Source organism: Triplophysa dalaica, chromosome 14, assembly GCF_015846415.1.
Source record: "Triplophysa dalaica isolate WHDGS20190420 chromosome 14, ASM1584641v1, whole genome shotgun sequence".
Taxonomy (NCBI): domain Eukaryota; kingdom Metazoa; phylum Chordata; class Actinopteri; order Cypriniformes; family Nemacheilidae; genus Triplophysa; species Triplophysa dalaica.
The window spans coordinates 19,720,292-19,864,470 of NC_079555.1; the positions used below are offsets into that span (position 1 = coordinate 19,720,292).

A 144,179-nucleotide genomic window follows, 5' to 3' on the forward strand; every position below is an offset into this window, starting at 1 on the left:
CGGTATTAGTTTAAGCAGACTGTGTTTCTCTACTGTTGTGACTTAGATGAAGATCAGAACACATTTTATGACCAATTTATGAAGAAATCCAAGTAAGCCCAAAGGGTTCACATACTTTTTCTTTCAACTGTACATGCATACAAACAATTATACATTTTAACAATTATAGATTCTAAACTGTGAGGTGAATGTGAAGATTTGTAATGCATGAATCCTAAGCTACACTTCATATTTTTTCTTGCTTTCATATTTTGTATTCAATGCAAATGTTTAAAAAAACTTTTATTCACTCACCAGAATTCAGTTTAATGTGACTAAGTGGAGGATGCTTGGTCACAACTTTATTCACTGAGAACTAGAAAGGAAACGCTAGTCTACAATGAAAACATGACTGTATATCCAGTGGGTTACATGTTCCCAGTCCTCATAATGCACAGTGCAAGAAGTGCTACATGACAAACCAGTGTAGCGTCAAATCAGATAAATCAGAAAATAAAACAAGAGTTTACATACATCAAAACAGTGAATAACAATGCTTTTATCAACTCTTAATGAAACAAATAACAGAAACATGAAATCCATAACTTGCAGTGTAAAATAACTTTGACAGATGGTGAAATATGATGTAAAACTGGATAAGAGTACAGTACATTTAAAGCATCATAACATGAATTCTTTATTTTGTTTAAATGAGATTAGTGCAGATTTTAAATAAAGCATGAAATATGCCATTACATTGATTTTATGGTATAATGTTGTGTTTATTGAATGCTGTAATATTAGAAAAGATTTCAACAAAAACTATTGATTTCATTTAAAGTAAATACAGGCAATAAATATTCAAATTATTCATTATTCAACAACTTCGTTTCTGGGTGTGATTTTCAGAAGAAATGCTGGTGAATTCCATTTGCAGGGATCGAAAAATATGATTAACAAAAATAAAAACACCATAGAAGACCCATTTTGGGTTCCCCAAATAACCTTTCAGTCAAGATCTTTAAAAAGAACATTTATTACCTTAAAATTATTTATTCCACATTACAAAAATCTTTATTTAAAAAAAAAGTGGAGTACAACATGTTTAACATTCTGTACTTGAAGGTTGAAATGAAATGTCATAAAAACCTGATCAGTGTGTCTAGAAAACAGCACGTTTACAATTGCTAGACATTTACCAAAGCAAAGAAATAGCATCCACAGAATGGGATTCTTTAAAAAAATGAAATTCAAATTTGACAACAATTTCGATCCCTGGAATGGAGAGTTGCTTGCTCACATATTGTGTGGGTAACAGGGTGAAATGAATACTTGCAAATTTGTTTCATAACCAATATCTCAATCAAGGCACACACAGTGTTGTTCACACTGTACACATATATAAGATATGGTCTTGACTTAAAATGACATCAGTCACATTTTTTAACACAAAATGGTCAACCACATACATTAATGTAAAAATAAGTTTATTGATTTAATCACAAACTGCCCTCTCATATCAAAACGTGGCGTCGTGGTTACCGCACATTAGTTTGTAATAAGTGCTCAGTGGCATTACACAATGGGATTATCCATAACAAACTACAATACTGAGAAATGTTTTTTGCCATTTGTATTTCCAAAACACAGCAGAAATGTTCTAAATAACAGCTGTAAGTATCGCTGAAGTCAAATCAACTCTGCAAGCTATTACGAGTCAAAAACATAGATAAACATGTAAACATACAAAAATGAAGTTACACCGATACATCCATTAATAAGCAGTGACGATCTAGAATGGTTAATGAAGATGCAATACTGATGTGAAAAGAGAAACTAAACGTCCATTAGTAGCAATACAGCAGTTAAAATGACACTCAAAAATCAAAAAACACTTCTAGTTTAATATATTAGAGAGACCCATACAAATAAACAAATGTAGATAAGAACCCATGTCATTTCACAGCTATCTGAAATGGCAATTCATACAGCATATAGCAGCTTGCCTAAGATACATTCAAGATACGATACGATTTATTACTTGTCCAAAAAGCTAAACATAACCTCAGCCATTATTTTAAATACAAAGTTTGAAATTTACCCCATGACTATATTTACTACAGTATACGTGAGGTCTATGCAGAGAGAGTAGCTACCTTGCTAAGAAACCGGCTCTGTTCCAAGCACCTACTGAGCTGCCTTGCTGTCTGCTGCTTACATACGAGGCAACTTAATTTAAAAAAATTGAAAAGCCTTCTTAAGGCAAACCACATACTGTATATCGTGCTCCTCATGAAATGCACGAGACTCTGATTTCAACAGTGTTTGGCATTAGCATGCTACTATGCTAACTGTGCAATGCTCTAATAGGCTTAAAATACACAACACACATATACTAGATTAAAAATAGGATGTTTTGCATCAAACTCAACTATTTTTCAAACTATACCGGTCTGTAATAAATTACTTTATTTATAATCGACAAACTCTCAATTCATTGGCCATCTTGGATTTGTTTCGCTGTTTCTTCTTTGTAAAAGTACAATGCTGCCTTATAATCCAGCCACACTAAGATATTTTGGGAGGCAGCATAGGTTTGCATCAGAAGTTTGCCTACGATAAAACGTTACCTACAAAGGCAGCTCCCTAGGTTTTAAAACTGAGCCTATGAAATTACAGTCTTTGGTGGCGCACAAGCGACTTCATTCAAAAGACTAAAACACAAATCAAGCTGAACGAACCGAAACAAAAATACACACATCGTATATACAGTACACACACACACATATATATACTTGTTTGTCCCTGACGGAATGTATAAAATGCAGTTGACACCGACAAGCTTTCATCGTACGATATAACAGTATAATTAGGAAAAGCAGTTAAATCAGTTCACACATGCATATATAAATGAGGATTGCACACCGTAAACACACCTGGTCAAGCTTCAGCACTAAATAAACCAGCTCTATAACATATATAAGTGTATATATATACTCTTATGTGTCTATACACCAAACACTGCATGGTCTGCTCAGGCTAAGATGAATCCATTACCCTGAATCAAAGACCCATTTGCATTTGTGTCTTCATCTAGACGAAGCCATGCCCACCGCACAAAACACACACACACACACACACACACACACACACACACACACACAACCCAAACAACTAAAACACACAAAAAGAACAACAAACTCCTAATTCTGTATTTAGATTGTATTGCAGTTTCACTAAACAGTAAACATACTGTCCGTATTATAGATTTTTCTGAATAGAAATCGATTCTAAGCAGTATTTAATGAATTCTTTATACAACTTGTGAAAACAAAAATAAACCGAGAAATAAAAATGAAACTAACAGCAGGCGTTCGCTGCAGCAAAAGCATGCTGTCCTCACTACATCTCAAATATACACCGGATCCAAAAATAAGTACTGCGGCGTGTGCACTGAGGTACACTGATGCCTATCTATACATGAAATAATACATCTGTGTGTATATACATTATACACACACACACACACACACACGGACTGAATCGAACTGCAAGTGCTGCAGTCCGAGACAAATACATAAACGTTTTATATACACATACACAGAGAGTGAAAGTGTAGAAGTAACACAACAACTGCCGATATATAAGGCACTATGGCTGGGACAACAATGCACCTCGGGCTTCTTTCCGAACAACATTGCAGCTCATGCAACACATGCAGCGAGTAATGAACGACTCCATGATGAGAAACACCAAAGTTCAAATACTGTGAACACAAGAAAACAGCCGGTGAACAGTCGTGAACACTACATCGGGCATCAGTCTTCACAAACACAAAATGTGTCTCATACAAGTTTAAAGGCAATGTGTAAAAATAAGTTGACCATCACGTGATTTTGGACACCATCCGCTGACGATATTCATTAAAGGAGCGCTGATTTGAAATCCGATAAAGTGATACGTCACATGTGCAAAATCTAATCTCATACTCCTTCTCTTTCAACCTGAAACTTTTCTCAACCCTACTTGCTAAAGACTTTTCGAACATGTTCTTCTTTAAAGCTCAATTTAACTGCACTCAAGTCTACGTGATTCCCCAAAACTTGCTTGCTTTCTCTTTGTGCCAGGGCATTGGGTACGAGAACCAGACGGTATGTGGTTGGCACAGAGTGCCGGCGTTATGCCCGTGGCTGAGCGATAATGGGGCGCAACCGACTCCCGCCCGGACTCGAGAAGGTTGCGAAGTGAGCGGGTCTCAGACGTAGGGGTACTGGTTTATTTTGGTGGGACTGAGAGGGAAACCTCCGTATGCCGGCGACGCGATAAAGGAGTGTGGGGGGAAAAACGGTTTGAACTGACCCTGAGGGTGGAGGCTGGGAGAGGGCAAAAGACGGGCGTTGAGCCCCACTGTGACCTGGTGCACCAGGTGGCCTGCCGGATGGGTGAGGCTGTAAGGTGGCTGAAACACGTGACCCCTCGTTCCCCCAGGTGAAGCCAGGAGGTGGGCAATGGGGGCGCTGGTCACCAAGGGGCCAGAAGGGGGGTAGGAAATTAAAGTGGGCTGGGAAAGGGGGTGGACACCCAGGTGTGACTGAGGAGGATGGGCCGTAGCGTGGGTGGGGCTGCCATGAGGGAGAGTAAAGGTGTGGCCATGTACAGTGGGCGGGATGAACGCCTGAGGCCTGCGGTGGCTGTAGCTGCCATTCCACTCCTGATGGGAGGAGCCAAAATGCTGGACCTGAAGCACAAATGAGTTTATTAAAAACATACCACGCTAAAATATCAGACTTCAGGGCATCGATTCCTTATATTTAAGAGGTTTGGTGCGAATGGAAGTGGAACTGACCTGTCCAAAAGTAAGCTGCTGTTGAGGGGGCAGCAGGGGCGGGAAGGCAGGAGTGGTTTTCTGTTGGCGGGTCACAAATAATGTAGAGTAGGGCGGCTGTCGGTTGGATCCACTGCGGCCTTTGGGTGGGCATGACTCTACAACAGTAGCAAGAGAAAGTGTTAGAAAACTTACATAATCACTTATTTATGTATCATGGCAACGAACCTTAGAGTGAGACACAATGTACATCTGGTTTTCTGTAAAACAAACCATGACAGGGTGATCAGGTCTACAGAGGTATCACCCTGAAGGGGGTTTATTTTGTGATAACGGTACATTATCCAGCTCATTACACGGCTACCTGCCACAATTAAATAATCAGATTTTGAATTGTATTTAAGATATTCGGGCACTTAGTAATTTTGATAATTAATAATGTTGGCATAAGAATCAGAATGGAGCATTTCAGAGAGCCGTGCAATAAGAATGTTGAAACCTCGAAGAAGAAGAAACCACATCACTTCATTCAAATGAAAAGCATTCATATTCACTGATATTCACTCTTTCCTTAAAGGTCCAGTGTGTCATTGCTTTTCTGTCAATAGATCCTCCAAAACATATGATATTCATAATTATGTCTTCATAGGTGTATAAAGAGCTTACACAATAAAGCGTTGTTTTTATTACCTCAGAATGAGCTATTTCTATCTACATAAACAGTGGGTCCAGGGCCCTAGAGTGCGACCAATTTGGTTGCAAATGCGACCTTATTTCTCAATGGTACGACTAAAAATAATCTGAGGTCACACCAGTGCGAACAGCCTTTCGAGGGAGAAAAAAAGTCTCTGCAACTATGAAAATCTCCCTGCGATTCAACAACAGACACACATTAGGCCCACATCGTGGTCTAAACAATTCAGAGATAGTGAAGGGCGGACCCCCTCTGATTTGCCGTGGTCCAGATATTCCTGTATGTGTGTGTACCAGAGGTCGCATTTTTTCGAAAATTCTCTGTCCTTGACAGTTTTTTTTACCAGAGGGTAATTTGTAAATCCCTGTTTCCCTTTATTAGAGTGTGATATGCTCGCGAAGCGACCTGCGTGTTTTCACCTGTTTCACGTGTTTTCACTGACTAAACATATGTGATGCAATCTGGGAAAACCCGTCGGATGTCGTGCTGGGACGCGGGAAAGACAGTTCACCTATCAAAGTAAACCACATAACATTAAGAATGAAGGAGTATCAATGCACATTTCCTGCCAGTCCTGTGTAAACTATGGAATGCAATTTTTGGTTATACAATGTTTTCGTGAGATGACAAAGCTCCCAGTCTGCAGCACCGGGAGTTATGCGAGCCAGACCGCTATCGCAAACCATAAAAGGGATGACACTATGCACATGATAAACAACGTAATACTTGCTTCACTGCTTATTAGTTGTTGTCCGTAATGTTTGTTAGTTTCCTTGTGTAGTGACAATGGCAGTGTGCCCTGCTCCATTTTCCTTACTTTCGTTTTATTCAAACGGTTGTGTAAAGTATTGTTATAGACTTCAACACTAGGAAGTGTTTTTTTATTAAATTGTCTCTTAAAAAAGTCTCTTACCACTGTAAAGTGACTTTTACTTGTGATACTGGACTGTTGAACTTTTATTTTCATCACTTAACTTTAAACATGTTTTTCTCCTAATTCCGTTCCTGAAAATCATAGCGCTTCAGCCAACCTCAGCCATAACTTTTGTTACATACGAGCAAAATAAAAACTGATTTGGAAAGGGCTTAAATATGGTATCAAAATCTATAATAGGCCTATATAAATTGGGTTTTCCAAGATCTAATCACATATGAACATAAACAGGGCTGTCGATTCAGATTTCAATTCCTGCTTTGGGATTCCAAGAATCGATTCCTAGCTGCTGTTTTGATTCCTGCTCAATTCCCTGTTTTACTATAGATTTGTATTTAATATAAAAAATGTGGACATTTTTAATGCATTAAAATTTTCTTAGCGGCCACTTTTACATCAATTAATTGTTTATTGTTTCTATAACATACCTAAACCAAATATGTTGATCTTGTCTTGCAATTTCAATGTATCATTAATAATATCACTACTAGCGGTTTCAAAAATAAAGCATAAAGTTATCAGTGAACACAAAAACACTTGAGAAATATAGATAGACAGATCGATAATCAGTAAATTGTATTAAAAATATGTAAGAATATTGCATTTAAATATTTATTTGTCCAGCTTTAACGGCTTTAAACAGACGTCCAAGTAAATATGTTGAAAGACTGTGCTTTATATACAGTACATGATATTCTCTTCACGCATATGCTGAGCTCTTCGTAAGCGAGTAAGAGATGACGGTCCGTTTACAGTCCGTCTGAAAAGCAAACGTACTTCTATGATTTATGAAACGTGTGGATGTATGCACTGTGTGTGCAAACAAAGCATTTTCTTTTGTGGATGCGGAATACTTTCTGTTAATCCACAGCTCTAGACTTCATCCTTCAGTTTTTTCTTAAGTCTGTACTGTTTTAGACAAGAAACTAATGTGATTTAGTTGACCAATGACATCAGCTAAGGGGCGGGGCTTGTGCTTATTAAGGCTCTCAAAGAGGAGTTGATTCCTTAAATGGAATCGATTGTAAACTTTGGAATCGACTCGCGATTCTTTTTGGAATCGATTCCCAGCCCTACTTGAAGCTAGATTTCACTGGACCTTTAAGTGGCAACAGACAGTTGGCCTACAGTTTCCATGATTTTGCTGGTCAGCAGGTTAACATCGATAACCACGTCTATAACAGATTATCCCCTTAATCACATATATACTGTGGTAATAAGACAACAACTCTTATATTTAGTCAATGGCTATGTCCTGAAATTTTTACAGGTCAATCCTCCTGTATGCAGTTCAGACACAAAATATACAAAAACACGTGATTAAAAGATCTTTGTAGAAAAGGAAACACTCCCACATCCAGTATAGGCCTCACAACACCTATAATCACCTGTGACCGCAAATGTTCCCTACTGAAGCCACACGGTCCCAAGAACTGTGAGCTGAAAGTAAACAGCAGCAGCAATGATGATGTGACCTAACTAACTGTCCAGGATTAAATACTTATACTATCTTTCATGTCCACAGACTTAAATTAATAAAATTAAAAAAGAGTTTGAGGGGGTTGGTGTGATGGTTACCTATGTGTCCCATTGGCTCACTTTTTGGGACCCTCATCGGCGGCACCACCATGGTGCGGACAGGGAGCTTGACTGCCTCTGTTTCTGCGCTTCTGTCGGCTTTGCGGTTCGGTGCGTTGTCATGAATGTAAGGGTCCTGCAGGAAGGGGCTGTCAGCTCGGCTGGAGGAAACAGAGGCCGGTGAGCCGTCCACCATGTCACAACCGCTTTCCCGTTCCTCGTCCGACATACTGCAAAAAGACAATAAAAGCATGGGAAGGCAAAATTGTTTGTGTTCAGCTTAAGAAGGAAGTGATGATCTGGGATGGTGTGGAGGTATGCACTTATGATTTAGGGTGAACTATTCCTTTAAAGTTTATAAGTAAATAAAAAGAAAATTCAAGCTTTTTAACAGTTATGTTGTCTGCGGACTGACCTGTTGGGTCTCTTGCAGGGTGAAGTGCTGGACTGTTGTGATGTAGATGAACTAGTGCTCAGGGTTGAATCAGGACTGCTTAGGGAACACACTCGCTCCATATGCAGTGTACTCTGACATGCCTCACACTCTGGACTACCTTTACACCTGAAACACACACACACAAACAATACAGTAGTACAAAAAGCAGTCTACCTAATTATTTTTTTCTACATCCTCAGAAGCCATACAGCCTTGTTATACTAAGGCATCAAATGAGTATGAACCACTTGTATCGGCTCTGCTCTATTGGTGGTATTTTTGAGCACAAAAGCCTAGAGCAGACCAACATTGCTTGCATCATTCGACAACTTTTGGAATACTAGCATACACATTTGGAGTGAATAGATCTATTAGGTCTAGTCATTTGACGTTTTTTAATGGCAGTAAGATAAATCTTCTGGTTGACTCACTCTGGCGAGTGTTTCTGAGCATCAGGCCCATCCTCATCTGATCCGCTGCTGATGCTGATCACGCTCCCCGTCGGGCTCGGGGAATCGGCCATCGCGCAAGCCTGTCTTCGTTTCCTCATCTCCGAGTCCTCGTACTCTGGTTCTGCCTTACAGCATACAGCTTCCTCCTCTGGCACAGCATCCGCAACACACTCCACCTCCTCTGTGCTTTTGGCGCTGTCTATTGTCTTTTGGGACTGGCTTGTGAAATTTTGGATGTTTGTGCCATGCATTAAGTTGTTACTTCTATTAGAGAAAATAAAAGATACAGATTAGGTGTGATTTGCATTCTTGGCATCAACTCATTAGATGACAGCAAACAAACTTCCTAAATGTCCTGTATACACTTTCAAGCATCCCATACAAGACAAGAAGGACTAACAGTGTTTATTCAATGGTCAATTGGTGACAAGTTATCAAATGTATACAAAATATATAAAATATGTAAAAAAATATACATATAATATATATATCTCCAAGGTGACAGACAGTCCTATAATTCACATTTTTTAATTGAATCTTAAGAAAGATATCAATGACATTCATACACAGGCATGTACCATGAGGAGACTAACCTGTTTGAAGACACTTTATTTCTTTTGTTAGCGGCTGGCTGTGGCCACACCACGTGAGCAATCCCTATGCTGATTGGCTGGTGAGCGGATATCGCCATCGCGTTGGTTAGTAGTGGCTGATGGTGGGGCATCATGGAGTTATAATGGTTGCCAAGCGAACGAACTTTCCTGCGAAAGATGAAAAAAATACTAATGGTTTTTGGTTCACACGGCAGTAAAATTACATCATGTAAACAATTGAGAAAAATATAGCGGCACAAATGACGAAGTGTCTTGTCCCACACACCCCCAATCTGCCTGTCTCTGTGAACCTGCCACTGTATCTGAGCCCAGAGAGGTTGCTGAGGGGGCCATGGGGGTCACCTGTGGCCAGGCGGGCACCAGGATCTGCTGGCCACGATTTGACCATGTTTGCTGTAGAAAAGGTGACACATGCTGAATGATTCGAAGGTTAAGTTCAACCTAAATGAGATTAAGTTTGTCAGCCGTTTACCTGTGTAATAACTGCCGGTCTGATCTGTAGCGGTTGCATGGCAGACGCTGGTGTCACCAGTTGTACCGTGTTCTCCATGCGCACTGGGAAGCCTGCTGGCTTATTTAGGTTGGGAGGGAGACCTGTTATGGAGTAAATGAGCAAAATGTAGTGAAATATACATAATAGTAATAATCGCAAGTAAAAGATATATAAAAGATAAAAAAAAATCGAATGATAATAAAGTGTTAAGTAGCTGAACGTGGAAGACCTTGTATGGTTGGGGGACAGAGGATCAGCGCCTGCTGGAATGAGTCACTAAACTGAGAACTTCCTGTCTGAAGCGGTATCCCATGATGCATCACTGAGGGTGCGGATGAGGCCAAAGTCTGTAGAATGAGCAGAGAGGGAAAAAAGTTTAATTAAGTTTGGCTTAAGTCTCCCTGATATTTCTGTAGGAAGTAAAAAGTGCCCATATCTAGGATATTCTGGGAATCGAACCTGATGATGATTGCGCTCGAATCTTAACACAATGGTCTACAGGAAATGAATCTGGTATATCCTTCAAACAGTACATAAGCTATGTCATCTTCTTATTTTTAATGACAATGTTTACTAATGTGTGGTGAAGAGCATGGACACAGATGAAAATGCACCGTGTTTAACTGTCCTGTAGGTGGCAGTATGACATTACCACATGTCCAGTAAATGTTTTGTACAGATCTATGATCTCTGGCCAAAGAGATCTCTCATGCCAGCCGAGCATGATGCCCGTCTACAGAATAACAGGAATAATACTTTAACATTGTGAACGAAGTCCAGCTCAACGTGCTCCAGTGCAGTACATTACTCATTTACCAGCTAATTCAATAACACAAATCCAACTTTATGCTTTTAACGAGAAACAACCTTGCATAAAACATACAACATCTAAAATGCAAGTACGTGTGTGCGTGCGAGGTCAGTGCTGTGGGCAGAAAGTTGCCGTGACACTCCTTGACAACCAAACGTTCTTTCTCTCCACGTTGCCATGATGTCAGCAGTGTTGCCTTGACAACGCCAGTAAGGCAATAAGGATACAAATGTACGAGATCTCAAAAAGATCACAACGCAAAGGTGATCTGTGTCATTTTACCAAAACACATGGATGTTCAGAAACCGTAGCAGAGCTGGAATGTCAAGGAATGCTTTTATGTCTGACAACTTGTGTTACAAGTCAAAATATTCCTTGAAAGATGATTATAATGTAGCAAAGGCAGCGTGTGTTGCGACACGTTCATGCAACGCCAGCCGTGTTTTGACAGCACGTTATGACCTGAATGCATCAAGAGGAACAACTCAACGTGACTCCCCACACGTTTACAGGGAAAAAAGCAACAAAAGTGAAAATCCACCATCTTGCACCTCTCTCTGCGTCTCGTCGTCGAGTTACAGATCAGCAAGTAAAGAATAGGTGATGTAATACAACAAGTACACAGTAAAAGTGAAAGCCTGCACAGACGATCACACTAACACAGTGTTGTGGGAAAGACTCATGTTACTTTTAGTCTCACATCAGAAGTCCAAAATGCATGCTTTGCCAAACTTGATTTCAGCAAATCAATAATTTAAATAAAACATCTGTTACTCTCTACATGGTAAATTTATTAAGAAATACAAAATATGATTCAAGGGTGTACTCTCAGTTATCCCGGTTGCTCTCAACTGTGCCTGAGCGCGATTGTCCTCCCTCCCCACTCCCCCTCTGGCCTGCGCTCACATTGCTCTTTACAATTCCACACCCGGGCACGCTTTCATCATTAAGATGCGACTGCTTCAAAGCAAACGTAAACAAAGTGATCCCTCTCAGCACAACGGAATCCATCACAATGTTCAGTTTGGGGCTTATTAGAGGTGTTTAACTTCATGCGTGCACTGCACAGACCGATCTGCTTAAATGATGTCATTATATTATGAGAGCGATACTAGAGTAAACAGCTCATTATACTTTTATATCACCCTCTCATACTTTATCGTAAAGCCTATCGTTACACACGTTGGATTATGTTTGACAAACCTAGAGTAGTTTTGGCTCCGATGACGGACACCCGCACGTGTAACGTTTTTTATGTTGACAGTGGAATCTCAGGGAGGAATTTAAGCAGTCGCATTATTTAAGTAATGCTTTCAGCTCTGCGCTCTGCCGCGATTTGCGCTCACAGTACATGTGCACCACGAGCGATCACACTAGTCAAATGAACCGGGCTTTGGGGGTCAACAAGCTTGGGCGCAGCTCAGATTGCCTAGTGAGAATACTCAACTCAACTCAACTCAACTCAACTTTATTTATATAGCGCTTTTTACAATTTTCATTGTTACAAAGCAGCTGTACATGAGACACATTTAATACAAGTATGAATTCTAAAGCAGCCCCCCCGGCCAGGCAGATGGTTGATGGACAATATGCAAACGGAATACACCCTAAATCAATCATTCACAAATCTAACTATCACACAAGTTTCGAGTGAACAGAAAAGCTTTAAGAAGTGTTTAATAGTTATCAAACGTCAGTTTAGTTTTGTTAAATTACACAGTAGTGACAAAAGATAAAAGAGATGTGTTCAGTGATTTCCTGAACCATGCAAATGTTGAGAAGCTCATTTCTGTACAGATGAGACGAGAAAGTGAATCATCTTTAAATTGTTTATCTGAGTTGCTATAAGTCATCTTTTTCCATACCTGAGAGTGAATGGCGGTCATCTTACAGAAAGGCAGCGTGAGGCCGGGAGCTGTGCTGGAGCTCGGGGCCGTCCTGACATACGCAGCCTTGCTCCGCCCGAGAGACTCGTACCCGGCCGGCCGTGGCCAGCACACGTCCATAATTTGAAAAGACGTTTTTACACTGTGAAAGAAACAGTACAGAGAGAATTTCAAAACCCTTTAAAGTCAGATTTGGAAGCACGGCTTGAGAATGAAGTGACGCTCACTGGTTGCTGTGGGGGAAATCTAACAGATGCTGCATTGTGATGAAGGGATGGCTGAGGGCATCACTCGGGGCGATTCTTTCCTCCGCGTCTATCTGCAACATCATCTTTAGCAAACTCACAAACTCTGCACGGTCCACCTTCTCTGCTAACAAATCACAGCCTTCCAGATTCATCACTAGATTCACCTGAGAAAGGCAGACATCACGGGACAGTCAGTCAACTTGACCAGATGTGCTAAATTAATTTTTTCATACATTCAAAAAGCTCCTACCATTGCAACTTTATAAAGCAGTTCATCAGACAATGTAAAGTATGTACATTTATCTATACTACTTAAGCTTCCAATAGGAGTACAGTACTCTTCGACTTTTATCAGATCTAACATTTCATTAAAACTTCACGACTAAATAAGTCAAATCTGCTGCCTCTTTGGAAACATCTAGAATATTCATGTAACTTCGAAAGTGCAAAATACATTTTCGTAAACATTCGTTACAGCAGTTGTCCACACAGGATGTTATGTGACTTACTCTCTGGTGATATAGTGTACGTACATGCGCTATATCGTCCAAAGAGCTGAAGATGTACTTCCTGGCTTCTTTCGATTTGAGACCCGTCTCTGCCTCATGCTCATCTGTGGACTGATTCAAACAAAATTGCATATTTGATTACATGTTTACGACATACAGTATATTTGAATTTGTTTACTACTGCCACATAAGTAAAATGTGCTTAAAGTGATAGTTCACCCCCCAAAAAAATTCTGTCATCATTTACTCACCATCTTGTCATTTCAAACATGTACTTCCTTCCGCAGAACACAAAAGAAGATATTTTGAAGAATATAGTTTACAGGCCCCCATTGACTTGCATTGGTGTCCATACAATAGAAGTGAATGGGTGCCAGTGCTGTTCGGTCTCCAACTTTCTTCAAAATATCTTCTTTTGTGTTCTGCAGAAGAAGGAAAGTCATACAGGTTTGAAATGAAAAGGGGGTGAGTAAATGAAGACAGAATTTAAATTTTTGGGTGAACCATCACTTCAACTGTCAGAAAAACAACAGAACAACATGCCTGCCACCAATCTTCAATCCGTATCTCATCCAGAATGTATTTGTAAGATTGCAGATGCCGTGTGCTTGCACAAAGGTTTTTTCAAAAAGCATGTTCTTTTGACATCTATGATTTTTATACAAATACTGTATATTATTAAAGATGCATTATGTCTCTTGTATAGAAGTGAAAATTAGCTTTAAAGAGTACATAACTAGAGATTTTGAAGGTTCTACTTTGGTTTATGGAGTGTCCAACAACAAGCTTATGTACAGAGAAGTTGTAAAAACACTTATATTTTGTTATAATAAGCCGTTATTCTTACCTTACTTCTTGACTGACTCAAATGATTCATTCCGCGATTCATCTGTCTAATCCCCTTCTTTCGGTTAGCCTAGTCTGATGTGATTGGTCAGATGGTCTAGGTTGTTGTGATTGGTCTACCGCGAATGAGGCTCACGAGCTACAGTGTTTGGGGGAGAAAAGTGAAGTTTTCGCGGGCAGTCCTAGCAAACAGGCGGGGACTATATGTAGTGACTTACATTCGTAAATCAGACTAGGAACGACTCGTTTGAGTGATTAAGAGTCGACACCCTTTTTTTCCAAGCCAATAACGTTGTTATTCATTCACCTTCGGATTTACAGCTTTCAAACACGGCAACATTAACCCAATGCATGAAATCCGTTGGGCGAGTTTCATGATCTCATATTATGTACTCTTTAAGAATTTAGGGAGGTTTAAAGAGGCAAGAAGTAACATACAACACATGCATGAAGCTTATTTAACGGCTATAGTCATAACAAGAGAGGATTAACAAAATAATGACTGATAAAACTGTGGTCAATTAACACTTTGTTCAAGCTCAAATTTTCTATGTCTTTTGTTTTTCTATCCATTTTTACACTGTATATATTTGAATAAAACCGATATTTTCCGATATGCTGCATTGTGCATTATTTGCCAAATAATTTGTGTTTTGTTCGTTTTGTAAACATATCTTGTATGTTGATGGTTTAATCGAACCTGAGGTGCATTTGAGCAAATATTGTATATATTGTAGATGTAAACTAATGTTTTATCTTGATTGCAATGTTTAGAATACATAAAAACAGTACATTTGTGAGATCCAGTCGGGCTGAATTCTATAAGATTGATGAAAATATGTACATGTAAACATCCCTTACAACTTGAGCTGTTTGTCACAGACATTTAACAAAAGAGAAGATAAATAACCTCACTTGGTGTTAGCTAAATGTCCTGACTCATGTGATTCACTTTATGTGCTTTATGGACATAATAGAGGTTTTCATTTGTTGTTTTTTGGTCTCACTTTGAGTTTCCAGGCAGCGTAGGGAGAGTCTGACACCCGGCAGAAGAACCGTGACGTCTTCGTCCCCACGTTCAACAGATGCTCTCCAGGCAGACCCTGAGTCTGAGAAATGTAGCGAATCTGATAGGAGACAGATGGAAAGAAGAAAACAGCGCTCATCATTAATGTTTTAACACCGTCCAACAGAAACAGATATATCAACAAAAGCATGTCAGATCCATTGAAACCTCATGTGTTCTCAATAACACATTTAAACCCAGCACGTGTTCAGAGAAACACCCAGAGATCAGACGGTTGGTGAAGTCACGTTTATTCACGGTGACGTCATTGTCGGTGTTGTGTGAGTGAAACATCTATTATTACACAGTAAATCCAGAGGTGCGAAATTATGTGACCTTTGACCTCAGAAATTGCGGATAACACCCTACTTGTCTCGTAGGACTAGGGCTGCAACTAACGGTTATTTTGATTATGTGTTGTTTGTTCATCAATTTTCCAGTGTTATTTGTTCATCAATTTCCCTCTTAAGAAAGTTATTTTGGAACGACATGATGGTGAGTAAATGATGAAATAATAATTTTCCCTCTAAATGCAATAAAACTCCTATTCATTAGGGATGCACCGAATATTCGGCCACCGAAAATTTTCGGCCGAAAATGTCCCAAAAGGGCATTTCCAGTTTTGGCCCGAAAGACTTTTATCACCGAAACAATACGGCCGAAATGTTGTGATGACGCAAACAGAAACCGCGACCTGCACGTACTTGTCTGAAGCGACAACTCTGCGGTGTGAATGTATTTCAGTAAATCTCGTAAATACTCTTATAGAGTGTTCACACAAAACGCTGTAAATCGCGCTATTCGCGTGTAGTTGGATGCTTGAACATTTTGAGTTTACTCGAATTTGCGTCATTGGAGGGGCTTCTGCCTCTCGCTTACGGCCCTACTGGAGCAAGCTCCTGATTGGTTAATACGGCGCGAATTTTCGCCAAATTTCAGATTTTTCAACTCGCTCAATTCGCGCCAAACGCATCGCAAGAAGGTCATCGCGATCCGGGCCGCGATGTATGCGGAGAACCCGCATGCAGACGGAGAAGCGCTAAGCACAGGAGAAGGAGATCAGAGCGCAGAAAAAAGACTCGACTCTCTGCACCAGATGATGGAAATGCACCCTCGTTGTCTGATATGTTCAGTGAAATCCTGCAAGAAAGTGCCTCAAATAATAGGTAGTCTATTCTGTTCTTAAGCTTCTATATGACTATAAGATTGTAGCCATATTTCTGCTAGATATTTTTGTTATTTGATAAAAATGTTAATTATGCACTGGCCCTATTTAAGTACACTAGCTCAAATCTTTCTAAAATGTCAGGGTGATGACAAGCTCAAACGCTCAACAGCTAGATGTTTATCTGTCTGAAGTCCCCATCCCCAGAAGTGCTGTACATTATTATTTTTTGAGTAGGGTCAAGTTAAAAATTTAAGTTTGAATTTTATTTTATACTGTGCATTGTAGCAATGTGCTAAATAAATGTTTGCATAATTTGTGATTGATTTATTCTTTGAAACTTTAATATTAATTTATGCAATTGCAATGCCTTGATTTTAGTACAAGGTCATAGCCATAAATGCAATGGTAATAATAATTGGCATAATTTATTTAGGTGTTTCGGTTTTCAGCCTTGGTTTCCTCTTTTTCGGTTTTTGGTTTCGGCCAAGAATTTTCATTTCGGTGCACCCCTACTATTCATATGAATTATTTTAATTATACTTTTATAATATTTCTTTAGCAAAAACACCTCTTTTGTTCCTATGAAACTAACCCCAAAAAATAAACAATAAATATGGTAGGCTAAAAACAAATACATTTGAAGAACATTGTCATTTCCAGAGTTGTTCTCCAGATATGAACATCCATGAAAACTATTTCATTACCTTTCATCACATGTTCACACGAGTACATTAAAGGGGGGATGCCACAGTGTTTCATGCATTCTGACTTCTTTACAATTTTAAATGTCCTGGCTTGTCATATGATCAACTTGTCAAAAAACGAGATGGACATATGAAGTAGTATTAATTCTACTCTGTAGGTACTCAAGATTAATATTAGATTGGCAGAAACTGCTTGTGCAACATCCACTTCAATGGATTTACATTTACAAACATAAAGGTAATTCAGAAAAATTACCGACCGGCTGTCCAGAAAGACTCTTTTTTGGGCTCTGGTTAAATGTTTCTGCATGTTTCAGCTTCTAGGTATAACATCTTTATTTTTACCCAGGGATGTGCCAATTTAAAACTTATGTGTGCAAGCCCAAACCTGCAGCCAGGTACTGAAACAGACAATTCTTTTACATTCACAAGGTCTAATAGGCACTTGCTGTAATGTAAGGGTAGTGATGAAGGAGTGCTCCACAGCCCACATGCCCTGTGAAACACCCTGCTATTGGTGTCATGATGGGGCGTTCATGTCGCCTATAAATATCTTTTGCTGTGTGGGAATAAATTGAAAACCCTCATGAAGGAGGAGCATGGATGTGTACACGGGAAGGGATATCACAGATATTTTTGTGTCTACACAAAGATATTGGATCTTACACATACATCTACAACACAACACAAACTTAACAGGACAGAACTAAAAATAGAAACCCAACCCATCAGCTATAACACTCCCCGGTAGACCAGTGTTGCAAAAGAGTCTTTTATTGTACACGACTACAAGTGCCTAAACTTCCTATTTACAAAAAACTATGAAGTTTGTAGCACACAACCCAGCCGCCCCTGAGAAATCCATATGCTGACATTCTTCATTTGAGAGAACAGAAAAGCCCATCCATATGGAACTGGAGAGATTGCTATTCCCTGTCATGCTCAAAAAAGACACATTTTTAGAATAATATAAATGATAAGAATAAGTTAACACAAAAATATATTATGGTTAGAATGTTGTGATAGTGATCATAAAAGAAAATTATGCATGGCACACTGACTGGCAGGGGGAATCCAACATTAACACTGGACCACAGGGTACCGGCGCAATTTTGAGGTCTGTAAACCTCCCATCACCCAACCAGCATGCATTCGTGATCCAGCAGCCCACTGGGGTGAAAGGAAAGCCATCATACCACTGTCGAGTCAGAAGCCGCTGAGACTTATTTCCAAACCCTCCCCAGAAACAGTGTTCTAATCCAAGGACATTCTCTAGCCGCCCCTCCTCTCGGATTCACCCTGGGCATTTAGGGGCCCGGCAGCGGAGGGGAACAGCCTGAAAACTAAATGAAAGCGGTGATCATAAAGCATGCACGATCAGGACATGCACAGTAGCAATGTGCACAACAGAGCCAAATTCTTCTGGAGACTGTTTGGGCCTGACGGCACATACCATCACTCTGTGCTAAACACATTACGTCAAGAGGAGAAATATGAGAGAAGTTCAGTGTGTGCCCGTGTATATAAGAGAGACTATAAAACAAGACCTGAAGCACAGACAGAGACTCAAGAGGGAGAGAAGGACAGACAGAACAGATTGACAGATCATTTCTTGTGACGATGACCAATGTCTCGTTCAAGTAAATTTCTAATGCCATCAAAATGATCTCAGATAAACAGCACAATTCTTCAAGCATAAAAAAAATTAGCAAGCCCTCTACTCACAATGCAAAAATGTTTCTAAAACTGGTCTAGTTTTTCTTGTGCAAAACACACATTTTTCTCTCTTTCAGAAAGAAGAGAGAGAGATGCTGAAAGAAAAGAATTACCTGATCATATTCGAGGGCTCCGGGATAGAGAGGCCAGCCCAGAAAGAGTTCAGCAATCACACATCCCAGAGACCACATGTCTATGGCTTCACAGAAAGGCAGACCGAGAATGATCTCTGGAGCCCTACACAAGACAAAGACAACATTGTAAAAACCCTTGAGATCTAGCTTCAGAAAAAAAGATAAATGGTAAAACATGCAGAATATATAATATACAAAGAAGTCCCAGTCAGGTCCACAAAAAGCAAGTTTAAGGTCACCTAAAATTTGTCATTATCTTGGAAATCTTAATTGGAATGCTTCATTCCGATCTATGCTTAAATGTATGAAATCAATTTGTAAACAAAATATATTTGTGCAAACACATTAATTTGGATTCATTAAATTGTGTTTATAGTCCATATTAAAGTCCTAAAAATTTTTTTTTTTACGTTTTTTTTTGATGGATGTGCCCATATAATCTTCACTCAAAATCTGAAAATGCATGGTCAGAACATCTGTTAACTCCTCCCTGCCAACTGTTAGTCTGCTACCGGTTCTATTTAAAAACCAAAGACCTGGGCCCGGATTCACAAAACATTCTTAAGAAGAAAATGATTCTTTACTGCCATGTTTTCTCTAAAGTTCTTTAACTTCTTAAGACCGTTCTTGATTTTTATCAAGAAGAATCCAAATTCTCAAAATAAAAGCTGTTGTAAATATAATCTTGAAATTAAGACAGCCACACGGTTGTCTTAAATCTCAAAAGGTAAAATGTTTAATGCGTGTATTTCACATGTGACATGTAACGATTGAGCCAGAATCATAATTTTGACGTTTACTTCCTATTAAGGACTATTTATTTTTATATAACGTTAGTCTAATAATAAGGTCTAGCTCACTTTAGCTTTCATTATTATAGTGCTTTTTACATTATTCTGGGAGAAAGTTACTCGAAACGGAGAGGTTATGCCGGCAAGTCTTATGCCGTAGTAACATACAAAAAGTTTTTTTATAATTTACATTATATTAAGTGTATTATACGATTGCTAACATGTTAGATAACATGCGATCGTGATGCCATATAACACATCACATGCTTATATATATATAGGCTATATAAGAATGCGATGTTACACATTAAGTTTATTGTATATATAAACAGTTACCACAGGAGCAAGTGAGTTAAATCATATTATTTTATTCTTACGACAAAAATTAATATGTTCTTAATAAATTATTTAAGAATGTTTTAAGAAATGTTTGAGAATTGCACTCACGAAATTCCTATAATTTATCTTACGAAAGTTCTTGTTTTATCAAACAAACTATTTTTCTCACTGGAAGATCCATTTCAATCAGAATGCAAAAAGCTGTCAATTAGAACCCAAAATAGATGTGAGCAGCTTAAATACTGTTTAAAAAGCATCTCAGTGTGAGACTTAAATAAGCTGATTGATAAAATGTCAGAGGGACATTTCTGCAAATTCTGGAAAGAAGAGGACTACATTGAAGATAAGTAATACATTTATATTTAGTCATTTATCAGACGCTTTTATCCAAAGCGACTAACAAGTGATGTTGGAACAATGGAACAACATAAGGACAACAAAAAGCACAAGCGCAGTAAAACTGGTCTCATATAGCCTGCCGAAGTATACAAAAATAGCTTTTTTTATTTTTAAAGGATAAAAAGAGTAGAAAAGAAATACAAGTCAGAGCTAATTGGTCAGGTGCTGATGGAAGAGATGTCTTTTCAGCGGATTCTTAAAGATGGCTACAGAATCTGCTGATCTTGTAGCAGCGGGCAGATCATTTCACAAGTGTGGAACAGATCCAGAGAAGTTACTTGAGTGAGATTTGTTCCCTTTTTGGGATGGCACTACATGACGTCATTCGTTTGGAGAGCGTAGGGATCTGGCGGGTACAAAAGTCTGTATTAGCGAGTTAAGATATAGGGGTGCAGAACCCGTGGTTGTCTTGAAGGTCAAGAGCAGAGCTTTGAATTTGATGCAAGCGACTTTTAGGGAGCCAATGCAACTTAATGAAGAGAGGAGTGACATGTGCTCTCTTCGGTTCACTGAAGACCACTCGGCCGCTGCATTCTGGATCATCTGTAGAGGTTTTAGTTACTAGTTTTTAGTAACACCTTTTTTTAAAGCTACATTTGTGTCAACCTATAGCTTTGAAAAGTTCACTATTATTCTTAGATATTTTGATAAGAAAAGTGTGATTTTGAACGTTTTTCTTCCTGAATACAATACATTATATAAACACCAGGCCAGATGGGAGTAAACATTTTCTTCAAAAGAAAATTTTTTTTTAGGTTATAGTTAAATTTATAAAAGGAATTGAAATGTGAGCTGTCCCAATAAAAAAAAGACAGCTTTCACTAAGCACTGAAAACACTGAAACCATTAAAACATTCATTTAATGGTCAGTGCTCTCATGATTTCATTCAAAGTAGAGTCGGTTGATTTATTAAACAATGGACACATCATAAATATTACATTTCACTGGCAATATAAAATGAATATGATGAATATTTTAATACATTTTTATTTGGCTATTCATTAAAGTGTCTGGATTGAAAAGATGATCGATTCAATGCTTTGCGTCATTGCACAGAAACATTGACAACAGACCCGTTCTGACATCAGACCTGCTTACACAGGTTACCAGGTCACCGAGTCCTGCTTTAAACGTATCCATGGTGACGCAGGAAGTCCAAGTGACTGCTTAGTAACAAATCGCCGTGGTGATCTCATTGAAGAGCATTAAGGTCTCTTCGTGTGAGGTCGTGCTGCTGCTGTCTGACAGATAACTTGCACCCGGGTTACAATAGGACAAACACGCACACAGAGTAGTACAGGCTCATTTCGTTCAAATATTAGCTGTGTGCCAAATTCTCTGTAACATTTCTGAGGCTTCCAGCTTACAGACAAATTCCTGACGGCAGCCTTTGGAGTTGTTGGGGACTTTATTTTAGTAATTTCTAAGTGAGTCCCAACCATTATAGCCGATAAGACATTTTTAAAGCAGCGCAAAACGTACAGAAAATGTATTTTTAATAACTTTAATGACTTTGATTTCAGTAATATCTAATTATAGTTTTTCCCAGATTTCCTGCTTATGAAACACTTTTAGACTGTGTTCCAACTTGACTTCGGCGTCTTTTTCTGCAGCTCAGAATGTCTTTTGAGGTTGATAAAAGTTAAACTTTTCTGAAAAAAAACACCCTCGTCAAGCTCCTTTTTTTTAGAAATTAACCAATGACAGAGACCTGTCGTTTCCATAACAACATACGAGGAACATGATTGGTCGAGAAGGCTCAAGCTCGAAAAAATCAAATGGCGGCCGAAACGTCCACTGGAGCCTAGTTTTTTATAAATGTAAGTTTAATTATCACTTTGAACAACTTCTGATTTCATTTCTAGCAAGAAATTAGCATTGCAGTTTTTAAATAGGTGATTATTTATAGCAAATACGCTTTCTGTTTATTATTCAAATAGATTTACGTTATCTGTTTTTCTGGGCTGCCTTCGAGCACAGATGCTGCCTATGAAGTCATTGCATTCGGCTGCTATTTGTAACCAAACACTCCCAGCGGTTTTTTATAAAAAAGCACCAACTTTGTCTTGTCAAAAAGAAGTCAAGTCTGAACACGGCCATAATCTCTAAAAAATAAGATGTTTTATTGTATAGTTGAATTGCATGCGAGCTTGAGTGATTCAGAATGCCCTACAATATAATGGCATTAAAATTCTATTTAGTAGATTTGATTTTATTCAGTATTATATTAGAAAATATATTATTTAGGTTTACAATTAGGTTTTAAAATAACCCCAAAAAATACGCAAATTTAGTCCAATTTTTAAATTCATGTTTTTAAGTGTTACTAGAGTCTAGTTTTTTCCATCAAACTCTTGTGTCACTTATCGAGTGAGTCACTTGTGAGGTTTAATCATGGTTTTGTGCTTTTGTTAAGGCCCTGGTGCAATATTAATGTGACGCGATCAAATAAGCACATCCAGTCTGTACTTGAATGAACTGTTGTATGTACGGTATGTACTGTTGTATGTACTGTACGGTGTCTTCCAGTATAGTAGTAGTTTAATCATACCTTCGGAAATTTGGTTTAGACACATGCCACACAATCACATTGATACAGTCACACACGCATTCATACAATTATCAGAAAATGACCGATGCCTACCGATGATTTAACATAGAAACAGCAGCTGATATGAGTGAATTCTTAAACCTCCTGGTTCTTCCTCCAATTGCTTTATATCTACGACCTGATGGGAGAACAACAAACTCCCCATGTAATGGATGAGATGCATAATTGATAATCGCATAGGCTTTTTGTTAATTACCAATCTTTAAAAATGTCTTGAAGCAATATCAATTGAACTCCAGTCACCTTAAATACTTTGTATATACTGCATAATAATCTTATAAATTAGTATATGTTTTTATTTTTTTTATGCGTTTTGTTGCTGTATCTGGATGTCTGCAATGGTAGTTTAAGTACCAAAGAAAATACTTTGTGTGTGCAAGCACATTGGGCAATAAAGATCTTTCCGATTCGGATTATAAATCCAGAGATCTGAGGGATCGTCCAGTTCATTTTCCAGCAGCTGCTTCTCCATTACACTTCTCATTTATCTCACATATCATCTCACCCTCATAAACACGTGATAGCAGATCTAATAACGGCATCTTCATCCATACATCTGATCTGTCTCGGACGGACATGCTGAAAAATCATCTGCTCGGAGTGACTACAGTAATGAAAACAAGACTATTTTGAGCTGCACTGGGGTGGAGGATGGCTCTAGCTACCATGTAGATGTAGGCAGGGGTCTTAAGTCTGTTAGCCCTCACATTTTCATCATTACCAACATTAAACAGTTGAAGAAGGGTTGAATTGTCTTGGGAATGTGTTATTTTTAACTGTGATCTATGTGGAACATCACATTAAAGCCGAAATAATCTGATTCAATGAAGAATGTTCGTAAAAAGTGTGCAAGAGGGAAAGAGTTCAACCCCAATTGTAGATCTAAATTCAGCTGAATGCACATACAGTCACAGTGACTCTTCTCAGAACACTATATAAAGGCTATGTGATGGCATCTGTGGTCAGCTATGTTGTGCATTGACATTAAAATAGCCTCACAGAGCTGCTTTCCATTAACACCAAAGCATTACACAATAACTGCATGCATCGAACATACCACAGCTCTGAAAACACACAGCCCTTCTCTGCTCAAAGCCCCTTAACGTTTGGTACCAACAGATACTGTATGTGTCCCACAGTCAATCCTTTTGTTAACAGCATTTGATTAGCTCTCGATTCATGAGTCACAGTACAGCGTAGATTTAAAATGTAAGAAATTATGAGGTTGTAAAAGCTTTTTTTAAGAAGTTTTCGAATCAACTATTACACTTTGAAGCGAAGTCTTTTTCTCAAGGCCAGCATATTATTTTCAATTGTTTTACTTAAAAAAAAAATGGCAGTAGCTGTGTTTATTCCTCGGTCATTTTGGGAGTTTAGAAATTTTATTCTGGGTTAAACCAAAGTCAGATTATGGAAGTGATGCCATTGCGGGCATTTCAGTCATAGTAAAACCACACAATTCCAATTTACCTGAATTGAGAAAAGTATAAAAAAAAGGTTGAGTAGTTTTAATTTAAAGGGATACTTCAGCCAAGAAACAAAATCCCCCCATGTTTTACTCACCCTTGAGGCATCCTAACTGAATATGACCTTCTTCTTGAAGAAAAATGCAGCATTTTGATCATGCACAGCCGAAGGATAACGCAAGTTACACATTATCGTTAATATCATTGTAAATATGGATATTTCTCTCAAAGAGTAAATAACTAGGGATTTTCAAAGTACAACTTTGGCTTATGGATTGTCCAACAACCAGTTTATGTACATCCATCCATCCATCTTCTTCCGCTTCATCCTGGGCCGGGTCGCGGGGGCAGCAGTCTAAGCAGGGATGCCCAGACTTCCCTCTCCCTAGACACTTCCTCCAGCTCTTCCGGGGGACACAGAGGCGTTCCCAGGCCATCCGGGAGACAGGCCCGGAACACCTTTCCGGGAAGCCGTCCAGGGGCATCCGAAAAAGATGCCCGAGCCACCTCAGCTGGCCCCTCTCGATGTGGAGGAGCAGCGGCTCTACTCTGAGCTCCTGCCGAGTGACCGAGCTTCTCACCCTATCTCTAAGGGATCGCCCAGCCACCCTGCGGAGAAAGCTCATTTCGGCCGCCTGTATCTGGGATCTTGTCCTTTCGGTCATGACCCACAGCTCATGACCATAGGTGAGAGTAGGAACTTAGATTGACCGGTAAATCGAGAGCTTCGCCTTGTGGCTCAGCTCCGTCTTCACCATGACAGACCGGTACAGCGACCGTATTACTGCAGAAGCTGCACCGATCCGTCTGTCAATCTCCCATTCCATCCTTCCCTCACTCGTGAACAAGACCCCCAGATACTTGAACTCCTCCACTTGAGGCAGGAAATCTCCACCAACCTGAAGTAGGCAAGACACCCTTTTCCGACTGAGAACCATGGCCTCGGATTTGGAGGTGCTGATTCTCATCCCAGCTGGTTCACACTTGAGTTTATGTACATAGAAGGTGTAAAAACACTATTATTTTGAAATAAAAAGGCAGTTATTATTATTATTATTATTATCTTACTTCTTGACTGACTCTCAAATGATTCGTTTCACGATTCATCTGTCTAATCCCCTCCTTTTCGCTAGCCTAGTCTAGTGTTTGAGGGAGAATAGCACATTTTTCGCGGGCAGTCCTAGCAAAACGAAGGCGGGGACTATACGTAGTGATGTAAATCCGCGGTGGTTCGCGAATCGGACTAGGGACGACTCGTTTGAGTGATTCAGAGTCAACTCTCTTTTTTCCAAGCCAATAACTTTGTTATTCATTCACCTTCAGATTTACAACGTGGCAGACTGCTTACTTTCAAACATGGCAACATTACACACTGCATGAAATGTCATTTTCATGATCTCATATTATGTACTCTTTAAACAAACGCATCAATTCGCTTCAGAAGTACTTCAGAAGTACCACAGAGCCATGTTAAGCAGTTCTTTGATGGATGGATGCACTTTTTGGACCATAAAAAATTGCCCCTTTCACTCCCATTCTACCGCTTTGAAGAAAAACGATAAGTAGTCTCATAACTTTATTCTTCAAGAAGAAAGATGGAGATGGTGGTCTAGTGGGCTAAACCACTGAACTGGTAAATCAAAGGTTGCTGGTTCGATCCCAGCAGCCACCACCAGTGTGTCCTTGAGCAAGACACTTTACTCCATGTTGCTCCAGGGGGATTGTCCCTGTAATAAGTGCCCTGTAAGTCGCTTTGGATAAAAGCGTCTGCCAAATGACTAAAAAATGTAAATATTCAGTTAGGATGCCTCGAGGGTGAGTAAAACATGGGGAAATTTTGTTTCTTGGCTTAAGTATCCCTTTTATACAATTAACATTAAATCAAATATTAAAATAAATTGTCATATTACAAGCCACTAGCCGGACTGATAACAAAACACAGACCGAGCTTAACTTCGGGCAGGGTGCTTTTGTCCGATGAAACCATCTATAGTTAATATCTTTTATATTTGGTTAAATGAGGTAGTCATCAATGCCACTTTTTACTTAGCCAATCACAGTGGAGGAGGAGCGATATCAATACAACAACAACCAACTGGCACATGCTTCTTGGTCTCCACACATACCATGTGACCTTTTTCAATAACTAAATACAAAATTATATTCATGTAACAGAATACTACCATATTATATATATATATATATATATATATATATATAAATATAAATATAAATATGTTACTTCATAGGAAAAAGCTTCACCTCCAAAAGCACTCAAGCGCACAGATGTTTAAAAACGTTTTGGAAGACACAGTCCAAGAGAGGAATTTCTGAAACAATTTGTCCATTCAGGAAGTGAAGAGACGCTCTGGAAACGTAAAGAAAAGACTTCCCATGAACACAGGACAGCTAGAAATCACAATACAATGAAGTTTCAAACCTTGAACTGAGGTTTCCAAGCCATTTTCTCCATTCTACAAGGGAAGATGTTGTTAATTTTAAAGAGTTAAATGAAGCTGATGTCAAGCGTTGGTTTTAACTCAATCACTGCTTCCTACATCTAACACAAAAGCTATAGTGTTGTAGGATATCACAAGACATTTTTGAAATCACACACTTAAAGTGTGATACTTTAATGTGCTCTCCTTGAAAAGCATAACTATGCTTTATACCTTCTGTGAGTATGTAAACTTTGCTCAAAATCAAGCAATCTTTAAAGGTACAGTGTGTAGACAAAATGACTGAAATGTTTATATTACCTTACAATGAGTGATTTTATGTATATACACACCGCGGGCACACCCTTACAAGTAATTTATCAAATTGCACAGCCATGTTTCTATAGTAGCACTACACGGATAAACTGAGCGCGTTTCGTTGTGTTTCGATGTTCTTCTTCTTCGGCTGTGTTTTGGAGGCAGCTTGTAAAGCCACTACATAGAAGGATTAGCAGAAGAAGAGGAAGAACAATAACAACATTTACTTGTTGTGTTTTTATTAGAAATAGAAACGGTTCTTTGTTTAGAAGTGAAATTTGTGCTAATGGCGGACCACACATACTCTGCACACGAGCCGATAGAGCGTCAATCTGTTTTGACAAAAAAAGAGAAAATACGATGCAGCAAGGCGAAGTCGAGACAAAAAAACGGCAGAAAACCTGAATAAACATCGGCCTGGTTCTTTTCAAAAAGGAGGGCACTGTAGCAGGAAACGGGTTTGCTAAGCGTCGCCGAAGTTGCCAGCTTTCTGCTGGACCGGTAAGTTTGTCTAATTTCCGCAATATAAGTGAACTGTTTGTTTGATAGCTTTAGCTATAGATGAGCTGATCATCAAGTGAAGTAGCGTTTTTCCTTGTACATTTTTAGCACATTGTAATTGTATCATAAGTCCTTGTTGCATGGTCGTGTGCATTTCAAGTTAGAAATCATCCGTGCCAAAAAATGCTATGCAAAATAAGCGAATAAATCACTGACACAATGTTGAACAAGTAACAATAATATTCACTATAACGATTAGAGTAAATGATGAATTAAGTAAATTCAATTTATTTATTTTTCTTTGTAAATAAACCTTGTCACTTGACTTGCAAACTTGCAAACTTACTCTCTCCTGTCTCAGACGACGACATCTCTGTCCTGTGTCCGTAACTTCAGTCTGTTGTTCGCCTGTGAGATGTAGATTGCAATTATCAACACCACCAATAATGGCCGCTATCATTTACGGAACCCTTTTGTCCTGTGACGGCAACCGTAGCTTCTCTAATGGGAGGGAGATGGGGGTGGCGGAGCTGTAGGTTGCAATTTCCTACATCACCAATAGTGGCCTCTGAAACTTAGGGTCCAATTTAACGTTCTAAGCGCATGGTCTAAAGCGCAAGTCCACTAAGGGCGTGTCTGAATCCACTTCTGCTAATGTAAGGACTGGAAGAATGGTCGCCGTGCGGAATCCTCACAACGAAATTCGCGAGACCAAATACCGGACGCTTCTCCAGAGGTAACGCATCTGCTGGTGCGTGAGGTGCGTGTGAGCAGACCATCTACAGGACAAGACAGATTTTTGTCTTTATATACACAATAATTATCTTTTACGTTGTAATCCATATATTTGTACTATTTGGCATGTTTGTTGTGTTGCCGTGCGTTCCTCTGTGTGTAATAAGCAGAATGTACTTGCTATTTGCACCTGCCTATAGGCGCATATTACTAATGCGATCTTTAAAAAAAAAAGATCAGTTTTTTCTAAAGTCCATTTCAGTTGCCTCAAAATAGCAATGTGCCAACAATGCACCTAAACACCTTCTGTATTCAGACCACACAAATGGACGGAAAGGAATTTGTTATTTAAACAACATGGTGCAGGAGGTTAAAATAAAAAAGACACTTGCGCCAGGCGCCGCAGTGTGTAGTAGAGCCCCATGTTACAACAGTGTCTTCTGACAAACTTGAATAACACTACCCATCCCAATCATATTTTACTGTAAAATCTAATTATCACACTATTATGCAATGTTTATTTTTTACATCAAAAAGCTTGTTACCTAGTAGTTTATTACATAGGATTCAAAGATGATCAGATTTGTAACGGAACACCTTGATCCTCTTGTATGAAGCCAATCAGATAGCCATGAAAAAAAATATGATCTTGAAATGTCAGACTCAATATCCATAGGTGCCTAAAGATGTTTTGATATTATAATGCAAAAAAGTGCAGCAGTTCCTGCAATGTGAAACCTTCTGCTTGATAACAGTGTTTTGAACAGACAGGTTAGGACTAGATGACAATCCTTCCAGGAAAGTATCCTTCAAAGACTGTAGGAAATTCCCAGCCGCTGTTTTTCAGGGAAAAGCTTCAGTTGAAGCTTGTGGACATATTCTTGATTGAGATATCTCTGACGATTGAGCAGATCTTTAAAAAACAAGAAAACTAGATGCTTGACATGCATCCTCAAACCACAGCAACATCTGCATCTGAACTCAAGTTTGTGGTGGGAAAATCCCTTTAATACTTGAGCCAAGGTACAGTAAGTGGCTTTACTTATCAACATGAGCCCAAAGCCTGCTCAGATCAAGAACAGACACATCTCAGTATGTTAGTGTAAAGTACCAAAGGTACTAAACTATTTCCAAACCACATTTAACAAAATAGAAAATGTTTAATGATGATTTCTCTTTGTGGATTACAAACTGGATATTGCTTCCACAAATAAAAGAGGAAGTGAGATAAGTTACATCAGTGTTTCACTTTGAGAAAGCTATCTGGGAAATTTATCTAAAAAAGTCTAAAAGTCTTCTACTGAGGTCAAATAAACAATAACGAGTGAGTCAAAGATGAACAATAAGAACCACTAGACGAATTAAAGCCATGTTAAACTGCTTTTGCAGTCAAAATATTACAGTAAGAAGAATTAAATTACAAAACCAGGCATCGCATTCAAAATAAAAATGCTATCAGAGATAAAGCACCAGGAGGGTAAGACAAAGTTATTTTTTTTTATTATTTTTATTCATACATTTTGTTTTTTTCAGTAAAAAAAACTTACGGTAAATAACTTGATGGGAACCACATTTTGCCTTGGAGTCAATTTGGACAGGAGAATGTTTCAATTTGTTTTGGAAGACCTCTGAAATCTACCCGCCACTTTTCTTTATACAAAACATGCATCAGATTAACCCCATACCTAAACGCAAGTAATCAAACATATATAGCCCTCATTCATGCTTGGCAATTAATATTCATGAGGTTCAGAATTTACATCGAATTAAATGGTTGCGGGGTTGGAGCTGTCAGCTGCATAAATAGAAACTGCCATTGCTCGTCGGGCAGCACTGTCGCGGCTGGTCAGGACAAAACCTGTTATTAAAAAGGCAAAAATACCTTTCATCGCGTTTGGTTAGGACACAGTGTCAGCCATGTTTATCATTCATATTTTTTTTATGATATAAAGGTGTTATGGGACAATGTTTTTATTTCAATGTACATCAGTACTTCAGCCAACAGTTATTCTTAATTTCTAACTATTTCAAAACATGTTGACCGTAGCACAAAGTGTCTTCTTTTAAATTATACCACAACTGTGCTCATATTCCAAAGGGTTCAAGAAGGGATTTTTGGGGGCCGATCACTGAAGGTGATTACCGGAGCTATTTGAAGCTCTCTCAGTACTATTATTTATTAAACTATATTTAAAAACAATTTATATTAAGTATTAAAATTAAGAGAAGAGAAAGTCTCATGAATAAACCAATGAATATTAGTAACACATTTACATAAAACATAGCAGCAGTGACATGAGTCCCAGAAACCCTTTGCCTTCCACAATATATAGTGGCCGTGATTAAAGCAAATTTTTTACATTATTTTATCTGATGATCTGATATTTATTTATGCTTCTTACAGCAGGTCATATTCATGGGTTGGGCCTAGAGTGGTGGTGTGCTCTAAAAGGTTTTTTCAACCCATAATTGGGTCAATATGGAGAAACCCAACAGTTGGGTTAAATTAACCCAGAATATGATTATATTTGACACAACAATGGATTAAAACCACACAGCAATTTGGGTTAAAAACAACCCATCAAACCCAACTGACAGTTGGGTTTGTCCAATTTTGATCATATAACAGGTTGACATAGCACCAACTAAGCTTAACACAGCACCCACTTACTGGCGAAAAACCTTAAAGGTGCACATTTGATCAACGAAGGCTATAAAAGCTGGTGGATTAACTCAGTGGTGCTTAGTGTATCAAAGAAATGCGTTTCATGATCCAGTGCTTGTATGTTACTTAGGCTTTGAAAGCACAGCTGTAGAGCTTCATCATAGCAGAACACAATGGAACAAAGCTGAGCTATAAGTAGTGATGCTACTTCTATCGCTTGTGTCCTTGGAAAGCAAAGATCTGTCATAACACACGTCACAAACAGACCTTGACGCCTCCAAGAAACCTTCATGAAATTGAGTTTGGGTTTGAATTTACAAAGTGGAGGTGTACAGAAATGTTTAGATGTTGAGATGAAAATTAAATGAAATAAAACAATTAAGACACTTGACTTTCATTCTCCTGAAAGACAACATTTCTTTCCACTTGTTTGCCTTGTTTCTAACCTGTATTTTGATAAATGATTGATGAGGTTTTCAACTCTAACGCATCACAGAATAGAGAGTCCGCTACTATTCATGACAATCCACTTCAAACAAGACAAAAGAAAGATGCACAGCTCATACAAAAGCAATTGAAAACCCTTCTTGTTATTTCCCTCCTCATTTTATTACAAACTAAGTTTTGGAGTTTATTTTAATTACTTCTTTATTTAAAATAACTACTCAACACTATATCATTTAAATGTTTGTTCTATTTTCACAAAAGGAACACAAAAACACATTTTCATTAAAAAGTTAAAATTCACAGTTTTAATCCCCCTGGTTGCAATGTAGAGAAAAAAGTTCTTAAAAAAGCATGTGGTCAAATAAATGTTGACACAATATGCATATTACATACAGTCCTGGAATTGTAAAATATCAATACAATAGGAGACTTTTGGAAAAGCCCTTTATTAAACTAGAAGGTGTCTACACTCACTCTTTAAAAAGCAACTAAACAGCTGACGCTGAAAGACAGTGACCTTGAATGAGCGCTAAAGTGATCTCCAGCATTTTGCTCCGCCTTATTTCACTTTGACTGCCAGCGCGCTTCACCATCTATAGAAGTCAAACTGAGCTGGCTGTCCTCCCATAAGCTAATTTTAGGCAGTGGTCTCCGGCGCTGAGCCCCCGCTGTGAGTTCACACAGTTTTCCCCAGAGCAGCAAAACGGCCTATCACGATCGCCTTCATGTGAACGGAAAAACAGCCCATCACATGAACGGGTCCCATTCGATTTAGAGGTTAGAACAAAAACAGAGAAATTTCTAAATGAAGAAAATTTTTCAAGTCTGATATTTCTGTTATGATAAGATAAATCATGCATTCATTAAACAGCGTATCATATTATAATGCTGGCTTGCAGACAAGTTTTACTCTAAAAGAGCATTCAAGATCAACACCTCATATGCTATTAACTAGGGATGTGCGATATGGGATTAGGGACGATTTTTAAACTCTATCATGATATATTCTGGAATTTATAACAATAAATATGTCGATATAACTACTACACCATCCACCACTTTTTGCTACAAGTGAAGTGGTAGCTGCATGTAGTCTAGAGCCTCAGAAACACAAACATTAATCAAAAAGTAAAACGTATACCTACAGAATGTTTGTAAATATAATATATAATGGTGAGATTCGACTTCAAAAGGTTGTAGTAAAGAAAGAATTAAATGAACTAAAACTACAAATACACATCAAGTCATACCAAAGCTGTTTATAGCCTGGGTGGAAACAATCGCATCACGCTGTCAATCAGTCTCTCCTTAACTGTGTGAACCTTCTCTTCTCACAGAAACGTATCTGTATTGGTCTATGACTCGCGCTAGAGAAAGAGAACGGAAAAATGTGGATAAAAGAAATGGAATTAAATAATCTAGGCTGTCATACACTATAAACGTATTTAAAATAACGTAATACAAACTTGCATTTTGTAATGGATGTAAACAGGCATAGTGTCGCTATGAAGGCACGTGTAGGTGCGAGCTGCACACGGGAAGCTACGTTCATGCATCCGATATAAAAGGCAAGAAATCATCTTAAACCATTTGTGCATTGTGTACGCACCCATAATATCTAACAAATGTTTAGATTAAGACTATTAACCAAATTTAATGTTGAGGTGTCCGCATATGAGCGATGAATGGGTATCACCAGGAATACGTTATCAACTAGGATTTATCGTGTACAATCGCAGGAAGACCAATTCTTAGTGTCTTTTGAATTTCTTTAGTCAAAACAATGTCCAAACTTACATTTATTACACTCCATAGTGCATTATAATAAATAAAAAAAGTGACTTTTTAAGCAGTGACATTGAGCGCGTTTACATGCACAGTCTTACGGCGATTATGCTTAATAAGATGATGTATATAAGGTAATATAAATGTTGAAAACGGTTTTCTTTTATCGGGGAAAAGTCATAAACGGCGTAAGCAAAAAGAGATCGACAGAGGTAGTCTTTTGCCCATTACTCCGATTTCGTCCCAATCGGAAGTAATAGTAAAATAACATATAAAAAGTCCGCTCTGGAATCATGCAGTTGATGTAGAAACGTCAAAATTGAGAACTATTGTTGCATCTGCAGGTACTGCGGGCATGAGAAGAGATATAAAAAATACAGCTTTTTTTTTTGACCGTTTTCCCGCTGCATTTTTAATTACAAACAGACTATTGACAATAACATCACTTGCACGTGAGAAACCCTGCAAGTCTCAAACTTCCATGTAAACGCGGTTTTCTGTGTAGACGGTTTATAACTATGCATGTAAACATGTGAACACAGTTTTCTTTCAAAGCAGATTTTTGATAGATCTCCGTTTATTCTGTGCATGTAAACGCAATCATTGACTTTTTTGGAGTAGTTGTTTTCTGTTTGTGCTGTCAAAGGTGGCAAATTAACTTTTCTTAAAACTTTGTACATTTCAAACCCATTTTAATTGCACCTCTTTCAGAATTGCAGTTCTATAACAGTGGAAAAAAAACATCCCATGAAAAAAAGACTGGTCATATCACCCAACCATATTGGCCAATATAAAGGTAAAGTGAACGCTCCGAGAGATCATGAGTTGAAACGTAATCCAGCAGGTAGCAGCAGGAGCTTGAGTGGATTAGTGACATGCACACAATCCTCATGCCACAAGCCAAATCTACAACTAAACAAATACTACATATTATGTCCAAGATTAGAGTTAATGAGCTACATTCAGAACGCCAAATCACTTTTCTGCACTCTGGAGTATAGTGTCACAGTGGTATACCATTTATATAAAAATTTACATACTATTCCTGCACATTTTAGCAAATGCAGTGAGTAATGCCACACTGTACAGAATACTATATTCCAATACGTTAAACTCAATCTGGCCTATATTTCGACAGTAAAAAAACAGAAGTTATATTAGCTGTGCTAATTATCTTAATAACGGAACATTAAACACTGGATAGAAATAGGATTGTTCTGGCTTTTATCTCCAACACAGCTCGTATCAGTACATATTGGTGTTTACATCTGCACATCACTGGATAAAGGACAGAATGTTTGGAGGAAGCAAACACATCTAAAAGAGGAACATGAACGCAGATATTGATTGAGGTTTGTGAACACACACACTGTAATGTCACCGCTTTAGTGAAGATGAAGGATAACTTCTGCACTGCATGAAAATTTCACCTATTATTCATCTATCAAATTATTTTTTTACATTGAATAAAATTAATTATTAATCTTGATTAATGATTGGCAAATCCTTATTTGAAAACAGATTTTCACAGTTAATATTCCTCTTGTAAATGTTAGCTGTATATTCCTCTTATATATCACATTGATTCTGCATGATGGTGGAAAAGCGCGTATTCTCGTTGCTTAATTGTTCCACTCCGTGCCAATCCAGGTCATCTAGTACGTAAATGGCTTTCTTTTCCACCACAGGGCTGATAACGGATAACATTAGAAAGTAAACACAAATGCGTCACGTGACAAAATACGAATGGGCGAATGATAAGCTATCCAAATGCCATGTCATTTATTTACAATCATTTATGTCAAGAAATCACATCTTTTCCGCCAACACCTGAATCAGACTTCTCTTTCTTTTCTACTTTTCTTTCCTTTTAAAAAGATGGTTGGTACTTACGTAGCTTCATATACTGCAATAGGCTTACACACATCAGCAAAAGCAAACAACATTGCTTTCCTTGTGTTGTTCTAATTGCTTCTGTTGTTCGCCTCATTTGTAAATTGCTTGGATAAAGGCGTCTGCTAAATGACTGAATGTAAACGTAAATGTAGAATATAATCATATTCCTATTAGGGTTGGTCGTCCGCACATCCAATTCGCGTACAGCATGACAAATGCTGACAGGCAAGTCCACTGTATGACATTCTGCACATGTGTCGAGCTCGTCCATTCTCGCTTTTCTGCGGTCGAGTATGATTTGGAAGCTGCGAAACACGTGTGCTTGCGAGACTTGACAGACGAAAGTGAAAGCGAACATTGAATCGTAGTAACGCGCTCACACTTTGTGCGTGTAAACTTGTCAATGACGATCTATATATAATAATTGTTATTTCAGTTCTGTAAAAGTTAACTCCCTACAATTTTACCATGCAATTCTAAACTCCAATCTGTTAAAACACTGAGGTAAACATAATGCAAAATATTTATATATGCAACAATGCATCATTCTAAGGAACTCAATTTTCCAGTCATTTCCATCCTTGTCCTATGTCATACTTCACAAAACACATTTCCTTTCCCATAGCAATGAGACAAGACAAGAATGGTTTACCCCCCACCGGTTAAAATATTAGGTCAAATAGTTTTACAGGGTCAATGTGGCTTTATAACACATGGGACATTGTTTTACATCAGCAGCGTTTCCTGACTGCAATTCCACAAGGACTTTTGCATTAGCTGAACAAATAATTTAAAATAGCCATTCATTCATAAGATCTAACAATATGAAAAGTAACCAGTTCAGACTGTGCCTACATAAACTTAAACATTAAGTCTTGTTAAAAAAGCATAATATTGAACAGAGAGATTCATATTTGTTGGAGAATATTTTGATTATATAAGTCATAGCTCCAAACACACTCATAAGAGTTGTACATACCTGTAGTACCGCGACTGGAGGTACGTAGAGCAGACTGCTTTTGAGACATGACTGGCCGAGCCAAAGTCTATGACTTTCACTCGGTAGGGTTGCCGTACTGGATCCACCAACATGATGTTCTCAGGCTTCAGGTCAGCATGAATCAGTCCCATGGCCTTCAACTTTTTCAGCGCCGCAGCCACCTGCTGAAGAACGGGTCGGATCACTTTCAGAGGTAGCGGACTGAATTTGTTTTGCTTGAGGAAGTCATACAGGTTCTGCTCCAACATCTCAAACACGAGGCAGGTGTGGCTGCGGTGCTGGAAACACTCGAAAGCTTGCACCAGATTGTGCTCGTCTGCGTTCTCGCTGCTGAGGCGAGCCAAGATGCCCACCTCAATCTGACCCTGTCGAGCGTACGATGGATGATTTTTCAGGATCTTCACAGCCACGATGTCATTGGTTCCACGTTTCCAACATTTCACGACCTGGCCGAAAGTACCGCGACCAAGGAAGCCTAAAACCTCATAGGTGTTCTTCAAGGAGCAGAGCAACTCGTGATGGACCAGCTGGTATTCACAATCTCCACTCCCTGAACTTCCTCCTTGTTTCGCAGGCCCTCCTCCGACCGCACCAGGGACCACAACTGGCGGGTTTCCCACATTCGATTGCAACATTGCAGGCAACATTGACAGGTCCTCCACAATCTGCATGGTGCTCCCCAAGTTCTCAAGCTCCTCGCTCTTACGTTTCAGCCCGCATCTGTTGGAGCAGTCTCGCGAGTTAAAGCCTCCGCAATCTTCACCGTCACCCACCTCCTCTCCTCCGCCACCCTCGTCAACACCACCCTTTCCTTCAACTTCTCCTTTTTCTTGACAGTCACGTCCCTCTCCCCTACCCCTTTCGGCTGCCCCTGTAGCTCCACTGCGGCAACCCCTTCCTTTGTCCTGTTGCTCCGCGTCTTTGCCCTGAGAGGGCACGCCCCCTTTTTGCAGTGGAACCGGTGCGGTGGTATGCTGTCGCTGCACGCCTCGTACAGCAGCGGTCTGCAATGGAAAGTCCTGCCCACGGCTTCTGGCGACCACAGAATCTTGTGTCTTGAATGAAGCTGTAAGATGCGTCGGGTATGCAATGCCAAGGGTTCTACCATTCAAGTAAGTCTGCGGGTAGGCCCTTTCATGGTAAACACAATTTCTGGCCCCAACTTTTAGTTTCTTCACACTACAAAAGGCACTTGTCTGAGTTTGAAAAACATGTGGTGGGTAGACCAAAACTTGTGAGGCCATACCTGTAAAAAAAAAAGAGAGACACGAGTTTCAATCAAACTTTTATGTTCTTACAACGCTACACTGGGATTCAATAAGTATCAATGTTGTTTGGTAACCAACACTATTCAAAATATCATGTTTAATGTTCTGCAGCAGAAAGTAATTCATTGTATTTTCTTACAATGGGCTGCAAATAATAGTTGGTTGAGCCACAACTATGGTTACACTGTGTAAATCACCACAATTTAGGAAGTGACTCTTATCCCTTTCACAAAGAACTACAATTTAATAGATTCACTAAAACACAGTGTTTCCTATTCATTAATTAGACTATAGGGGCCATCATAGTCCAATTTGTTCCGAAATTGTATCAAAACGAACCAAAACATTTTTATTAGGTTATTTCTCATAACAACATATCATTGTGTTTCAGATATTGATTTCATTTGTAGCGACCAGCAACATTATCAACACTGGCTGCCATTTTTCATGATTCCTATTTTTATTTTACAATTCAAAATTGCTTAATTCATTGTAAAGTTGCGAGCGCTCTTCGCGCCCATCTCTCTCATGTTGCGTGCAGCGCCTCGACAGCACCTCTCTCTCACATGACAGTGAACTTATTCATTTCTGTCGTTTAAAATGAGCAGCGTGTCTACACATGGAGCTGTTAGCATCACGCCCACCCATGACATTTATAATGATGATCTTTCTGCGCTATATCCTCCAATATCCTTCATTAGCGCCAAAAGCACTTCAATTTTAATCAAAGTAAACCACATAACATGAAGAATTAAGGAGTATCAATGCACATTTCCCGCCTGACCTGTGTGTACTATGGCATCCAAAGTTTTTTTATACAATGTTTTCGTGAGATGACAAAGCTCCCAGTCTGCAGCAACGGGTGTTATCCCGGTTCACTGCTCATGCGAGCCAGACCGCGATCGCAAAACATAAAAGGGACGATCAAAAGTCCAGACACTATTCACATGGAAAACAACATAAAACTTGCTTCACTGCTTATTAGTTGTTGTCCGTAATGTTTGTTAGTTTCCTTGTGTAGTGATAATGGCAGAGCTCTCGTTCTTTAAGAGTGCCCTGCTCCATTTTCCTTACTTTCGTTTTATTCAAACGGTTTTGTACAGTTTTTTTTATAGACTTCAACACTAGGAAATGTTTTTTTTTTACTAAATTGTTATTAGAGTAAGTCTCTTACCACTGTAAAGTGATTTTCACTTGCGATACTGGACTGTTGTGGTTTTATTTTCATAAACTTAACTTTTAACACTTTTTTCTCCACATTCCGTTCCTGAACATCATAGTGCTTCAGCCGACCTCAGCCATAACTTTAGTTACATACACAAGTTATGAGCAAAATTAAAACTGATTTGGAAAGGGCTTGAATATGGTATCAAAAACTGTAATATGCCTATATAAATTTGCACCATGTGTTGGGTTTTCCCAGATCTAATCGCATATGAATTAAATATAACATTAAATATATAAATCTAAATTACATAACAACGTCTTTATTGGGCATTCGGTTGTATTAAAATACAACAAGTTCCGAGACGCCAGTACAGTGTGATGACGTCACAAACATACTGAATTTCAGTTCACTGCCGCACTTTAAGCACCAACACTCTTTCAGTAAGTTTCCTTTCTTGTAGATTTGTGCTTCAAATAAAGAACTTTATGTTGACCAGATTGTTAGTTAATCATATACAAGTAAATTTTGCCTATATGGAAATTAAAAAAAAAGTGAACTGGTAAAACCAGTTAAATGCGATGCGGTCCAAAATTTGGATGCACCTAACTTTTGTGCTGGTGCACCTAAGAAAAAAAAAAGGTTAGGCGCAGCAGTGCAACCAGTGCAAAAACTTAGTCTAGAGCCCTGGCTATAGCTATTATAGATTCAGTCACATAATTTTCATCACAGGATGAAATGCTTCAGTAACCAGTCCTTGAGTCAATTTTAATTTACCTTTAAAATATGTTTTTTTCTCATGGGGATCATGCCCCCGGGACCCCCTAGAGGAAACTGGGATGAGCCCCCATAGTCTCCCTAAATTCTGTGGGAAACACTGCTTTATCTTTGTCCTTGTAAATCTGTGAGAGCTCTCGACCTCCCTACGTTACGGTGTGTGCGATCAGTAGTTGTAACAGCAACATTTTATTCTCCCATATTTCTTAAATTGCACCAAATTGTCTCCGCTAGACACGATCTTTAATAAAACTAACACCACTATTAAATAAAAAAAATGCTCATAACACAACACCACATTGATGAGAAGAGGAAAGGAAATGAGCTGCGTGAGATATACTAATATATAGCCAAAATCACATATCCGCTCTTCAGCGTAAATGTATGGTGATTTTTTCAGACAATGTGGCGTTTATAAATTAGCATTTTACCAGCAGTTAAAGTAATAGCTGGTTGGATTACACATGAGATGTTATTGGGTCGTGACTCGTGTTTAGTCAGTATTTTATACTCGTTTTATCTCTGACAACAGAACAAATCATGTGAAAATAGCATTCAGTTGTGTTCAAATGCTATATAATGTGATAGATCAGACAGTAGAAGCAAAACGGATTTCAGGTGCCAACACTAGACTAAACGCATGTGATGTCACAAATATGCAATAAGTGCGTGACACCATCAGCACCACAGTCTCTCAAAATCATGTTGGAAACACTTCAACAATTATTTGCGGATGTAAATCCTGAAACTCTGCAATGTGTATGTTGTAATAATGGATCAAATGATCATAATAAAAAGGAGCTTTCCTGAGTTTGATGTGATGTCACCAGTGTCCATGAATTGAGTGTAAACAACTCGCGACGTGTCATTGAACCTTTTGCATGCAGTGATTTGCATCATCAGGCTGACATCACTCTTGACCTTTAACCCTAGGTCTGAGCTTTAGACGACAGGCAAAGACAATGACATTCTGCAACAGAAGGAATACCCAGAAGGAGTACCCACCAACCGTCCTTCCGTTACCTTTCGTAAAGAGAAATAGCTATCCGCTCATGGGTACAAAATGACCTTTTCATATCAGTTTCCATGAATCCGCTCTCAGGTCTCTAGGCAACCACTGATTCAAAGTGACGGGTCAGAGCATGGGGTTAAAGTTAGAGACACCACAGGCAGAGTTTAAGAGTTCATGACATTTTTTTTCCAATTAGATATCCAATCAAGGAAGGTAATATATATTCAGAACAGTACCTTTAAGATTGAGAATTTTCACTTTGAACGACAAAATTTGGCACAACTTGATTCAAGTTAAGCTTGCACCACTACATCCATATATTTTTCAAAGAAAATGAGAGTTGTGCTTGCCTGAGTAGCCCTGATGATGGAAAATGGTGGTGTCAACAAGTCATAAGAATAAAATCTCTATAAGGAATAGTTCACAAAAAATAATACGTTTTCTGTTTATTGTCTTTTTGATCTACTTCTTACTTTAGACACTTATATTATACTTTTATAAAACTATTGCATTTGGTCTGTTGTTTATTATGGAGTTAATGGTGACAACCTTTTCTCAAACTTCCAAAAGACACAAAAGCTTCATTTAACTAGTATGTATTTCGCAGCATATGTTTTAGGTGTCCTGACAGAATATAAATGGGTTTGGTAATTTAAAAAAACATAACATATAACCCATTATTTTACTCAGGCTTGATGCAAGTCTACGCACAATTAACAGTGATTTGAATGAGACTGAGCCAGTCTCTACATGAAGCACACACACTATTATGCACATTCGTTTTAGGTCTTGCACAAATTTAATAAATTGCTCTATTTTAGCTGTTTCAATGTATAACTGATCATGATTCACCTTTTGATTTGAGTACCAAAATAAAAATGTTATGAAAAGCAACATGATAAAAGTGGTTTTAACAACAGGAAAACACATAACAGTAATTTCGAGAAGATGCTGCAAATTTCATGTTCGTCTGGCTGACGCCCTAAACAAGCATTGAGACTTGCTCAGCTGAAGCTAAAGCTCATGAGCTTAGAGCAACAGCCATCAAAGCCCAAGCGAGATATTAGTGGCTGTTCTGTAATACAAATAATCATACCATACCATATCATAACATGATATGAAAATGTTCAGTTCTAAAGTACTATCACATCAACTCTGACATTGTGCTTATGAACAAATGAGCCAAAAAAAACATATTTTTTCTGACTCCTAGAGACTCATCTGCAGTTTTAAAATACCTAGAAAAGTTGACTGACATGTAACTTAAAGTGTTATAATTAGGGATGGGTACCGAAAGCCGGTACTTAATCCATCCTACGGCTAAATTATAAAAGACCGAAGTATCGATAAGATCTGACGTTAACGGTTCTGCTGTCGGTACTTGAGAAATTAAGAAAAAACTTGTCCTATTTATTATTGCTAAATAAACGTTACCTAGCATATTTTAACTGACCAACCATTTCTAATGTGCGATAATATTAAAGACATTTACCAGCATTTTCGCTATTCGCAATCTCGCACACGAAATGTCCGTCTGTCCCACACTACATAGAGCTTGTGCGCACACAACACGAGAGCTCGTGCTTAATAGAGTGACGATGGCGGAGAGAATCAAACGGTCTAAAGTATGGTTACATTTCAGTCGAGTGGATGCAGACAATGCTCATTGCAACAAGTGCAACAAGATTTTTGTTTGTAAGAGCAGAAACACAAGCAATCTGGCAAAACATCTTTCAAAAGTGTTTAATGTGCAGACAGAGAAATGCAAAGTTTTCGACTGCCTAGCTACTAGCTCATCATCCACGTCCTAAGGTACGTATGCTAGCCAAGCAGTCTTCCTAAATAACACCGACATAAACATTGCATAAGGTTTCTTTAAATTAGTATGTAATCATTTAATAAACACACATCACATAAAAAAAGCCTACATATAAATCTTTAGAGTATTTTTTACTGCAGTAGCCTAATAAAATCTTAAATATTTAAAATGCTTTCACAGTACTGCATTTAAAATAGATGAATAATAATAAATTATGCTTAAGAAATTATAAAGCAGAGCTTACCTAAAAATTAATTTGTATTGATGAAATACATAAACTTTTTTTGTGTGTGCACTATGCTAGAGGTTCCAAACCTGTATATCTTTTAAGCCCAAACAGAGTTAACTACACTATGTGAATGTAAAGCTACAGTTACAGTGAACCAATCCACTCCCGCATCTGGTCCAATTATGGTTATTATTAAACAACAACAACAAAAAACACAAACAAACTTAGGCCCACATGCATTTTATTTTAATTCTCTATGAATAATAAGCGGGTATCAGTCATCTTGTACCTGCATTAGATATGTTAGGTCAGTAAAGAATGTTTTAAATAGTGAAAACAACTCCAGCTTTAGTTTTGTCTTTCATAAAAAAACACAACAAAAAGTACCGATAAGGAGTACCGTTAAAGTACCGGATCGATAAGTGGTATCAATAAAAGTAGTAATACCGTTAAAACCTTAACGATACCCATCCGTAGTTATAATCTAAGAAAACAACCTCCTATATTTATCCATTAAAATTGAGAGTCCGTTTAAACAAGACTGTTTTCAACTAAAAAGTCTATTATTGAAATGGGTCTCAAAGTGCAGGTTTTTTTAAATGGATGGCATTTTTAAACTCGGAAGTATCAAAAACGATGACGTCATACGCATGCGTATTACGCGCTTAGACTGTAGACATGGGTGAGTATTCCTCAAACAATAATGGCGGCATCCATGCTGCATGTTTGTGCCGCGTGACATACTAATTATAATTTCTCCAGCAAAAAGACTTACTGCACCACTACAACCAGCGTAGACATAGTATTTATTAGGGATGTTGCAGTGAAGAAATTTTCCCACCCGTTAATCGACATTAACGGGGAAAAAACACAAGGGGTGAGGGGTTTGCTGTGGGGTGATCGAAAGATTCGGCCGTACACATTACGCATTTTACTTTCCGTTTTAAAATAGCGGGCAATTCAGGAACGGCAATTGCTTGACTTAATGGTGGGTTCAATATCTTTCTTAATAAAACACACAAAACAAAAAAAAATGTCATTTGCTTATATTAAACAAAGACCTTACAACACTAATAAACACAGCACACATAACATACAAAATAATAGACAGGAAAAGCAGACTGATAATAATAACACATCAAGAAAAATGGAGGTGTTAATGTTAGAAAAGTAGACAAAAAATTGCAGCTTACAGCACACTTGACTTCAAACCAGGGGCGGCGTTTGCATATGGCAGAGCATGGCAGTTGTCATGCCCTGGCATTCAGATAAAACAGTGGAAACAAAGTGTCCATAATAATGCTCATCAAAGATAATCCAAATATTTTGACTGCTGTATATTTAATGGATAGACATCATAAGCTTGTCTATTTTGGAGTGTAAAAACAACACTTACTCATCAACGGCTTCAATGGTGTAGTGAGTAAGTCATGTGACCAGCAATTCTGATCCTATAGCAATGCAGCTTCGAATCCTTGCATGTTTAAATATTAAATCTTCTTTACTGTTAATTTCATGTTTGGCCTATATTTTAGACTCTCACCTGAATTACGTTGTCGTCGGGGGTTGTTATGACAACATCTGGGTGTGGGTTTGAAGCCATTGTCACACACAATTTAAATGGCAAATGGTTAAGTAAATATTTTGTTGTAGTCGCCCTTTTACTGCAGAAATTAGAGCTTTAAAGAAACACATTTTAATTGATGCGAGGGTGTTTATTATCTTTCAGTCTCTCTGGGTGTTCAACATGCATTATTTCAGTTTTGTGGATTCTTGTGCGTATTGTTTAGATATTTTGTTAGATACTTTGGTTGTTTTCGTAGGGCCAGAGGAAATTTTGCCATACCCTAGGTTTTGGTGAAACGCCCCAACTGCTTCAAATTATATCAGTGTGTGTGTTTCCCTGGAAGTTGAACGCATGACCTATGCAATTCTTACCACCGCAATGCTCTAACAATTGTAACAGGAATGCAAACACCTGCAAGCTACACATTAAATTTAGCATGTAACTGTGTTCCCAACTCATTCTACTGTCATACTTGCATGTTAAGGGAGGACTTTTATTGGAAATTTATGTTAGTGAGAAGAATGGTCTCTATATAACACCAAGCAGCTGAAAATTTTTAGGAAAAAGCACATTACATTTTGATTATAAATGATCAAGTCTAAGATTTTGTTCTTTGAACAGAATGCAATGATTCATCAAACAGAGGACCAGGCAGTAACATGTGGGCAAATAGGGTCAATTTTGATCACATGTTGACTTGCATTGCATACTAACAAAGTTAAAGCCATTGACCTGCTTTTGCAGTGAAATTCTTTACAGAGTGACTGCAGTTTGCTTGTGATTATATGGGACAACATCAAGCCCTGTGCTTGATGACACATATCGCACACACTAAATTTCATCCCGAAGTAAGAATCACAGAGGGGAGAAACTTAATTACTGAAATTGTATTTTTGTGTACAAGCCCATACAGTAGTGAAAAACGTTATCTAGTTTAGATGGTTAGAGTAGGGTTATGGTTAGGGTAAAGGTTTCGTTAGACTTGAAACACCAAAGATTTAGTCAAATCCAACAAGCCACACCCACAGATCTGACTCAAAAAACCAAGGATTTAGTGAGGGCCAGCTCTGTCACACCTTGCAGGCAAGATGAAAGTCAATAAACCCCCGTTATACCTAAATTGAAAGATATTTAATACATGATCTGTCGAGACATCAGGACCAGCGACAAGTAACAGGAGCTGCCTGATTTTACTGTTCTCAGCAGGTCGTGACTCATGACCACTGACCGCCCACTTCTTGCAACTCCGAAAATGAAAGAGCGCATTTTTTTACATTCGCGCCTTTATAATTCGACATCATATTGTAAGTTTAAACAACCACGTTGTAGTCTAACAAACTGTGAAAACTACATTTTGCGACAACAACAGATGTATTACAAAAGTTTGCCGGGGCTCTAATCAAACTAAACTGAAGTGCGGATGCAGCTTCCTTTTCTAGTGAAATAACCTCTCATCAACTACACTGAAATCTTTCATCAACTATATCTGAAACATGTTGCGTCAGTAGTGCACTTGTGCTTATAAGAGGCGTTTTACCATGCATATGAAAGAATTTCACTATAGTTTGTTAAGGTTATTTATTAATTTCAACTAAATTATTTTTACTGGTGCTTGTAAAAGACTTGTCAGTACATGTGAATGATTTTCGCTAGTGTTTGTAAGATGTGTTTCATAAATACAAATTAAAGAATTTAACTATGTATTTGTTTCACTAGTGGTTATACAAACTATTTCAGTAATACATTTGAATGAATTTCAATAAGTTTGATCAATGTTTTTATTTCGCTAGTGTTTGTAAGAGGTTTTTCAATAATAAGTATGAATGAATTTTTTCTAAGCTAGATAAAAAAAAAAATTGACTAGTGTTTGTAAGATGTATTTTATGAATACATTTGAATGAATTTCACTAAGTTCAATCAATGTTTTTATTTCACTAGTCTTTGTTAGAGTCATTCCAATAATTAAGGCCTAAACTGCCCCTCATAAAAAAGATCAAGTAGTCAAATTTAAGCGAGTTCCCTTTTTTCAAGCAAAAGGAAAATTCACGTTGTGACAACATTCTTCGATGGGAATAACCAGATTCTTCTGAAAAAAACAAGGTTAGGAAGTAGTGGTATGTGGTAGGGCTTAGTATTACAGCACAAACATTGAAAATTGAGAATAGAATTGAAATCACACAAACTAATATCAATTAGACACCTTATAGTTAACACCGCAATCATTTTTATTTATTTTATTTTTAAAACTACATTGAAAAGATTTAATGAATATTTTTTAGATTTAATTGTTATAAAATGTTCTGTTGGTTGTATTTTGTTCAAACGTTTGGGTCTTAAAAAACTGAAACAGAAAGTTCTTCTGGACCAGTGTCGAACCAGCGCTTTATACGTCATCCGAAGTGGTCTATAAGGAAGAGAGTGCCATGAGATTGTTGTTCATCTCAACAACGCTTTTATTAATTTTGCTCCTAAAGATTTTTAAAAAAAAATACTTAAAATTGCGATTTAAAATATTTTAAAATATCACCGTAACAAACATCAGAGTAAAACATTACACCTATAAGTATCTGTAAAAAATTACTTGCAGTAGGGACATATATTATCAGTTTTAGCAACTGTTAAACGGCTAACGTCCTTTTTGAATGTTGCGACTGACCAATCAGAATCAAGTATTCTCCAAAAATTCAATGACTAAAGCGAAAACGCAAGCATTAAAATGGTTCACGATGTTTGTTCATTTTTGCCACACATTGTCAGCACCTTAGCTAATATTAGTATACAGATTCAAATTGATTTCATTCATTTCCATAAGAGGACTTTGTAATCCCACCACAGTACTTTAATTTCTGACCTTGTTCATTGTGTGTTTACACTGCAATACCCCAGAATTTCCCTCTCTGCTTTTACACACACACTATAAAACTTTGGAAATCCCTGGGATACTCTTATGAATCATGTAGATGTGATTCATGCAATGTTGGAAACAAGAGAGTTGAATCAACACTTCCATTGTGGTGGTGATTTTTCCATGAACAAGCACCATTTACATTTTTAAATTTTAATACTAGTGTTCTTGGAAGCAACAAGTAACATCTAAAGTGTGGAGTTCTCAATATCGATTTGTTTTCGATTGCAGAAATTAGCCTTACCGCACTGTCTGACAGTTTGACATTGTTTGTCAAAAAAATCTTGGTTTCAAGAAGTCAAATAAAATTTTCGTAAAAACACAATTTCCTTTTTATTTAAAACAAGGTATGACAACATTTTTTTGAAAAAAGGCCCGAAACATTATTATTACCGTAACCATTTAAAACTGTCAATCCCATGTTATTTAAAAATGTAAATGGTGCTTGTTCATGGAAAAATCACCACCACAATGCAAGTGTTCTGGGTCTCTTTTAACTTGTTGCCATGAGGCTGGAGGGTGTTCCGGGTGCTGGCATTCTCACCCATATCTCTATGATATTCTGGTTGCTAGACATAGCTTGGATGCCTCCTTTCGATCTGAGAACATTATATGTTAGATCACTTACACAAATCTGCTCAAAATGCAAAAAGTGCTTCCATTGCACGATCATTACATACCGTATAAACTGCTTTCATTCTGGCAACAGTTGCTAAACTAAGCAATAAATCAACAATGGTGTGAGGACCTTCAAACCAAGTTGACTTCAAAACTGTCAAAAAGTAACAACTCAAGCAGGGTTGAACCCCATAACAGGGTTCATAAAGCAAGGTATGTTGGTGATCTGAACCACTCACAAAGGAACGCAAGGCCATTGAGGGAAAACGCTTCTCCAAACAAACACATTTGCATGTTTTCCCAGAATTCAGATCACAGGGAGACCCTAACGCCAACTATCCTGGGAGGCAAAGACAAAGTAGGTCATTTCTGTGGCATCCCTTAAAACAAACTTCATGGAGTCACAGCATGCACTGTAGTCAGGTCTATTTTAGTCACAGGCTTCACCACAGTGAGTCAGACCAAAACCGTGGTGTGTACTCAAATGGCAGCCAGGTTATCGTCATTGAACCGCCCATTCTTCCAAAAAGCAAAAACACATAAGGTCAAACTAAACCACAGTCCACCACACAAAACCACACTGGTCACCACCACACTGGTCAGTCCACCACACAAAAAGAAACATGGAACCCCGCTATCTGCTTTTAAAGTCACGATTAAGAACTTGTAATCTATGCATTTTAATCGGATATTAAAGGGTAACTAGCGGAGCTCTCTGGGTGGTTTTAACAATACACCACATGAGTTTTTCTCATGTAGTAAAGCAGTCTATTTTTATTTAACACTTGACCTATCCCACTGCAGATACATGTCATCTCAATACTTGTGTGACTTTCTCTGAGCTTTTTTTAGACTGTAGGTACGTTCTGGAATCTGGTTTGCGAACGGATAAATACAATAACACTTTATTCACAGAATGTAGGAGATGAAGAATTTGTTTCATCTGTGCTGTTCTAGATCCAATAGTAACTTTGTAACATGCACACAGTAACAGACAGTCTTTTTTTAAGTGCATACCTGAATGTACTATTGACTTACTAAGCACTAAAGCTTGTTAAATGCTTGGTTACACATAACCACATCTTATTAACTCATTTTCCTTTTTAGATGGCTACACTGCATACTGACTCGGTCTCAAAATAGTTTCCTACATAGAAATCATAGCTTGGAACTATAGGAGATAAATAAACGACACGTGTTTCTGTGTGATTGATCTACATTCAATAAGACTTCGGACAGGATAAGGAGTTATTTCAACACATTGATCCCGAATTTCTCACCTGTCAGATATAATCCAGGTGTCCTCCGCTCATTGTACACACTTTAGCTGAACTCGCAGCACGTAGATGAGTGCGTCTCATTCTGCTGCCATCTTGTCCCGAGTCCACACTCCACAACGCGATCCGCCGCACTTTACACATGAAAAACGTCGACGGTAGAGCCGATTGGACACAGCGACGCAAGGCCGGGACACGTCGTTGAGGCGGGAGCTCTGCTGACGGTAATACGGGCGGCGGAGCTCATGATGGGTGCGAGGAGATCAGCTCTCAGCTGCGGGAGCATTCCATGTCTGCTGTTTATGACACTGCAGTCAGACACGAACAATCGACCGACGAGTAGACTGTAGCAAAGACTGTCGATGAAAACAAGCCGCCGCGGTGATATTACTGTAAACGAGGAAAAGTGCAAGCATAGACACAGGTGTCAAGAAAATAAAAAGCACAATAACATATCCCAACCGTTTTAATTCTTGACAAACTGGAGTTTCCACAATTTCTCATGGATTAAGGGTTTAAATAAATAATTCCATGGGGAGGAGCTCTGTATGGGGCATTATGACGCGCTTGCCAAACTTTGCGCATGAGCATTAAAGTAAACTGGGGAAAAAATATAAGCACTAATTGAGTTTGAGAAACAATGTAAGGTAACGTAACCTTAAATGTAAGGTTACACAAATTTACAAATACAAATTTCGTTTTTTTGAGCTTGGGAATCTACGTTATTGTACATAGCATTTGGGACAGTCACCGCCATGTTTGGGGACACGATCGAAGAGACAGTAATACATTTACGCATTTGGCAGACGCTTTTATCTAAAGCGACTAACATTGCATATTCTATACATTTGTTTCTAAATATGTGCAATCCCCTGGGATCGAACCCACAACCTCCTCTTACCACTGAGCTGCAAGAAAGCTATAATAGAAATAAAATAAAACTCAACATGTTTGAGGTGTTTTCACAATGGACTAAGTTACCATTCCCTTCTTCATTCAAAGGAGCGCTAACGTTACCTCATGGAGAGAGATCACAAAGAGCTATATCACAGATTACATTTCAAAATGTATTTTGCACATTTCTTACAGTGTGAGTACTTATATATTGAAGCGGATTAGAAATTAAGAATCTGTTATAATAAAAACAAATGACAAAGCCACACTTGAAAAAGTTATTTATTTTCATTTTAGGGGAACTCCGGCAAAAAAATGAAAATTCTGCCATTAATTACTCATCCTCAAGTAACATCCCTACGACCTCCGTTTTTCCCTAGAATTCGAAATAAGGTAGTTTCGGAAGCTTTCTGAATAGGAAAATGAAGTTCCTATAAATGTTAAACTAATTGAGGGTGAGTAATTAATGGCAGAATTTTTAGAAAATCCCCTTGAAGTTGCACTTTCACCATTGTATTGTTTCTAAGCTACAAAGCGGGAAATTGCGCTTCTTTTCAGATCTGTTTCCCCCGGTCATTAAAGCAGATATGGCAGTTCTTAACACAGCAAGCGTTCTACATTATAATGTGTTTTAACTGCATACTGTACATATACATTTAAACATCTACCTCCGCTGTTGTTTAGTCTCTAGTGTAGTGTCGGTGTTAAGTAACAGGATCCATTGAGCTGCTGACGTCACGTTCCCATTCCCTATTGTGATCTAACCGTCTCCCCCATACTTGAGTGTTGTGTGACTTGGCCATTAGTGCAATTACTTTCCTTAAAGGGACTTTGACCCTAAAAACAAAATTACCATAATCATGTTGTGTAAACTATAATGATAAGAAAGTATGAACAGGACCACATTGTGCTTTAATCCTGTTTAAATTGACTAAATGGTAACCTGTTTCTGACTTTTATTTATTTTGAAGCAGCTGAAATGAACCAAAGCAGCTGCAGTTGTTAGTGTTAGTAAGGTACTTCCATTTGCTCTAGTATCAACCAGATGCCATGAGTGTTTGTATGTGCATAAGAACATACTCAAGCCTTTTGGTCAATTACTTTTGTGCAGCTGTTGAAGTCCTAATCTCTGTCACTTAACAACGGCCTGTTGAAGTCTCTAAACAACCCAATGAAAAGAGTAAACTTCATTGAAGACAACAACTTCCCCGTGATCTTTTCTCTTTCCTTCTTCTTGGTCTCTGGCAATTGTTAAAACTCTGTGACTTTTTCATTTATCTTGTGCCATAAATTGAACTTCTTCAATATGTTTCTCCTTTGTTTGTATTCAATTTGATAAATGCTTCTGTTAAATTCTCAAATGTATAATATTACAACTAACTGCAACAATACCTTTGTATATGCTTATTAAAAGCTTAAATCGTTAAAATAATTTAAAAAAATGAATGCAAGTCAACTACGTTAAAAACCGGCTTACACAAGGTGAAGAGTTCAGTAACGGGGGACTCTGTGCTCCTCTAGTACAGCCTGACATGTGTGACTCCTCCACTCGCCATTTGCTGCCCTCTACTGATGCAAAGAAGAATCGTGTGCAATTTGAATTTTGGTGTATGTATTTTGATACACTTAAACAAATATAATAACAAATAAATAACAATTTAGAAAACAATATAAACACATAATATATCCTATCTTAAAATATATTTTTACGTTATTTTATCTACAAAATATGCAAATATACTACCTTGTAAACACAGGCCTTATTATTATGGTAACGATGTTGTAATACGTTTATTTAAACAGAAGTGCGTGGTGAATGACGTTGCCTGTACACACACACACATGAACGCTCTATTATTTAAATCTATTGTAATGTAAACCCTATGATGTAAGCAAGCCCATGACATCACGACTAGCAACGCCGTTGCCATGACAGCACGTTTTGCGTCTTTTTAAGGGTATTGTTCCGTTGAATTTTAAATAGGCCTAACTACCGAAAGGAAATCCGCAGCTAAAGTTGTATGTTATTAGGCTATTTAAAAGATACATTTTAGCCTATATATATGTATATACACAGTAATTGTAAGATGTCTTTAAATGCGTTGAGGATGTGTGTAGTTTTGCAGGACTGCGCTGATCAGCTGTCAGTTATAGGAAACATCATACGACCCGCAGCGGATACTGTGAGTAAGGTTTACAACTACAAATGACCCGATTTATTCTGTTTCTACTCATTCATATAGCAATGCAACTTATGCAACTACAGTGCTGTCTAATGTAGTCTATTCATACACACCGGATATATTGCATGTATTATTATTATTGCTTTCTGAAGGATGGGAGCAAGTCGCATGTCACAGTAAAGAGCTCACCTCCTCCTGACAACAAGTTGCAGAGAGACAGGTATAACTATAGTAATATAGTCCCCAAAACAACTTGCTGGCCATGTTGGGAACAAACTCGGGCTTATTTCAAAATCAATGAATTGTATAAAAGGACTTTATGTGATTTTGTTGATTTTATATTATATTTTATATGTTTATTCATCATCACACATTCATTGCTGCAAACTGTTTCACAGGCACTTTGTCGCATATGTTATTAATGGTTTAATTGAAGAGCTGCCGGAGTCTAACACATGTAAAAGCTTGATAACAGCAGTGCAGGAGGAGAAGATGAAGAAAGCACAACTTCTTGACATATTAATCAGGTCTTAACTTGAACTGACATATTATTTATAGCAAAATATCATGTGGTACAATTTATATCCTCAATCCGGTAAAAGACATTATATTGTACTGTCCATATTCTTCCAACTATAGAGAGGAAGAAAGCAGACAAAAGGTTAAAAATCTTCAAAAACAGTTGGATAACATCCAGAAGGAGAAAACAGAAGGGTGTGAGGTAATGTATGTCTTTACACTACATTGCCTACAAATGGTATAGGCTATATATTGCTTCTTAAACCAAAATCAACCCTGCTTAAATTTTTAAAACACATTTCTTTCCATTTTATGCACATTGTTTCTTAGATATTTTTTTGTTAATCAAAAAAAGTAACTACGTGCTTTGCCTCTGAAATGATTTTCACCTCAAATTAAAAAAGTCACGCATAATAAGGTCATACCTTATATATGTTATTTGATTTTATCCATGTGTCTTTTGCGCTGGCTTAAGTGAAAGGGCTGTTCTGTCCCCAGAGGCTTAAGGAGTCAATCGCTCACCTGAGAAAGCAAGTTGAGCACATGAGGGTGAGGACTGAATGGAAGGTGGAGTATGTGAATAACTGTGCACAACAGCAGATCTGTGAGGGACAGAACATCAATGCCCATAAGGAGAAGGAGCTAGAGGATGAAGTCATGGTGTGTATCTGTGTTTGAGAACCTGGTGTATGAAATAGTTAAAAGTTAAGGGTCCCTTGACTGAAATGTGTTTATTGATATTTTATATGTTTACAAAACATTTGTTATGTTTAAAGCATTATGTTAATTTATTTTATATGGACTTGAATCAAGCAATGAAGAACACTAAAGATATAGCCTAACATTAAAATAATTTATTTTACCACTAAATTTTTCGCTGTTTTTAAAGATCTGCCCTATTATTATATTTATTGTCTTCCCTAATTCGCTTTGAATAAAAGTGTCTGGTAAATGCCTGTAAATCCATAATAAAAAAATATAAATATGAGTAAGTGTCCTTAAAGTTTTTAGCAGCAGTGTAGTTGCATTATATGTGACCCTGGACAACAAAACCAGTCTTAGGGGTAAATTTTTCGAAATTAATTTTTTTTTACATAATCTGAGAGATGAATTAATAAACTTTATATTGATGTATGAGTTGTTAGAATATGATAATATCTGGCTGAGATACGACCGTTTCAAACTCTGGAATCTGAGAGTGCAAAAAATCTAAATATTGAGAAAATTGCCTCCGAAGTTGTTAATCAGGGGCACTGTGACAGGCCATCCACTCACAAAAATAAAGTTTTTAATTATTTAAAGTAGGAAATTTACAAAATATCTTCATCTATCATGATCTTAACTTAATATCCTAATGATTAATGCTATAAAAGAAAATCAATAATTTTGACCCATACAATGTAGTTTTGTCTTTTACTATAAATGTTTCGGTGCTACTTAAGACTGGTTTTGTGATCCAGGGTCACATATTGCGCCACCGTTACATAGTGACCACTCTGATATTAAAGTGTCGGGCACTTAAACAAGTTTTATTTTTATTTCAGCGCAATTTTCAAACTTATACTTTATTTATTTATTTTAACTAAAGAGCATAGATACTCTTAGAGCCAAGTAAATGCTTAATTTTAGATAACGTCACATGTCAAGTTTCCACAGACATTCAGTATAAGTGTTATAATGCCATCTTCTTCTTCATTTGTTTGCGTCATCAGATGCTGCAGGAGAAATTAGAGGAGCAAAAGAGCGCTCACACAATAATGGAGGATTTCCTTAAAAGACAACTCACAGTGAGTGAAGCACAATGTCATTTCATTTAGATTGATGTCATTTTTTTATTTAAAATAAAAAGGGAGTTTGACACACTGGTAACCATAGCGACGTATGTCATCTCGCAACTGGGAATATAACCCATTGCTATCTGCTCTTTTTCGACTTAGTTTCAGACTTGCTGTGTTTAGTTTGCTCGGAAAGAGCTCTAATTTGCTGTGTTGCCATGTTTGGTTATTTTTATATGCTTCAATCGCTTACTTTTTGCTCTAAGATCATAAAGCTTGGCGCTTTAGCTATTAAAAATGATCAGTTGCGGATATCTGAGATTTGTTTGGTCTTATAAAATATAAATTATTTGGATTTGAAGGTTTATTTTCGGCTTGTCTTTGTTCGCTGTTTTTTTCTATAAAGATCTGGCAACACTGTCACTTTAGTGAAGGGCTCCTGAGAGTAGTTAGAGTGGGCTTATCAAACCGAGCGAAAGTATATACTTTTTTCAATGGTTATTTTCTCTGATGGGCTGATAACTATTGTGGCATGTTCCACTGATAACTGCAATTTGCATTACTGTAAAATGCATCCAAGAGTTGTAATTTTGTTTTGAATCAGAGTTGTAAGACTTGCACTTTTCTTAAAATGTTCTGCAACAGTGTAATGGCAGTTGTACAGTATGTCGGGTTTAAGCATACTTTTTTTTCTTGTGTAGCCTTCCTTATTTTAACCAAATTTACACTCAAAATAAACATGAGGGTTCCATTCCATTCCATTTTCTACCGCTTATCCGAACTATACCTCGGGTCACGGGGAGCCTGCGCCTATCTCAGGAGTCATCGGGCATCAAGGCAGGATACACCCTGGATGGAGTGCCAACCCATCGCAGGGCACACACACTCACTCATTCACTCACTCACGCACTCACACCCTACGGACAATTTTTTCCAGAGATGCCAATCAACCTACCATGCATGTCTTTGGACCAGGGGAGGAAACCGGAGTACCCAGAGGAAACCCCCGAGGCACGGGGAGAACATGCAAACTCAACATGAGGGTTATTGAAGTTAATTTATGGAGTTTTCTATTTGGCTTTATAAATAGTATTGGCAATACCAAAACTGTTGTCTAACATTTGGTTTAGGTAGGCTATAGCACATATTTTGTATTGTGCCTCCCTAACAATTTCTACTGGCCCCATTTGGCCACCCCAAAAGATCCTGGGGGCTCCACTGGTTGAAACATGCCAGCATTTTTTCAGAGTGTATGCTGAATGAATATCAGAAGTTTAAAAAGTGGGATGTGTTCCATATCCCAAGGTGCGATAAGCCAAGCCATCTCTTTTTCATAAATAAATTCTAAACATGATTGTGGGCAGTGGTGTAGTTGAGGGTAGATGTATAGGTATGTGAGAATAATGAGTAACAATCTCTTTAACTGCTGCAATGAAAGCAAATCTTCTGAAACTATAAATTGCTGTTATTGCAGAGCTTACAGGAGAAAAAGCCGTTTTGGATAAAGCGTTATGAAAAAGATATGGAGGAGAAAGAGCAAGAGCTCACTGCTCTGCAGAACAAAAGAGCCAACAACCTGACACAACTTCATGAGCTCTCCAAAAAGGTCATCAAATAAACTAAAATCTGCTATACATATTTAGTAATTATGTTCAATAACGTAACGCATAAAGAATTCACCCTTACAGTGCCGTGAAATGCAGAAGGTTATAATTGAAGACAGAACGGAGAAGGAACGGCTGCGCATACAGCTGGAGAAAGAGCAGAGAGAGAGAGATGCTGCAATAAAGGTAAAACACACCTGCTGCAGACACACCTCTCACATCCCTGATGCTGAAGCAGTTGAAAAGCGTTAAACAGATGTATAAAAAAACAGTATAGTATATCATTGCCACTTTACAAGGTTTACAAAAAAGCTGTAACGAAATTTATATTTTCAGTTTGTAATGAAAAGGATACCTGCAGTAAAAGTTGGCTGAAGTTGGTAATATAATGCAGATGAGTATGTCTGATACTTTGACATAATTTGTTTTCTGTATATTTTCTCAGATCCAGTCGTGGTGGCGGGGAACTGTTGTTCGCAGGGGACTGCGCTCTCCGAAGAAATCAAATCAGGCTAAGCCTAAAAAAGCCAAAAAGAAGAAGAAATGACTTCTGATATTTTAGTGGCTGCAGAATAGTTATTATATAGGCGATTGTATTAAATAATAATGCTATTCATGTAGGCTATTCGTGTAATAAATCAACAGAACCTGACAGAAAAACTTATTTGCACCCCTGTTTATAATACATCCAGAAAATATGCTAATGCGGACTTCTGCTGTTGTTATACTTGTATGACACTAGATGGCGCAGAAACACCATATTTCATTTCATGCAAACTGTCAAGGTTACTTTCCTGCTATTCTATGTTTTTGTTTCTCGAAGAATAAAGCATTCGTGAAATTAAATGGGAGAAACAACAACTTGAGTTTGTGTGATATTCTTGCATGCCAATGTTTGTGTACTGTTAAATGAGTATCACTTAGGTATAGTGACAAATTCTCACTATGAACTATTGCTTATTAGACGCCTATTTTTAGCATATTGGCTGTATATTAGTACTAAAAAAGCACATCTTCAACATTACCATATTCTACTTCCCTAATCCTACCTAATACCTTAACCTAACAACCATACTATTAATAAGCAATACATTTTTAGTTTACTGAGGCAAAAGTCATAGTTATGGTTTATTTAAACCGAGAATTGGATCTTAAAGTAAAGTTTGACCACAACTTTTTTATATTATACATACATTTTTCACATATTTAAAAATTTGAAAAGATTGGTTAAGTGTTTATTTTATTTTATTAGGATTACAGTATAAATATACAACACTATAACCACAACACTCAGTTTATGAAGCTGATGTAAGATCACAGACTGTTGTTGGCATTCAATAGTTTTTTTCTTTTTGACAAAGCCAAACTGTAAATGAATGCCATTACGTCAAGCTTGTGCTGGAGATCTGTGACCTGTGTTCTGATCAGGGATCCAGTGTTTCCTGACCGCAGGAAGTGAAAACCATCTGTCCCTCTACTCTTTTATCTCTTTGCAAGACATCAGTTTGAAAGACCCCCCCTCCATCATGTGCTATTTGCTTTGTGACATTAGGCGACGTCACATTCTTATCGTGGAGACCCATAAAAAGTCACAGATGTGATCTCTTTATTTGTTTCTCTGTCCTTTACTACTTCAAACGCCTCATGTATTTCTTAATATACTCTTATTTATAATTGTTCCTATAATGATTGCTCCTTAGAAATGCCATCTGAGACTAAGTTTATACATAGGCTAAATGAAACAATACAGAGCTCCATCAAAATCTCCTGAGCTATGAATGAGCAACCTCTGAGCAATGAAATGATTACCTGAGAACATCTGACCGGACAAGGTCAGTTTGCAGGATGAGTCATTAATATAGATCACTTTGCAAGATGTAAACACTGGTCCAGAAGCACTTCCAATTTAGGTTTTTATTTATGAATTGTTCGTTTTTTTTTACAATAATTTATAATACATTTTTATTTAAAAGATAATTGCTTAATATTTTAAATAGGATATAAATGTTCCGTTTTTTGTAAAAAAAAAACTGAAACAGGGTGTTCTTCTGGAACCAGTATTGTTTAAATCATCCGAAGAACTCTATAGGTTGTTTTTTTATGGAGAAAAGGTTTTTAAACATGATTATTTCGTCAAAGTTTAGAAGCACATTACCAAAGAGATTTAGAACTTATAGGCATGGACAAAAAATGTGCTTAAAATTAATTTCATAAAGTCTTTAAATTATGATATTAGTTTAAAATTCAGTTTCAAAGTAACACACAAGCAATGGAAGTACGGCGTACCATTGCTTCCAAGGTACTAAAATCAATCATGTAAAGCTTTAATTTTTATTACAACCCATTGAATTCTGATGGAATCTCTTCATTATATCAGTTGTCTAAATAGTGCATATGTAAGGGGACTACTTCTTCTGCAGATGCATTTCTGGTTGTGTATTGTTCATTCTTCTCAGCGTCACCAGACTGTCGCGATCCTATCTCAATTCGTTCCAGTTATTGTTTGTAATGTTTCATGTTCTGATTGCCATGTTAAAGTCAGTCAGCCGGTCCCAGGAAGTTCACCTCGAAGTAAAATGGTTCATTTTGAGGGATTGGGCGTCCAGAGTGGGTAAGATTCTTTTGAGCAGAACCTCAGTTCGGTGTGCTGATCAATAAAAGTGTCAGCCTCAACCACAAGCACAAGGTCAGTGAGAACCTAAACAAGGCCTTCAGCAGAATATATCTGCACCTCGTGCCATCCGTTCCTCCAGCTGACAGATTCTGGGGTCACGCTGTCCTGGTCCGGACTCCTAATTTACGAGCCACTGTCACAAGGTCTCCTTCTCGCTGTTCCATTCATTAATTTTTGATGAAACTGACCCCAGACAGCAAACACTTGTGTGATCTTCACTCATCAATGTCCAGTCACTTATAAAATGTACATGGACCAAACTGGACACTGGAAGTTAGATCATTATTGATTTGTCACAAAAATGAAGTAAAAAAATTGAAACTGGACATGAGCTATTTGGTTTCCAACGTGAAATGAGGACACACAGGACATATATCTGGAGGAAAGAAAAATCATAGATGAGATCTCTGTATAATCGCAATTATTTCTTCTTGACATCAGTGGGTTTTTAGAGGAAATTGACAATTTCGTTTAAGTTTAATGAATATGAACTGCTTTTATGATTTGATGTCAACAATGTCACAAACTGCAATCAAAAGTCAACATTACGATTTTATTATCAACTCAAACATTTCTTATCGCATTTTCATAAATCCAGATTATTTACATATACAGTACAATCTACTTTTGTTTTGCTCCTTCATACTCTTCATGGTTTTTTTACGAGATGTCTTATTTGTTTCTATACCTTTATTCCTCTAAAGGAGCTTTGGGAAAACATCATATAATATGGGCTAAAATACATTACAAGATTTTTGCTCAGATTTTCAGTCTGGACTTGTTCCAGAAAGTCTGTGCCAGTCTGCAGATTTGATCAGTTAGTGTGTTTCTATCTGAAACTTTCCAAAGTCTGCAAATGTATGATGTCTAGAAAAAAAAAATCTATTCAGATTTTAAAAGTCTTGTAGTGTATTCCAGAAGTAGGTACTTAAAAGAAACGCCATCAAATCTCCTCAGCAAGGAAAGAGCAATATCTAAGAAATAATCATTTCCTCAAGGTATTAACTGATTAATGACAAACCTATATTGAAATGATCTCTAATCAACAATTCTTCTGAATATATGAATGGAAAAGGTTATTTTTTCTATCGATTCAGTCAGTGAATGAACCGCTGGAGTGCTGGTGGTCATTCACTTTCCCTATTAAGGTGCCACTAAGGCGTTATGATAAGAGCACTAGCAGCTTGTTGACATAGTGCTAACGCTTCATGTCTGTTATCTCAGAGCCTGATGAACATAACCTGGAAATTTTACCATGATAAGCACTGAGAGTTAAGGCTGCCTATTAAGCGTGAAGGAGCCCACGAGAGTCCCTAATGCTTAATATATGTGTTTGCATTGTTTAAGGGTCATTTGCTAAATCATGCGGTCCGGTCATTTGTTTGCAGAGATTTGGTATCAGTCCTGTACTGAGCACACCAGCTGTTGTACATTTTGTGTGTGTAGCATTAATGTGACAAGCCTTAAGGTGTGTGTTGCTATAAACTTTCATTAAAGTGAGACTCATTTCCTTTTTTCAAAATTGACTTATCCTCAGGAGTCTTTTCCATTTTACTTTTGAGGAGAATTTTGGTTCTATTTTCATTGTTATGTGTGTATGTCCAAAAAGACATTGCTCATAGACAATTCAGTCAATTGTTGGAAGACAGTATGAGTGCAAATGTATTCAATGAATTTGGTATCAGTCTGCGATGTTGTTGAGCCATCACATGAAACTCTAGGGGAGACATGTGAGATGTAGGTTTTTCCTATTAGAGATAGTGTGAGAGAGAGAGGCTGAAAACAAAATCATCCATTTGTTCTCCTTAAAATCTCCTTGCCATAAAATAGACTCAGAAAACTGAAAAAGAACACTTTTTCTTACATGAGAGGTGTAAAATGTCTCTTCTCGCCCAGTAAACATCCGCTAACTGTTGCTCTTTGCGTAAGAAATTGCAGATTACCATTGTTTGCCATGCTAGCCTGCTGAATTGATTCTTACTCTTTCTTGCTACTGAAAGTCTACAGTACAAACAGAAAAGCCGGAGAAATGTTTGCCTTGACAAATTGATGGTCATATAGTAATCTACATGCTATTTAATCACTGAGTAATCACTGATGACAGATTCACAATATTTGCTGTGTGTGGAAGTAACTGCTTTAATCAGATTGATATCAAACACGCACAGTTAAAACATGACATTTACAACATCGGGCCATAAAGCAGCAAAACCTGATCAATACGCAAGGATGATTTACTGATGTACACTACTGCAACAGAGCCTCCAGCGAACGCTCGCAATTCACCTCACACTGTGTGTGCCTGCTTTCAATGAACCATTCAGCTGGCGAACCTCCATGTAAAACTTTAATTATGTGGGGTGTTAACATGTTTTCACTGTGTGTTCCTGTCCATCGGGTGAAGAAGGTTGTGGTTTTGAGTCCAAGGGAACACACTCACAATATGTTTAGCTTGGATGCACTGTATGCCACTTTGGATAAAAGTGCCAAAAACATGTGTTTTTACTGTATGAAACTAATAACAAAAATTTGGTGACGCTTGATGGAAATAGGATCTTATTTTTTCTTAATCTTCTTGTGTTTTTCCTACTACTAATGCAAACGCGATCTGAGTGTGTAGGCTGACCTCTCTGCAGAAGGTCATAGGTCAAGGTTTCAGAAGGGTCAAAGCTGACCCTCATTGTGTCAATGTCAGCTTAGGTTAACTCTAAACAATGTGCGTTTACTGAGTTGCATGCATAATAATTGCCTTATTGTCATAATCTTGCTCTAGCTTCTGCATTTTTCTGGATGTATTTTAAGGATGTATTGATCATAAATGACCTGCGGCCGACCGATCATGATCCACCAGCTGAGAACCACTAAAAGTGAAATATTCCTTATTTAGTACTTATAATATAGTCCTGTTGTACCCGTTTTATCACATGAGACTTTTTCTCCCTCCATTATTGGCTTTCCTCTCTCCAACCTCCTCAACAATAATTTTTTTTTAGAGTGATGCAACAATGCTGTAATATTTTCATCCTCCTGGAGTTGCTGTACATGCACAACACCGTTCTGAGGTGTTTCTGTAATATGTACCATCAGTTTTTACAGATACAGTGGTCAGTTTTCAAGACATATTGACGGGCACACTTAAACCCTTTTTCCCCTTCAGCTTTTTCTTTAGTTATCGAATTAGTCCTTTTTATACCTGCAAAAACATATTTAGTCCAGGTATACAGTTATATAATTTAATATGAATAAATATAATGTCATCGGTTTATAATTTCTTATTGGTTTACACACTATAATTGCAAAGTGGTACTTTACTATTCTGTGTTTTTGGCAGAAATGTTTTTGAGAAATGGTTGTCCTCATAGTTTTGCAGATGCGACTGGACTCGCTGTACTATCAAGCTTTGTAATCCATATCATAGCTGAAGATTAAAAAGAGATGATACTGAGCTGTCGAAAAGCATAAAGCAAAGCATGGATCTACGTATATGCAGGTAAAACATGAAAATATAAGACATACCGGCTAATGCAGATTAGCATACAAAAGACCTTTGTGTATCTTTCTGGGGTGCTGTCCTTATTGGTTACATGAGCATTTATACTATACAGCTTTAATGACATTAATGAACTTGTAACCAAAGTAGTGTTGCTCAAATATGCCGACAACACAACTTGCATTACAATCTTTAATAAGTTCAATTGAGATGTGTTCTATCATTTAATCTGCAGCGGCTTAATTTTTGAGTGTAAAGTGCTGGATCACATCCACAGCACTGATATGGTTTATGTCTGGACAGTGAGCAAATCAAAAACCTTCAGATGATAGTTTACATCTACATCTCTGTAGCCTATGTGGAATATCACTTCGGAAAAAAATCCTCACAGTTCCTATACCTAGAAATAGAAGAGAAATACTGCTTCTTCGTTTCCTTTTGCCAGCACTATGTTTCTCAATCAGGACTTCAAATCCCTTACCAACAATCCCAGAGTGTTCGTGCCTGTATACTCTCTCCAGCAGAACACCATCAGATTTCCTCCAGTTCTTTGTTATTAAGAGGGTGTTTGTCTATTACTGCTTTATGATGTATCAATCGTACTTGAATGGGCAGCACCATAAATCCTGAAAATACCGCAAATGTCCTGAGTGGCTGGATATTGATCTCATTCACAATCGATCAATGGCCAGAAATAGTGGGATCAAAACAATAAAGTGTAAGAATGGACAGCGTATGAAACGAATATAAAGAACAGGCACAGACGGAGAGGGAAATCTAACATATTTTTATGGTGCTGTTTTACCTGTGGTGCAGTGGTGACTTATAAACAACCAATCACAAATATACACTGACACACTATACGAGAGCAACACATTTATGTTCTCATGTGATGAAACTTGCATTCTTAAGAGCAGAATCACACTATTTAGAAACCTTACACCAATGCTTATCTAGTATAAAGTGTGTTAAGTCCTTGTTGCTAATAATCCTGTTGTATTGCACTTAAAGGGGTAGTTCCCTCAAGAATGAAAATTCTATTATTAATTTACTCTCATTTCAAACCTGCTGACTCTCTGCCTTCTGCAGAACCCAAAAGAAGATATTTTGAAGAACGTTAGTAACCAAACGACATTGGTCCTTGTTTACTTCCATTGTATGGACACAAATCCACTGAGACATTTTTCAAAATATCTTCTTTTTGTGTTCCACTGAAGAAAGAGTCACATATACGTGTTGAACAACACAAGGGTGAATAAAACATGACATCATTTTTATATTTAGATCTCTCACAAAGACCTGATGTTGTTGTAATACATAATAATATACTGTATCGGTCCTGCTGTACATATGTAGCAGAGTTCCTGGGATACTGTAATGGCAACAAATCTTATTCCTCAGGGTTGATGATACTTTCATATGTTAACATTTCTGAGCTATTAAACCACATGTGTTATATTTATAGCTAGCAACAAAAGCTTGTTCCTGAAAGGTTTTATTCTGTTATTTCAGTAGCTCTTGACGGAAATGGCTGACAACCCTACTGAAAAATGAGTGGTTTGTGTAAGGTTTAGGTTTACTGCTAGAGGACATCAAATATTTTGAGCTCAGAATAAAACAACAGAAGTCATCTGGAAGTCGTGATTGGGACACAAACGTATTTGTTTTCATTACCGGTCTCATAAGCACAGCCTCCTCTTTTTCCCTTAGTCACAGAATTGCAAAAAATCATTGATCCCACCCCAGTGTCAATTCAACCGCCAAGTGATGAAACCGTGTGTGTGTGTGTGTGACTGAAACAAGGCCTGATCAATCAAAGGCAGGGCTAATTGATTGGTGGGCTACCACCATTATACTGAAAGAGAGAGCCAAGCAAATAAAGCGAGACAATATGCGGCGACAGGAACAATCACACGACAGCAGTCTCCTACTCAGGTAAGAATCTGGGATCTTTATTTTATTCTGAATGGTTTTGAAGGCTTTGGAACACACTAGGCATACGCTAAAACCATAATGACTCACACATAACTACTGTACATTTGAATCAGCCTAGATTTGCAGATTCAATCTGCTGTGTTATGCCTGAGTGTGTGTATTAGAGAGAGATGAGCATGCTGTGATGCTGTTGAAAGGGGAGGAGCCAAATGTGCAGCTTATGTGTGCAGATCAATGATTTTTCTAGTGTGTGTTTGCCTGTCTTTGTGTAGCACAGGGATATGATTTAACATAGCGCTCGGTTTTGTGCACTAGAATTTTCTATTTAGTAATGTACAGAGTAGAAAACAGGTGCTGTATGGAAATAAACAATTTGTAATCATTTCTAATTGGTTTATCAAATTTGTCAAATGACTTATGGTGCCAAACAACCATGACATGTAATATCTAAACATGTTTACTGTAGTAAAATAAACACATATAAAAATGAATGTGTCCTATTTTAGTAGTTCTTGCGTACCTGTCGTTGCCCATAAACCCTGCTGTATAGATCTCAAATTATATCAAATTATTATTTGTTGTGAAATTAGATGGAGTTGAATAATAACACAGAATAAATTAAGCAGAACAGTTAGTACTCAAGACTATTGTTTAAAATTGTGTGTAGATATATCAATTTTGTGCTACCGATAAATGTGACGTGTTCCTTTTTTATTTCTTCATGCAGAATGTCTTTACTCTATTATTTTAAGTAAAGGAAAGCAGTCATTCTGTAATCACATTTTACAAATTAACAAAGAAGCACCAACACTGAAGTCTACAGACAGTCGGATCAATAAGAAGCTCTCATCTAATGCATGATATATATAAATCTGCGGAAGAGCAGCCACTTAGTTTCAACAAATCTATACTGTATCTGGAAAATAAACAAAATAAGTTGTCCAACAATGTGCAAATGTAAAAATGACTTTTTCAATTCACTATTATCTGGTCATAAGTTATAAAGCATGTCATACCATGAAATAAAAAAATCGGAATTGTAAGACATGTAATTCTGTAGACTAAAATTAATAGATTATAGTCAAAATATATAAAGAATATATATAATAAAGAAAAAATATGAAATATACCGCAGTTCTTGTTTTTTTTTAAGAATTGTAGAAAACATCAAATCATATTTTTCTTCTATACAAATACTTAGACAAACAAACAAATCAACACGTAAAATAAATTATTATTATCATTGTTGTTGTTGTTGTTATTATTATAATTAGTAAATCAATGGGTTGGAGATTATGTTCTTAAAACCAGTACAGTTATTAATAATTATTCTTACTTTATTCATTATTATACATATTTTACAATAGAAATGAAAAAAAAGAATATCAAGTTTCATTAGGCACAATTACTTTTAAAGTTACATTATACTACTGAAATAGATTATACATAGGTTGATCGATAGAGATATATATGTATGGTGATGTTTGATATATAGATATGAAGAGTTCATTTGCAAAACCACATTTGTTTAATTTTCAAAAATCATGTTTTTATTGTGTTTTATTGTACTGTATTTTTTTTTGTTTGAAATGACTTGAAATACACAATAAAAAAACATGATTTTTGAACATAACAGATTTATCTGTGTTTGTAAAAGGACTCTTCATAGATAAACTACATATAAAGATGGTTATTTTAAATAAAAAACATCTACACATTTATATGTAGATAATGTTGTTTGTACTTTTTTGTTAACAGAACTATTTGAGCAATGCATCAGAAATTGTGTTTAACATGTGCGTGTCCGCGGCAGTGACCTCCACCACCCCATGACCCTGCGTGCGCGTGTGTGTTTAAGAGGGGTGCCTCTCTTCACAATACATCAGAAAGACAATGGACGAGTGCTGTGATTTCACACTCGACGCCTTCCCCTGTGCGTCCTATTCTCCTCACACGTGTCAGTAGAGAATGAGGAGCAGTGTGACCAATCACTCCTCCTCACACACATCCTTTTGTGTAAACTTTCTAAGCATCTGACACGCACACGCTTCGTGAATCTGCTCGGGCTGGTGCGTTTCTTATTTTTGTATGATAATAAGTGATACACTTGTTAAGATGAAAGTTGAAGCAAAAATCTTTTGTAGTGGGTGCTTTTCTGTCAGGTCTACTGGATTGTCTGCCAGGATGCCGTTTGAATGGGCTTATTGTTCAAATGCTTGCTGTCCACTCCACGAGGGCTCTTGCTGTAAATACGGCAATTTGACTCCGGCTGGTGGAAAGTAGCTTTGACAGCAGCTAAATAGGACTGCACCACAAAAAGAAATCAATACTAGACTCCTGTTCATGGCAGCCTGCGTCTCTCCCCTCCCCTGATTTATACAAGAAAACCTTTGGGTTTTCCATGAAATGAATGCAGCCACTCGCATTTGTGGGAAGAAAAAAGGTTCAAATGCTTCTGAAAAAAGGACTTCTCCATATTCTGCGTAAAACAACATCATTGGAAAGAATTTCATAACAGAAGGCTATATGTATGAATAAAACCTATTTGTAATGATTTTATCTACCAGTGTCTAAAAAAAAGGAAAGGATTTTATTGTTTTGTCAAAATATTTAGATACAAAATATTTGAAAGAACTATTATTTAGACAGAAAGAGGCACTGTAATTGTGAACTTTCAAGGTTCCTGAAATTTATGTTTACATTTTCTAATGCATCCAAGAATTAAAAACCAAAGGATGATATTAAATATTAAACGTTGAGGACGTTTCGTTTATCAACCACCCTCATGCTGTTTATCATTTTGAATGATATACTTTTCAAATTACATCATTATATTCAAAACATATATATATTTTTTTATTGTTAGTCACATTGTTTTTATGATTTCTGTTGAACAAGCAATTGAACTGACTATTAACACTTATAAAGGAACGCAGTTACAGAAATTAAAACATTCTTTCACTTTAAGCTTGCCTCTAAAATCTAGAAGATGGTAAAAAAAACACTCATATACACATTCTAATACCCATGTACACTTTACATATCCTGTTATTCAATTACTAGGCAGAAAATGTAAAGACACCGCAAGCCAGAAGGAAAGAAAACCTTTTTCGTCTTGAAAGGGTACAGGCTAAATTTGAGACAGTAAGGTTTTGTAGATGAAGAAAAATCAGCTGATACAATGATGCAAAGGTTGCGAGTTATTAAATGAAGAGAAAGATGGAGGAACAGTATTGATTTTGAGCTGTTCCCTGAGGCTTTACAATGGCTATCAGGCCGGTGGTGCTATACACACACACACACACACTTACACTGCAAGAGGGTTAAAGTGAGAGGATAATGACCCTTCTGGTTAAATTGTCACTTATACTATAGTTTTGTCTTGCACACTTCACTAATAACCGTGAAAGACTCACAGGTCTCGGGCTCTCAGTGTTGTTATGATGTCTTACGGTAACTGTCTACACACACGAAAGCCACATCCAGATACTCATAATCGGGCCATTAAGATCCGTATCTTTCAAATGAATTGGTACAGTTGTTTACAGGATAACTCTAGAAATGCTTGCTGACGTATATGTCTGTTTATAGCTAAATTTACTAAATAATATGTAGGACTTTTTATTATGTCACGTTTTATTCAAATGTTGTAAAAATAATACCAATAATGTTATAAATAATAATGGGTATATCAATGAACAAAATTGAAAATATTAGGATATATATTTATATATTGTACATATTAGTACTTCATTTAAATACATTTGTTGAAGCAGTTCCTCACAGCATACATTAAATACAAATTATTATATGAAAAACGTAAATTATCGTAATCTTATAAAATATATTCCATTGAATATATATTGTAAAATGTAGTGGTTTGAATATATTACCAGTGCTAAAGTAATAGTTCACCCCAAAATTTCAATTCAGTTATCATTTATCTCTTGTCATTTAAAACCTCTATGACTTTCTTTTTTTCTGTAGAACACAAAAGGTGATATTTTGAAGAAAGTTGGTAACAGAAACAGCACTGGACCTTGTTTACTTCTACTGAACCAATGCAAGTGAATGGGGTCCAGATAACAATATTTTTCAAAATATCTTCCTTTGTGTGCCGTAGAAAAAATGTCATATAGGTTTGAAATGATAAGAGGGTGAGTAAATGATGAAAGAATGTTTATTTTTGGGTGAACTATCACTTACAGTAAATAACCCTTTTTTGTTTTATTTTGCATACTAATTTACAGAAACAGCTTCCGTCCTCCATTTCCACGCAAACATACAAACTGGCATAATAATATCACACCACTCTTATGTTGAGCCAAACACATAATGGTAGTACACTACTACTGCAGTTACCTTCAAAGATAGCATGCACCTGATAGACAGTTTTTGATTATTTTTATTTACAACAAGAATTTTCCAATTTTTTCCCTGCTGTACATCTACAGTACATAATATTAGACGCTGGATGAGAGTAGGAAAGCAAAGCTTCATCTGTCTTGATTTTTAAGTGGGATGGGTTTTTTGAGGGGGGGGTCGTTCTGTCCATCTGTTCCTCCAGATATGGCACTAAAGCAGTGACCACGCTGATCGTCCTAACTGACAAAGGTCAGGATGACCCTTGACCTTATGGCCGCTAGATGAGTGCAGTGGACATCTGGGCACAGCCGTCACTAATAGACACGCACAATATGGTCCGCCACGTGCTGAGGATATTTTTTTCTCAATTATTTACGCAAGATAAAGAGTCTCATTTGACTGTATAGTGTCAGATTTTTTATGAGCAATATGTTCTTGCTGTAGTAATGGACTGTAACTGTAGACATGATGCTTATATTACCTATTTTAATTGTGGATTCTATGATCTGATATGTGTAGTACAGTATAATGCCACTTTCGCAATAGAAACACGTTAGTGGTTTAATGTGACTTAAAAGCCATTTATTAGCCTTTAATGTCAAATTGTATAAATTTAATGTGATTTTATTATCATTTATAGATTAAAAATGACAAAAAGAAGGGTCACTTAAAACTACTTAAGGGATAGTTCACAATTTTTTTTAACTTAAAGTTGTTCAAAACCTGTAAAATACTTTTTCTTCTTAAACACGAAAGATGTTTTGAGCAATGTCTTAGGGGTCTTATCTCCAATTGGACCCAATGGTGCTTATCATCATTTTTAAATATATATATATTTTTTCTATTGTCTCTTTTATGTTCTCTAATAGAAAGAAAGTCATATATGTTCGGATTGAAGTTACGTAAGAATTTTCATTTTTGTGTGAGATCTCTTTAGCTGTGTTCACTACCGCTTGTCAGTTGTGTAAGTGATTTTTTATTGGAGGTTAATATTTTGGTCTTTGCTAACTGGAACTAGGCTATAAAATAATATAACCCAGTGGATATAATGTTATCATGGTCTAGTCCGGTAATAAATGCAGAATGTTATGAAATGCAGTATAGGCAGTAAGAAGGCTGGAGCCAGACCTTCATCATTATCAGTTCTGGGTTACGGCCAGTATGTTAGCATTAGCATAGCTGGGTTACGGCCAGTTTATTAGCATTTAACGTGACTGGATCAGAGCCAGGGGGTTAGCATTAGCAATTTAAGAATAAGACGGGTATTTGTACATAAGAGCTGCTGATAAATGTGGGTATCAGAGAGGAGTTTATTACTCTGATTACCTGGCTATTTCAATGTGTATCTATGAGTGCAAGCAAGACAAGCAATGCCGACTCCCTTTATTACAATCTCTGATCAATTAACAAATCTGAATCATAATTAATAATACAAACTTCAACACTGCATGAGACTGATCTGTGTAACAAAAAAATATTATTTTTCAGGATTAAACACCTTTACCACAGAGTAGTTTCTGCCAAAACACCACAGTTAATACAGTTATTGATTATGATATTTTCTCATATTAACTTGAAAGATGGTGATAGATCAGATTATAAAACGCATTAGAAACCTACAGACTATTAAGTGATCAGATTTTCCTCTGGTCTTGTCATCAAAACAATTGTTATGGACATTTATAATAATAAAAGTACAGAATGAAATGCAGAATGAGAGAATGGGTAAAATAGTTGTTTTGCTGAAAAGCTTTAAATCCTTCAGCAATAAAATTACATTTTTCAAATGTGAAACTGTGAAAATGTGCAACCAAAACTGTATTTGTTTTATGAAGTGGAATTATGCTATAAGTAACACAAGACATCACAGCATGTTATTTGTGAAGACAGCTTTTTTTGTCACAAACAATACCATACACAATATAATACTGACATGAACACTCTTCTCATACTATGCAATATTATTATTTGCACATTAAAGAATTAAATTGAAGGAAATCTGAAAAAGAGAAAAATAAAAGTTTATATAAAATGAAGAACAACCAAATAATGATAGATAAAAGTAGAAATAAATATCTCTTTAAGGATATTTATGAATATATAAGAAATATAAATATGCATAAATATTAAATGGTGCACATTACCATATGGAGCAGTATCAACATTCAGTCTAAACTGGAATCTTTTTTCAGATAAAAAGTGCAGTTGTGTTGAAATGCAATAATTCTGACTTCAAAAGGCTGACATGCTTTAACTCTGAAATATTTTCAAGGTCCTGTGTGTAATTTAGGGGATAATCTATTAATAGAAATGCTATATAATATTCCTAACTATGTCTTCAGAGGTATATTAAGAGCCTACACAATGGAGCTTTATTTTTTTATTACCTTAGAATGAGAATTTCTATCTACATCCACCGCGGGTCCCCTTGCATGTAATTTGCCATGTTCTGTTAACCGTTGTTGTGCTTCGAAAGGGAGGGGTGGAGTGAGCGGTTGGTTGCAAGTCACAACCTTGCCGCTAGATACTACTGACTGGACCTTTAAGTAAGGGATAATGTACATGCAGCAGGTTGTTTTCGCAGAAATATGCCCTGACAGTGTGATCTTGATCTTGTATCACACTGAAGGGGCTTATTTCGCCAAATAGTATTATACGGCAACATGGCATATGAGAAAAAACTGGACATGAAATGTGAATTAGAAATATTTTATTAGCACATTTTTACCGAATGCAGACCTTCCGCGAGGAAAAGCAGTTTACTTTCAGTTTTAAAGAAACAACGTTCAAATGTCACAAACAGGCGATTTTGTTCAATTGTACATATAATGTCATATATGTTATTAAAAGGCATATTTATAATTAATTTGTAAAAAAAACCTGTCAAAATGATTTGCTGCATCTGGGTTACTGTGTGCTATTAGTTTTGAGTGGTGGTTATCTGGGATTAATGAACCTATAAATGTCGCGACTGACCAATCAGACTCAAGCATTCCAACAAGCGTGTAATAAGTGTGTAATGTATATACAGCAGATTTGTTTCTGAATCCTTGGTGTCCACTGTGGATTTCCCTCATATGCACTTTGCATGACATATACAGTGGTCCGAAGAGAGGTCAGGGATCATGGCCCCCAGGGGTCGAATGGCCCCTGCCCAACAGATTGTTAATGTGCTTGGGGGTGAAACATCATAATGCACATTTACCCTCGGTATGAAATACACACCAACACACTCACAACACATGATCATGTAATTGAGCCATCACATCATTTTCAGGATTAGAAATCATAACAACAAAAATAATCCAGTCTAAAAAAAAATTGACCATATTATGTTTTTGTGCGCTGTATTTAAAATTTCAGAGTTCCAAGTTGTAACCTTGGAGAGATGCAAATACAAAAAAACCCTGTTGGAATCAGCTGTGCGTCTCCTGTTTGTTTTGGGTGAGGAAGGCGATTTGTGTGGTGAACTGAATCAAAAAATCAATCACATTTTAGTTTATGATGTTACAATAGGCAGCTGTCTACGTAGACTTGCACATCAAGTCAGCTTCCAACAGCAAACAGCAGCATAGCATGTAACTAAATATTTCTTTAAAAATATTTTTGTGAAGTAGTAAGTGAAAATGAGTAAGTGAATCTTTGTTTGAAACACAAACAAATTATTCAAATGAACTGAATGACTTAACCTTGGCAATGCCTCATATGAAGGAACACCCAAAATGTTTTGGAGTTTAGTATTTGCGATAGTTGTCCACAGATTTCTCACACATTCTTTCTGTCTGTTCCTCATCCTACTAATAGAGCGTTGAGACCGTGAGACAGAATCTGTTGGCATATAGCCACAGGCTTCACCCATAGCATTAGTTTCATCAACAATAATGAAGCTCTGTGTTGAATAATGAAGAGCGCAACTCACTTTTATAAAGCGCAGCAGCAATTAAAAGCAAGGATGTGTGTATTCAGTTTCAGGTTCTCTTCCTGATCTGATGTGTTTTTGAAAATAAAAACTCATTTTAAAATCTGCTTCAGTGACTTTAGACCAGGAATTACACAAAATTATATCCATTTAATATTATTTTTAATTCCGCAGTTTCATTTTCTAGCCACAAACATAATAACTAAATACAAAAGGCAGATATATAAAGACAAAAAAATAATGCTAAATGTTGGAAGTTGATGATAAATATATATTTCCCCTAATTTATTTGTATTCTTTGTATATTATTCTATTTTATAGTTTTTTTCTTATGTCTTGTGACAAAACTAAGAAAATACAAGGAATGATATTTACTTGTCTCCCATGCTGTAGACTTGATTTATAAAAACTACATTAAGTACGGTGAAGTGAATATCAATTAATCAAATCACAATTTTTATTAGGATTATTGTTTTGTTTTAATTATTGGATTAAAAAGGGAAAGCCGGTGAATCAGTGAAATCATATCTTTTGTAGGGCTGCACAATGTATTGAAATATTGCAAATGTGCATATCGCAATGGTTTGCCTGTGCAGTGCCTGTCTGTGCATGATGATGTGTGTGCTGTGAATCACGTATGTTGGTTAAATCATTTTCTGTTGTATTAAACTATAGTATGAATTGATTTAAAAACTTTTTCTTGAATACAGTGCAGCCCTAATGCATTATTAAGGCCCAAAGGCATTCGGTTTTGGCTGTGTATTGGATAATAATACTGCAAATGAAAATGTCACAACAGCTGGCTTCATTGCTTTTTTAATTTACGATAAAATTTAAATTAATTTAGAGGCTGGCTCAGTTTCCTTCTAGATTGTAACACATGATTTTTTATACAGATTAACAACAAAAAGGTCGCCATTTGTTAAAGCATGATGATGATAATAATAGGATAATTTCTTCATGTATAATGTTATGTAAATAATGTGTCAATATTTTTATGCTACGGTTTACTTGTGTTGGATACAGCTGATCTACAATAGCAAACTGTTCAAATAGTCAAAATAATATTTTTTTTACTTCTAATGCTTTAAAGAAAGTAACAGAAAGCCAATTTATTCCTATAAGATATAAGCCAGGTAACACCATCTCAAGACAAAAGACAATGTAACCAGCTGCTTGGTTATGAGCAGGGAAAAAGAAGAACCCTCCATTTCTGATCCTTACTTCTCAGGTAAAATCTCAAAGAAGACGGCCTTGAGAAACGATTCACACAACTGCCACGGTTCAACCCCTGTTTAAGAGCGCAGGCACGTCGTGTTTTCTACGCGGTCGTGTGAGAGGCCTTTGTGAATGAATTGAGTGTTCCCTCCAAACCTCGGGACAGCATGAGCCTCAGCCTCAGATCTTTCACCGTCCCAGCCGTCCATGAACCATAACCTTAGACTCAAAGGAACGGCTGCGGTACCATGAAGCTGAAGTGCGTGATGGAGCAGTTTTCTCTGGCGTCCAAGGACAGAATGAGATGGTAAGAATAAAATCTAAGAAAAAATAAAGAAAAGACTCCTTAATGGAGGATCTTAGAGGAGAATACAAAAAGCTCATTGAAAGAAGCAGAGACGCTTTTCTTTTGAGCCGCAGTGATTGTGCTGTATGTATGGACATCTCACAGGCTTTATTTTAACTATCATTTATCATGAATTACTGTTACAACCGTTGTATGAATAAAGTAGAGCATTATAAAGTATTTTATCAAGGATATTTTTTATCCTTGATGTACAACTTGTGCCGAAGTCCCCTGTTTATGCCAGCGGGTCTACTTCTATTGGTGAACACAATTCACAAGGAAAAATGATTCCTAAATTGTGTTATTTAATATTTGGATATACCATTGGATATAATATGTTAATATATATGAAGTTCATTTTAGATATTACATTGCATTATAAGTTAAGTTTAATTGATAGATATTAGAAAGTTTTACTAGGGAAATCTAACTCTGTAAAAATGGAAAAGCCCTTATATGACGTGGTCATACATTGCTGCTGTAGTACACACCGTTTGGATCAGCGATCAGGATGGATGAGTTTAGTAACATCAGCGTGTTGAGTTGTGCAGGGTTGATGTGTGTTAAAGAGAGAGATGATTTGTTTTAACACAAGATCCTTTAATGCAGGGCAAATGAGATTTAGTTTTTTTTTAAACCAAATTACATTGTGGAGACGCCACCTTTGTCTCTCTGACTGAGGGACTGAGATACTGTTCCACAAGACCGCCCAAAGAGATTACACACATGCACTGAAGAGATCCAGAAAAAACACTGCATTGTTATTGTTAAGCATAAAAATTACCAATCAGTGATCTGACACAACAGTCTGTGAGAGCCCAAAAAGAAAAAGTCTGGCAGCGCACAATAAGCTAAGTTATTCACTTTTTTATTTTTTTTAACTGAAGCTCTCCATGGCTGGTGGCTGTGAATCTTTTATGGAGCTCAGTGTGAGTCCAGCTGAAGATGAGCTCTTTTATGTCTTCAGGTTCTGATTCCACTTGTCCCAATAGAATCCAACCAAAAAGCCCAGTTCATCCTGCCAATCGGTCTCTGAACATTAGAGGGGTGTGCGTGTATAAATAATATGCATCCTGGTCAAGTATGAGTGAGTCAGAAACACAAGAGTGCAGCGAGTGCAAACGCAGCAGATAAAAGAGAATAAAGACGCTGATTTACCTTGAGATTGAATGCCAACAACAGTATTTCAAACACGGGGTGAAAAGTCATTTAATGCTATTTAATTCTTTATGGTTTTGCCGTTGAATAGACGCTTTGTGTGTGTACTGTATAAACAGTATGAGTGTAGTGATTTTATTTCTGCTACTGACCTAGAGTGAAGTCACCCACTAAACTACTAAACACAACTGTAGATTTCCTCATATTTACTACAAGTGCCTTTGAAAATGTAAAAACGTATACTGTAGTTTTGGCACTTACAGCTGAAAAGTTCTAACTCAATAACTATGAGATGATGTAATCAATGCAACTGTACAATCACTGTATAAAATCTCAAATCTGATGAATTTTCATAAAATACTGTACAACATATGAAATGGAAGAAATTGAGATGCTAGCCATTTATTAATCATTTTTAGCAGGTTCATACATGAACTGGTCAAATTTATTTGTAAATAAAATAAATTGAGCTTCCCAATGCTGCACGAGAGAGAGAAAAACACTTTTGATTTTTGCCTCTGCTCAGTCAGGCTTTTACCAGATCAGTAGATTCAGATGCTAAATTTCAATGAACACTATAAATATATACTGATTCAAGTCATCTCTCAGTAGTGATCAGAAAAAATCTTCTGCATTATTTATTCATTTTTTTGTTTGTTTGTGAAGAAATCAATTCAACATTGACATGTCAGTCCTAACGGGAGTTGAACACTTATGAATAGCTTGCTTTTCTGAATGTAACAGGAACTATAAAAACACATTGCCTCAAAATTATTTGGCAACATTGAATTGATTAAACATTTATTCACATCACAAAATTATAATTGTTAATAAATTGCGGGGTTCTTTATGCTTTCGTTGTATTATCTGTCTGTGTGAATTATAGTCCTGACGTCTCCTTCCTCCTTTGTTAGTCATGCCATTAAGTGGGATAATTACATACACACTCTGTGTGATCTTTGATCTAACGCTGGTCCCCTCATTGTGCAGCTTTAGTGACCGTTAAGTGTGTGAGCACACGTGCTTGCAGCCCCTGTGAGGCCCCTCAGAAAATGTGCTGTGTGAATGAGTGAGCACTAGGTGGCAAGCTGGAGACACCACATCGTTTTTTCCACCCCCAAACATCTAACCTCTCATACAGGAGGGATTTAAGGAAAAGGCTCATTAATGGTAGCTCTGGCTATTGGGAAGCTTTGTTAGACTTTATCTGTGGAGTGTAGATGAGGAGCACTGGGAGCTTTTGGGCACAATTGAGGACGTTTGGTTTACTATTGATGGTAGATAAGTTTCATTTAGGTGATTCCAGTTTTCATTTTAAGGTCCTAACTTAATAGCATAATTGACTAAAGTAATATTTTCAATAGTTCCTCTGTATTGGTTCAGAAATCACGAATTTCACTTTGAAGCAGTAATAAACCAAAAGTTATATTCAACACTTGGAACTGAGAGGCTGGGACATTTTAAACAAGCCCAGTAAAAATCAATTTGCGTGTGGTCGACAACACTGGTTGAGTGTGAACGGTTGAGCGATATGATCTTGGCCGTTTTGAGCTGTCAAAGACTTTCCAGACATATTTATCGTCCCATCATGTATTATAACTGCTACAGCCAATCACAGGGAAGATGGTAGAAAAGGAGGAGACCAGAACAAGTTCAACAAACTGCAATATGTTACTGATTTCTCAATGTTTTTTATGTCTGTCTGTAAGAGAATATTCTTGTTAATGTTCAACAGCACGTCGCGCAACAAAAATCAAAAAGATTGTAGTTAAAATTTGAGAAGTGCAGTTATGTTTGTAATCTGATGTAGCGATCATACAGCGTACAATTAATTTCTGGTCTCTATGGGTGCTTCGCATCAAAATACTATACACAGTATCTGGGTTTTTATATCATATCTGACATTTTCGCAATATTTTAGCAGAGCTGAAATCCTCTACTGGCAAATCAGCAGTGTATTTCATAAGCGATATTCTAAAGGAGACAACATCTTTGTGTGTGAGTGTGAGGAGGGAATAACATCTCCTTTGATCTGTAAAGTGACTACAGGAGGACTAAAGCCACATTCTCTCTCTTCATCGAGCAGGAAGGCAAGCAAGATTAACTGAACTTCCGCTGGGCCCTTTGTGAGCACAGAAGCTCCAGCATTGTCCGGTTGCGGGACAGCGCGATGGGGGATGAAAGGAACAAGGACTGTGGTGGACGAGAGGGGCCTAATGAAGGGAGATTAGGAAACAGCGATTTGGCTCTCTGGCGGACGCCGGCCATTATGTTCTATTGTGCCGGAGCAGCACGAGCCGAAAGCTCTCGGAGAGGAGGAGAAGATGAACTGCTTGTGATGCAGTATTAAGGGTGGCCAGCCCCACCCGCGGCACCCCCGTCCTCGTGCCCCACCAGCCTGCGCGCTATTCAACAGTTGCCATTTGACTCCGACAAGATTTACGTCGGAGCAGCTGCCACTAACCCCATTGTGTCGAGGCACGGGCTGGGGCCGGGCGGATGGCCGCTGTAGCCCGTGGTGGGTTTGTAGGGGTACGAGTTTCTGAATGTGGGTCAGTGTGGATGCAGGTGCCAGAAGTGTGTCGACTCTTTGTAACTGTGTTAACTGTGTCTGACAGAAGACCTCATGGTGGTTTACAACAGTTGACTGTACAATTAAAATGTGTAGGGCATGTGGGTGATTCTTAAAGGGATAGTTCACCCAAAAAGGAAAATGCAACTGTCATTTACTCACCCTCGGGTTGTTCCAAACCTCACAACAAATTGGTTTGTGTTACATTTACACTGCTGGGTGTCTATATATGTTCACACTACAGAATGTTAAAAGTAACACCAAACCAGTGTTGAAGATAATGAGAGAATGAAGTGATTAATTTAGAGCTGATTGATCATTAATGACGGATACCTGCTGTTAACAAATACTATCACTAAAGAAAACCCAGACAAGAACTGTTGATTTTGAGGTCACCATTATGGTGAAAAGTGGTTTCCTTTAGTTAAGGTCCGACCGTTGGACTTTTGATGTTTATTATTTTCCTTTTCAACAGTTTCCGTGCTATTGTCTTAATGACACTTTTCGTTGTTGAAAAATGAAATTAGCTAAAGTTACATATGAGATTGATTGTGGAACTCTCACTTTGTAGGTTCAGTTTTATCTGTAAAATGCTTTATATAACATAAATAATGCTGCTGTAGAAGAAAGATTACTTAAATCAGTGTGGAGAAACAATTACTTATCCAAAAAATGTAAACTGTCACTAAGATACATCTAGACATCAACACTCATTATAAAAACCTCAATGATGGTAACAAGCAACGAAAATTATTAAGATATACAAATCAACTGCCATGCATGCTGGGAATCATATGGTGTTAAATAGTGGTGTTACCCAGAATGCGATCCAAACCAAACAGATCTCATACCACATTTACTGCCATTGTAGGGGAAATAATACTTTTGGAGTCAATGGGGGATGAGATCGTTTTGGTTGCTAACGTTCTTCCAAATATCTTCCTTTGTGTTTATCAGAACAAAGAAATGTATACAGGTTGGGAACAATCTGAGGGTGAGTAAAAGAAGGAAAAAATTGACATTTTAGGGTGAACTATCCTTCTAAAGCTGCAGTACGGAGTTTCGGTGTAAATAGTGGCACACAATTGTACCAAAATATGATTGTTACAAAAATCTTTGATTTTTTTATAAATCTTTGTTTTAATGTTCAAAATCACATTTTTAGAGATCCATCTCAACAAAAATAAATAAATAAATATAATGGGAAGCATCATTGGGTTATTGAGCAAGATCAGCTGAATGTCACCCTTTCTCTCTTTTGATCTCGATGTTTTTTTTACATCCGACCGCTTGACATGTCAGTTATATTCATTTCGTTTTTATGGAAGAGATTAATCTACTATACCACTGCCATCATGAAATGAGGAGCGAGCTATCAGCAGATAGCTTCCTCGCACCCTGTAAAAGGGGTTGGACGCAGGTCAAGCATTTAGTAATAAGCCACTGTAGTCCTATAGTGTCATATGACCAAGAACCCTGCACCCCGGCTTTTGCTCGGACAGAGACCTATAAAACAATGACGGTCTGGAGATGTGACCCACAACTCATCTCTTCTCACATGATAAAACTGCCCAGTTGTTTCACATACATCTGTGTGGTTTATCACTAGATGGTGCATTCAGACATAAATAACAAAAACATAATGCATTACAAATACCAGGTTACCAAGATATAAGGTTACTGCTGTAGGACACCTGTGTGAACATTAAAATTTATATTTTGAAGTCAAAACCAAGTGATTATTTACTTTTCATAATACATTTTGCTGCTCTTCACTCTTTAAAATAAAGGTGCTTATGGTTCTTCAGAGCGATGACATAGAAGAACCATTTTTGGTTCCCAAAAGAACCATTCAGTCACAGGTTTTTTAAAGAACCATCTCTTTCTTACCTTTCTATAATCTTAAGAACCTTTTTTCGCCACAAATAACCTTTTTTGAAACAGAAAGGTTCTTTGGATGTTAATGGAACCAAAATGTTCTTCTATGGCATCAAATGACCTTTTGAAGCAGGTTTTTTTAGAGTGTTCTTGTGCATGTTTCAAAAAGCTTGTGTTTGTAATCCCTCAATAAAATGCAATAGTCTGCTCTGCCTCCAAAGCACCGCTGCTTTGGAGGCGGAGCTAGGTATAACATTTTATATGTTTTCTGCCCCTCCCCTCCAGCCATCTGATTCTGATCCTAAAAATCTGAAAAGCTGGCGCAATTTGTTTGCAGATGCCGGTCTTGGTCTATTATTTTGTTATCCAATACGATGACTTTCAGACATTTCTAAGTGTGGTTTAGGCGGGCGAATATTCTGCTGAATGTGGCTGCTTTGATGCACGATCCAGGGTGGCGCTTGGGTCTCTCTTGCCTGAATACTATCATTTCTATTCCTATCATTCAGCTGCTGATGTACCAGATGTTTCAGGCCACAGATGATGGATGGCTGATGGCTGATGGCTGCACTGCGGCTCTAAGTGATTGGAAAAGATTGAAGATGTGCAATTCACTTAAGTTCGCCCAGCTCTGCATCAGACCATCAGTGCGATGAGAAACAGAGAGACATCAGGCAGACACGCAGCAGAGTTATATCTGGAGGGATCACACTCTTCACATGTGAAGTTGAAGCTGGTGTGTGAAATGTGAGTTTGGGGATGTTAGTGACTGGAGAGAACTATCGCATCACACAATACAGTGTGTGTGTGTGTGTGTGTGTGTGCATGGGGTGGGAGGGATTTAACATATCAATACTGCACTCTCAATTCGAACTGTTTCCCATTTTTAAGATACATCTGACAAAGCATCTGTTAAGCGAAGGGCCAGTATTATTTCTTATTTTTAATAAAGCTGTGTATACAGAATGAAACAAAGTTTTTGGGATGTCCCCATTAGATAAAAGTTAACTTGCATGTGTGTGTGTGTGTAAGTGGATAAATGCATGCAGGGCTAATAGAGGAGAAGTTGTGAGCTTGTGAAGAGTGGGGTGACATACAGAGGCCTGCTGTAATCTAATAACCGCCTCCATCTTTCTAATGCACCTCTCTCTGCTCACATGCTTGAAAGTGCAAACGCTGGCAATGATGAATAGACCTCTGTGAATGAAGTATCCTGTGATATATCAAATAAAAGTAAATTTGCTTTCATTATTGATGCCAGGGTGCTGGAGTGTGTGCAGCCATCGCATCCTCGCGGCTGCAACAGACAGACAGAAACATTTCGAATCATCGCAGCTGGTTCAATATTTCAATACGAAGTCTGCATGTTTCTCTGTTAAAACACTTTCAATGGGATTACCAATGATATTTCCACACCGTCTGTTTAGCAAACAGTTCGAAGGCACTTCATATCTCATAATACATTCGGGCAGCTCTCTAGAGCCTTGATGCCTTGATGGAAGAGTGGACAGACGGCCTTTTTGTGAGAAACTTTGTTTGCCAAGGGATCACTTCGCCTTTAACTTGTACGTTTTAAAAAACATCTAACCCGCAGTTTGGCGCGCAAGTCGTCCAGTGTCAATGTGTGTTGTTGAGAATTTAGACAGATACACAATTATTATTTTAGTGAATGAAGAAGTAAAATGCAATCTCCCATACAGAAATCTCATATACGGATATGTAGGCGGAACTAAATGCCTGCACAACCATTGCCAAAAAAAAAACACAGACATATGACTCAGTTTGACTTACCACGTGCGGTTCATGACCGGCATCTTCTTACGCTGGGAAAGCTCCATCTATCAGTTTCAAACAATCTCCAAATCCATGCTGATATCCACCGATTATTTAACATCCATAACTAAAATGCCGTTAACAAACAAAAACACACCTCACACCATCGCAATAGTAATGAGCTGCAGGTGCGCAGTTCAGTCATTCTTGATGTTATGCTGGTCTCGCACGTCGGTTGACATGTGCAGGCTTTTTCTTTTGCCCTGCCGTGGGTGTTTTTTTCCGGAAGAATTGCCCAATAAGGGACTAAGAAAGTTATACGAAACTTTCCGAAATCTAAACGAACGTTGAGAGATTGTTCTTCTGTAGATCACAAAAGAAGATATTTTGAGAAATGTGTCTGTGATTTTGTGTCCATTCAATGGATTTAAATAAACTTTCTTACATTACAATCTATAAAGCCACGACGGTTATAAGTGGTATGACAAATGTCCGCAACAGTACTGTCAGAGGGTATATTACGTCAGCGGTCACTCATTTGCATTTCCTTCTTCCCAATAAAGTGGACTACTTAGCATTCGCTACATATGGAATAGTGAATGAGTGAATGAATGTGCGAATTCAGACGCAGCTATTGATATTCAAATTTTTCTTTCAACTGTGGAATAGACACGTTTTTGAATCGTTAAGCAGAATGGAAATCGGAAATGCTAAAATTGAAATGAAATCAGCCTTGTTCAAAATTTTGATCATTTGAATCTTATCATATTGACTTTAAATTTGGATTGTTTGATTCTGGATGTTGATCGTTCAATACATTACAGACATGTTTAAATATACAATATAGTAGTAACATCTATAATACAATAACACCATAAGTTAACCATAGGTTACATTTCAATGGCATAACTTACAATAATGAATATTTTCCTCCTTAATATTTATTTTGTGTTGTCAGAACTATTCTTCAAAATCTTTTAAGAAGTCACCTTACTGTAGCCGTGAGCATATTCACGAATATTCACATTAACATCTCCTGTCATAAAACAGAAAAGAAAAGCTACCTCCATTAGCTCACTAACATTCTCAGTGGAATAAACTCTTCAAATCCTCAGTGGAAAAGATTGACATGTCATGCATTTGGTGAGAGCATTTTTCTCTTGTGTGATTTTTGTATGTGGCTATTAGTTTGTGTTCTTGACCCATGTTCCCTTCAGGGTCAAAGGGTCAGTATATCTCATTCATTATTCACACATGCACTTTGACCTCTAAGGAACAGGGCTGAAGCTGGCTTGCATTTTAGCCGTTTTATCTCATTCAGGCCAGTGACCATGTCTTTGGTCATTTGGCAATTCAATCTTTTACACCAAATTATGTTACAATCATTGAAATATTATATGATATTTATTAAGGTTACGATATGATCTTTCTAGTAGATTTGCAATGCATCTTTCCCATAGGAATTGTTCACCTACAAAAGAAAATTCTGAAAATTCACAACAGATGTCATTGCAAACTACACACTGAAAAGTATGGAACTGAAAATCTTTCGTCTTCTGCTGCTTTGAAATATTTGCAGGATAAATGGTGTGTGAGCACAAAACACTGTATTTCTATGTGTTCTTCTGCAGAACACACAGAAATAGATATTTTGAAGAACATCTGTCACCGAACACAGCATAGAGCTGTGTAATGTTTGGATCTAGCGCATAACATTTGATATGCATTACATGCGTATAACAGTCAACTTGCTCTTCACAAACCTGCTTTTGAGATAAATCAAAACCCTGCTGAATGCCTCGCTCTCTCTCTCTGGTCCTGGATACTAAATACTCTGCCATGAAAAACATTATTCTGGCTTATGCTGTGCAGATCCTTTGCCTGTATGGAGCTGCATTCTATATTAGTTTATTTGCTTCACTTCGTTTCTTCCCTCGCTGTACTGCAATGCGCAGGGTAATTTAAAACCGTGCAGGCTCTCCGAGCGTTTGCAGGAGACGTCAGAGGTGCAAATATATGAATTGGTCCATGCTGTGTTGTCCTGTGTTAAACTCTTATGAGATGCGCAGGTACCGGCACGGGCCAGGGGGATGGGCGCCAGAGTATCGATCTCTTCTGGGATCTTTTTGTCCATCTCTCTCCCTGTTGCCATGACGAATAGCCCAGCCAACAAATTCATAGCAGCAGGGTGGAGAGAGGCTGTCCTCACGTATGATCAGTCCTCCAGAGGCAGCAAGAGAAAGAAATTCTGAGACTATTTACAATGTTAGCAGTAGTCGTGTTTGCTAAGGCAAGCGTATTACTTGCTCATACTGTGCTAAACCATAAATAATAAACTTTAGTATGTAACTTATCTTGTAGTGTTTGTGCAACAGAGTTGAATGATATCATGGTGCATTTATGAGGGGCTGTGATATTTAATAGATTCACTTATTAATGTTTTAAACCATCCATTAATGTGCATTTAAATGTAAACATATTATTAAAACATTTCACTAGGTAAGCTATAGTAGAAATGTGTTCCATTTTTTAATCCGGTTAAAATTAAGAAGCACTTTAACATATAAAATGAATGTATAAATATTATTAATGTTCATTTTATTAGTTTATAAATAAACTTTTCTTTTCTTTTTTTTATTTGTGTTGTTCATAATACACTACCTAATTTTAATTTATACAGTAATTTATTCATCAAATGTAAATAGTGTATTACTATACAGTGTATTATATGTTAAACTCACATTATAACTCAGATTATTTGAATGCTTGATTCTGATTGGCCAGTCACGACATTCCAAGGATTGTTTTTTCTTATAACAACCGCTCAAATCATATAACACTCTGTAACCCGGATGCTTCAAATCATTTTGAGAGGGGCAGTTTTATATTACACAAATATTAATTATAAATATGTCTTTTCATAACATATGTGTATCTATATTTACAAATGATCAAACTAATTTGCCTGTTCGTGATGTTTGTACGTCGTTTCTTACCTTAAACCAAAATTAGTTGGCTTTTCTTCGCAGAACGTCTGCATTAGGTAAAAATTCAAATTTATTTCCTTTTTCTCTTTTTTCCCATGTGGCAAGTAGCCGTGTAATTAGCAGGATAATGTTCAAGCAGCCGGCTGTTTTGGACAGGTGAAAATGACAGTTGTTTTCATTTGTTCATTTCAAATGTTGATCACTGGAACTACCAGTTCATTAAAGGGTTTTAGGGCACACCTTCCGAAGAGTGTATTCAGAAAAGACCATGGTAAAAATAAATATATAATTACATATCTCCTTAAAGTATTCATTGCATATATTACCCTTTTGGAGTGTGATGTCACTGTATTGTCATACTTTTAATGAGGTATTCTTTTAGTTTCAAAATATGTCTTTATTATCTTAAAAGGGAATAATATGCATCTGATCAGAAGACACAATTGTAAAGCCCTGGTAAGACTATGTAAAGATATTTGCTCTGTCGCACGATGAGGAGGAAAATATCTGCAGTATCATGATTCATTGGCAAACATGCAGCCACATGCTGAATAAGTGTTTAGCCAACACTAATGGAAATGTTTCCTCATTTACAGGACAGATGACTATGCGGACAGAGGCTGAATATTTTGGTTAGCTGTAATAAATGTGTTATTGATAATATTGAACCGCTGCCTGATCTGTTCGGCCTGTCTCGCTTATTCATATTTATTGGCTTGTTTTGAATCAACAGTAATTCTTTATTGTGTATTTGGCAAAGGGACATATCTGTACGGGCTTGGGAAGGCTGCTGCTTGACAGGTGGCTGTAGGAATGGTTTTGTAATAACTCAAATGTGATTGTTCATATGGTTGGAGGGGATTTTTGATCGATCTCTCTGATGTTTTCTCAATGCTTGTTCGTGCTGTTGAGGAAAAGGTCTTTGCAATCAAAGTTGTAGTTGTTTTTCTGTTTTTGTGTGACATCTGCCGGATGTTGTTTTCGGTCTGAGTGTCTGTGGTTATGCTGTTTTTAATTTTATTTTTAATGTATGCTGACTGGTGTAAAAACATGATAACTGTAAATAACTTTAAAATCTTCAGGTAAAATAGGACATCTGAAAACTTTCTGTTGAGGATTAAGATCATGTTCTATAAATAACACACATGAAGACCTGTGTGAAATGTAAAGTTTACTTGGAAATTAAAATTCTGCCATTACTGTTAATGTTAATTTATACTTTTTTCAATGAAATACAAAAAATAAAACTAGAAGAATATAAAAACTAGAATGATTTTTGGTAACACTTACATTAGTGGGGGACCCTTGAAGCATTTATAAATGTGTTAATTAATGATTAATAGATAATTTTAAAAGGAATTATATAGCAGTTATAACTGCATGAATAAAAAGTGGGATTTTAACAAAATACCTGCCAAATAGGGAGTAGGTATAAGAAAAACAGCCTGACACCCCATAGTGTCCGGTTGGACAGCCTATATTGCAAAAAACATCAAGATAATGGTTAATCTAATAGTTAAATGTAAATCTGTTTTCGAGTCGAATAAGTCATTAATAAATACATGTATTAAGCATTTATATTATGTGATTTAAATGGCTCACTATTTAACCGCCTTACTTACATCATTTGGGATGGATAATAACTAGAGGACGGATTTGCATTTTCTGATTTTAACTGAAGAATATGAGGGCATATTAATTTTAACAAGAGAATGATCCACATTGATAAAATATTTACAATAAACTATTAATTACTAAAGATTTCATGAAAATCTTTAGTAATTCTCTCAACAGCTAGTGGTCTAGCTCAAGTTGAAACCAGTAACTTTGTATTGGCACCTAATGAATTATGGCTCCTGTATGAGATATCGCTTGTTGCTCTCTAACTCTTTGTAAGTCGCTTTGGATAAAAGCGTCTGCTAAATGACTAAATGTATATGTAAAATAGGATTTGTAATTTTTTATTTCAATGAGACTTTAAAAAAACTGCCTTGAAGGTTTAATTAATGTGAAATCAAATTGGCTTTACAAATCACTTATATTTAAATTATATTAAAACATCTAGTTGCATTTCATAGAACTTTAAAAAAGTTGAAACTGGTTAAAGTAATGGAAGAATATTTCCAAGATTACAACTTTGTGACTTTAGCAGGTTTATTACTCAGGTTGCAGTTTATTGTCACTTTATTTGGACATTCAAACAAGATCTCTGCAGAATATTCATTGAAAAATTTTGAATTGGTTGACAGCACGTCTGCATGTGACCAAAGAAGTATAGGGTGGACCACGTTCTTTTGCAGGTTTACTTCTGAGACCATGAGACCCTGGAGGCTCCTGTAATTTAGCAAAGAGGTGGCTATGAGAGTCTCTGTGTGTGAAGAGGGACAAAGATATAGTGAGGGAGAGAAAGATAGAGAGAGATAGAGAGAGATAGAGAGAGTGAAGGATGAGGTTTATATTTAGCAGCAAATATTTTATGTGGCTTTTCTGTCCACTGATCCTTCACAGAGAGTCGCCAGTTCGGTCGAGCATGACAGTATTTCAGCACTGGCCTTCCGCCAGCCTCCCGACAGGAAGTGTGTGTGTGTGTGTGTGTGTGTGTCTGTGTGTGTGAAGGATTCACCCCTGTAGAGACCGACAGTGCAGGTGAGAGTCGTTTAAAGCCACACACTACTGAAAGAGTACAATGACAAATAGTTCAGCAGGATGGCAGAAGAGGAGGGGTGTCGGGAAAGAGAGAGAGGGGATTAAGCAGGACAGAAATGGGATAGTGGACAAAATTGTATTGGTAAGCAACAAAAGTATGGGTTATGTTGTAAAAATGTAATTATTGTTGAAGTCGTCTCCAAAAGTGATCAAAACTCAAATCACTAGTATTTGTGTCGCTTGCATCCACAAATGAAATGACAAAGTTTTTAACATTTTCAAATGTCCAATATTTGGAGGATCAATGAGAAAGGCAATATGATATACAAACCTATGTCTTCAGAGGTGTCTAAGGACCTTGCATAATGAACCGTTATGTTTCGATTATCATAGAATGGGCGATTTCTATCTACATACACAGTGGGTCATCTTGCATGTAATTTGTCATGTTGTTTCTAAAGTAGCCCTACCTGGACAAACTGCTCTACAGAGTGGATTTTGTACAAACAATATCTCCTTCGACATAGAAGTGAAAATCTGACGTCGTTTTAGCCCTGTGTCAGCCTACGTAGTTCTTCAAAAGGGAGGGGGTGAGAGGTGGAGAGAGCCATTGGTTGGAATTTGCAACCTCATCGATAGATGCCACTAAATTTCATACACTGCACCTTTAAGGCAAAGTAAAATATCAAGATTTAAAAAGAAGAATAAGTCAGACCATCCTTTCTATGTGGAGGTTGCATGTCGTATCTGTGTTAGTGTGGGTGTACTTTCAGTGCTCCAATTTCCCCCAGTCTAAAAACATGCAGATCAGGTAAATAAGAGTCACTAAATTACCCTTAGGTGTGTGGTGTGAGTGTCTGTGTGTGTTTGTATGTGACCTACAAAGGAATGGCCATTTATACAGGGTGTACCCTGCCTTTGGCCCGAGATGCTCTGAACCTCCACATGACATTACATAGGATAAGTGGGTTTGAAAATGGATTGATGGACTAAAATTATGTAATAAAAATGTTGCAGTACTCTGGCCTTTTTGTGTGAATTATTATGTAGTGGGTAGCTATAACACTGTACATTTTTGCATCTTTTTGATGACATCTCAAATGCCAGAACTATAATAAAAGGTGCATTATTTTATCATTTTGTAAAAATTTTAACATTTTGTACTTTTGGGGCAGTTTAGAGATCCAACCATGTTACATAACCGGAAACACATCTTCCAAGAGAAGTACAGAAGTACAGATTTGCATTTCTTCATTAAAACCCATCCAACTCCTTATAGACCTCCGATGTAAATGAACTACTGTAAATGTGATTTAAATGCAAGGGACATGATGAGATTTTAAGAAATCAACATTTTTAGGATAATGAACAACAGGCGTCAAACGCTGTGTAATGCTTAGCCTGCAACATTGCTTTGACTTTAATTAGAGAATATAAAAACCAAACCACAAAATTGTGTCAGTCATTAAAAAATGAAAAAATCGTGATTTCATCAAAATGTCCCAGTAACTGTGCCTTCTGCATGAGTCAAACAGGGCCGGCCGATGTGATTGACTTCCCGGCCTGGCATCAGAATTCAGAGCACATATTTCATATTTCTCAGTGGAGCTAATCTCAAATCACTGGAGCTCAAACCACATCAAGGCATTACAGGCTTTCTAAAGTACCTCACCTCTACAGGGCGGCTCCTTGGGGACCCGGGGCCAAAGAGCCCCTCCGCCTCTTTTTCTGCTCTCCAGATATGCTCAGTGCTAAAGTGAGTCTTAACTAGATTGTTTTGAAGCGTTTCTATAAATGGGCAGTCAGCAGAGGGTGGCTGTTCCTCGGGGATGAGCTTTATTGTCTTTCAGATTTAGTGTGTTTTAAACAAACCGTGACTCTGGTGTTCTGTTGCCTTAATAGTCATTTTAAATCAAAGGTCCACATATAGAATAGGCTACTTTCAAAATCTGTAGAAAATAGCAGTAACAGTGTTTGAAGATGTTTCATTCTATTGTAGACTTTACAAAAGAGTGTTCAGAAAACTACTTTGAAACTGTAGCAAACTATAAGTATACAAGTGGTTGGCTCCACTACAAGCTACTAACAAAAAATTGTTGCCTGCATCTAAGATAAAAAACCGGCAGTATATTTCAAAAATGACTAAAATAACCTTTTGACATTCAGTTTACAACCAAATCTTAATTGTTCAGAACCCAACACAAATTTACAATAAAAAGCCTTACGCAATTAATAAATATTTATATTTGGTTAAATATTCAGTTATAATACAGAAAGGCAATATCATTGGTTCTCCCATGTCTCATGTTTCTCTTGTCATGTATAGTTAGTTTCGTCACAAGAAATGTGAAAACCAATGAGTTTGACGTTGAATTTAGCGTTTTGTTCTTTTTGTTAACATTTCCTTAAGTTTAAATTGTTTTAAATGTATAGTTTCGCTTGAGAGGACATTTACTAACCCACAGGAGTCATTGAAATAATTTAATGGTGAATGTATGTGCTCTTTGGATCCTAGCCTTTTTATGAATATTAAGGGATTTAAAGATATTTTGGAGCCCCTATCCACACCCTAAACCTAAATACTTCTCAACCATACAAATGGCAACACACGAGTGAAAGTACAGTCACAGATATTTATTGCATACATTGACCAAAAAACAGCATATTACAAAAAAACTCGCTTTGCAAACCTTTTGAATTGAAGCCATTAGATAACTTTAGGATATCTTTAAGACATCTGTGATTGTAACACACGCAATCAGATCTCATCAAAATTTTCAGACGTAATTTTGTTTTCCCTGGATGTACCAGGAGGTGAAAATTTTCTGCGAATGGTGCTCACTTCAGCGTCTTTGCCTCATAAAAATCGATAGTTCAAACTTGGTACACTTGGACTAAAAAATTTTGAGTGTCTATATGCTGTGTTTTATGTTATATGATAAACAAATAGGTTACGTTGCTTGTGTGAATGGTGTAGTGTGTAATTTTAATACATTTAATCAGGAATGTTAAAATAGAAAATCAAACTCCAATACATGTCAACATTGCAAACTTTTATTGAAATTTATGATTTTATAATGACAGTAGACAAAAGCTTCTCGTTGTGCAGGTAGAGGTAATAATTCAGTGAACTTTCCAATATGTCGTATTTGAGTAAGGGAACAAACCAATTTTTTTTGTGAATTAGAGTACAGGTTTAAAATAATATGAGAGTGAGTCAATTATGAGAGATGGCCTCTTTCTTTTATTTTGTAGCCTTGCTACGTTGCTAGTTTGGTTTAGTTGCCCCTGACACTTGTAGAATAGCCAGAGACAGCATTATACTTTCTCTTTTGCCATGGGCCAATCTCTCAGAGGTTAGCGTGAGGGACGTTTATCTCTGCCAGGCATTGTGAAACTCCTGCCCTCTGGCTCGGTCTATCAGAGGGCAAAGAATCAAAGCCGCGACTCAGCTCCTGGCTCGCTTCAAAACCAGAACTGTGCGAGCGTGAAAGCTTGCAGAATCTTCAGACTGCCGCTGGGACTCTTAGGGTTTGCTGACCTCTCATAGCTGATCCTGATGTTTACTGCCTCCTGTATCCAATTCAGCTGCATGCAACTTTAATGAGTAGCTTTAACCCGACATATAAGCTCAGAATAGAGAGACGCTCTGTCTATCATTCTCTGATATACTGGGGATATAGCTGGAAGGATATTTTTGTCCATCCCTGTTATGGCAGAAGCAAGCAACGTAAAATCACAAGTAGCGTGAAGTGCACATTAAACATCGTAAGGGATGTATTGCTGCCAACTTACTGTTTGAATGTCTTACATTTTCCCCAGTGTTATTATTGTTGATTAATAAATAAAATAAAATAATAAAGTTAACAATTAATTACATTAATTATATGTACAGTAGATTGGAATATCTTTTTTCAGTCCAAATCTGGTTTAAGTTCCCTGCTTGAAAGCTTTAATGGTCATTGCTGAGAAAGCAAGATTTACCAAAATTCGCCTTTGTCAGCAAATCATTTTACATATCATTGGGAGATTTAACCTGTTTTTAAAGAGAACATAAATCTTCAAGCCCAATTTCATAACAATTCGTAGCTATTGTTGGATTTCCACCGATGGATCTTTCCCAAGGAACTCTGGACTTTGGGGCAGTACGTGGTGTGATTCTAACGCAGGAACCGGGATCAAAAATTTTGGGGTTAAAAAGGAAAATCTGTGCTCGCGAGGTAGTACTTAATTAATATTTCTGGAACATATGGGGGTGGGATTTGGGAACTGAAGATGGTGATTGGTTGAGTTGAAGCGGTATTTGGCTTGGTTGAATCAACACAGCCTGGTAGTGTCAATCGAAAAAGATGATTATCCGTCGCTTTGTATAACTTTATTGTTCTTCAACATTACCGCCCCTTTTGGACTGGGAGCGTGTAGTCCGATGTCACTGGACTAATTTGCCTAATCTTTACAGAGCTTTAGACCGCAATTGAAACTCCGACAGCATAAGGTCTGGGGAGGAAAATGGTCCTGGGACAAATTATTCCAGGTGATTCTGGTAGAACATTTTCGTGCTTAAGATATCTATAGCTTTGGTGCCATAAACCCTTGATAATCATCATGTTGCAACAAAATGAACAGTCAGATGTCACTTCCTGACTAAATGGGTTCTTTTCCTGTTTAAGCTACTAAACCGTGTGCCGTAATCATGGGTTCATCTACCTTTTTCAGAAAAAAGTTGTGTTTCAGTACAGCGCTCACACTGATGTATGTGTTCCAGTGGAACTAAGCAGCTTCTAAATTTAATAGTACTTTTGAGTAAAATGGTCTTCTTATTATCTTACAGATATAACCCACAGATCAGGACGACTTCTCTACACACAACTACACACTAACAACTAATCAAATCTGCCTCTTTTACCTATAAATTTGATCATGGTTTTATTCAGTCTGGCAACATGCCTGTACATGAGTAAGTCGGTGTGATGGCAGCAGTACAGGAGGCAGCGTCTGCGGCGGGAGAAATTACTTGATGTTCAACTGAATCCCTTGGGTTTCTGGCTAGTGTCCGAGCAGCTAGAGGCCTAAGATGGATACATGCAATGGGCTCATTCTAACAAATGAATGTGCCATTGTGTGCTCCTGTCCTGGTGTGACTGAGATTTTGACTTGCTGTTGGGGATGTAATGGGTGTGTAATAAAACTAGCGCTGTGACACCTGAGGACCAGACATACATATATGCTCTGTCTTAAAGGAACAGTACACTCAAAAAACGAAAACTCATTCACTCGACCTCACTAGACAGATGTAGTCACCTGTTGTTGTTTGGAAATGAGGAATCTGGGAATTCCTCCAAACATCTGCTTTTCTGTTCCACAGAAGAAATACATACATACAGGAGAATCAAGAGTAGCAGAATTTAATTTCTGCTTAAAGGAAATGCATTTATACAGATACGTAATATCTTTGTGTGATCTTCTGTCTGTCTCTTGACTTTGGCAATAAAAATACTACAAGCTATTGTCCCCCCACACCTCCTGCTTTCGTGCCAAATTTGTAGCTTGGTTGCCATGGCAACATTGTAGTCTCCCAGAATTGCTTGTATTGATCCAGGGACAGGCGTGAACGACCCAGCAAGTGTGAGAAAGAAAGGGTGTGTGTGTACATGGTGGCGAATGCCTGTGTATGTACTCTTCTGTCTGTGTGTGTTCACGATTTAGGAACTCTGCAAAATCATCTTGGAGATACTCAGCAACGGAAGTCAGAATTGTTGAATTTTGTATTTCGATACAAGTCTTCAAAGTAATGAATTTGTCATGTGGCTTCCCTCTCTGCCAGGTCACATGGAGTCTTCAGAGCAGCAGAAGTGCGTTAGCTGCTTGTCATGTCGTATCGGTGGAGCATGTTCTGACATCGCTGTCATCCGGCAGACCCCCCCACTCCTTTACACTCCTTTCATGGCATGAATAATTGAACACGCACACACACACTCACAGATGTGTCCATAAGGGCTTCAGGGTCTTTCAATCCAGCAGAAGGTCCCTGTCAAAACAGACTGTCTATTCTAGAGCACATTCTAGGGTGGTTTTATCCTCGCTATAAAATCCCCTCACCAGACGTCAACAGCACATGCAGGCAACAATTGTTCAGATCTCACATAACAGAATTATGTGAATTTGCAGAGTTGTTTTAATTGTGTTCATACATGATTGTCCCCACATGGCCACATACATTTATAATGAAGTTACACTTTCTTTTGATAACCCACTTAAGACATTTTACTAACTATAAGTAACTTTGCAACATGTCAACCAACTCTGAAAACTGGCACCTACGTCTACTCTCAAAAATGGAAAACTACATGTAAACTAACTCTCAATAACTGGCAACTGCAGGACAACTATCTCTCAATGGAGTATCAGTAGACTGTTGGATTAAGGGGGATTTTGTTTATGTTTATGCTCGGAAGGCTGTATTACAAAGCCCTCCTTTGAAGCATTGCCATGTTCGTTTATTTTTAAGCGCTTTTTATGCTTTATCTGGTCTTAAGCTCATAAAGATTGCACTTTATTTGTAAAAAAATTCTCAGTTACTCAACTCAACTCTACTTTATTTATTTAGCGCTTTTTACAATTTACATTGTTACAAAGCAGCTGTACATGAGACACATTGAATACAAGTATGAATTCGAAAGCAGCCCCCCCGGCCAGGCAGATAGTGCAAAACAATATACAAACGATGGTGAGGAACCCAAAACTCCCATCGAGAAAAAAACCCTCAGTGGGAACCCAGGCCCAACCAGGGGATTCCAGTTCCCCTCTGGCAAAAGCTGCTGCCTCTGCACAAGCTCATCAGTGCTTGCACAACAAGGCTTAATAAAAATATAAAAGTTAAGGATTTAAGATTATCATTAACAATCTAATAGTATTAGATTAGTTACAAATATTTGAGTTTTTGTGGTCTTATAAAATATAACCTATTTGGACTTTTTTGGTTTATTTTCAGTTAGTCTTTGTTGGTGGTTTTTATCTATGAAGATCTGGCAACATGTTAGGGTGCTTTAACAGATTGTGAGAACGTCTAACCATAGAGGATATGCATAGACGTTACTTTACCACATGAACCCCACTTGAGCACGCCCGAGCGTGGCCACCTTGGTGGAAAAACAATCAGCAAAAAGACTGATTACAATATCAGGAAATGCAATTCCGCACAACATTTCAGTGTCCAGAAATAACTGATTCCTTTGTAAGTCGTAGGGAAGCCGTAATGATCAACGTTGAGTCAAACCGCTTGTTATTTCAGCAAATAATTGAATGTTTTAGTCCCAATTTCTTTGTTTCTACTATTCTCCACTCCATTTTACCACTCAGGGAAACGTGTCCTGCCGCTCAAGGGGGGGCGTGTCCAGGCATGATCACGTGGGAAGATAACCCCAATGCATACCCGCATTGTATATACACACATTTGATTTTACATCATACACACAATTTATTTTCTTTATTTACTCTCACTCTGTCTTGCTTTCTCATTATGTCCAGAGGTGGGTAGAGTAGCCAAAATATTTACTCAAGTAAAAGTACAAGTAACTAGAGAAATTGTTACTCAACTAAAAATAAAAGTCACTATTTTAAAAACTACTTGAGTAAAATTAAAAAGTATGCTATTAAAAAACTACTCAAGTAGCAAGTTACTTAGTTACTTTGAAGGCTATCTGATTATATAGGCCTACTATTCATAAAATGTATATAAATGCCAATATTTCAATATTACATTATACACCAATATTTTTAATTATCATAAGCAGATATCTTTGCAATATACACACAAGAGACTAGGTGCTTGTCACAGAAGTGACAAGCATTTCTATAAATTTCATCTAGTCCTGATGTCAGTGCAGTTAACACAACTTCATTAGCCTATTAAAATGGTTTTGCCCATTGTTCAATTAATGCTTTCAAAGGAATCGACTCAAAATAACCAATCACTCGGGAATGCCCGTAAAATGAGACAGCAACCTTGAAATACAAAGCTTTTTAAAATGGATATTTTTAAATAAACTTCGGGTCAGGCGCTTTATGAAACCATCTAGTGACTTTAGTTCATCACTTATGAAACACAAAGTATACGTTTAAGTCTGCACTGTAAAAGTTTTGCTTGAAAACCCAGATGGAAAAATATTAAAAAACACCTTGGGACCAGTAGGACAAATTTCCCTCGATCACTTCCACCTTCATCCTTTGGCGTTTTCTTGTTGGGAATAGCTCTTCGCTGTGTTGAGGAATGGTCAAGCTGTGTTTTTTCACTTCTGGAAAGTGTTGGCTGACATTGGCAGAGAGTTGATGAGGTTTCAGGTCAGTGCCTCCAGCCTTGCTGTTTCCTACGTACACTGATCTGGGAGCTGTCTCACACAAACACCACTGATTCACATGCAGCCAGCGCTGCGCAGACCTGCTTCATCCGCTCGGAGAAAAAATTGCCAGCCCCAAAAGGCCTCGAATGCAGAGAAAATGCCTCGCACACAAGCAGGGCTGCAGCGCCTGTCTCCCCGATGTACACGGCAGTAATCTTCCCGCTTCATTCAGACAGACTGAAGAGAAACCCAGACCCTACAGCGTCCACCTTTAACCCGTTCCCATCAGCCTCTGCCACAGCCAGAAAAAGTAAGATTGCTGTCCAGCCAGTTGCTGAATTATATTTACTCTACATTTATTTATCTATTTCCTTTTTTGTACTTCTCAGCTTAGACTGGAAGCGCGGTGAGACCTCGCCTTGTGCTATTTTGTTTTCTTATTTTCGGTCCTTTTTTCATCTTCCCTTTCTTCACCTCAAGGTTGCCTGCTCTCCATTTACGCACAGTGTGTTTCAAGTTGGTCCAGTTGCTTTAAAAAGCAGCTTTCTCTGGCTGAACCAGCGCCCAACCTTGACACAAAATCAATACTAGGCAAAACTCTTTGAAGAATCACAAATGTAATAAGTGCTGGTGCTCTCTGTTTGGAGCCATGCCTGCACGCCGCCCAAAGCACAGGTGCATGCTGGGATACGCCAGGAGGATGCAATGTGATTTATCTTGTAAACCGCCCCCCACCCCATTGCACACACACACATTCTCGTTCGTCTTTTTGGAAGGAACACTCCATAAACTCAGAAATTCTGAAATATGATTCATTTAAGTGTATTATAAAAAGCAAAACGCATGTGAATCGTATTTAAAACAGTCTAATCATATTTTACAAGCTTCTTATTAAAATAGCAGTTTCACATTGTGTTGAGGCGTGTGTCTTCATGTTTGGGTAAATAATATGTGAATATGCAGCATGTAAGCAGCTTAACACGCCTCACTTTGGCCCTGAGTCCATTTATAACAAAATATGGTAAAACTCAATGTAAACTTATTCATTAAAAATATATGTTAGACTTTAAAAGCAGGATAAAATAAAACGAAGAACCACTCACCCATATGCTGCTTTTATATCTCTGAATTCAGTGAAGATGAGCAGATTAATCACAAATGACTGATATACTGATACGGCCATTGTATCATCCAGATCAATCGTTAAATAATAATACTGATTCAAATGTTTAATTAGCAATTTTATTATATAGCGGGATACGTTTTTAGTGTAAGTTTGACTATATGAGTTATAGTATGAAGTGAAAATAATGGACAGTATTGGCAAATAGATATACAGGGTAGGAACTAGTACTTTCTCTATTATCTCTATCTGAGCATGTCCAGAAATGCTGAAAGACACAAGCAGTGATATAAACAAAACTTTAAAGCTGCAATTCATAACTTTTGCCTCTATTGGCATCTACTGTATGTTTGAAACATAATATTCCAGGTTAATTTGGTAAATCTTTACTCCTTTAAATCTGAGTAAGATAAATAGACTGAAGACTGATTATTTATTAAAAAAATACTGATTGTATTAAAAAAAGGTTAATAGGTCATTGGATTGTCGTAAAAAACAATCATCAATCAACAATAGTCAACAATTCAAAATGAAAACAAAACTTTTTTTAAATAATCCACTGGTGTTAGTGTGTCCAATGCATTGTAAACCAGTGAATTTGACCATCTGATAGCAAAATATTGTAAAGTGTAAATATGATCGGTTTATTAATGTTTCATTCTATGTCAACCTCTCTTGTTTGGAACTGTCATGAAAATTGGTCTGAAATGGACTTCTAATTATAAAGTCAATAGCACACTTGAACATCACTTGGAAACTGATTTCAACTGAAATGAAACTAATCTGCAAACAGAGTTGAATCATTTTTGACAGACACTTTGGGACAACACTTTTTATAGAGGTGCTTCAAAAGGTCTTCGATGCCGTAGCAGAACCGTTTGGTTCCATAAAGAACCATTTAGCAGCTGAAAAACCTTTCTGTTTCACAAAAGGTCCCTTGTGGCAAAAAATGTCTTCAGATTATAAAAAAGTAAGAATGAGATGCTTCTTCAAAGAACCTTTGGCTAATTGGTTCTTTGTGAAACCAAAAATGGTTCTTCTATGGCATCGATGTGAACAACCCTTTAAGCACCTTTATTTTTAAGATTGTTTAAGAAATTTTGTTTTGATTAATTAACAAAGTTAAGGTTTGATTCTTTGTCTTTTTTATTTATAGTTTGACTGAATAAAATATACATTTTCTGTCGTTGAGTTAACTTCCGTCGGCTTTGAGAAATAAGAGTGAAAAATGCAGATAGAATAAATAACAAACAGTTGACCTTTCAGATTTAATTTGTTTCAGTAGCTTTTAGAGAATACTTTTCCTTACAAGACCACCGCTTAGCTTTGAGATGAGGAGTGAAAAGTGTCAAACATTTCTTGTAAATACAGTCATTTGACATGTCCTTGTACCCCGGAGAGAAAGAGAGAGGGTGAGAGAGAGAGAGCTTTACAGCTTGCCTGACACCGTCTGCTGTATATAAGTGTACAGAATAACACACAATAGTCAGCACACAATTAGATATATTTGCTCTTGACATTGAATGTTTACATGACAATCATAATTGTAATATCATACAACAGAGAAAACGTAAAGACCGTGGTGCAATTTGACACTTTCCCGACAAAATTCTCAGAAGAATAACATCCTGTGATGCTTGTCGATCCTCAACTATCATGTGAAAAAGACAAAACAGAACGGATTTCATATAATCGTTTCAGAGGTCATGTGATCACAGCTCACTCCCATCTTTGATCAATATCCGTGTTTTTAAATATCTCACGGCCGGGACGCGATATTCTGGGCATGCCACTGCGTAAACAGATCAATGGGCTTCACATTGAAGCCATCCGGCATTCTGTTTTCAAATACAATTAAACTGTCTTATTCAGCACAGTCAGAGACATTGAACACACAGTGAGGAATTGACTTGTGCTCCATCAAAGGGAGGTCCAACAGAAAGCCTCAAGATGGGAGAGCAGTGAGGTATTCCGCCTTGTTGTTGTACAAAGGCCCTGACTGCTGAAGTTCTGTTGTGGCTTCTGGAACTGTTGAAAGCATTTAGGATCGACTGTTGCCCAATTAACATTTTTTGATAACTTTGATTGCCGATGTTAAAGGCATACTTTACTCAAAATTGAGGTCCTGTCATCAATTAAACACACGTATATTGTTCCAAACCTGAATGACTTTCTGTCTTATTCAGAACACAAAAGGAAGAGGGGCGCATGGGTGGATTTTGTGCAATACCAGTGCAGTGTGATTCATTTAAGCTCTTCATAAAGCACACAAGAGTGCCAAAATGCAAGAAAATATGTTCACATTGCTTATTATTATCACACTCTTTCACAGCAAAAGGCACTTGTATTGTTGAAACACCTAGAAGCAAAGCGCCATTCACAAAAAAGATGTCTGTTATTTATTACATTTACATTTAGTCATTTGGCAGACGCTTTTATCCAAAGCGACTTACAGTGCACTTATTACAGGGACAATCCCCCTGGAGCAACATGGAGTAAAGTGTCTTGCTCAAGGACACACTGGTGGTGGCTGCTGGGATCGAACCAGCAACCTTTTGATTTACCAGTTCAGTGGTTTAACCCACTAGACCACCATTATTATTAAACACTTTCTACACACTAAAACAGTCTGAAACACTAATAAATTCTCAACGAATAAATCAAGTTCTGCCTAACATTTTTCTTGTTAAATATTTAGTTTGACTTCAAAGTATGTTTAATAATGTGAAATTTGTAGCTTTAACTCGCAGAGAGAAAACACATTCGGAGAAGCCAACACTCTGCCCCGTGTAGTGATGCTATGAAATAATCTCTGTCTGTCGAGGCGCTTCTCTCTGGCTCTCTGCATTTATCTCTATTGTATTTTATGGCCTTTTCTTCTTCTCCTCTGCTGTCTTCTGCTATTGATTTTCACTTATAGGTTTTCATCCCTTTCATTTCTGTTTCAGCCAGGCAAACGGCACAGAGACCCTGAACCTCGCACACCCTCTTTCTCTCTTCTCTTTCTCTTTGTCTCTCTTTTTGCAGGGGAAGCTCATGGTCCATTACTTAACGTCCTGCTGTGAACCGCAGGTGTTTAAAATCGCCCTTCTCATTTTTGCTCACAGTAGAATACAGTAAGATGTCTATTTGGAGAATAAAGCATTGACACAAATGCAATGTATATGGATGGAGAGGTAAAAAATGCTTTTCCTTTGTATGTGGTTTTAATACAGCGATTGTGTATTTATTCTCTATACATCAACAGTAGTGTGTGTTCAAATTGTGTAAATTAACTGTCATTATGGGTAAATAAAAATAAAAAATATGGCGATCTGCGCTACGTAAATTTAGCATTGTTGCAAAATTATTGTTTATTGTTTAAAGTAAACCTTTTAAGTTGCGTGTTTTGGGGAAATGTGCTGACTTAATGCTGACTATCGAATAAACTTTAAATTGTTTATAATTTATTTCACAACATTTTTTTTGTTTATAATCACAACAATTAAGTTCCAGGTTTCAAGGCTCCACTCCTAACCATTTAAAATGTTCAAACTCATTTTAAAAAAGATTTTTCAAAAGGTAAATAAAATTGTCCAGTGTGTATTTAAGTAAAAAAAAAATATTGTAAAAAAATCAGCATTGGTAAAACTGGGCATAGGATTTACAGATCCTGAAATGCTTTGCATGGGACTGGATAATAAGAGTGAACATAAAAAAGTGCTATTATATACTTTTTTTAAATCAATATCAGGACACAGACCTTTCATTTTCTATAAAACAATATATCTAATATTTAGAAATGAGCACACTTGGTTGCTGTGTAGTTAGCATCTTATCCGCATGTGATATGTATGAAAGTAGATTTGAAGATTTCAAAGTTGCAGTGTTGTATAATAACCTAAATTTCAGTCTTTTATCACATAAAGCAATCGTACATGAGTGTGTGCTATAGTGTGCTAAAGAAAATTGTTTGTTATTCCACATTTGGAATGATACGAGGGTAAGTACATAATAGCCGAATTTTCATGATTTGGGTCAATCGTTTGAACTAAGAGCAAGTGGTCTTAAATGAGGACCTTTGCCTACCATCAGTAAACTCTGATCGCAGAATGTGGACAGACCACTAAACAGGCTGAACTGATGGACAGAGAACCCATTAACACCAGCACCAAGGTCACACTGGAATGTTTCCTTCTGTTTGTGATGGACAAATTAAGACGGGCTAACACGCAGTCCAGCCCTCCCATCATGCCTCTGGGACACTCCCCCGGACTCCTCCTTTGACCATTAACATCTTGATTGAAAGCTATCCAAACGACCTTAACAAAAGACTGTCGCGTTTGCCACCATCTCGTCCATCCCAAAATATCTGTCAGGGACCATCATTTCCTGACATCACGGCGCTGGATGAGGCCGGGGGGAAGATTGCCCTCTGACACCAGCTAGCTATTGCCTCCCCGTAACCACAGTGTCGCGTCCAGCCGAGGGGACGTGTTATTTTTTTACATCCCCCACCATCCCCCTTGTAGTCCCATATTAGCAGCCATTTTGAGCTCCACACTGCTATTATCCAGCTGACGCCTCTGACATGTTGATCATATACGAGAGAAAGAAAATTGATTTCCTCAGCAGCAAACGTGGTCCAATCTTCCCAAGCCAGTAATTTTACCACCACAACAAAATAAAAGGGTAATCTTGCCCCGGGAGTGAGGAGAAGAGCAGCACTCTGAAATAACCGGGCAGAGAAAAAAAGAGCTAAATAAAGGGACTGGGATGTTGATGATGAGGGTTTGAGGTGACAGACAGACAGACAGAAGGACGTTTGTAATGTCCACCGAGCCGCCGCTACAGGCACACAGAATTCAGAATGCACTGTAATTCAGATCTGTACAAAACACACCGACGGTTTTATGGGGTTTACTGTCACTCATATGCGACTCTCTTTCGCCTCGCAGCGATCTGAGAGACTCTAAAGAGAAAAGAGCCCTATTCTGTTGTTTAGGAAAACACTTTCTGAAAGTAAAATACATTTTAAGAAATAAACAGAGCCTGTAAAGTGTGATGAATGTATTCCAGACTGTAATATCACACCAAAAACCAGTGGCTGGTAGAAAATGGAAACGTTTTGATACATATTATTGTAAAATATATTTAATTTTTCTTCTCGTATTTGTTTTAATGTTTTGGTCATTATTTGCATGAAATTATCATTAATTTCTTAATTTCTTTTACTTTGAAATGTTGAAAAATATCATTGTAGATATAACATCATTGTAGAAAATGAAATCCTATTTCAATGCAATTACTTATTTATATTTTCATTTATTTATCGTTCCTTTGTTCATTAAATTTTTTTCTGTTGGTATATAATGTCTCTATGATGTACTTTTTTGTTTGTTCCTTTATTTATTGATTTGTTTGTTTAATGATTGCATGGATTTATAAAACAGACTAAAACCAATCAAACCATCCTCTCTTTTGATTTTGCTGTCCACCGCCCAGTCCAGTTGTAGATGGTGGTCTTTGCTCATTGGTACTGGCGATCGCAGTGACAAAAGCAGGCAGAATCACAGGGCACCGCACTGAATCAAAGCCTGAACCACAAAGAGGAGGACGGAGGTGTGGGGGTTGTGTGGAGGTGATGACCTTGAGTATTGATCCAAACCTCCATAATTTCCATGGCTTACTGGGGCCCTTCTCCCAACCTGCTGGAGTACATTAGACCAGAAATCCATAACATGGCCCATGTTCATCCAAGCACAGGAAGAAACTGAATTAAATGTTAAAAAACAATCTGGGGTTGCAGTTGGGGCCGATTCATCATGATTCCCGGGTGTCAGGCAGGTAGGATGACCATGGACGATCCAGCCAATGGCCGGAGACCTCACGCCACGGAAAGACTCATCTGTCAGCACACTGGCCAAGGAAGAATTTTTAAACACTGACACAAATGCAGACACGGTCAGCAAGATCCAAAATGACTCTGGAGTCATTGGGCAAGAGAACAGCAAATCCACAGCAAAACATCAACAAAGGGAAAAGTGGAGCTTTTCCATGACAGCTAACGATAGAGAGCAATAATACTATGTCTCTAAGCTAAAAATCATTTTTGTAATACAAGCTCAAGATTTAGTCCAAGGTTCTTAAAAGCATCACAGTATTGCCTTTCATATACGTTTCTTGTGTTTACAACAGCAATTTTGAAAATCAAAGTGATACTATACCGTCCTTTGGATGAGACATAAAACCGAGGTCCTGACTCTCTGTGGTCATTAAAAATCCCAGGTAGTCCTTCGAATAAGAGTAGGGTCGTAACCCTGCATCCTGGCCAAATTCCCTCATTCACCTCTATACATCATCATGGGCTCCAAATCATCCCCATATTTGCTAATTGGCTTCGTAACTCTGTCTCCTCTCCACCAATTAGATGGTTTGTGGTGGGCATTCTGGCGCAATAGGGCTGCCGCCATATCATCCAGGTGGATGCTGCACATCTGTGGTGGTTGAGGAGATTCTCCCCTTCCATGTGAAGTGCTTTGAGTACCCAGAAAAGCGCTATATAGATGTAACGAATCATTAATGTAATTTTCAATTGATTGTATTTCATTTTCAAGTCAACATCATTTAAGAAACCATGTAAAAATTGCACATATTTTTAACATGTAATTAAAACTGCTTTGAAAATAATTGAAACGATCTTGTCAAGTGAAAGCCAAATTCTGTGATGTAATTTTCTGTACAAAAGGTGAGGGTGGATCCCTGAGCTTTTATCATGTTCAGCGTGGGGCAGATTGACATTAAAGCTCATTACAGCGTTTGATCTGAAATCAATGCGAAGATGAGGACTGCTGTCTTCATGTTGCTGAGTCCAGACTGCTTCTAAACTACATGTATTCACACCAGGATGGAGTAATCACATCATTGGGATCTCCTGTATGGAAGAAGGAACAAAAACGAGGGACAATTTATTGCTCCGAGATTACTCTTTTGTAGATCTGGAGATTTGAGTCCTAAAGTGTGTTTTATTAAAGTGTCAAATTAGGTGCGTTTTGTTAAGAGTCCATTTAAAATGAAGATTAAGTAGATGAAATAATCTGGATTTGATTGCAGATTTGGCTAATCTGAACTCACTTTGTGACATTGTTGAGATCTCTTCTGAAACTCTAATGGTGGAATTTGGGACATTTCTGCGTCTTTTTTCTTGGTAGAAATATCTGAGACTTCAGCAAATCACCACTAACATGATGGTGGTTGAGAAGTTTTTGGGGCTCGAGTTGAGAAAGAAATATTTTTATCAATTCGCTCTAAAGAGAGTGAGACCCTCCAAACTGTTCCATTGACTCCCCACTGTGAGTCAAGTGGGAAGTTTTGATCGTTTAGCATTTGTGTTCGTTCAAACTGCAAGAGAAAGAACCCAGTCCTCTCTCTCTCTGTCCCTCTCTCAATTTAGAGAGGATGTTGTTGAGAATCCATAGAAAGGGGTGTAAAGACCTCCATTGGGGAAAATGATTTTTTGGCCATATGTGGAGGACACTAGAAATCATCTCCAGCAATTTCAGTAATGGCTTTCGAGACAGCTGCTTGCATTGTTGTTTAATGATGACAAATGACAGCTTGAAAAGACAGTTGAAGTTGAAGTGGCAGAAGATAGAGTGAAACGACGATAAGAAACGACTTGCATAAATTGCCTGTTGAGTATTTTCCTGGGTAATTGTGGGTAATTGGCTTTTATTGGACTTGTTAGCTCTGGATATCTTTTCATCATTATCCCACTCATGACAATAAGAGTCTCCGCTTCCTCATCATGAACAAACACCTTCTATGGAGCTTGAAGATTTTTCAGGTGAATCTGAAGCGTTGCGTCGTAAAGACCTGAACTGGCCCTAACAGACTTTTTTTCAATCGTGGAGAGACAGCCTTCATATGGTTCATTTACGATCATCTTGGCTGAAAGGAACACACTTTAAGGGCCTATTTTTCTGAAAGGACTGATGTGGATTGTGGATATAACTGTAAAGGCTGACATTTTCGAAACCATGACATTTCAATACAGCATTATGGGTTGAGTACAACCGCTTCCCTCAATATAGCTCTATAAGGTTAATTGCCATAACTTAAACCTGTAGGTAAGGAGAGATGACATTATTTTATGTTGGTGTAGGTTTCTCAAAGTTCAACAGAGTCATAAAGTCTTGATTAATTGGAGCAAAGACAGCAAAGCTCAAACATTTGGTAATACTCCCAATAAATATACTGCACAGAGACATTCCTTTAACAAGATTGTGCTTGGAGTTGTTTTGAAAGGCTGGTTTGCTGTACACACAAATATGGTCATGGGACGCGTATTTATTTGAGTGATGGATTCTGTGTTGGCCCTAGCCATCAAATGTTTTCTACAAAACTATTTCCCCCCAAATATATGCAGTATTGGCAATAATCATGATGTTTTTCATATAGAGTATGTGATTATTCATATTGTGCTAATACAACACATATGATAACATTGTAAATAATTTTGCACCAGTACCTGTGACTTCAACATACAAAGTGTTGGTTTTTCACACTTTTACAACATGTCCTCCTTACAACCCACAATGGTTACTTTTCATACTAATTTGAGTATGATTGGACAAAAAGGAGGCTAAAAAATAGGAATTGAACACAGAAAGTTCTATTTTCGCAATGCTACACTGTGATGACCAAGATTAGAATGAGCATTTCTTTATTTGTATTGAATATTGTTTGTGTGAGTTTTTATATTTTTCATTTTACTGCGTGTAATTCACAAATACGCTTTAATTCATTAATATTCAATCTAGTCGATATCCTTACATTTCTTCTTTGCGGTCCCATGGAGTCAGATATTATAAGGGCTGGATTTACAATGCAAATAAGCACATAAGCAAAATAACCATTGCTTAACTACACTTTCACTATGATAAAACCATTGATGTTTAATTTTCATAAAGATTGCTCATCAGTCATATTCATTTTAAAAGTAATATCAATAGGAATGAAATATGTCCTTGCAAGAAAAAACACAGGACTGTGGTAGGTTGGAAAATAAACTCATTTATTATTCAGAATGCGTATTTGGATGGTAATTGTATTTAAAGGAACATTTCAGCACGTTGGAAACAGGAACAGCTTCAGTTCAATACGAATACTGCACAGAAACATATATATATATATCACCGCAACAGTCGCACCCATGCATATTTTGTGTCGGTAAATTGTAAAAACTAAGGTTAGAAGGTTGATGTTTAGCATTAAACAACCAGGTGCAGTTGCTTGGTTGGTAAGGGGATTCAGCCATTAGTATTAACTGTGTCGCTATGCTACCAGAAATAGCGATACACTGCTTCGCTAACCGGATTTAGGAAGTGTGATACATGTCTTTTACTCATCTGGAATTAAAATATCCCGGCTAGCAGACCTTTAGCAATACCCTATCAACCAGCCAGGGCGACTTCACAGCAAAGCTCCTTGGCCATATCATAACACCAGTACGTAACTGTTGTCTTGTGGCAGTGTACCAAGCCCCTGTGAGAGGTCTGAATCAAATCTCTGCACCAGATTGTCATAGAAATATCATTAAAATTTAAAATCTTTTTACCCATGGCAGTTGTCATGGGCTCATTTTTGCAGTTTAGTTCTGTTGGGTCAGAAATGAATCACTTTTCCAATATGGTCAAACAAATGAAGCAAAATATTTCGGTGTTTAAAGTGAAGAGGATGTCATCTATGAAATGGCAACCTTTTATCACAGCAGACACAACACACGAGTCATAGACAAAATCAATAGATGTAAATGGAGAAAACATGTCCCTGCTTTGCGCGGCTGAACTCGGAGTCCCTCAGGTTTTAGGTGTGACTCTGTATTTAGAAGGCAGATGCTTTGTGGTTAATCTTTGATATTTGTCAAAGCTCGGCCCAGCTGAGCTAAGAAACTGGTGACAAGAACCTGGCCCTTGAGCTCCAGCTTGTCGAACATGTTGTTATAACAGGGCTATACGAGGGTTTTGCCAATCAATGAGCAATGTTCAAAACTCAGCACTCACATGCTAACTGCAGTCTCGCTGGCCAGGTCTACAGGAGGAGATCTTTGACTGGAGGCCTGTCGTTCACCTCAACAGAAAATCCATACGTTTCGGATGTGATTTTAAACCAATCTATTATTAATGGACCCCCTCTTCTTGGAACTCACGACTGTTTCTGGTAGCGGAATCCTGTGTTTTGGTAAGTGCTGAAGTTTCCTGTAAGTGTGCCTATGTTTGTGTGTGTGTTTACATCCCAACGGATGTGTTCAATTAGGCCGTAATGGCTGAGGGGGTGTAGGGTCACACCAAACAGGCCCATGGGTCTGTTGACAACAAAAGAGGAGGAATGGGGGGAGAGGCGTGCATCCTCATTTGAATGCTGGGATAGCGTATCCAGGGTATTTGACCCCTCCAGTAGTGTTAATGGATATTGTCACAACTTAGCCCCCCCAACTCGTGCTTTACAGAGCAAGTGCTTACTGGAACTGCTCGTTTTGCTTTCTCCGGTGTGACCTTTGAGACCAGACATTCACCCCACAGTAACAGTGATTCTACGTGCTAAATGGAAACTATGTTTAGAAACAGTGCTCGACTACATGTCTTCTAATACAAGTCAAATTCCAGGGAGAGAGAACGGTATGTCAGCCACACCGTTTTCTAAGATTGTTCTGCCATTTAGATACTACTCCAAGGTAATCCATTAAGCAATAAAAACACGCAAGGCAGTGCATTACACAGATCTTACCTTGGTTGGGGGGGGTATTACAACATTAGAACACTGTCTTGTACTTATTGGTTCTGGCCCACCCGTTAAATTCAATCTATTTTTATGGTATATAAATATGAACTTGTTTTTCTTGCAGTATTTGAAGTGTGAAAAAATACAGAGCATCTTTTCTGTTATTTTGACCTGTTTCTCCATTATTAATTTTCTGCAAATAAATGGAAATAGAAACAATATTTTTATTTGAAATTTAGGAAAAATATTGTTTGTTGGTTACAGAATTAAACAAAAATGATAATTTTACCTAAACAAATATAAATATATAGTAAATTCAGAAAATCTGTTTTTGAATTTAAAATGGACTCTTATTTATTTCTGCTTCTGTAATATTACATAAACATATACACATATGCATGTATGTGCATACGCTACGATATCATATTTTTGTTATAAATATATTTAGCTTTTAGACCATTAGCAACAGCAACATTGTTTTACAGCAATTGTTTAACAAATAATTTGACTTAGTGAACACAATTATTACCACAATTTTGTATTAAGACCTATTAAAGCCAGCCAATAATCACTCCATATACTGTATGTAGTACGGTATGTTAGGTGTCAGTCATACTATAGACGTAAAGGACTAGTTCACCCAAAAATCTAAATTCTGTCAACATTTAATCACCCTAAAATTGTTACAAACTTAAGTATAAGTTCCTTAGTTCTATTAAACACAAAAGAATATATTGAAGAATGTGCACCAAACACATGTGTGTGTGCGTTCAACAGAACAACTAAATCATGCAGGTTTGGAACAACTTGAGGGTGAGTAAACAATGACAGAATTCAAATCTGAGGGTAAACTATCCTTTTAATACAGCATAAAAACACATGTGAAGATACTTTATCGCAAGTAACATAAACAGCATACTGTAAATGCTATATATTATTTGTTATTATTATAATATTTGTCATTATGTCTTTTATAAGATTAGGTGCTATTAATTAACTTAAAATGAGAAATCTTAGATGTCGGTTAACAAAAACATTTATCTTAAATAAATATACATGCCTGAGGTTGAAAAAAAGTATTTTTATGAAAATCATTAAAAGCAAAGCTTATACGGGTTAAACATAATAAATACACATAACAGTAAAAAATTGTTCTCTTTATTATAAAAAATCAATAAAAAATTAAAAGTGAGACAATTAACTTTTTCTTCCTGTAATAAAGATAGTGAAGGATGGATAGCTATGAACTATATTCATTTTTTATATTTTTCTGTATTACAATACAATCCATTAAGCTAAACATGTGTTAATAGAGGACCAGTGTAATGTTTATAATGAAAATGTAACTTATTTTCAATTACTTCTTCCCCATATCCCCTCCTTCTTCCCAAAATAAATGGTGCTGTTCAAATGTATTAATCAAATACTTTCCACCATCATATTGATAATTAAGTTTAATTAAACATTGCTGTTTGTTTCTGCAACACCGCAATGGGAAAATAACCAAATGCTTGAGATTTAGGCTGTCTGCTTGACCTGTCGGAACAGATGAGGGGACTGCTTAGGTAAACAATTATCGTTTAGTGCCACTTGTGACAGAATATAGAACATGTCTATTTAGTTCATTTGCTGAGAAAGTTATTTGGTTCCCGGTCTAAGCAGCAATTGTTTCTGAGAGGTCTCAACAATGTTGAAGGCAACGCCGTTGTGTGTTAGGTGAACAAACCATAATTATGGAACATGAGAGATCAAATTTATCATCCTAAGTGAGGGCAAATCTGATAAAAGCAGAATGTTCCTCCTCTAAGATGCGTTACTTACTGGCTAGACACCCTGAATGAAATGATATCAGGCCCTTTGCAGTGTACCCTACAGCAAATGGGGGAATTGATTATATTTCTCAAAAGTGCTTCAAAACCGCTTGAATTTATGTTGCCGATTTGTTTCCTCGCTCAAAGTATGAAAAGATTAGGATATGGCTTTCTCCAGGTTGTAATTTGTTTGGAAATGACCAGAGTCCTGTTGTCAGTGGTGACAAAGGAAGGTCTGAGTTCTATGCTCGAGGTCGAATGATAACTGTATTTTAATCTAGTTCAGCCTGAGATTAATAGCTGTTTTAAATGCAGTCCAATACACATCAGCATGCAGAAACCATTGAGAGTAAAGCAACATTCTGGCTTCGGCTCTCCTCCATCCGTTTGCAGTGGCGTTCATATCCCATCTGTCAGACGGGACAGTCAATGCAGGAGAAGAAAAGAGAGAGGGAGAGAGAGAGAAAGCAGAGACTCTGAACTGATAGATTACACTGTCTTAAAATGGAGTGCTTCTCAGCCTTGTAAATATGTGACAAATGACAGTGCGAGAGGTATTGATTCCAGGCTGTGCTGTGGAAGTGGAGAAGGTGGCCGAGGCAACGTGTGAAGTTCAGCTGTGGATGGTGACATTGAAGGCTCAAACAGCAAACAGAACCGCTCGTTTCAGAAAGCCATAAACCGTGAGTTACATCTACCTCCCAGCGTAAGAAACTTTGTAGAAAATGTTCCATCATGTTTCTCTAAAATGCCAGTTTTTTACACCAAAACTCCATGTGGCCTTACATGTCAAATATTGCTTAGATTAAGCCACCAAAATGTAAATATGACAAACAAAATCACATTGAGCTTCTCATAAAACAGTGTATGTAGCATTCTTAAAGTCAATAGTGCATTAATCACTGTGTAGAAATAAATAATACGGCTACTAAATGTTCTCATATTGCATATGTCACTGTTATGTGTGTCGTTTGTGTTTACAGTTTCCTTAAAGGTCCAGCGTGTTATTTTTTGGAGGATCTTTTGAGAGAAATGCAATATCATTTGCATACATATAACTGCAGAGGTGTATGAAGACCTTAAATGTAATTCAGTCTTTCTACCTTAGAATGAGCCAATTCTATCTACATACACTCTTATATGAAATGTAGTTTCTACGGTAGCCCTAAACGGAGAAACTGCTCTACAGAACGCGTTTTGTAAACACGTTATCTCCTTCGGCAAAGAAGCGAACACGTGACGACATCTTAGTGCTGTGACAGCCACTGTAGTGCTTTGAAACCTTACCACTAGATGCCGTTAATTTCATACACTGCACCTTTAAACAGATAGTCCACCCAAATATGAAGAAATACTTCAAGTTGTCAGTTCTTCACAGTCATGTTTTTCTTTCAAGTGCCTTTCATGTCTTCTCTTCTCAACTTTCTTTCTACTTTTTTTCTGTACACAAATGAAGATATATTGAAGAACATTAGTACCCAAACAACACTGGCCACATAAAACCACTGAGACATTTCACAAAATATCTTCTTTTGTGTTTCACAGAGTTTTACTGATGTGAAGATGAATATATGAAGACAAAATGTTTATTGTCCTTAATACCCTTAATGAAACATGCTCAGATCTATGTCATGTAACTGATGGGCAGGTGTAGGGTGAAAGTTCAAAACATTATAGAAACCCAGTTAAATGAGACCTCTTTTGTTAGAAACACAACTGACCACAGATGACGGCAGCGAAGAGTGTATTTATCAAGAGACAACTATGGTTAGTTTCAACTCAAAGGTTTCAATCTTGCTTAGGAGAAACATAAAGAGAATCACTTCCGGTAAAATAAGTCAAATGACTCAAGCAATTCAAAGTCATTGGGAAACTATGCAGATATGAAGCTGGAGTGAGCTGTGAGCGAGCCGCAGTGACAGCCCAAGCAGGTGCTCCCAGGATGACAGAGAGAATGGATCCCCCATTGAGTGGGACAAAAAGGCTTCTCTCTTCACATCTGACCAGCACAGCAACAGAAATACCGACCCCTGGCCATTTATCGCTCATTGAGTACAGTCTCCCCCTTTCTTCCACAAACCCACCATCTGTGGTCATGGTGCAGCACAGACTCACAGCCAGCTCTATCTCTGCAGGTCTAAAGCAGTCATGAAAGATTAGACCTATGCTCGTGATAGTTTCTGGTTGGTTTAGTCTAGTGGTTAGCGGTCCTGGTTGCCAAATTGGTGCAGCTCACATCTGTGCCTCAGTAGAACTAACAAATTTTAGCAGCCGATCAGCTTGGAGCTAAAGGACTCCTGAGAAAAATTCACCAAACCAGTGATTACAAGGAGATTGACACGAGGTGAATGATAGATGTTTTCATTTCACTGATTCACTCGACAGGAGAATATCTGCCATCAGCAAGCACAACACTGCATCTCTTGTGTCTATCCTTGTATGTCTGTGCTTTTTTTGCATCGTTTACTGTGTTTTATTTAACACAAACTGAAACAAGTCTCATTGTTTGTTTTTGATGTAATGCAATGTGTACACGGTTCAAAAATGCTGTATTTTCCACATATCGTGCATGTTTGTGTCTCCTCTTTGCCCCTCTGATGCCTCTCTGAAACGTGCAGATTTTTTACAAAGATTATCGTTTGACAAGTGGTGATTGGTCGAAAACTGCAAGTGTGTGACAGATATCCCAGATAGCAGGGGACTCCGAGCCGGATCCGTCTTCAAACCGGCAAATCCGCATTACAGTCGCATCCGTTTCACTGCTTTAGTACAGATCCAGACTCAGCCCGGTTTCAGTGGGGGAGAACGACAGTCGTTAAGCAAATGCGGGCCGTATCTGTGTTACCGAATGCGCAAAGTATAAATAAGTATAAACAAAATGAAAGGAAAATATAGAAAATAATAACACTGTATTGTATGGGTGTGTATATAGAGATATGTGGCAAAGATCAGTAATCAGAAATTTTGTCAGGTATCAATTCATTAAACATATTTTCAACACAACTTTGCAAATTAAATAGTAGTCACAACAATACATGTAACCAAAAAACTAAAATATTCACAATTTTACACAAACACACTCAAATACATAGAAAATGGGCAATTCTTTAAATGAAATAAAAAGTATTAAAAAAACATAAATAATCAAAACAAAAACAATTTGTAGATTTGGTTTAGTATGTTATTCCAAACTGGTAGTAACCCAGCACAATTGAATTGAATTACCTCTTTATGCGTTAAAATAATTGTATTATTAAATATTTCAAGAAACCTTCAACGGTGCAACCAACTTCTCTACCATCTCTAATATGAATCCGCAGGTGTATGCACAGCTCTGAAAAATTACTAGCCACAAATTCACACCCTCGAAGCTGACAGTGGAATACAGCCTGTGGATGCCTATGTGTGTCTTGTGTTTGTGACTGCCTGTGGTTTCTGTGCATATGTGACCTTAATGAGGAGAATTTCTTAAACATACAAGGGCACTGCTGCATTCCGCGGTCAAACTGAAAATTTGCTGTAATGTGTATAAAAAGGCAGAGTTGGCGGAAAGGCAAATCGCACAGTTTACATCTGTACATTGTGGGTAATGTTACTACTCAATAAAAAATAAACAGGAAAAATAAAGAAACAAGCGGTTGGGGTCAGCTGCTGATAAAAAATAATGTTCAACACTATGGGATACTGAAAGTTGTGAGATGCTAAAAGCTAGCTAACAGGTAGCTTTTTTGAACCAAAAGATACGGAGCACATAGTAAGAAATGATTAACTTTACCTACATTTGCAGGATATTTAAAAAAAAACTTCTAAATATTTGAAATGTTTACTCACTCATTGTTGGGGATTCCATTTTAAGTTTTAAACCATGAAAATCCAGTCACTAAGATAATTAACACAGCACAAGCAAAGGAACATAAACTCAGAGATCACACACACCTGGTTGCCCTTAAAGGGGCAACACCTTTGCGTTAAGAATTAAGCAGTCAGTGCACATACATGTGTGTTAATGCATAAATCTTTGTTTTCTACCTGAAAATCTTACTCTTGGCAATAAATAGTGCCGCAATTAGTGACAGTGTAGTAAAAAAGGCAGTATTTTACAGCTGAATATTACAGCTGTTATCTGTAATGTGTTTATATAGTAATTAACTGTAATATATTATTGCACTACAGAAATGCATCTCATGTTTCAGTAAAATACTGTTTCCCAATGTTACTGCTAAACACTGCCTATTTTAAAGTTATTTACCCTGAAATTTACAGCAACGTTTAACAGTGTGCCTTGAAAGGGATAGTTCACCCCCAAAAAAATTTCCGAACCGGTGTAGACCGTTTCATTGGACTTGGGTGCACCTGAACCCCAGTTAACTTCCGGTTTGAGATAGATGTTTATAAATAACTATTTCAGTTTTATTTAATTTATGCTACTGATAATTTGTATAATTTTTACTGTTTAAATATTTGTTGAATTTTGTTAAATAAATAAACAATTAGTTGAATGGATCCTGTAGTTTGGTCACATTTAAACAAACTGTATGGTACATTGACATCTACAATTTATCTAATTAGCAGTTGGTATCAGAGTCTAAATTCAAAATATTGGAGAGACATGTTTGGCCAAGTAACAGTTCTTCTCGGTTTCTTCTTATTGTTATAAGAACTAATCTTCAGGCACTCTTTTATTTGCGAATGTGTACCGAAAGTTAGGTTGGTGGTCACAAAAGTCACATTTGTTTATGTTGTTTAGATGAAACAGTCTATAATGTCTTTGATTGGTTGAACACAAAGAAATATATTTAGACTAGATATTAAGAAATGCTTGTAACCAAACAGTTATTGGACCCCATTGATTAACATAATAGGAGAAATTACAATGGCAGTCAAAAGTGTCTGCAAGTGCTTGCAAAACGTCTCAGGTTACGACTGTAACCATTGTTCCCTGAGATAGGGAACGAGACACTGCGTCATGGAATGACTCTTTGGGGAACGCCATTAGCGTGACTTGTCTGAATCGCGTGTGAAACTAACTTTCGCTTTATAGTCGCATGATGATGACGTCACTGATGACGTCATGACCACCGTGACTATCGGAAGGCATAAAAAGGAAGCGGAAGCAGTGCAATCCAGCTTCTGTAAAAAATGAAGCAAATGCTCCAGTCATAAGGAGTATGGCAAAGAGACGCAGTGTCTCGTTCCCTATCTCAGGGAACAATGGTTACAGTCGTAACCTGAGACGTTCCCTTTCGAGGGAACTCAACACTGCGTCATGGAACGAAATACCCGCTACGCCATACGAGTTGTGGCTGTCTAAGTGTGAAGGTGTTATGCACATCCTAAGACATAAGTACCTGAGAACCAGGTAAGGAAGAAAGATCAAGATTGTAATATCTTATGAATGTGTGCGGGGAAGACCAGCCCGCTGCATCACAAACATCCTGCATAGACGCACCTGACAGAAGGGCCTGCGAAGAGGCCATACTCCTTGTTGAATGTGCCTTGATTCTCAGAGGTGAAGGTAGTCCACGCACCTCATAAGCCAAGGAAATGGCCTCCACAATCCATCTACTAATGGTGTGCTTAGAGGCCGGCTGACCTCTACTATGAGGTCCAAAAAAAACCAACAGTTGGTCCGATTTCCTCCATATGGAAGATCTTCTAACATACTCTCCCAGTGCCCTGACTGGGAATAACAAGTGTAGTCTCTGATCCTCTGCTGACTCATGAGGTGGAGCATGAAAGGCTTGTAAAACTAATGTTCTGGCCACATTGCTTGGCACCTTAGGTACATACCCTGGTCTAGGGTGCAGAATTGCTTTTATATTACCTGGAGAGAACTCCAGACATGGTGGAGAGACTGATAGAGCCTGAAGGTCGCCTACCCTCCTCAGAGAGGTAATAGCGAGTAAAAAGGCTAATTTGAGGGACAAATACTTGTCTGAGCTACACTCAATAGATTCATAAGGAGCTTGGGAAGCCCCTTCCAAAACCACAGCGAGGTCCCATGCTGGAACTCTAGCCTGAGGAGGCGGTCTGATCCTCAAGGTACCACGCAAAAACCGGGAAACCAAGGGGTGTCTCCCCAAGGTGCTCCCAGGCAGAGGGGAGTGAAAGGCTGCAATAGCTGCCACATAAACTTTCACCGTAGAAGGTGCAAGACCTGCCGAAAACCGCTCTTGCAGAAACTCCAGTACTGAAGCCACTGGGCAGTTAACTGGATCTAAATGTCTGTTATTACACCACAAGGTGAATAACCTCCACTTTAGAGCATAAAGTTTTCTGGTGGATGGAGCTCTAGAATTAAGAATGGTTTCAACAACCTCAGTTGACAGACCTTGATTCAACAAGCCACTCCCTTCAGCGGCCAGGCCCACAACTTCCATAGTTCTGGGCTGGGATGGCATATCGTGCCCCTGGCTTGGGTCAGGAGGTCCTGCCTGAGGGGAATCTCCCATGGCTGGCCTTCTAAGAGCATTAGAAGGTCCGAGAACCAGACTCGTGCAGGCCAATAAGGGGCTATTAACAAGAGTCTGATCCCTTCCTGTCGAAGTCTCTCTAGGACCTGTGGGAGCAAAGCGATTGGGGGAAAAGCATCCAGACGGCGCCTCGGCCATGTCTTTACCAGGGCGTCCAGTCCCAATGGGGCTGGAAGAAATATTGAAAACCACAGGGGGCAATGAGATGTCTCCTGAGATGCAAAGAGGTCGATTTCGGCCTGACCAAATCTTTCCCAAATTTGTTTCACCACTTCGGGGTGAAGTCTCCATTCTCCTGGCCTCAGTCCTTGTCTCGACAATATGTCTGCTCCCACATTTTGAAGTCCAGGAATGTAAGTCGCCCTGATAGATAGAAACTTCTCCTGGGACCATAGGAGAACCTGGTGCGCCAGCTTGCAGAGAGAGCGCGACCTCAGGCCCCCTTGATGATTGATATAAGAGACCACAGCTGTATTGTCTGTTCTTATTAGAACATGATCGTCCCTGAGGCCTGGGAGGAAGTACTTCAAAGCTCTTATGACAGCTAACATCTCCAGGCAATTTATGTGCCAATGGAGATGCTGCTCTGTCCATAGCCCACTGGCTGAGCGACCTTCTACTATTGCCCCCCAGCCTGTGAGGGATGCGTCCGTCGTCACTGTCATCCTGTGACATTGAGCTCCCAATTTTTGACCTTGATTTAGAAACTGTGTCTTTTTCCATATAGCCAGGGAACGAAGGCATCTGCGCGTAACCCTGATTATACGAAACGGGTTGCCCCTCGGGGAAAACCCTTTGTTCTTTAGCCACCATTGTAAAGGTCTCATATGCAGAAGGCCAAAAGGAATCACGTTGGATGCTGCTGCCATAAGACCTAAAATTTTCTGAAAATGCTTGACAGTGTATGCCTGACCCATCTTGATTCTGGATATTGTTGTCAGGATGGACTTGACACGTGCAGGAGACAACTGTGCCTGCATCATGACTGAGTTCCACACTACCCCAAGAAATGTAATGCTCTGCTGAGGAGTTAGATTGCTCTTCTTGGCATTGAGCCTCAGTCCCAAAAGCTTCATATGGTCGAGGACGACATCTCGATGTCGAACCGCCATTTCTTGAGACTGAGCTAGCACTAACCAGTCGTCTATGTAGTTTAATATGCGAATCCCCTGAAGTCTCAGTGGAGCAAGGGCAGAATCCATGCATTTCGTGAAAGTGCGACGGGAAAGAGCAAGGCCAAATGGAAGAACTCGATATTGGTAGGCTCTGCCTCCGAAAGCAAATCTGAGAAACTTCCGGTGTTGAGGAAGGATGGATATGTGGAAATATGCATCCTTCAGGTCTATTGTGGTGAACCAGTCGCCTTTTCTGATTCCAGCCACAATAACAGGAATCGTAAGCATCTTGAACTTGTACCTCCTCAGAGATTTGTTGAGATATCTCAGATCCAGAATAGGCCTGAGCCCTCCATCCTTTTTCGGAACTATAAAGTACCGACTGTAAAAACCTGTCAGACTCTCGTGAGGGGAAACATATTCTATGGCCCCCTTCATCAAGAGAGATTGTACTTCCTGTTCTAACACCCGAGCCCGATCGGAACTCACTTCGGTGCAAAACACCCCTTTGAACTTTGGAGGGCTGACAGCAAACTGAATTCTGTACCCCTTCTCTATAGTGCTGAGAAGCCATGGAGTCAGATTCGGCAACTTTCTCCACTTGTGGAGGAAGTGCACTAAGGGAGTCAGCGTGATGACATCGGCTTCAGGTGCATGCGGATCGATGCCTTGAAGTAATTGACCTGCAGGGGATAGTGGAACTATTAGCATGTTTACAGGGTCTACCATGGGTAGATTCTGTTGACCCCGTACTAGGGAAACTGACGTGCCCCGAAGCGCACTGGGCGGCGGGGTTAACGTAGTGGCCTCCTGAGGCCTTCTTGGTGGAACCCGACTTGTCCCCCCCCCCAGAATGGGTGCTATTTGAAGCGCTGAGGTACCGTCAGGACCTCTTGGAAGCAGCCTTCCGATTGGAGATAACAACTGTCCTCGAATCTGGCTTGATTTGCCTGGAGAACTTCTGGGATTGCGGTCTCGACCCCCAAGCTCTCTGAGGGGGAGTACGAGTAGCAACACTCTGTTTTTGCTGCTGCCTATGTAGAGCACTAGTAGTAGATGGCTGGGGCTGCCTTTGAGCTGCAGGACCCTGAGGGTAAGAACGGCGAGGTAAAAATTTTTGGAAAGCTGTTGCTTGACGCTTTGCCTCCTGAAAACGATCGACCACAGTGTCGACCGCATTCCCAAAGAGACCTTGGTCAGACAATGGTGCATCAAGCAGCACAGACTTGTCCATCTCCTTAATACAAGACAAATTTAACCATAAATGCCTCTCTGTAGCTACCAGGGCCCCCATGGAGCGCCCAATAGCTTGGGCTGTCTCCTTGGTAGCTCGGAGAGTAAGATCTGCTGCTGTCTTCAGTTCATTAAGCAGGTCTATATCAATAACCTCGCTCTCTTTTATGTCCCCCAGCAGGTCGGCCTGGTATGCCTGTAAAAGACCCATAGTGTGCAGACATGAGCCAGCCCGACCTGCCGCCATATATGCCTTACCCACCAAATTTGACGTAATCCGGCATGGCTTGGTGGGCAATGTCGGAGGTTTCAATGATGATGCCGCTTCAGGTGAAAGGTAGGTGGCCAAAGACTCTTCCACCTTGGGCATCATGCCATAGCCTTTCTCTCTAGCTCCTATAACTGAGGAGAAACTAGTGGCAGTGGTGGAAATTCTGGAAGAAAATGGCTTTTTCCATGATTTAGAAACCTCAGTATGTAAATCTGGAAAGAATGGCAACCCCCGACGTTGAGGTTGTACCCGTTTTTTTAAGTATCTTTCATCTAATTTACTTATAGGTGTAAGTTGTTGTTGATCTTGGGGCCAATCAACACTAAGCTTGGCTACTGCCCGGGTAACAACCTCTAATAGCTCCTCATATCCCTGGGAAAGTGGAGTTTCATGATCTTCAGTTTCTACTGCTTGCACACTAACACTCTCTAACTCCTCAGAGCTAGAGCAGTGCATAGAGCTTCCAGATGGGGCGGGAGAAGCCGCCATGCGGGCTCCCAAACCCTTTCCGGAAGCAATGGGATTTGAGGGATGAGAAAGGACCGAAGTCGTCTCACCCTCCAAAATATCCATCTGCGAACCCCATGACTGCAGACCCTGCACTGCCTCGGCAGAAGCGGGACCTGAACCATGAGGCTTGCGAATACTGCCTGACTCATCAAACAGTGCTAAACGTGAGAGAAGAGATCTTAGGGGTAGCCACAAGCAATGTTCACAGGCAGCTCCCTCAAGAGCTGCCTTAGCATGTTCCATTCCCAAACATTTCACACAAAGCTCATGTGAATCCCTATCCGTAATAAAACGGGGGCAGGGAGGAACACATTGCTTAAATGCCTTCTTTGACATACGTTTCATATTGCTAATCTATCTAAGATAACTTAAGATAAACTAGAAACCTTCACACACACAAACAGACGCTTTGCTGAATGGCAGAAGCTGGATTGCACTGCTTCCGCTTCCTTTTTATGCCTTCCGATAGTCACGGTGGTCATGACGTCATCAGTGACGTCATCATCATGCGACTATAAAGCGAAAGTTAGTTTCACACGCGATTCAGACAAGTCACGCTAATGGCGTTCCCCAAAGAGTCATTCCATGACGCAGTGTTGAGTTCCCTCGAAAGGGAACCGTACATTCTTAAAGTGAAAAAATCTTCTTTTGTGTTCAACTGAATTTTTTTTATACAGCATTATAAAGTAATTTTGAAGCTGTTTTTTGTTAAATAAATGTGAAGCACTCACATTATATTTTCTCCCAGTGCCCCCAACCCAGCTGATACCCCGAGCGATTATCTCAATCCATCTGAGCACCCAACATCCGCTGAACATTCCGAGGTCACCCAGCCCTGGCATACACACCCACACACACCTAAACCCTCATTACCACACACAGGCTGTCAGAAAGACACTGTGTGTGCGTGTGTGTGTGTGTATTCATTAATGTCTTAACCCATGATTAACCTATTTACACCACACCATGCTTGACGGCAGTGAGTTGAATGGAAAGGGACCACTAAGCAGTTTCAATCCCCGTCCTGTAAACTACCAAAACATAGCAATGCAAAAGGTTGGGAAATACAGAAAATACTGTATTGATGGCCAACAGAAAAATATGTGAGACTCTATTGCACATTAAAATCATCTCTCTAAAATACACAATGAACTGAAGTAAATCATTGAATCAGAGATGATCTGGTTAAAACGTCGTACAGTGTATGAGAGAAATTGCTTTTTTTCATGTTGTAGCTGTAGCGCTCTTTTGCAGGCACATGACTTTTTCTTAACATGCATAATTTGAGCGATGTAGTTCATCTGACTTTATTGCGATGCAGACTATAATCCTTTCTAATCCACTTTGATGACAGCCAAGTGTATATTTCGTCTACAAGATTTTGCACAAGCAATACTGTAATTGCTCCAGGTTGTATGGTGTCCCCAGGTCGATGTAATGCGTATTGAATTAAAGCAGTGGAAGCTGCTGCGTAACTCTGTTATGAGTGTGTGGGCATGTTTTTCCCATCTCACTGGCAGGAATTAGATTATGACACTGAGGCGCAACGCAATCCTTCATGTGCATGTGTTATAGAATTAGCTATTACGTAACAAAAAGTTTCAGCTCATTAAATAATAGGAACCACATGACTTAGTCTGAATGGATGCCGTATTTAATTTGACCTGAACAAAAATTAGACCGTGAGGGATATAAATGGAGTTCAATATGTCACACTGTCTTAACGCTGAAGTATGCAATATCTGCAGCACCAAATTTTCATTTGTTTTCAAATCTATCTGTTTGTTCAGCTAGGAAACATTGACTCAAACAAGATTGTGTGTTTGTAAGGGTAGTCTGTTCTGTTAAAACAACATAATCTGTCCTTAACTGAAAACGTCTCTTTGTCTATTAAAGGACAACAACTCAACCTTGTGTTGCCTCTTTTAATTTATCAACATAAAATCACATCATGGTTAAATTTCCATTACAAAAATGTTTGTGTAATTTAACACATCCTTTTTAGGTTGTGTACTTGTCATGTACTTTAAGAAATTATGCATTTCAGCCAATTTTTATTTTTTGACCCCAGTGGCGAGTTAACTTTTTGTACGACTTATTTTTTGAAGCTACCAGCGTATGTTTCACATTATAAGCCTATGGAGTAAACCATTTTATTAAAAAAATTAAAAAGCGCTTTATTAAACGCCTCCATATGCATCTGTTTCTGCAGCTCAGGGCATTTTTTCAAGTTGAAAAGAAAGAGTTTTCACTGCTGACCAATGACAAGCCAGTACTGAGACCTGTAACTTCTATAATAACATGGGAGAAAGGTCTTTGGGCTAAAAAATATAAAATGGCGACCGAAACAATGGTTAGAGCATAGTTTTGTGTAAATAAAAATGTTATTTTCACTTTCAATAACTTTACATTGCATTTTTTTGATATTGTAGTCTTTCAATATGTGATTGGTTATTGCAAAGACACTCTCTGTTTAAAATTTAAATAGAATCCGTTACGCTGCCTATGAAGCCTATCTGAATCTGATTCTCTGAGCTGCCTTCATGCACAAATGCTGCCTCTGAAGTCATTGCCTGATTGGGCAGCTGCCTACACTTTTGCACATAGTCATGCAGAAGGTGCTAGTAGATAAACAACTAGTGTTGCAGCTGTTGTCATAGATGGTTTTAAAGTGACAACATAAACAAATATTACTGAGCATTCGCACGTTCATTGTCTGGCCTCCTGTGCACATTCCCCAACAATAGAGTGCCTGCTGATTATTTCTGATAACAAGCAAAAGAAACTGAGAATAACCTTTACTTGGCTAAACTTTTCTCGCCAATATTTTAAATTTGACTGCAAAACCAAATGTAGCATATGGTTTCCTTAAATGCAAAACTACAGGACCCATTTAACAAATTATTTATTTAAATTGTTTTACATACAACGATATTCAACAAATTGTTTATTTAATACAATTATTTACATTTAGTCATTTAGTGGACGCTTTTATCCAAAGCGGCTTAAAAAGAGATCAGGGTGCAATAAGCGATATGTCATACAGGAGCAATAATACAATAGGTGCTAATACAAAGTTATTGTCTCAACAAAAGTAGACCACTACCTGTTGAGAGAAAGAGTTTAATTTTTGGCGAAGGCTATATTTAATGCATTGTGGTATTGTATACCAGTGCAAAGATTGTTTTCTTAATCCCAAGGAACACACATAATAAAATATATACCTTATGTGCTCTTCTTCAAAGCCACAGTAAAATGCATTAGACAGCATAGGAGATGCTCTTATTTCAATAAGTTTTTACTTCTGAGCAGATAAAATGTGTAAACGAGTCACAGTTCATAAATAAATGTTTTTCACACATTTTCAAACGGTGTGTGTGAGATTATTAACTGTTGATCATCACAGTCACAAAACAAAGGCAGTGTTTCATGTAATGTCTTTAAATGTAAAAATACAAGCATCTTGAACTAAGCATTTTATGATCTGAGATATAAAATTCCAACAACATTCAAAAATCACACAGAATAATACATGAGGAATGTGCCCTTTCTGAAAAGTTTGTTGTTTTAGCATTTCAGAGAGTCCTTGTAATTGCTAGCACTTGAATAGCCTATTAATCCAGCCCTTGAACCGCCTCTTCTGGTAATTAAAAGGTTGAAATTGTGACACCACAAAGGTCTCTTACTTTTCTTTCTACCTTTTTTAGATTGCTCTTCATGCATCCCACTAGTGTGAGACTCTCAAACGTTGTTGACCTCACACTTGACACATACGCCCTCTCGTCCTTTGCCTCACGCAGCAGGCTCATGCTTTGCTTTACAGTGGCGGCTCAAAGATCCAAAGCTTTTTGAATACAGATCAGATCTGTGACCTTTCGGAGGGAGCAGAAGTATGTAGCGTAATATAAAAGTCCTGCTTACTGGTCTTGGCCCTTGGGACATCGCTGACACTACACCTCTAAAACACTGTGTATTAATTGCAGAATGGAGACAGTAGGTCCTTTCCCATCCCCTCCCCAATCTGATCCTGAAGGTCAGTCCTGATCTCTCCTCCCTCTACGGCATCAGACAAGAAGCATATAGTTCTCTGGGTTGACTTTAAAATAGCACTTGCACATCACATCAAATGTCAAACATTTTAAATGTGCTATTTTATAATTTAAACTAACTAAACTATACATTTACATTTATGCATTTGGCAGACCAAACCAAAAGTGACTTACTTATTGCATGGTACTACACATTTGTATTTGTGCAGTTCCTGGGATCAAACTCATGACCATGGCTTTGCTAGCACCGTGCTACTGAGCTACAGGAAAGCAAACTGGTTTAATCATATTTTTTTCTCTAACAAAAAAGATAAAACTGGACATATCTTACTATACCTAAAGAATATAGATTGTTTTATGTCAGTATAATATGCCATGTATATAGACAGTTACCTTCTAAGGCAGCATTCACAATCATGTTGTTCACTCTACAAAGTAGCGCTACTTGTGTAATAAGAGAACTGATAAATCATTGATCTTAAATTAGCATGTTTCTCTGCTAGTTGCTCTCAAGGTTTTGGAACAGCGATTCTATTTTCCTCAGCTGTATCATTGTTGCTGTTCCTTTTGGAGGTGTACACTAAAAAAAATGGTGCTGAGTATAGCAGTAAAAGTGGTTCTTGGCTCGTAATCATAGGGGAACCACTTTAAGTTCTATATGGAACCATATCTTGGTGCTTTAGTGGTTCTTTAGAGGTTCTTTCATGTTTTTTTGGGATGACTCAGGTGCTATATAGCACCTCTTCCGTAAAAAGAACCCATTAAGCCCCTGTATGGTTCATTAGCCGTTCTACAGAGCACTTCAGTCATCTTAAGCTTAAGAACCTCTGTAGAACCACTGAAGCACCAAGATATGGCGCTATATGGCACTTAAAGTGGTTCCCCTATGATTACGAGCAAAGAGCCACTATATAGCATTTTTATAGCGTAGAAGATTATAGCGTAGAGTTATCTCAGATGGCAGCAAAATTTCATGGCGTGCAGTGTCAGATAGGCTATTGCGTTAGGTATGCTCTTAAACACAAAAACACATAATTAAATTTCCAGTCCCGACATTACATATACATGTATATTTATAATATAAGTGTACAAATCTTACAACCTATAATGGAAAAATCCCAAAGCCCACAAAGTGCTTAAGAAGGTCTTCAAGTTCCTTCCGGTCAAGAGCTGTTCCTTCTGAGCCAGGGTGAAACACATAAAGAGAGCGGTAATTTACTCTCATATCAGAGGACTAGCTGAAGGCCAGGGTACACTACGCCATGACTCTGGACAGCTGACCTTGACATGAGACAGATTTAAAACTCACAACCCCTCCCACCTACACACCAATATACACTTCCTTCTGGGAGCCTAATGCTGTCTTTTAACTTTCGTCTTGTAAACATTTATTAAAACATAAATGTTTGCATTCGGTTCCTCTGTGATGGAATGAACTGCCAGCCTCTACCTTAACTACAGCATCCTTAACAACCTTCAAAAAACAACTCAAAACATACCTGTTCCGCCTTTATCTGACTGACCTGTCTATGTTTTGTCTAATACAAAGAAATGTCATGTTGTTCATTCTCTCCCTGCTTCTTCCTTAATCCTCCTTGTAGCATGGCCATGTAAACTATCAGTAGGCCTACTGTTTAGCATGTTGACAAACTGTTATATGCACTCCTACTTGTAAGTTCTTTGGATAAATTAATAAATATAAATGTCAATGTTTATGAATGTTTGTTGATATATGTATGTAGCCAGATCATATAAAGCTGTGGAAGGTCACTCATTGATTCAATGGTAAAATAGTTACTAATTGAGCAATTGAACATCCCACCTTTAGACAAATAAAGACTAATGTTTGCTAAAATTATTATTTATTATAATAACTGGAAATATAGTAATGTATTTAACAATGAACAGACTTTCTGATCAGACATGTTCTGCCTGATGGAGAATCAAAGAGTGAAAAACGCTCTTACACTGAAGGAGGGACAACCCAATATGTATCTTGAAGAGTCAAAGTCATAGGATATTGCTCTCTTTTGACCTGGGTCAGTATTCATAAACCCCAAATATCCAGGCATCCATCAAAACAATAGCCTAGCAATAGTATACATGAGTTTAATTCACAAACATTTTTATAGAAGACCCCCAGGTACACTAAGCAAGGAAACGACGGAGCTAGTCGCACCCCTTCTCCTGGGCAATGTCACTTAGCAATAAGTTAGGAATAACCTGTAATTTAGATTTAGGCCAACTTTTACATGTTCCAATGAAAATGTGAAACTTGAGTTTAGCTTCAAACTCTTAGAGAGAAAATATCATGCTAGTTTTCCCCAGGCTGCAGAAGGACCTTTACAAAATTGCCGACACATCTATCAAACTCAGAGATCCAGCTGAACCATCATAACAAATGTCATAAAAAAGAAAAAACTAGCTCCTCGGAAATGCAACAATTATAGCTGGAGCTTTAAAAGCAGCATACCAAAAACCCTGTAATGATCTCCCCATGACAACTTTGGTTTGGTGACGTCCAGAGAGGTTTCTGTTCTCAATGGCTTGTGTGAAAGGGGAGCACGCTGAGTCCCACTTCTCGTCTTTGCCCAATAACATGCCCCATTGCCCCTGTGTCACTGCAAAATAGCCCTCCGAAAACATCTCAGGAAATTGTCTAGCCACTGTCATTGGCTGACAGGCCCATCCATCACGCAGGCAGTCAAGGGCATTGGACATGCCCACGGTTCATTTGGCCGTCCTCACATGACAACAACTTAAAATTGAGACGAAATTACAAATGATAAATTCTAGAAACATCAAGATTCATGTGTTTCTTGTCTACCTGAACCAATAACAGTGTCTGTTTTCCCTTGAGCCGTGTTGGTTATCTCTTCATAACGGTCTTGATGAAAGCTCCTCTGAGGGAACGTCATTATACAGAGGATTATAGAGATGCATTAAGGGTAACAGCCTTCTTCGGTTCAACAGGTGCATTTGGGATTGTTAATTGTGGCAGTCGTTTTAGGAGGGTCCTACGGGGGCAGTTTCAACCACATCGGTTGTGATTTGGGATTTTTTCAGTCAATAATATCTGTAATCGTTCCTGGATGAAGATGCTTTTACAGGCTCTCATTGTCCCTCTGTATGAGCTCTGCTGAAGCTGTTTTTTGACCCTGTCACAAATAAAAACACATAATGGTAGCTGCAGTCCTGGAAACCTTCAGAGCATTTTAAGGGTGGGTACAGAGAGAGAGATTAACTTACATGTCAGAGGACAAATCCCAAGGACTTAAATGCGTAGGGCGCCGTTTATTAAAGTGCTGATGGCCCAAAAAGTATTTAAACACTAAACTATGAATAAAATTATTTAAATACATATTACAGAAAGTCCAGAAAGACATTTCCCTTAATACAGGGGTGTCCAATGTCGGTCCTGGAGGGCCACAGTCCTGCAGAGTTTATCTCCAACTTGCCTCAACACACCTGTTTGGAAGTTTCTAGCCTACATTGTGAGACCTTGATTATCTGTTCATGTGTGTTTGATTAGGGTTGAAGCTAAACTTTGCAGGACACAGGCCCTCCAGGACTGACTTTGGACACCCCTGCCTTAATGGGCATTGGGAATATAGCCATAGAAGCTGGTATGCCACTTCAAAAATGGAACGTAAAAGAACAGCAACAAACAAAACGTTTTGTACATTTGGCAGACGCTTTTATCTAAAGTGACTTACATTGCATTATACTACACATTTGTTTATTAAGTATGTGTAAACCCTGGGATTGAATCCATGACATTTGCGTTGCTAAAACCATGTTCTTACCACTGAGCCACAGGAAAGCCAGAACACAATTTTTTTTATTTTATGATTTATAAATGCCCATTTTACATCAATGAGGTAGAGTTCCTTCCGTCAGTTTTTAGGATTTACACTTTACTTACAGGCGTGGGGCTGGAAATGTTTGTTCAAACAGCATCTTACAGTTACAGTTAGAATGCTGTCTGTATGAACGAGCAACCAAACTAATAGCTGTATTTGCAATGGACACTTATAGTTCATTTTGGGTAAACTATTCCTTTAACTTTCAACTTTGTACTAGAACTACAATAACTGTATAGCAGAGAATGAAATTTTCTTTGAAGCATTTCAGAAGCATACAGTGTTTGCGAGTGTGTGTGTGTGTGTGTGTTTAGGTGTGTGTGTGTGTGCGTGCGTGCATGGATGTGTGTGTGCAGAGTGCATGCAACTGTCAAGGTGATTCAATGTCCTAAAACCTGCCACTTCTCTCACCTCACCTTCTCTGTGGGTGGATTTTCAGGTTCAAAGCACACAGTCACACACACAAACAAACAAAAGACCCTTCAACACACAATCACTCTAGCACATATGCACAACGCAGATAATGACCACACACAGCAGACTCATGAGGGAATGTTAACACACAGACAGTCATGTTTGTGTGTCACAGAGCTGCAGTTGTGTGCTGGAGCTCTTTCACACACAGATCAATGCAGAACTGCCCCTCAGGACCAACCATCATGATCAACACAAGTTCGTACGAAGCTGTTTATGTGACTTTGGTTTCCTCTCATTCTGCTTTACACGTTAAATTAAATGGCTTGACATTTGCTTAAAAATAATTTCTTTGGAGCACATCATGTTGATACAAATACATTGTACAAATACACATAACACACATCTAGTTGTATTAAACTGTTTTATGCATTTTATGCAAAAGGCCAGGTGCAAAACACTTTGAAGTGCATTTGCACAGACAGCTCAAGACTTAAGCAAGGCATTAAGCACCGATACCATTTTTTAAAGACTCCACCGAAAACACATTATGAACAAAATAAATCATTTTATTTGCCTGTCACAAACTTTCAAAGCAAATTTCACAACAAATTTCTGTCAGTTCTTTCACATATGGAATCGGTCTTTGGTAGCTGTGCCTTTTTACGTGTACAAGTACGAGTATGTGAACTTAGTATCATCCCCGATATCGATACTGGTATCGGTTTATCCCTACAAGACATATTTCAGCCAAGTAAATGCACCTTGTTGTTTAGGCTACAGAACATTAGGTGTATGAAAATAACTACAAAAATCCCAAATCCAAACTAAATCATATTTACTTGTCAAATGAGGCGAGAGAGTGGGATAACAGAACTTACCGAATTGAATGGGTTTTAACTGCATATACCATACTGTAGCACCATAAGATTGGATCTGTATGATACCTGCCTTCTGTAAGAAATGGAAGTGCTTACTTAGACATATCAAAGAGGATGCGTGGTGTGGTTATGTGTAGATAATTCAGAGAATTAATGATGTTGTCCAGGTAAACCGTCAAGATTTTCTTTTATTTATTTACTTAAATATTGACTATTTCATCTTTAAGGGTAGTTGACAGAGATGACCTATATTTACATAATGGCGTAGTTAAACTTTTTTATCATGTATCTGTTTTATTAGTATTGAGCAAGTTTCTTTTAGTAATCAGTTACTAATGACTTTGTTCTAGATTGTAATTGAGTTGCTTTACTAATTCTCTTGTCTAAACATTCATCATATTACTCATTACTTCAATGCTAATGAATATTTTATGAATTTCTAAAACCCATATCAGATTTTGCCAGCACAACAAGATCTTTTTAACAGGTTATAATATCAGAATCAGAACAAAATGTAAAAAATAAATATGACAATATTAGACAAATGGACAACAGGCAGCATATTGTATGTACATATGTGCTATATACAAATTGTACTGTGTTATATACAAGTTATGCAGGGGAAAGTGGATAGCTGAATTTTATATCAATAAAATGTATAATATATATGAGTATATAGTTGTGTATTGCACCTATTTTTATTGCACAGTAGAACATTTAACTGTTCATTAGGTACAGTTGAAAGAAAAAGTATGTGAACCCTTTGGGCTTACTTGCCAGTTTGGGCTTACTTACTTGTTCTAAAACAGCCGGGGGGGCTGCTTTAGAATTCATACTTGTATTAAATGTGTCTCATGTACAGCTGCTTTGTAACAATGAAAATTGTAAAAAGCGCTATATAAATAAAGTTGAGTTGAGTTGAGTTACTTGGATTTCTTCATAAATTGGTCATAAAATGTGTTCTGATCTTCATCTAAGTCACAACAATAGAGAAACACAGTCTGCTTAAACTAATACCGCACAAACATTATACGTTTTCATGTTTTTATTGAACACAACATGTAAACATTCATAGTGCAGGGTGGAAAAAGTATGTGAACCTTTGGGTTTAATAACTGGTTGACCCTCCTTTGGCACCAATAACCTCAACCAAACGTTTCCTATAGTTGCAGATCAGACCTGCACAACGGTCAGGAGAAATTTTGGACCATTCCTCTTTACAAAAGTGTTTCAGTTCAGCAATATTCTTGGGATGTCTGGTATGAATCGCTCTCTTGAGGTCATGCCACAGCATCTCAATCGGGTTGAGGTCAGGACTCTGACTGGGCCACTCCAGAAGGCGTATTTTCTTCTGTTGAAGCCATTCTGTTGTTGATTTACTTCTATGCTTTGGGTCGTTGTCCTGCTGCATCGTCCATCCTCTGTTAAGCTTCAGTTGGCGGACAGATGGTCTTAAGTTTTCCTGCAAAATGTCTTGATAAACTTTGGAATTCATTTTTCCATCGATGACAGTAATCCGTCCAGGGCCTGAGGCAGCAAAGCAGCCCCAAACCATGATGCCCCCTCCACCATATTTCACAGTTGGGATGAGGTTTTGATGTTGGTGTGCTGTGCCTTTTGTTCTCCACACATAGCGTTGTGTGTTCTTTCCAAACAACTCAATTTTGGTTTCATCTGTCCACAGAATGTTTTGCCAGTAGTGCTGTGGAACATCCAGGTGCTCTTTTGCAAACTTCAAACGTGCTGCAATGTTTTTTTTGGACAGCAGTGGCTTCCTCCGTGGTGTCCTCCTATGAAGTCCATTCTTGTTTAATGTTTTCCTTATTGTAGATTTTTCAACTAAAATGTTAGCATGTGCCAGAGATTTCTGTAAGTGTTTAGCTGACACTCTAGGATTCTTCTTCACCTCATTGAGCATTCTGTGCTGTGCTCTTGCAGTCATCTTTACAGGATGACCACGCCTAGGGAGTGTAGCAACAGTGCTGAACTTTCTCCATTTGTAGACAATCTGTCTTACCATGGACACATGGACATCAAGGCTTTTAGATATACTTTTGTAGCCCTTTCCAGCTTTATGTAAGTCAACAATTCTTGATCGTAGGTCTTCTGAGAGTGCTTTTGTGCGAGGCATGGTTCACATCAGACAACGCTTCTTCAGAACAGCAAACTCAAAACTGGTGTGTGTTTTTTATTTAATCAACACATCCAATCTCAACACATTGATTGGACCCCAGGTTGGCTGACTCCTGGCTCCAATTAGCTCTTGGAGAAGTCATTAGCCTAGGGTTTCACATACTTTTTCCACCCTGCACTATGAATGTTTACATTTTGTGTTCAATAAAAACGTATAATGTTTGTGCGGTATTAGTTTAAGCAGACTGTGTTTCTCTATTGTTTTGACTTAGATGAAGATCAGAACACATTTTATGACCAATTTATGAAGAAATCCAAGTAAGGGTTCACATACTTTTTCTTTCAACTGTAGATGGCCTGAGGGAAGAAACTTTTCCTATGTCTGGCTGTTTTTGTGCTCAGTGCTGTGTAGCACTTATCAGACGGCAGCAGTTCAAAGAGAAAGTGTGCGGGGTGTGAGGGGTCCAGAGTGATTTTGCGAAAGTGATCAACCTAACTTCTGTAAGCAGACTCGTCCCCGTCCTGGATGAGGCCAATACCTGTAGTGTCATCTGCAAACTTCAGGAGCTTGAAAGAGGGGTCAGTAAAGGTCCAGTCGTTGGTGTATAGGGAGAAGAGCAGTGGGAAGAGCACACAACCCTGGGGGGCACCAGTTCTGATTATTTACAAAAAGTTCTATGTTGTTACAACCCTTTAAAAATTTGAAATTCATGTACTTACAATGTAGTTAGATAAAAAACATTTATGTTAATATGGCATGACACTGCTACAATGCTCTCTATTGATTTGAACTATTGACAAATGTAGCACATGTAATGTAGTGTACAGTAGTACACTGTGTGTGGTGGTATATAGTGGTACATATAGACCACTTCACAAAACATAATCCAACGCCGATCCAGAATAATTTACTGTTTCGGTTTTTTAATCCTAAACAAAAATTGTATAACCAAAAGAACATTTATAACTGAATCAAAATCTTAAACGACTATCTTTAAGAATGATCTTGTTTCTGACACATTCTGAGAAAGGCTGAAGGCTGAAACACATTAGTGTGCAGAATTGTAATTGTTTTTGCTGTGTTTTTGTGATTAGCCATTAGCCACTTTGCGAATTAAGCCACTATTTTATATTTTTGTTTTGGAAGAAGTGCCTTGGATTTCATTTTTGAAGTAAAAGTTTGACACCTGACCAAAGTACTTTCTGGGGTTCCTCTACGAGTTCCTTGAAGCAAGTAGCAGTCCATGATTTTTCTGTTTTGACTATATTTAGTCAAGAAAACACTGAAAGTTTCGGGAGTGACAGCCGCATTTAAATGTGGGAGTGAATTCATTAAACGATCGTTCCATGATTGTACGGAGAGGGAGTTCCGGTAAAGATTGGTTGTGTTCCACATTTTGAGCTAAAGTGCTGCTACACAAGTGATGCTGTTTTTTGTTTGTCATCGGAGGGCTGCTACACAAGAGCATTTTCACATTGTTGCCATGTTCTCATATTTATAAATGTTTCGAGTTTGTTGTTTGGTCATCGTTCATGAAGCTATCAATACTTTTTAGAGCTAATTAAACTTGATTTTGTTATCAAATATGTAATGTTTTTAGATTTATTGTTATGCTGACTTTTGAAAATAACTGGGAATACTGACACTTAACCGCAGAGCTAGAGGGTAAAGCAACTAGCCCCGTTCAAAACATGTGAAATAGTAAACACTTTTACATCTTTTCATACGATCTTCTTGCACTGCGCATCATAAAGGCAGACACATCTTTAATGCATGTATAAATACGTCACTAACAGCTAGTTGTCCAGTTTGGTTCTGGAATTTCTGTAAATGAGGTTGTCACTACCTGCATTTTCCTGGAGTTAATTCAGTATTCGAAATTACTCCTGAAAACTAATGAAGTGTGTGTGTGACAACCAAATTTAGATGCAATATGTGCGTGGCCTTTTTTGTGTACGTCGTAGATTTAAATATATGTATACTGAGAAGTGGTCTATAGTGGTAAAGATGTATTTTTTAGCAAGAGTTGAAACTGTTGAAATTAACGTTATGAAATATGATGTCAGAAAGACCAAACCATTATTATGTAAATTTAAAAACGTTACATGAGTTGAAAAGAAAACACAAAAGACTGAATTTTTACAGAAAATACCTCCAAACTTAATTAAACCATGTTGTTTTATATTCAAATGGAAACTACATTTGTCTAGATTTTTTATTTTATGTCACCTATTAAAAATCAATATATTGTTAATAAGTAATAACTCATTGTGACACGTATATTGCTTACAAATGACATAATGGGTAAAGTAATTTGATTACAGTAAAGTGTTATCCTCCTCCCCTATCCATCAGTTATTTTAGATCATAGATTTTAATCTTCTTTTCAGAAAAAAAAAAACATTACTCTTTTGTTCTAGAGCAGCAGAAATAGAGCACATGTTCCAGGTCAGGGGTCATTTGGGTTATGCATTGTTCAGCCCGGCTGGACCCGTGGCTTTATGAGTGACCCACCCGCCCGATGACCCCCTCTATTAAACCCTCCTCAGCTGGACAACACAATCTCCCTCTCTTTTTCTTTTCTTGCAAACACTCGCAGAGAGAGAGCAGAGAGGGTGATATGAGGTCCGGCTGGAGGTCATGGTAGGGGTCAATGCTATTCAAAGGCAGGATCAGGACCTCACAGCCGCCGGCCAATCACAGGATGCTGTGCACTGGAGATAACAGAAAAACACACAAACACATGTGCACATGCACCTAGAGTATAAGCACATAAATGTATCCATGCTTGTTAGCATGACAAATTAATGCAGGTATAAAGAGATGTCACACACCCTAAGGCAAGAAGCAGCATGCCATGGCCAACCTTCTCTCTCTCTTTCTCAAGAATCTCTCTGCATCCTCTTTTCTTCTCTCCTTTACTGTCTCTGCACTATTACCGTCAGTATCTCACCCGAGAACCACACACACACTTTCAACCTGGCCCTGTACAGGGAGCTTTTGGGACCTCCGCTGAACCTATTTCACAGATAACCTTTCCAGCTGCCACATCAGAATGATTTTCAATCAGGCTACACAACGGACAAAAGTCCCAGGACCCCAGAGCTGGCTCTCTTGAATGTGCTGCTGTTTGCTCTGCAAGCACCTGTATCATTCTTCATTTTAAAAAAATGAGGTGAAATGAGCAAAGGAATATCCCTCCCAGCACACGGGATATGTTATTTGCACAGTTTGGCTCTCTGACAAACAGAAACCCGTGTCACCCCCCTCATCCACCCGCCCTGCATCTTAATGCTGGTAATCTACTCCACCTCATTCATCTGCATAGAGGAAATCTCTGTTTGAATACTGAAGCTCTGCGCTGTTTATTTCCAGCATCAGAGTGACAGCGGTGTGTTGAGTGTGAGGTGTGTGTGTGTGCAGGGAGGAGTGTGTGTGTGAAAGGCAATTCAACTCATCAGCCATCCATCACACTATTGACCTGCAGTGGAAGACATTGCTCTGACCCTTACATGCACACATTCATACACACAGGTTCATTTTTTAAAGGAATAACTGATCCATTATTTAAAATTCTGTCATTCTTGACTAACTCTTCTATCATTCAACGCCCATTTGATTTTCGTTCCTTTGTGTACAATAAAAAACAATGTTTTGCAAAATACCAGGTTGTTTTTCCATACAAAGGTAGTGGTTCTGGGAATGTCATAAAAATGAGACATCATGAAAGTAGTCCATCTCATGAGCTATATTCCAAATTATATGAAGTCACACGGTATTTTTGTAATAGACAGAAGCTTAAGATGTTATTGGCTGAAAATGTTCCTGTAGTAGAGTAGGCGGGGCAAGACCGTGGTTCGAGTCCGGTGAGTAATTGTGAATTAGCGCCAGCTGTGCGCACACCGGGCTCGAATCACGTAGGAGATGGGAGCATAAAAGGAACGAGCGACCGGACCGTTGAAGAGAGAGGACCGGGCCCGAACTTATGTTATGTTTGTATTTATATTATGTTTTGTTCGCCGGCGGTCGTCCTTGAGGGGCCGCCGGCTGTTATATTACTTTATTAAATGTTTAAATGTTTGCCGGTTCCCGCCTCCTTCCTTCCTTTTTATTGAGATTTGTTACAGTTTCTTTCTATAGTGGTTCTCAAATTGTATTCTCTGTAGCACATTTAGAAAATTCTGTTTTGCCTTCAGATACGAGATACTTGAAATCCATCGCTGTTTGTTTTAACCTTAAATATTCAATGTGTAAATCAAGTTTATTTATATAGCGCTTTTCACAATGTTGTATTTCTCCACAGTAAGAAACAATTTGTTTGGTCAATTACAGTATATTGAAATTTTAAAACCGTTCCTACTTTAGCCTTTCATCAGCTGATCCTAATGCGTTTTTACAGAGATTAATAGTGCAAATTGATGCATATTCATTTAAGATCAAACCAAGAATCATAACACCGCTTTAAACGGATCCAAACATCGCTTCAAAGAAAACCTCTTCATGCACTGCTATATGTTGATGTGTGGGTGTGTTTTTATGATTTTTGTGGCCTTTAAAGTAATGGGGGATTGACTCCTTACACTGCCTCGAGAGTCAGTGAACTCTCACCCCAGAGGTCGACTCATACACAGGCAGATAAAATTGGTTTCTAGCGCTGACCAGGCCAGTCATCACAACCTCTCTCTGTAATGAGCTCACAGCGATTTACAGACATTTCCAAACACCATGTTGTCTTTACAGTGAGTGTGTTCGACTGTGTGTGCATGACTTTATTACATGGCGCAGATGTAGAAAGAGAGCAAAAAATATCTCAAGATCTCAGTCATTCCAAGCACACATGCAAGGTCAAGGACATTAAACACATTTGCTGAGAATCTGTGAGGGTGTAGAGCAATCGCCATTTATTTATTGCACACACACTCCAAACACACATGCACACAAAGGGTAATTAGCAGAGCTAGTCCACACAGCCACGAGGCATCCCCTCTTTTAGAGGTTTGGTGGCCTTTTACTTGGTCAAAAGAAGAAATGGCTTCCTCCTCCTTCAAACAAAGGGGAACATCATTAAATGTGCTGCCGCCCACAGCCTGAGCCTGATCAATAATCCTGCAAACGGAAGGATTGTGGAGGAGAACGGCCAGGTTAGAGGTGCATTGCTGGGTTACATCAAGACCATGAAAGAAAATTACAGCCAGCAGCACTATGTGTTTTAAGAGGAAGTGGAATGGTGGGATGTGACAAAATATGTTTTTGGTTCAGGGTGAAATAAAACATGTCTTAAATGTTTTATTTTGAAGATGTTTACAGCACAAATTCCGTGTTGCTGTTCTGGTTGGTTTCTATACAGATGCTGGTCAATATCTTATTTTTGGCTCTATAACATTCTGGTCTCCAAATATGGCTCAAATCTCTTGCACATGTATTGGAGCTGTATGCCTGTTTAACCTTAAAATCATTCTTCTGTTATAACAGCACACGTCCCCTTAACCAGATGATATGCTGTATCTTTCATGTCAGATGCGCAACGAGTTTTACACAGAATTTAAGAACTTTTTAAGGTTTGCCACCCAACAGTAATACTGTATGTCCAATGGTACTGGCAAAGCAAACATAACTGCCCTGGCATCGAATTGAAGACGTATGCCGCCTACCTCTGATAAACTCTTAGTGTTGTCACATTAGCATCTATGATCAGTTTATTGAAGACAAATTGTATATAATTGTGCATAAACAGCATCTTCTAATCATATTAATTGATGGATTCCACAACTGCATGGCAGAACGTCTTCAGCTAATTCAAAGCTGAAATGTTTTGACGAAAGATCAATGGGGTATGATTGCGTATGACCCACCGAGGGAAGGAGGGACAGAGTTTTAGATTAGCGCACGATTGATGTTAGCTTGAGCCGGGCTCCTCCGCAGACCGAACCATTATCTTACATGTAACCCCTTGCAATTGAGTTTGCTGCAACTTAATCATGCCCCCCTTGGTCATGACCATGGGTTAATCTAATGGAGGGACAGCACTTCAGGGCCACTGCGGGCGTTTGGGGGCTTCAAGAGGCCTCCAGAAATGCTGCGTCCTGGCAGTTTGAATTTCCTTTAAAAGAAAGCTGGGGGAGGATTTTCTGGACAGGCGTTGGTCATACATGTTTACCGGACATTAACGGACAGAGAGCTGCTCTGAAATTACTGGGGTATTTTAAACCAGCTCTGGACATCTTGGCATCTGAATGGGATGTCAAAACAACCGTTTAACAACATTTGAATGGGACTCTACACTAAGTTATTATCATAGTTATTCTTTAAAAAATATCACATTGAAATAGATCGAGACATAAAAATGAAAAGGTAATTGAATGGATATGTAATATGCCTCAAGCACTGTGAATATGCATCATTTTGGAATGAGCAACTTCTGTTTCCATAAACTTTTACAGACAAGATGAATGAATGAATGGTTTTCGCTCCAATAGTGAACAGATGCTTCCACATAGAACCGATCTATCCACTGACCTTTAAAGCTCTACATTTCATAATTTATGGGCTTGGGACAGTACGAGTAGACTCGGAGGAAAATATGTCCGCACCTTCTTTCATCGTGTTAATATGGGCATGTGGCTGGGCGGCTGACAGTGGCTAATTCCATTAGAGAGATGAGCCAGGGACTGACACTTCTGTGGGCTAATGAATTGCAGGGATGGAGTGTCAGGCCTCCAAAGCCCTGCTGATAGTTTTCTGCTAAACTTTTATTTCTCTTTGCCTCATTAAAAGGCCTCAGAGTTTTAATAGAGCTGCATCAGTTAAAGTCTCTTTGAGTAATTGGCCCGATGCATTTTGAAGCTGTATCAGTTTTCCTGAACATTAATGGAAGAGAGTCATGAGCAATTTTACCCATATCCTTGTCACCTTACATCACACAAATACATTAGATTTTACATAAGATAATACAACAAATACTATAAAGATTGTGTAATATAAAACTACTATTCCCACAAGGCTGTGTGTGATCTGTACATGTAGATAGTATTGAATGTAGCCTACTTCTTAAATTAGATTTATAAAAATGCATTCCATCTATCCACATCACAACCCATTGCACATAAAAATCTCTGATGTGAATTGCTGGAAATTACCTTAAATGTGATATGCAAAAATATAATAGACTGACTACTTTCTGCTTGTATAAAGAACGAAATGGCTATTTATTTTAAACTGAATGTTTTTCACAAGATTTTGTTGGACAATGTTGGTGCTACAGCAGCCAAATCGAAATAATCTATCCCAACTAACAGGAAACAATTTTCAGAAGTTTGTTTGACATTTTTTTTCCTTTTTCTCAAAGATATCCAAACATGACCCTGCCTGTGAAAAAACATCTAAATTAAAAATTTGCGATTTAGTTTTCGACATAAAATCATAGTATGTTCTGTGTAAATATAACCTTGATATATTTAATATTGACTAATTAAACGTATGTCAAAGATTGAAATCATAGTGAAATTAATAGTTGAAATCACACTTTGATGCTTGTTATCCTTAAAAAAGATTTAGAGACTTGGAATTCACAGGCAGGGTCACAATATGTACAGTTGGTAATAAAATGTAATTCACACCATATCAGTAAACAGATATCAAACAAATATCAGAAAAATATTCTTCGAACATATTGTTATTCAACTTCTATATCTCCCACATGTAAAAGGCATGTAAGAATAGTACTTTTCAAATGGCTCTCACATCCAGTGAAGTGGAGGTAACATGCTATTTCATGCATTCTGACTTCTTAACACTGTTAAATGTGCTGGCTTATCAACTTGTACAAAAACAAGCTGAACATATGACCTAGTATTTCTGTGATCGATTCTCTCCGGCAGGGTTCGTACAGGTTTCAGAAAGTTTTTTTGGATCATATAACGGTGGATGTAATGCTGGATTTGGAGATCGTTTAAAACTGATAGATGGCGCGGTCCCAGCACTAAAAGATGCCCCGACATAAGACACATGTAGTCTGTGTTTTGTTGGCAATCAGCGTGTATTTGCATAATGTAAACAACACAAATATACAGTGAATCAGTGCAATGTTATGTACTCGTGCTAAAGTCCCGCCCCCCTACACGTCTCCAGGTGCTCGTCTTTTTCTGGAAATAATAGTGCGGCTGTATCTGTCTGTTATAAATTGTATCAAACTAAATACTCTTGAAGATAAGAAGTATGCAATACTCCTGTATAGGTACTCAAGATTAATATGAGATTGGCAGAAACTGTATGTGTTCCTTATCTTTAAAAGGGATATAAGGCAAATGTTTTAAAATGTTTACTCTGTGTTGGTGTGCTTTAGAGTTAACACATGTACACACTTGTACATGTCAATGCCAGGGTAAAATACAGCAGAAATAATAAACGTATATTACTTAACACTAAAAGTAAGACGTAGGAAAAGTTTGCCATTGCCGACTCTCTGTTTACCCCTCCGGAGGCTTCCAACATAGTAAACAAGGTGTTTACCAAGAATGTCTATGTATGTGTGAAAGTGCCTTTTGAAAGCAAACAATCAATCCAATATATAAATGCATTCATCAAATTCGGATAAGTTTGATGTTTTTAGCGAGTCTAAAGGTCAAGTGAAGCTCAGGTGGCCACTCTCCTGCATACCTCCTATTCCAGTCAGTTCGTTTAAAGCTGAAACTTTTGAAAAGAAAGTTTGAGGGATATCAGTTCTGTATGTTTTCCAGCCGGAGAGTCGCACCCCTGCGTGGGCCGTTTTGTTTAGAGCTCTAAAAGCTGTGTGGAACTGTGGCTGCAAGGCCCATTTAGCCTGTACCGAAGCACAATACCTGACCTTTAGCCGAGCGCCGTTACAGGGCAGCAGTATAGAGAACCCTGCGGTTCTGTCAGTCCGATAGAACCGCAGCGGGGTGGGTACCTGGAGCAGCAGGGAAACCATTGAAAGGGCACGAACCATCAATACAAGAGAGGGCGTGGCCTAGAGATCATCCCTGTATGAAATATACTTGCCAATAATAGCTGAAAAGAAAGTCGGTGGTTCACGCTATGACTGACACTTGACCGAAATGAAACTAGCAAAACAAGCTGTGTGCTGTAGGTGTTAAACACGTACGTATTTATGTTTCAACTCTTTAAGAAGAAAAAGAGTGAAAGCCTCACAGAGAGAGTGAAAGCGGGAGAGATGGAGCGAGAAGACACCGGAAAGTGCGATTGTGCTGCCTTGTTTGATCTTTTTGCAAGTACATTGATTCGGCAGGCTCAGACTCTTTTGAAACCACAGGACTACTGACCCAGTGTGGCACTGATGGTACCGCACCCTGCTCCCCTCCCCACCAGGCCATTGCCGGACCATCGCTGAGACACCACCGGGCCACTGCGTGAACCCTTTCATGCCTCTCAGTAGTGGCCTGACCTTTAGCTGGACCTGAGGACCCCGCTCCTGCTATTCGTATAGATACACTGAGAAGACAATCCTATTATATTACGAGCATTCACACCTCAAACAGCAATCGCAAAGCCATGGCCGAGCATGAACAGGTGATTTTGTGGTCTTTTGCTGCTTTCCATTCAGCTATATCCATACATCCACCGTTTTAACATTCTGTGATGTAATGTAAGATAAACAATGACATGCATTTCTAGCATTTGTTTTCTCCGCATTTGCAATAAAAGTTGCTAAACAATTCAATGGTATTAAACAGGAACAATAGGATAGCAACATTTTTATCGACACATTGGAAAAAACATAAATGATGGTCTAATAATTGTACACTTAAAAACAAATGCTAACATTGTTTACCCTACACAGTTATGTTCTCAGTTCAAATTTCATTCAAGAACCAAATTTGTCTCGGATGTTTCTAATAGAAATGTTTTTATTATAAATGACAAACTTAAAAAAAGAAAATTCCAGCAACTGTTTACACATTATGAAGCTTTAAAATGATTGCAGATTGTATAGCTTAAACAATTTGGTTTTGGATCAACATTACAGAGACAGCATGTGTGATTTTTCATTCTTATTTAATTTGATTTGATGTCTTTCTGCATCTTTCTCTACCGAAAACACTTCTATGTTAAGAAAGTTTGGGTTATCAAGTATACTTCATACGATCTACAGGGGTCGTTGTGATACAATGTATTTCAGCAAAAGAGAGTTTATACATTCAGAGCAGTCTGTTTTACTCCACTGACGACACATTAGGATAATCAATAGGTTGGCATATTATACAGAGTGGTGGTACCAGCTGTGTGCTGGACCCGCTTCTCATTATCGCACAGGAAGTCTCCCTCCAGGATGATCTTGGACGCAGAGCATGTATCGATGAGTTTCATGGTTCTGGTCCTGCACTGGACTGCTTTCACCTTCATTGATCGCTCAGCGCCATGAAGAGTCTGTGTGACCCAGCAGCGGGAAACAGACCTCCTCCAGAGCTCTGAGCCCAGACTCTTTTAATTACTGCCCTCACCATTGCATCACCAGGAAGTTAATGGAGAGAGGCAAATGAAAAAGCAAGAGGTGGAAAATGGATCAAGAAAAGAAAAAAATTATTCCCTCTTAAGAGAATCTTGTTAAACAAAACCTTTGCTTTTTTATGTGAATGGCATATTCAAATTTTTTCATTTCCACTGAACCAGTTTCTCTAACAGTGTTAGACAATATTTTCCATATTGCATCCTGCATATTGACCAGCTCTGTAAAACGAAAAGAGCACTTTGGAGTTGTAGGAAATTTGAATTATGGAAATATATTTTAATATATATATTTTTTTTATTGTATTAACTGTCCTGGGTATCTGCCTTGGTATCATCTCCAAGCTGGAATCAATAACAACTCTCCCGTCAACTCCAATCAGGGAAGTGGTATAGAGAATGGGTGGATAAATATTTTTATATTTGACACTTTTACTGTGAGAGAAAAAGGTTCAGTGTTTTTGTTCTCTGATGAAAAGACCAGTTTAAACCAGCCTGAGGTAATATTCTTTACGGGTTTTAGGTGGATTACCTCATCAATAGGTTTTGACAGATAGCTCACAGGCATTAATGCTATTTTTAATAGCAAATGTGGTAATTGCCCAAAGCAACTACTGTACTTCCAGTCATAAAAACACATCTACAGTCCACAGTACTTAAACAGGGAAGGACTGTAATTGCACAAAATCTTCTATGGGGGAAATAATCAAACCAATAATCAAAATATTATTAAAAGCCGCTTTTATTCAAATAAGGCTAAATGGTTACCCACATCACACTTACATCCCTTGCCTGCCACACCATCCATGATTGCACACGCACCTGTAGAGCATTTATCCGGACTACACATCTTGCTTATGTTCTTTGTCAGGTCTACTCGTGGTTTCATGTTCGTTTAGTGCCGACCCAGTAGATATTACATTCCTATGCATTTATTATGTGTTACCTGTGGATTTGTTTACCTGTTACCTGTGGATTACATACCTGTTACCTTTGAATTTCTGTCGTGTTTATCTGTGGATCACTTACCTGTTTATGAGTCGAGCACCTACCCATTCACTTGTATGGTCTTTGTGATGTGGCTAGTCTTGTGTCTGCTAAGCCTGCTGACAGGAGGAAATATCTCATACGTCCTTTTTTCTATATTTTGAAACGTTATATAATATTGTAATTGGATAATAGGTCTATAAAATTCCGGAGTATTTGCTAAAGCTATGTAGCATCAGTAAAACATTCCATTGCTCTTATGACTGGTCCAGGCTCAGTTTCAGTGGGTCTCTATAGGGCTGCAGTGATCATATTTAGTCTTTATGGACTTCTGGAGTGACGAAGACATTAATGTTAGCACTCATTAGGATAATTGAGCTACGTTTATGACCAGCGTCTCATACACACAAAAAATACTGAGTAAACAACAACTACATCTAGACAGACCCAAACCCTTCAAAATGACATAAATCACATACATGTGTAATATATTACCTATTTGTAAAAATCACAGTTGAACAAAATTGTACAAAATATATAAATCATCAAGCATAACTTGAATTTTATCTTAAGCAGCTTGAATCGTTACAGGTGCTATACCTTGTTTTATAATGTAATCTTAACAAATATGTACAAACGTATATTACAGACAAGGGTCCTGATTGTGAGAATGCATAAAACAACTAGTTTTTAATTATTTGACAATGACACACACTTGAGGCTATGAATATAGTTTTACATTGATCAGATACACAACAGTGAAATGTTTTAAAACAAAGCGCTCACTGAATCTATGTTGGAAGTGATATATCCATCTGCCATGGACATAGATGCTGAATGTTTGATGTGGGCAGTAATGTGTACATGACTGCCTATTCAAATGATCGCTTGTTCAGTCACATGACCAACAGCAGCCATTGCAATTGTATGATTATTATTGATTTGCTCACTGGCTGTCAATCCCGTCTCGTGCTCAGAGAAAGAAAGCGAGAGGTGATGGACAGAAAGAGGATTGGACAGTAACCATGCGGCATAGAAGACTCATCTTCGAAATGAGCTGGGATGAGATGATGCTGCTGGAAAAGGATAATTGATGATTGTCTTAGCAGCAAAGGGATGAGAGCAGGAAGAAAAAAAGTAGATGAGGGATGCTGGGGGAAATGGGGGCATGGGGGGATTGGGTCCAAGGAAATGAAAGAGAAAAATCCCTTTGTGGTTATCATCCTCTGGGTACTACTGTGTACTTTATGTTGGAGATCATCTCCAAAATCCAGAAAAACAAATATGCAGGACCTTTGGATTGAAATGTCAGCGCGCCACAGGCATTGATTTCCTCCTGAAGTGTCCGAGGCTGCTGGATATTCACTGTGCTGATGTAAGACACCTTCTCCAGACATCTGCAAGTGAACAAACACCAGATTATAGACCACACATTCAACCTCCATGCTTAGAGTTTTAGTGGTTTGGTTATTGCAACTAATTGTTGGGGGGATATGGACATGCCAACAGTTGGTTAAATTAACCCATAATATGGTTATATTTGGCCCAAAGATGGGTTAAAACAACCCCAAAAATTTGGGTTGAAACAACCCATGAAAGGTTAATTTATAACTCAACAGTTTTGTGTGTCCAATTTGGACCCAATGATGGTGTATTAATAATATATAATATAATATTAATATAGTTTTTCTACTTTTTACTTGACCCTTGAGATTAAAAAGTAAAAGCATCCGTCTGCTTGTCCATCTGTCTAACACAAGCTTGAGTTTGCTGTGTGTTCTACATATCTCATGCTACATTACTTGTTCCGCTTCAAAGAAAACACTGCAGACCACAGGGATATAAAGTGTGGTTGATTCTCCAATGTTTTGAGACCTGTTGTTAACTTCTCTCTGCTGACAGGCTGATTGCAGTTCCCAGGTTCCATTCAGAAGTAATGGAGCACCATTCTTTCTGCTCACAAACCCAATTAAATCTGGAGATCTCTCACTGATAAACCCAATCTAACCCGGCCACTGGATTCTTCATCTCTAAATATATATTACACCTCAGAGCGAGGAGAGAAGGGAAGGTCTGAGCATGAGCAGTTGAGAGGATTGCTTTTACTGTCTGTTGATATAAGTGTGTATCGACATTTGGAGAATTTGACTGAGGCGACGTGCTTGGGTTAGTGTCACTGATAGTTAGTGGAGTTTATAACTTTGAGACTTCATGAGATTACAGGCATCTCTGTAAATTAATTGTAAATTGTTGTCAAAGGCGACATACCTTATAATGACAAATTAAATTTCCATTGCTTTTTTGAAAAAAAGTATTTTGAAATATACTGTAACCTCCCCAGTCCTAACAGATGTATTAAAATAAACATGCTGAAGTTCTGGTCTCCAGCCAACCTGGAAATAGGATGTTTCTCACCTCCTGTTATAAACAATGTCTGGAACGACACTCAAAGTCCGACATCCGACCTGTGAATATCAACTTCAGCAAGATGCTCCGTTTGATGTTTAACTATTTTACAGCACCAAGAGATATGAAACGTTCTTTTGTTTTAGATGTTATTCCATATCCAAACAATCAATGCAGTTTTGGCATGCTTTAATGTGGGGTCGGAAGTGGAACACTTCAACTTGGATTGTCTGCTTTCTGAACTTTTTGGTCATCATTGGTCAGTTTCA

The 144,179-nt window shown here is 38.1% G+C and overlaps 2 protein-coding genes across 4 annotated transcripts; one reads left to right on the top strand and one right to left on the bottom strand.

Moving 5' to 3' along the window:
• Positions 1-299: 299 nt before the first annotated feature.
• hipk3b (homeodomain interacting protein kinase 3b) lies at positions 300-49,619 on the bottom strand. Of its 2 annotated transcripts, none has more exons than XM_056766767.1 (16): positions 49,126-49,619; positions 36,465-37,731; positions 19,073-19,196; positions 15,313-15,432; positions 13,484-13,570; positions 12,930-13,114; positions 12,682-12,844; positions 10,235-10,352; positions 9,985-10,106; positions 9,778-9,905; positions 9,492-9,659; positions 8,878-9,162; positions 8,426-8,572; positions 8,011-8,240; positions 4,826-4,962; positions 300-4,717 (listed from the first exon to the last, which is right to left on the bottom strand). In XM_056766767.1, exons 2-16 carry the CDS (start codon positions 37,727-37,729, stop codon positions 4,235-4,237), a joined length of 3,762 nt encoding a protein of 1,253 aa, XP_056622745.1. In that variant the 5' UTR covers positions 37,730-37,731; positions 49,126-49,619; the 3' UTR covers positions 300-4,234. The 2 variants fall into 2 exon arrangements, with proteins under 2 accessions (XP_056622745.1, XP_056622744.1); XM_056766766.1 differs by having other exon boundaries at positions 13,460-13,570.
• Positions 49,620-51,973: 2,354 nt separating this feature from the next.
• iqcg (IQ motif containing G) lies at positions 51,974-56,935 on the top strand. Of its 2 annotated transcripts, XM_056766769.1 has the most exons (10): positions 51,974-52,035; positions 52,124-52,199; positions 52,352-52,419; positions 52,598-52,726; positions 52,839-52,920; positions 53,217-53,378; positions 54,431-54,505; positions 55,968-56,099; positions 56,182-56,283; positions 56,543-56,935. In XM_056766769.1, exons 2-10 carry the CDS (start codon positions 52,125-52,127, stop codon positions 56,642-56,644), a joined length of 927 nt encoding a protein of 308 aa, XP_056622747.1. In that variant the 5' UTR covers positions 51,974-52,035; position 52,124; the 3' UTR covers positions 56,645-56,935. The 2 variants fall into 2 exon arrangements, with proteins under 2 accessions (XP_056622747.1, XP_056622746.1); XM_056766768.1 differs by having other exon boundaries at positions 51,982-52,199.
• Positions 56,936-144,179: the final 87,244 nt, after the last annotated feature.

Bases quoted from the DNA above. Each gene is read 5' to 3' on its own strand.
- hipk3b (XM_056766766.1), bottom strand. From the start codon at position 37,729: ATGGCCTCACAAGTTTTGGTCTACCCACCACATGTTTTTCAAACTCAG. The intron at 15,433-19,072 runs GTAATTCTTTTC...GTCTCCTATCAG, and splicing joins GAGCCCTCGAATATGATCAG to ATTCGCTACATTTCTCAGAC. The intron at 4,963-8,010 runs GTAACCATCACA...CTACTGTTGTAG, and splicing joins TGAGCCAATGGGACACATAG to AGTCATGCCCACCCAAAGGC.
- iqcg (XM_056766768.1), top strand. From the start codon at position 52,080: ATGTATATACACAGTAATTGTAAGATGTCTTTAAATGCGTTGAGGATG. The intron at 52,200-52,351 runs GTGAGTAAGGTT...TGCTTTCTGAAG, and splicing joins TACGACCCGCAGCGGATACT to GATGGGAGCAAGTCGCATGT. The intron at 52,727-52,838 runs GTCTTAACTTGA...TTCCAACTATAG, and splicing joins CTTCTTGACATATTAATCAG to AGAGGAAGAAAGCAGACAAA.